General features: G+C 43.4%; 5 protein-coding genes across 9 annotated transcripts in view; 1 reads left to right on the top strand and 4 right to left on the bottom strand.

The window, feature by feature from the left end:
• LOC131879459 (uncharacterized) overlaps positions 1-5,050 on the bottom strand; it is a gene marked incomplete in the record, with an annotated part of 15,919 nt that extends 10,869 nt beyond the window's left edge. The window contains 2 exon segments of the mRNA XM_059225793.1: positions 1-2,266; positions 2,345-5,050. The exon segment at positions 1-2,266 is cut by the window's left edge and continues 7,555 nt beyond it. Of these exon segments, the coding sequence (XP_059081776.1) occupies positions 1-2,266; positions 2,345-4,891 (4,813 nt within the window).
• A 10,984-nt stretch (positions 5,051-16,034) lies between these two features.
• Positions 16,035-75,674, top strand: LOC131879434 (semaphorin-1A-like). 2 transcript variants are annotated; one of them, XM_059225762.1, is made up of 13 exons: positions 16,035-16,185; positions 29,299-30,818; positions 53,321-53,411; positions 53,478-53,529; positions 53,899-53,961; positions 57,416-57,523; positions 65,530-65,617; positions 69,814-69,918; positions 71,584-71,672; positions 72,499-72,640; positions 72,832-73,183; positions 73,561-74,481; positions 75,286-75,674. In XM_059225762.1, the coding sequence occupies exons 2-13, from the start codon at positions 30,641-30,643 to the stop codon at positions 75,533-75,535; spliced, it is 2,439 nt and encodes an 812-aa protein (XP_059081745.1). In that variant the 5' UTR covers positions 16,035-16,185; positions 29,299-30,640; the 3' UTR covers positions 75,536-75,674. The 2 variants fall into 2 exon arrangements, with proteins under 2 accessions (XP_059081745.1, XP_059081746.1); XM_059225763.1 differs by lacking the exons at positions 16,035-16,185; positions 29,299-30,818; positions 53,321-53,411; positions 53,478-53,529; positions 53,899-53,961 and adding an exon at positions 56,124-56,260.
• On the bottom strand, positions 53,674-63,465 carry LOC131879432 (aminopeptidase N-like). Of its 4 annotated transcripts, none has more exons than XM_059225759.1 (3): positions 63,011-63,465; positions 62,177-62,940; positions 53,674-53,943 (listed from the first exon to the last, which is right to left on the bottom strand). In XM_059225759.1, the coding sequence occupies exons 1-3, from the start codon at positions 63,339-63,341 to the stop codon at positions 53,797-53,799; spliced, it is 1,242 nt and encodes a 413-aa protein (XP_059081742.1). In that variant the 5' UTR covers positions 63,342-63,465; the 3' UTR covers positions 53,674-53,796. The 4 variants fall into 4 exon arrangements, with proteins under 4 accessions (XP_059081742.1, XP_059081744.1, XP_059081743.1 ...); XM_059225761.1 differs by lacking the exon at positions 53,674-53,943 and adding an exon at positions 56,269-56,825; XM_059225760.1 differs by lacking the exon at positions 53,674-53,943 and adding an exon at positions 58,561-58,901.
• Positions 75,675-86,598: 10,924 nt separating the features above from the next.
• Positions 86,599-88,825, bottom strand: LOC131879435 (transmembrane protease serine 9-like). Its single transcript, XM_059225765.1, has 7 exons — positions 88,667-88,825; positions 88,507-88,591; positions 88,326-88,418; positions 88,124-88,250; positions 87,669-88,045; positions 86,987-87,595; positions 86,599-86,909 (listed from the first exon to the last, which is right to left on the bottom strand). The coding sequence occupies exons 1-7, from the start codon at positions 88,721-88,723 to the stop codon at positions 86,743-86,745; spliced, it is 1,515 nt and encodes a 504-aa protein (XP_059081748.1). The 5' UTR covers positions 88,724-88,825; the 3' UTR covers positions 86,599-86,742.
• A 7,850-nt stretch (positions 88,826-96,675) lies between these two features.
• On the bottom strand, positions 96,676-135,530 carry LOC131879431 (uncharacterized). Its single transcript, XM_059225757.1, has 6 exons — positions 135,305-135,530; positions 130,964-131,596; positions 106,652-107,192; positions 100,770-100,869; positions 96,919-98,942; positions 96,676-96,841 (listed from the first exon to the last, which is right to left on the bottom strand). The coding sequence occupies exons 2-6, from the start codon at positions 131,495-131,497 to the stop codon at positions 96,756-96,758; spliced, it is 3,285 nt and encodes a 1,094-aa protein (XP_059081740.1). The 5' UTR covers positions 131,498-131,596; positions 135,305-135,530; the 3' UTR covers positions 96,676-96,755.
• Between the last annotated feature and the right edge of the window lie 8,649 nt (positions 135,531-144,179).

Below are 144,179 nucleotides of genomic sequence, written 5' to 3' on the forward strand. Positions count from 1 at the left end.
CACTTGTCTGAGTCGGACAACCAGGATGAGGGCATTTGAATGGGGGGCCCACGGGAACCACCTGGGCCAAGAGTTTTTGAATGTAATGGCTAAGGGCTAAATGATGAAGATAGTCCTGTCTATCTTTCGAGTTGTGAGAGCAGATCTTGCAAACAAAGGTCGGCACATTTTGTTGCTGATATTGCTGATGCTGTTGTTGGAGTTGAGGTGGTTGTTGTTGCTGCTGCGCAAAGTTGTTCACACCCTGCTGGTGAGCTGATTGTTGAGGATATGCGGAGATTTGTGACTGGGTGGCGGTCTGATTGTAACCGCCGTAAGCTTGTTGTTGTTGCTGTTGCTCATATTGAGGAACATGTTGCGGAGTGGTCGACTTCGAGGCCTTCAGATGCTGGCTCACTGCGGATTGAGTTGCTTGCATTGAAGGATTGAGATTCGCTGAATGAGATGATGGCTGCTGAGAGTTGTTACTACCGGGATGAGTTGCATAAGAGGGATGAGGAGAAAGATGGGTTGGTCCATTGCCAAAGCCTTCTTCTTGCATTGAATATGGATGGTATCTCGTTTGAGAAGGCACATGGTTGTACGAGGAGGGGCCAGGAGTTGGTTGAGTTTTGCTCGGTGGGCGCTTCGCCGTCACCGATACTGGTGGAGGGGGCTCTGGTTCTTTGAATCCGATGATCTCGTTGTACCAAATCTTGACCATTTTGTGCTTGGACCCATAATGACGAGCCACTGAGTAACGGTATTGATGGTCATAAGGACATATCGGGCAAAAGTATCGCTTGCTGCCGTCATTCTGTCCCAAACTCACAGATTTGAACAATCGGTCACGGAAGTGAGTGTCTATAAGATGTTTCATAAGGTCTCCATTAAAAGATCCTACTACTTTGCAATCATCGCACATAAGACACCGTATCTCTTCACCGCCTTTCTTGATTCCATTTTCAGAGCTATCGTCAGCGCCTAAACTTCCTCCAGAAGCTTCATCTCTCATCAACGATTGATCTTCAGGAAATTCTTGTTTCAAAGCGTCGTGTGAATTAGCCGTTTCTGAGTGAGCGGGATTGATCACCTCGGCTTTAACTTCAACTTTGATCTCCGGCTCTCCATTCCCTTCTTGGCTGAACACCTTATGATAGTTTCCGAAATGCTCCAAGAGCTTGTGGTAGGTCTCGGCGAAGTGCGGACACATGGGACATCCAAAAGGGGCCTCTTGTGACAATTGAGCGGTCTTGTCTTGGAAATGAGTATTTGCCAGATGGAAAATCAACTGATCACAACTGACGACTTCCTTGCATAGGTGGCATATCGGTTTAGAGTCCTGGGAAGAAGTGATGGAGTTTCTTCTGGGACACGAAAGAACTTCGACTTTCTGCCAATCACTAGAAATCCCTAACACCTCATAATATAACTTGACGGCTAGTCTGTGCTGAACACCCAAATGAATGAGCAAAGATACTTTGGCCACGGCGGTAAAGTCACATTGGTCCTTATTGCACTTGATCACTTTATCCTCGCCACTCGGGTCTGGAGCCTCCTTGATTAAGGTCTCGTTGAAGTGAATCTCGGATATATGTTTGTACAACTCATTGGCATTCCTCATCACAGGTAAGGTCTCGCACAATCGGCAATCCGCATCAACAGCCTTTGGGAGTCCTGAGTCGTGATTTTCTATTTCCTGGAATTCAATCTCACCCGATTCGTCTTCTTGCCCATTGGTCTCTAAATACTGTTTGTAGTGTTTTTGAACATATTTGTGGGTCACCCCAAAGTGATGTAACAGAGCAGCCGCATCCAAAGCGACGTACCTACACTTGGGGCACGCAAAAGGTACTTGAGTTGGAAGCTCTTTTTGGAGTAGGTCTTGGAAGTGACTACAAAGATGGTAGTCTTTCATGGAAGTAGACATAGACAGAGGGCAGATAGGGCACTTGAATGGCTTGATTACGGATAAAGCACGGACCGAAGGAGGCGGTGGGCGTTTCATGAGGAAATCGGGATTTTTCACCCCCTCTTCTATGCAAGCAACGACCACCCGATGCGTGAGACCGGTATGCAACGATAACGCACTTCGGTTTCGCCCAACGTATTCACACTTCGCACACTTGGCCGGATACTCAGTTGGACCGGGTAATTCGGCCCAAATACGATCTTTGAAGTGAACAAACACACAATGCTTGAACAACTCAGATTGCCATTTGAATGTGACATCTTCGCAAAACGGACATGGAAAAAGTTTGGAGGCTCTTTTAATACTGTTGCGGTCCTGGAAAAGAACAATTATTGATATTATTATTTGTCTTGCAAAATATTTTGGAGATGTAAAACATTGTAGTGAACTTACCCCAAAATTCCTGAACCCGTCGTCACTGAAGAGTTCAGCAAATTCATCAGAGCTATGGCAGAACTGGGTGATTTTCCACTTCTCCCGGGCATTGTGCAGGAGCTTTGAAAGATCTAGTAGACACGTTTGAGGTATGATCTGAGCCATGACCAACCTCTCCACGCAATGAGGCTCCCTATTATTGCACAAGGGCCAGTCGTAGTCGTCGGTTTCATCACTCTTGCAGTCTAAGTGCTCGTTTACTAAGCCCGTTTTTCGGAATTGGTAACAGTCGAGACAAATAAATATTCCACATCGCCCGCACGTCCAATGGAAGTTGAACAATGTGGTTTTGCAAACATCACACATCTCACGTACACCTTTAACCGCCGGCTTCCATACAATGGCCTTGTTATCGGACATATTCAGGGATAGACATTTGCGTTCTTGTTGGACCATGTCACAAAACTGGTCACCAATGAGGCCTAGGATATACTTGACCTTTTCAATTGGAATGTCAGGCTTTTTATGAGGGGTGACACTCCAGAGGGCCACGTCCGCCGGTTTCGGGTCTTTGTGAGGATCCAGGTAACCAGCCACACAAATCTGTCCTCCTTTACTACACCGGAGCTTTCGGAATGCATAGAAACAGCAACTGATGTCACAAGTCTCATCGGCAAAATTCCCTTGGGTTAGAAGGGCTCTGCGCTCGGAAGAAGGCATCGTTTTACACATATGACACATGGGAAGATCGAAGGCCATTTGGAAGCACGGCCCGTCTTGGAGGAAAATATCCCCCGGAACACGGGTAGCCATCAAATCTCTGATATGTTGATCCAGGTTGAGCTCAGGCACGACAGGTTTAGCTTTTTCGGCAACGGAGTATTGGTCGTCCTCATCATCACTTTCGTCATCCTCATCCTCGTCGCTCGATTGATCTCGAAGTCTTTTCAAGGCTGGTTCTTCGAGGTCGCGTTCTAGCATTCGTTTGCTGCGGCGTTTTTCCTGGTCCGGAGGATCACTTTTTTTGGTCAACTTGGCTGCCAAGGCATTTCCGGGCTCATCTTGATGTGTTAATAGAGACCCTTCTTGGCGCACTGTATTACAAGTGAACCAATGTCCCGAACCCACCGGGCTTTCACCCTTCTCCTTGCCATGCTTTTGAATCAGGTACTGCCAGTGCAAGGGAGTAGGCAAAAGAAGTGTTTGCCCACAAACACATTGAATCGAACACTCGTTCAAGACCTTGGCACAAGAGCCGGCCAAAGTCTGGAGCTTATTTTGGACTTGACTCTTGAATTCATCCAAGGAGAGCGGCAACTTTTCATGATCCGACTCACTCAAATGTAAGGCCAAGGGCTCCGCCTTCATGTCGATCGTCTTTTCACACGGCTTAGACGGAGGCGTCACGGCTTCATCAGGTCTTCTTTCTTCCGACACGGAATCGGGTTGGGAAGACACATTCACGGGCGGAGAAGTGGGCCCTTCGGATGGAGGCCGGTCCTCTTCCAGAGCCGGCACTCGAGTAACAGGATCCGGCATTTCCCCCTCAACTAGGTCGGTCGTCTCGGGGGATGACGGATGACCGTTAGTGCCATTAGATAAGCCTAGACAGACGGGCGATGGGCTGACATGGTCGATTGAGGACTCGACTTGAGGCATGAACTTCTCGATCACGTCGTGCTCGGTCTCATAGTGCCGCTGTAAGAGCAAGGCGGTCAGAGCCTCATATTGGCAGCGCGAGTCGGGACATCGAAAAGGCCGAGCCTGAGGCAATTCGGCACTGATGTCGGGACGAAAGTGTTTGACCAATGCGTGTTTCTTTAAGCGCGCGCGATTGGCGGCTAAAGCTCCGCACAATCGGCATTTGAGGCGTCGTTTAGACGAAATGCCGGGCAGGTCCATCATGTCTTCGGCCTCGTCTACACTGTCGTCCGAGACTTCGACCCAAGAATTGGCGCGACTACTGGTACGGCTGGCGGGCGTGGACTCGTCTTCGAGCGTTCCAGTACCGCCCGGCACGCGCGACGAAGTGCGGCGGCCATTAACCACGGGACGCGACGTGGACGTGACCGAAGACACGGAGGAAGCCGGCGAGCGGCTCGTTCGTCGTTCTTTGAGAACACGATCAATCTGCGGGCTAGGTGGGGCGACTCCGCTGCGCGTGGTGCGAGCCCGTCCTTCGCGCTGTCGGCCTCGGCGAGCGGCCGGATCGGTGGCATCACTGGCCTCATCAAGCTGATCGGCGTTTTCCGCCTCTTCCTCCTCAGCTTCGTCTTCATCCGACGAAGCACTGAGGACTTCTTCTTCTTCTTCGCTGTGATGGACCCGTGGGATGGTCGAAGCCCCACCGCCGGTAGCCCGGGTGGCTCGACCGGCCGGCGGGGAAGCCGCCGCTCGGTGGGGGCCGGTTTCGTGGCCCACGGCTGCACTTAACTTGGCGGCCCCGGCCTTGACCAAATTGAGGTGGGCTTCGGTGGGATGGCTGTGCGGCTGGCGTTGACGCGAGGACCGGCGCGAACTGCGCGGCGAGGACGACGACGAGACGGACGAGGCGCGGGCTGACATGCTCACGGCTCTCGGGTCAAGACCCAGCCACCCGGGCTGAGTCAACAACGACCCGGAATGTCTTCCTCGGCACTACAATGGGCACGGCCACGGCATAGAGGCATAGAGGGGACAAGGCTGGGTCGGTCCTGACGAACCTCACTCACGTGGGCCAGTCAGGGCCCGGAGAGCGGGATGAGCCGGATGCGACCAGGCCGGGGGCGATCGGATCGCACGCCATAACATGGCCCACACGCACGCACGCACACCCGCACTCCAACTGGTTCACGTTCACTTCCTGGTTGACTCAAGCTAGGATCACGGGGATCACGGGGATCACGGGGATCACGCTATGGAACCGAGTCTCGAGGAGAGGCCAGGACAGATTCACAGCTTTGGCCCTAAGCTGAGGAGGAACCGATCCGGACCAGCAGAATGGGCGGGATGCTTGAGATCCTCTCGATGACTAATCTATGAAATAGTGGGGCACCCCTGGACTGGCTTGGATGGGGGTCGCGGGATGGGGACGATATTATGAACCACTCTCTCTTTCTGCGTTTGTCTGTGAGTCTGTCAGTCTGTCGGTAGGTAGCCCTGGAGGACTCGGGCTCCCCTCTCAGCCTCCGTGTCTGTGTGTCTGTATCTGTGTCTGTATCTGTGTGTGTGTGTGAGACTCAGGCTCTCTGGGCCTGTCTGTCTGTTGGTCTGTCTGTCGGCCTCTGCGGCGCGGGGTGTGTGCGTCGGTTTGCCACTCAGCCTGTTCAGCTCGTCCCCCGAACCAGTCTGGCTCTGGCCCCGTTTGCCTGGAGTTCGGCCCAGGGCGATTAATGAGCTGGGGCCAGTCTGAAGAGTTTTGTTAGCTATTTTGGCGTTCGGACCGACCCACCGGCTGAATCGGCTGATAAAGAAGCGGGACGGCCGAGCTGATTGAGCCAGAGCATGGACCTCGCGAAACCTAACCTGGCCAGGCCGCTTCAAAATTTCACCTGCCATGGCTTCAAAACAAGTGGGAGGTGACGGCGTTGGATCTTTGACCAACATGTTAGGAATTGAGATTCATGACTGGCGAATGGGTTGAACTTCACAGGGATCAATTGCATGCACCATTGATTGAGTTCGGCACGTTATTGGGTGTCTCAGCCTCTATGCTCAGCGAGAAAGGGTCGTTTTTTACTTTTCAACATGCCCCTAGCGTGATGTCCGTCACTTTTCGCCCTCTGAACTGAGGCTGATCAGGCTGATCTATCTCGGACAGGCCAGAGTGAGCCCTGGCCCAGGGAGGACGCCATTAAGACCCAAAGTTCAAGCAAGTCGAGCCTCTTACCCATTAGATTTACTAAATATTTCTGGGACTAGATGTTGCGTCCATGGGATTGACCGCGGCCATCGATTCAATATTCCGCTTTAAACCAGATTAGCTATCAACGAATAAGCTGGCATACCGGGCGGTGCGGCGTTAGCGGCCCAATACTTTTCAAAAGGTGAAATTCCCGACCGAATTGGCGCCAATTTTAAAAGCCAGAGCCGACTGGCATTATCCCTTCCCCTCACTTTGCCTTTGAATTGGTTTGGCATGTCATTGCCAGAATTTTATTGATTGAATTGGTCAATCAAATTGTCTAATTCGATGATTGACACTCAAAACTGTGCCTTGTCATAGATTTCTAGACACTGGATGTCGGACGACCGACCACTCGGCTGGTAAAACAGTACAATGGATGGTCTCCTGGGAATTGATCACAAACCGGTTACTGTACTCTAGCCAACCGAGTTGTCGGTCGTCCGACATCCAGTGTCTAGAAATCTATGGCCTTGTCTAATTTGAGCGCAATAAGTCGTAAAATCCTACTCGAACCTCTCAAAGAAGTTGTGCGATGGAGGGTCGCGCATCTAATCTGTCTTCACGTTTTTTTTCTGTCAAAACTTATGCCCTCTAAAAGCACAGTAAAAGCACCAAAATTCCATTTCAAATACAATCAAACGATGGATTTAGGCTTTATGATTATAGCTCACAAATTCAAATTCATGAGGTCGCCAAATAGTTTGTGGTAGACGCTATAAAAAAACCGAATTTAATGTCATTACACATTGAATCATTGAATGGTTTTGGTAACACTATTCTTCCCCCAAAAAAAATAATAAGTCAACAAAGTTGGGTACCCTGAGAATAAGGTTTCGTTTATTTTTGGAAAAAGTCTCATTTATGAACTATTACCCAAAGTGTGCTCCTCAGATCCTAGTGTTCCTTCTGACACTCTAGCAATCCCTTAAACCACATTTCTATTATAATGTTGTGGTGCTAAAATTAATGGCTACCCAGACATGTGCAAAGAACGCAGCCGCTATTGAATACACAGTTTTCTTTTACAAGAACCGGTTTTCGAGGTATAAATTTCCCTCGAAACCACTTGAAGCCAAATTTGACGTTAGAGAATGTCTATTTTCTTCACGAGTGGCTGGAAACTTAGATTCCGGCCACTCGTGAACACAGCGCCAAGAAATAAGATTTCTAATGGTGGCGTTTGGTTTCCTTTGCGTGCCGAAGAGGGTACTTTATACCACTGAAAACCGGTCCTTGTAAAAGAAAATTAGTCATAATTAGAGTCAGACCAAAACTGTATTCTACATAAAACATATTTTTGGCATATTTTGGGATTTTCGGGCCCAAAAAAATTTCTCGTCCGTTTTCATTTTTTTTAACCTTTTTCCTTTTCTTCCTGTGATGATACGTAAAAAAAGAAAGATGACTTCTGAGAACAAGGGCTTCATACAGCTGTGGATCAAATTAGACACAAATCTAATCACTAAGTGAGCAAAAGTACCCTACGCAATTGCACTAGACTCTCGCATAGAATCAATTGTATACCTTACCATAACATCTAAATCACAAAAAAGTGTCCTAATGTCAAGCATTGTAATAGAGAAGATTTAATCTATTGTCAATGAAATAAAGAAGCTCAATCAATCACCCCGTGTATGCAATTGTTCTCATTGCATTTGACAACAGAAAAAGGCAATAAACACGACTAACAATGACCTTTTAGCTATGGCAGCAACGTTTTTCATCGTCTTTTTTCGCTCATTCCCAACTTTCATTGCATTTTTTTCTCGACTTTTTCGCACTTGTTATTTGTTTTGCATTCTTTCAACTTCATTGCATATTTTCCAACTTTTTCTCATCTTTTTCCAACCAACAAAAAAGTTCAGCCAAAAAGGGCAACTGGTTTTTTTTTCAAGGTCTACTGATCATGAGCCAGCATGGACATGGCAAGAATCTGTTTCTTAGGGATAGCAGGTTCAATTACCGGTGCATGAAGATATTGTTATGTAATATTCCTTTTTCATCTATGTTTTACTTGATATAGAAGGCAAAAATAGCCCACCCCCCTCAAAAATGTTGTTGCCTTTGGTTTGGAATGTTTTTTCACAATTTTTGAAATAAATTTGTTTGATTTTTATGCAAATTTGCTGTCAAAAAAAGACGACAGTATCTGCAAGTTTTGGCCAGCCCTAGTTTTTTGTTAGGAAAAGTAAACGGGACAGAAATAACAAACTGAAACGTTTTTGATTGACATAAAATGAACATATTTGGGTTGTTTTAAGCAACATAAAAATGAAATATTCGGGCCAAATTCCAACATATTTGTCGGAGCCTAGTTACAATCCGGTTTTGAGATTGAGGTGAAATTGAAATATGTAGTTGCACCGACCTGTGTGGGACCAGTCTCAGAAGAAGTCGATTCCGAAATACAAATTCCCGACCCAAGCATTCCCGTTCAAATTCCAATGGTACATGACTAGACTCTGACAAAATATGTTTTTTGATGGAGCAGAAATAGGGGATGTCAAGTAAAGGAAATTCAAGGAAAAATGTCGTCTGGCACCCTGATTTTGGGCATTTTGGGGAGAGAGAACTAAGACAAACATCACAGCTAACTCGCACCATTCGTCCATTAAAGTTTCAATAACCGAGTGATTTTGAGCGAGTTGTGTTACAAAATCCTACTAAATGAGCATGTTTGGTGTTAATCAGTGAACGCACTATCAAATTGGCGCAATACTGCAATGCTAATTGCCTAGACAAGCATGTAAAATGAAAAAATGTCAAAATCCAATGCATGCACAGTGCGGTTTGGCTGGGCATGATGTCTTTGATTTTATTCCATTTGTTCATGAACACGTTTACTTGACTAGCCATATTGCAGATGTTAGACGGTTGAGATGTGCGAAAGAGCCGAACTGAGGCATTGCGAAGAAAAGCGTTTAATGCAACTCTCTCGAATTTGACATTCAAAAAAACAATTTTTTGTCGAGTCTTTTCATGACTGATCCTTGCTAACAAATTGAAGAAAATCCAGCAAGAAAAAAAATCCTTTTGAAGCAGGAACAGCAGAAAATGGCCAAGTTTGACAATAGCATCATCATGTAATGTGGGTTTGTCACTATCACAATGCCTGATAATATTCTATGCAACTCAAACTAAAAGATGACGGATCAGCAAATGGAAAACCTAAAGCAAGCCTTTTTTTTTTTTTTACAAATTCAGATGATTTTTATACAAATTTGCTGAAAATAAAGACCATATTTTTATGCAAGTTATTGTCAACCATGGACAACGGTACACTGGACATATTTGACCCACCAAATGTACCCCAATAATTTAACGGAAAATGTTGAGACTATTGAACTGAACCACCCGACCAGAAATTAAAAAAACATTAGTTTCGTTATCCAAGCCATGCAGATTTACTCGCCATTGACATTCAAAATTATAGGGATAGTCTTGCGTTGTAGCTCAAGGATGTTGTAAATAGAAGAATTCTGGTCACCCCTTTTTTCTATGGTTCAAATTTTCACTTGTGCGCGTTGAGGTTAAGCTAAACGGATGATACAACATGGACGAACAATGAATTTGACTTGCGGGAATAAAAATTTTGAGCAAGAATAATTCGTGCAAGGTTCCAAAATTTATTTGATGTCAGTGGTTGCCAGAAACATCCAAGCACTCCTTGACAGTGAATGAAAGATGTTTTAACCACAACTGAGCGAAAAAAGCAAACTATTGCACGATCCTTGAATTATAATGTCAATAATCTTGAATTTAAACACTTCAAAAAGTGAAAACTGGAGCGCAATGGCTGGAAATGATCAGTATTAGCCTCTTTGAAAGGATAAAGGGTGAAAACCGATCCAAGGTAAGTCCTAAATCACCGTTTTAACCCTGTTTCTTAATGAGATCAAAGCCTACCAAGATATCCGACGACAATTGGAAAGAACTCCAGTTAAATTGCGACCTCTATGGGCTAGCCCTATTTATCAATTCACATTTGTAAGAAATACAATGAGGTATGTGCATTATTTGTTATTGTAGTTCCTCTAAAAAATTCAACTGGGGTAAACGTTATTCTCCACCGATTAGCTGGCGGTACTACCTTTTTTAAACTTAACCTGACCTAATCAAACCTAACCGAACCTTGCCTTACCTTATCCTACCTAACCTAACCTTCATCTGAAAAATGCTACACTGCAACAACAACTGTGTCCGACGTCGTCCCCCTTTTTGCAGTTTCAAGTTACGTAAGATTTATCAATATTTTTCTCTAAGTTTGAAGCCGGAAAGGGCTTGTTCAGACTCAGCATTTACAATTGCTTTTTAACCTACAAAAGGTCTTTTTATCTTTCTACTTATTTGATGTTTTATAAGCAATTACATTGTAGTAGCAATGAGGCGGTGTCCACCCCAATTGAATGCCTTAACGTCTTCATACTTTTCACGCTTCAGTGTCCAAATTTCCATTGGATTTGGGTTTATTGTGATCTCAATAAATAATGTTGGGGCTTTTTGAAGCCTAAAATTACTCAGAAATAGGGAACTACCTAGCATTTGGCAACACTCGTGGTACAATAAGGTGGGAAGACCCTTTCATTTAATAGTGTTATTCGCTTTTCCCATTGAAATCAGGTTTATTTTTCAATTTTGTTGACAAAATGAAAAATCAACACATGATCTATGTTTCAATAAGAATCTTTCATGGTGGTCATGGAAGAAAATATTGCCAAAAAATGGTTTACTTTTATTTAAAAAACTGTTTTCTTTTAAAAGTGTTTCTTCATAACCACATCTTCACACAATTTTGATGACGATTCAGATTTCGCTTCTCCTTCCTTATCAAAAGCATACAAAGCACTAATCGAAAGCTTTCAATTTACATTTTTCTTGTTATGAGCATGTCAATCTCAGACATGCGTCAATTACTTTATGGATGTAATTCGTGGTTTAGATATCTGTAGTAGATGATGTCAACAAAAAAGCAGCTGCTCCTCAAGACTTCCATGAGCCATATGGCTTGTTTTCATGGAAGTCTACATCCTAGAAGGATGGAGGGGGTACCTAATGGTAGAACGCCCTCACACGCCACAGTGCTTAGAATGTTGTCAAGTAACTTCCAACTTTGCTCTCAAGACTTTTAAAGACGGTTTTTAATATCAGTAAATCAAGTAGGCCAATTTCTGTTTTGTAAAAAATGTCAGTTGTCGATCAAAAAGCTATAACATGACACTAAAAATACACTTAATGGTACATAAGACACAAAGTGCAGAAAATCAAAATCATTAGATATGTTAGTTGCACCTTCAGTAGAAATTTCATGGATATAAATAAGGCAGCTACTTAGCTATTGCAAGTTGAATGTTCATCTGATTTTGGTCAGCTAGGTCCTTGATTTTTAAAACATTTAGGCATTTGAAAAGACCATCAATATGGGCATTTCTTTTGGCTCCAACGATCTAACGGACGGCTCTCTTGAAACGTGACCAAGCCGTTTGCAGCAAAGACGGAACCGAAAATTGCAAGCCCATGTTCAAGCCTACTGTTTATGTGGGCATTGCATAGTATTGTTCTAAGGATTTTCGGGCAAGATTTCTTGGCCATGAACATTGTGAAGAGGGAGCACCTTATGGAGCTTCCAACACGATGGGTGCAATATTTCCCGTTCAGTTTTTCATCGAGATAGTTCCTCCAAAAATTCCATTGTTTTCCAGGCAGTTTGTGCCGACCCGTTGAATCAGAATATCAATTCCAAATAATTTAAAAGGCTGCTTGAGGTATTCGAGATCCAACTAACATCATTTTTGTTTTCTTGTAATTCAGTGAGAATTTACTTGCCTTGACTTGACTCTGGTTCGACGGTTTTCAGATTATCACCAAAGTGTTGCAGGGTCGTATCATCAGCGAACATGGTCAGTTTAAATTTGGTCGCATTCGAAAGGTCGTTGTCGTATATTAGATACAATAAAGGTCCCAATATGCTACCTTGAGGCAATCCACAAGATATTTGCACAGGATATGTAATTGCCGGAGCCAAAGCCATAATTATCCATTTTGGGCATTAGAATGTCATGGTCAATGGTGTCAAAGGCTTTCTAAGATCAATGCCTTTCGAATATTTCCTTTTGGCATTGTCAAAGATAACTAACTCTAAAACAACTCAAAAATCAGTAAATAGGCCGCTTTTGAAATAAAAAAAAGATGCCATGGAAAAAGTCAGTTACCACAAAGCGGTACATAGAGTGAAACATTTCCGGTAAACATTAAAGATGCCATCGATGTTAAGTTCTTGTGGTTTTGGGTAACATCAAATGTATCATCGGATAACTAAGGTTGCAAAGCATTTTTATGCAATTCTAATATCACAATGATTCTTAAAATATACGCGAAGATTTAGAGAGCTTGTGAACTAATATGTACTGGTTGTGTTGAGTCGGAATTATGTGAGAAAAGTATGATTGGTTTTACACTCTTTACTCCCGAACTACTGAAAAAGGAGTGATAGATCTTCTTTTCTTTTTTATATCTCGTTTTGCTTGAAAAGGATATTACGCATTCGTTATGGCGGTTAAAAGATGCAGAGGTTGAGTTCAGCTTCCTGCCATTATTACAATTTAAAACCAAAAGCAATGAAAAAATACTGCCTTTACTGCAGATGATATCAAGCTTGACAACAACCTATGGCTATTTGTGAGACAAAAAGTTGAAAACCCATGTTTGATCAAATTTGCATTGCTGAGTTTTGATTCAATAATATAGCACATAGAATGCATACGGAAAATAATGGCAACGATTCATTCTCTTTAAAGGAGCAGTCATGTCCTTTTCATCATTTAATTTGATTGCCAAAGAATTACAGTTCTGTTAAGATTGTGTAAGCTGGCACATTATAGTCATTCTGAGCTGATTTGTATGTGCAAAACTTCGAAAATCGTTAGTAGTTCTTTTTTTAGCTAATTAGTTCTCCACAAAGCCAACACGTTCGGTCGCAAACCACAGTCATCGGTGAGTGTTCTTGCTTTCAATTAACTTTGCATAAGTCTGAATCGCTTGAAATGGACAAACCTTGGTGTTCCGAAGCCTTTTCCGAAGATTGCCATGCAAAGGTGCATGGTTGCTGATGATTATTATAGGGGCCGGAATCTAACTTCAGCGAGATTATAAAACTTGCCATTTTGATGCGTTTAAAGACTCGGTTCCACCTCATTGGGACTACACATCATAATAATCAAATGGTTTTGAACAAATAGTGCTAAGTACATAAACTGAAGTGCTTATTTGGAGCTGAAAGAAGCCCCAAAACACTAAAAAGTATTTTTTTTTATTTAACCTTGAAAAATACATCGTTTATGTACTCAATAAGGTGATAAAATTGTGAGTAATCCAACAGCACGAGACTTGTCGTGAGGGCTGTCAGTTTGTTGATCTTTTCATTGCAATCAATATTCCCATCTTAGTGAAGACGAAGATAAATTAATTTATTTTTAAGTTAATTTTAACAGATAAGTTTTTTGAAAGCATAACAATTTTAGAATTCATCAAAATATTCCAAAAAGAGACAAAAGGAGCCCTTAAAATCCAGTTAGAAGAAAGAAGTAAAAGAGCAAGTCAATTTCATTAGAGCTTGATTTCCAGAATGTGAGAAAATAATGCCTTTAAATTTTGCTTAAGTCATTATTATTAGGCCATAAATCATAAGAACTGGAAGATTCGGTGAATAAAATGACTTTTTATACAAATCTAAGCGCTTATTTTGATGCAGGTCTACACACATGGCAGACCTTTTGCCTTTAATTTACTATGGTATACTGTAGGTTTTGCAATTATGTAATTGACCATTGGATGGACTCTTAAGAGAGGAAGCGGCTTTCTTTTGCCCGTCATGTTAGGCCATTGAATAAAACTAAGGCTGTACGAAAATCAATAACATTGTCTTTGACACTGGTACTCATAGGTGAAGAGATTGATAAATGATGATCTTTTTAAAAGTACCCTGTAGAATATTATTGTTTCATTATAAACAAGTAAATGAGAACTGCAAACATCAAATCAATCAGCATAATAGTCAAATTGTTATGAAATTATGAAATGTAACATAAAAGGACAATTTTGCACATTAATACTTCTCTAACAAATAAAAATGAATCCATTTATCATTCAGTAACAGGACATATAAGGGCAAATGAAGAATGATATGATGAAAAAGTTGAATAGCCGAGTAAGCTTATTGGAAGATGAGAGATTGACTGTTGGCATTTTCGTTTTAACCGCCCCATTTGAAAAACAGCTATCAGCCACAGATAGATAATAGATAGATTTTCTAACCCCATTCTAAGAGTCCCATTCTACGAAAACATCTTCACATGTTTTCAAAAATTCATGGGTTTTCGAACGGTTTCTTGGCATTGGCTGCCTAAATTGCAAGAAAAAATAATGTATACTCTGCGCTACGCTAGTTTTTCCAACCAACCAAAAGATACCTTGTTTTTTTCATCTAATTTCATATTTGGTCTTTTAAATCTATTTTAGGAAATTCTTTCATTTTACCTTAGCTATAAATGGCTAAGTGAGAAAACATTTTTAACAATAGAAAAAAGTATGTTGATTTTGACTGCTGTCCCTTTTTAGAGCTCATTTCTAGACAATGCCATTTCACCTCAAATATACGCGTTAAATGTCAGACTAGGTGTTGCAGAAACTATGATAATAAGTGATAAATTTTTAATGGAATCAAAGACTCGACATCTACGCAAAATTATCATTTTCCAAGGGTGACTAATCTTGCTTTTTTAACCCGTTCTTCAGAGAAGCTAAAATTGGATGAAATTCTGATATATATTTTTCTTGAAATTCAAGCAACTTATTTTTGTTTGATAAATAATGTCTCAACCAAAGAAATTAAGATCTCCCATGAAAACCATCGACATTGGCTTCAGATATGTATACTGCAAAATTGGAGTTTATGCTCTGACACAGAGTATGATAAGAAAAGGTTTCGTAAAGTGATTGATTCACATTTTGCTATCGAAATGACACATCATAATAACTGTTTTTGGACAAATTAATTGACTCGAATATCCCAAACTTTGGCCTTGAAAATGGTAATGTCCGCACCAATTAAATTTCTTGCTTTGCCTTTTTTTCCACTGGTCAACCAACCACAAGTGACGTATCGTTTCCTAGTCCCAATAGGTATTCGAATGCACGGAAGTCTCCATCTTTAATAACAAATTATAAGCCCTATTCATATCATCCAAAATATACAAGCATATTTCATTATGGTATACGAGTTGATCATTTATTTCTCACTATAAACAAAAGATGGGCAAAGAGTTGTTGCTTTAGCCGTGCCCCGTCTTGGTCCATTCCAATCTCCTTGGTAGACGAGAACAAAGTGTGTCATCTACCAATTTAGGTTCGTCACTTGTGTAAAAACCTGAAGTCCATCGTGATGTCTGCCCTTGAAATGAGGGCGAGTCCTTTGGTCTTTTGGTCTTGAGGGGCACGAGGGGCACCCACCACCACCACTCGCCGTCCCTTCGATCTTGGCTCCTTTCGTTGTTCCCTCCATGCCTCCATGCCCCCCCCCCCTTCGTTGGTTGGATCCTTCCTTCCCTTCTTCTTCTGTCTCGCCTTCCCTGTGTAGTCACTCTCGCTTTTTCGCTCTAACCCGAGTTGTTCCTTCTCCAATGCGCATTCGTCTTCTCCTCTCTTCTGTTCCTCGTTGGATGTGGCCTCTTCCTTCGCCACGGGTCGTTCCATTCGGAGTTTGCTCGAGATGTTGTTGGACACAGTTCCAGTTTATTCACGTGCTCAGACGTGAAAGCAAGACGACGACATTGGATTCCGTCAAAAACGAGACTTGAGATTTGGAGTGCTAATCCTGACCAACAACTCTGCCTTATTCAAGCAGACATATTTTGTTTGAGTGTTTTTCGTACCATTTCCGTAACTACAAACACTTTGGTGTGGATTTCTCTTCATCAAGGTAAGCCATTTGATTATACTTGAAACTTTGAACTGAAAGCAATACCATAGATAAAACAGACACAGTAATTTTGACTAAAGTTATTTCCACTTTCTTCGTTACCAATTGGCCGTTCTTGTCGAAAACATCAGCTCTTTTTGCCAAGTCAAAAGAAGAAGTTGGAACAGAATGACATCTTGGACAAAAATTGGGTCACATCAGAAAAGATGTCTTGATTTGAAGAAACATTTCCTTGAAAAGTTTGATGCTGTGAGCACACTTCAAACAAACATAACGTCAGATGTTGCAATTCCACTTGGCTGGAACAAACCATCTTCTTTTAAGCATTACTCGAATTTACTCGAATGTCGTGGAGCATTTTTCCTGGCCAATCTGTACTTTGAAATTGGTCAAAACATGCACCATCAAATTTGTAGGAAGTGTTTTTCTTATCAAGAATCACACTTCAATAGTTTATGATTATTGTATTGCTGTAAAATCGGGCAAAATGTTTTTGGAACTGATCTGTGCAACTAAAACTTCGTTTAATCGGAAAATATTGTTCGGATGATCAACCACTGAGTTAGTTTGAATTTTTCACTATTCATTGAACGATTTTCCCGTCAAGCATATTTTGGATTGCATTTAAGTTATCAACGTTAAAAGGTACCTGAAGTAGCTTCATATGCTACATTAATTAAGTACCGACCAAATCTTAGTGCATACATTACTTCTTGTAATGAATTCATTTAATTGGATGAAACAACCATTGAGTGCGTCCAAAACGATCGCGCTGATGGCGCTGACCCATGAGAAAACGCGAAATAGTACATTAAACCACATGTTCTCCTGCCAAACCAGGACCCAGACCTGAGGATGGTGCAAAGTTAGTTGCTTCCCATGCCTACTACTACTCCTTCGACTACTTCGTAGTCGTCCGGCCTTCTTTCCCATTGAACATGAAAGCTGACAGACTAATTTTACGGTTGGTCGGACCAGCAAACTATGTGATATAATTGCCAGAGGGCTTCCAAAGGCTCGAATTGCCTTCGTGGCCCACTCTTGTCGACTCTACTCCATGTAGTGTGGTTTTGTCTACATCACTGTCGGGCCTCACTCCAGCGGTCATTCGCATTTTAGCAGCTGTTGTGATTTGTTTCGCCGTTTGTTTCCGCTAAATTGGGGACACAAATTTGCCGCAACATTGCAATTAAAGCTGTGAGAGACAGGGCTTTTACGTAAATTGTCGTCTCACTTACTGTGTTGACGCACATGTGGATCGTGGAGCCAAGGAAGGACCTGCCTGGTCAGTAGCCCACTTCGTCTGGAGGGAGGACATTATTCTCGCTCACAAGTGCTCTGCATCACGTGGCGGGTCCCTTCGAGATCATGAAGAAGTTAGCCTTTAATTTGGAATGGCTCAATAGACCATCCCAAGGGTGGGTTAGTGGTAGTGGTAAAATGAGAAGAAAAGATCTTGGGGCAGTCATGGAACATCAAGGAACACTCGGGTTATTTTTTTCCGCCCCATAAACTTTACCTCTTACTTTGCCCTCCTCCTCTTTCTACTTCTCTTGCTCGTTCTTCTTGCCCTGGCCTTTCTCGTCTCAGAGAGTCAGACCATAGAATACAAAAGCTTGATCCTCTCCACTTTCAGCTTGATATTGCCATGCAGCCCATGTTTGAGCCGAAATTTCGTCTCATGAGCACCACAATTGCCTGCGACTTGGTTTGAGATACACTAACCCCCCCCCCCCTTCTTCCTCTTTCCAGTCGCCTCATATCCGGATTGGCACACAATATATGATCCCTCTTGCTTAGTATCCGACGTATAAGTGAAGGCTCGCGTAATCAACGCTTTATCCCCCGAAGGGAAAAAACTGGGATTGGCTTTTGATGATCTCTCTACCGTCCATTTTACGATGCCTTTGAGTTGAACAGACATAGACTTTTGGATTGTGTCTGCCGTTTTTTTGGCTAAGGGTCCATGGAAATTGTATTGTATGTGAGGAGAGGCTCATTCGTCTTTGTTTCGAAGGGGAATTGGATTGAGATTCATCAGAGAAATTCTCCAGTGAATTGCTTCCCAAACTCGATGTTGAGGGGTGAATGGGTTTCACCAGAGCAGTCATTCCATCCCCTGACCCTCAAGCGAGCAATGACAACAAAACAGAGATCTCTCTCTCCCCAATTTGATTCAGCATGAGAATGGGCCACCGAGTTGATTGCCTACCCTCCCCGACTCGTGTCAGGATCCTTCCGCTCATTCGCTTTGACATGGTCAATAAGTCAAGGGGTAATTTCACAAAGTTTCTTTTTCTGTCGAACATTGAAAAACACTGGTGAAAAGTCTCGTTAGCCGAGCACGGTGAACTATTAATATACTATTGAGGAAGTACGAAAACGACGTACATGTAGTTCCTGGCTGTGAGAACCGAGTGAGTAGCCGTTCGAATGAAATGAATTCATCGGGGCATCAATAACATGACTATTAGCGATGAGTCATCGTCAGTCAGCAATTCTCAGACTTGGACCAAAGGGTTGATTGCTTACCATCATTTCCAACGAGTCGTTTTTTTTCATGATGATGATTATGACGACGATAACAACAACAGCGATGTTGATGATGGAAATTCTGATCATGGTTGCCTACCGAGCCCCTTTTCCTCATATTTTGATCCCCCCCCTTTCTTTTGGTATTGATCCCTCAAATACTGAAGGTCTAACGACACCAATCCTAAACCTGAAATAAAATGATAGTCTTAGACAGCCTCAATTCCAATCACGAGGCTGGCGACTTTTCGATTAAACGCACTCGTGCCAGCTTGGATTGTTACGATGGAACCATATTTCCCTCTAGCCCCTAGGAACTTTGAAATGGAATGAGCAGAGAGCTCATCTCCAAGATATGATAGTAATGATCTGTAGATGATCTCGAAGGATGGGTGTTTTGCTGTCACTATCTCCTTTTGGCTTTTAATGGGGCTAGCTAGCTTTTAGGGGGACGGGGGTTGGTTGCGTCTGGGGTTGGCTTTCGGGAGATATCAGCAAGTAATTTATAACAGTTTGCGTCATCTTTACTGATCTTGGGGACTCTTGCAACTCACTCAGTCACCCTTTGCGGGTGAATCATCAAGAGCCACGTTTCCAAAGAGCAGCAATGACGGAGGGACGTGTTTCGTATAAGATTGGAAATACGTATCTTTCTTTAGTTGGTGAAGCCTCGAAGTGCGTGTGTTGTTTTGGAATGCGATCATTTGTAATGAGAATGTTTTCATAGCTTGATACATTAACGCCTTTGTTCACTTCGCGATCAAAACAGGCTCCACTTGGGGCCAATCAATTCGTGAACAAAACGTTGGCTATCATTAATTTTGGTCCAAAGAAAAATCAGTAAAAAGGGAGCCGACCGCCTGAACGAACGGAGAAGCAAAGCAGACGAAGCATTTCCATGATGGAGTAATGATCATGACAAGGAAATATGATGGTCCCAGTTCTCTCCCTTTTTTCATCACGTACAGCATCTATCTGAAGATCTTAAGGAGAATATGTATCATATCAGCATCGAAATTTACCCACCCAGATCCCTTGGAAAGTACTTTCAGACCTCGGAACTCAGGGAGAAGATCGTTATGGTGCATTTTCGACCAGGTTATCATATTAGTCACGAAAGGGTTCGAGGGGGAAATGGGACCAACTTCGTTCCTTCCTCACCCAAATTCGAAGTTGGCCCGCCTTTCCTGGTTGTTGTTGTTCTTCTTGTTTTAGTTCTTTGGTTGGCCCTGACTCGTAACTTTTCGACTCTCCACTAACGGACTCTCTGAGCTGAGAGTTGGTTGGGGCCTCTGTCTTGTGAAATGAAGACTGATGGTGTCTTATTTTGTGTTTGGTTTGCACCATCCCGATCAATTACCTCGTGTCTTGAAACTTCTTTTGAAAGTGGTCTATCTTAGCTTGTAGCATTTGCCTTGTGTGCATTTTTCGGTTGCCGTTGTTGTAATAGTGGTGGCTGTTGTTGTTGTTGATGATGATGATGTTCTTCTCCCTCCTGTTGTTGACTTAGTGCAATTCCTTATTTGTTGTCTTTTTTTCCCCAAGAAAATTGGTCAAATCCGAGTGGAGCTGAAATTTGAAAGCAGAATAGAGCCTCTAATAAAAGTGTCTGCCTCTGTCGACGGGGTCTGACTAGGGTCCAAGTAGTGAGCTAATGCACCAGGGATGTGAGACATTGTCCCTCATTTCGTCTTTTAGTGCCTGGGATTGCTAGCCAGTCTCGAGGATCCCTTCTTTCGTGTTTTAACCATTATTTATGGTCCTAGCCTCGCTATTGTTGTCTTATACCCAAGTTCGAGAGAGGCCAAGTCCTCGCCTTTGCTTGAGTCTATACACAGAGTATATACGTATGTAGTAGTCGAGTAGCATAGACCCGTACTTGACAAATAGGGCCGACGAGGCTTTGGAGGTGATGTGCCTGCCGACACTTTCATATACTGGTCATACACATTCAAGCCCATGAAATAGTGGATTGTGCAACTGAGTACAATATACAGTATATACGGCAATTCAGAGGGCGAGTAAAGGAGGCCGTATTTTACCAAAGGACAGTATCTTCATGTGCACGGCTTCATTTAGAGATGAGGAGAGTGGGTTATCTTAACACGACAGAGTGAGAGATAAGGATGAATGGTTCCAAATTAATGGCCTCAACGTTGTATAGTCTTTCGCTCATTATCAAAATGCGCAATCTAATGAGCTTCTACCACGGCTTTCCCTTTCCGTCCAGCGTATAAATCTTGAGTAATATTCCGATCCTTCGCTCACTGTTTCCTTAGGTAAGTACAAGTCAGGACTAGTTGGTCTATGTATGTACAGTATACTACAGTACTTACGTAGTGGCACCGCACCACAACATGAGTATATGTGTCTGAGTCTAATGGTTTTTACGGAATAGATGAGTCGGAAGAAGTTGAACCAAAGTGTTGGTGGATCTCTCCTCATCGATAGACATGCTGATCCCAAAGGACCTGAGTCACTCACGGGGAGTTCTTGGCTCGAACTGTCGATTGTAAGACTACTGCTTACCAACCACCATTGGATGTTCATGCAGTCCAAAGGCACACAGAGCAATGCTGCCACTTCTTTCCTTGTGTACGAGTAGTGGAATGGACTTGTGGGAGAGATTGGGATCGCTTTTTCAACCGAGTTGGAAGAAAAGATAGGGATGGCGATGAGGGACGCATGGTTGATTGGAGAAGATCAATTAGGGCGACTCCCAGTCACACATTTGTTTCCAGTCCTGTCGCGCAGGCTTGCCAAACAGCACATGCATGTTATTCTGTAAAAGCCCTCTTTAAAGCTTATATGTAAAGCTGAGACCTCGAAATACTTTTGCAAGCCCTCGGTTTTCATATTGGAGCAAAATTGATGGTGCATATATTGTTTCAATTTGGGAACCCTGATCTCTGCATGGTGGCTCTTTGTCTACGTTCCGTCACTTAAGGGAGCAACTGTGAAGTGATCCATTTCCGAAACGGAAAGCAAGACACGCCTCAATGCCTACCACTCCCCTTTGAGAAGAAGAAGGTCATCAACCATGAGAGACGTAAACAATGAAGATGCAAAACTGTAATGAAAAGCGGATCCAACATAGAACGCTCCTCGGACTATGAGGGGAGCATGTTCTCTGGGTCCACTTTGGATTCATGCCAATGTATGGATATTTTCCAGAGGCCATGTGGAAATGAGCCAGACTGCTTTTCGTGATCGAGTGCAGGTCTCCGTTGTTCCGCCTTTTGCATGTTGAGAATATTGGTTGTGTCACTGGATAGAGCTATCTCTACTCCCCTCCATCTGGGCGAATTTCCTCACCAATGAGATCCTGCTCGAGTCTTGTGTGGGTTTCCCTTCTCATCCTTTGAAAGGAAATCCATCTACTCTACCCAATCCCAAACAGAAACGTCAATCCAGAAAATAAACCAAGGGCTCTAAACTTTGCCAATTTTTAGGTCTGCACTGGATTCGCTCTATAATATGCAGTCTTTGTTCAAGGACAATTATCAATAACGATTAAGTACTCCAATGGTATTATCTTAAATAATTCCTCCCAAGGGCCTTCGATCCCTCTCGATGATATGAAATGACATGGACTTCGAAAGACATGGGGAAAAGGCTCTCTCTGATTCCTCCGACAGGCAAACAGCCAAGTACTGTAAGTACTTCTACGTACGTACATTGATAGACCTCGAGGATGCACTCCCCTTTGATTTATCTAAGGATTATCGCGAGCTCACTAAACAGTTGCCCTACACCTCACAACGGATCAGTGTGCCCTTGTTGTTTGTATTGGCCACTACTCCCACTGGGTCTTGGGGATCCAGATACGTTTTCTCGGGAACTAGCTTGGCGTCAGTGGTGGCCTTTACGTTCAGGAGTAAATCGGATATAATCCAAGAGTGGATTTCTGTGTCAAGGGCCATATAAGCTGGAAGTTCTTCTCCATTTTCGAAGGTAGCAGTAGTAGTATCCTTTTCACCTTTCATCACCATTGAACCTGGAACAAGCTTATTCCGGCAGGTTTGCCAAATCAAATCAGTTTCACCACAAAAGGAAACATGTTATCAGCCTCTTCTTTTGGACCTGCAGGTATAAGTAAGCCGAGTCAAGATCAGGTGACACTAGGACATGTCTTTGGCAAATATTGTGTGGTCTACTTGCCCAAAAACCATCAAATGGGCGAGTTTATGAACTCGTCTGCCATGCATCCATTTTGCCAATGAGAGTCCAAACGACCTCCACTGAACATCTTTCGGTTGCTGAGGGGATCTGGAGGTTTAGGTTTTGGTGAAAATTCTGCTGAAAGGATTGCAAGACACGAGGGGGGTCCTATTAGAGGTACACGTTGCTAGCTTTCTCCCTACTTTGCCGTCATTATCCTTCATCTTCTGGCAGGAGGAAAACTTTTCAAGTGTTGTAGAGCTAATGAAAAATGAAGCCCTTTTTCCATTCCACCATGTATTACGTTCGGAGCTCGAACCGCTGGCTTTGCTTTTGGGATCCTCAACTCAAAACATGTTCCTCGTTCGTTTGCCTGCTAAGTTGGCTGGTTGAGCGGCTGTTCCCTGTTCTTGATATATTGATTTTTGGATTTTTATCATGTCATCGCAAGATTGATAAGGATTTTTTTGACGTGAGTCTTGTCATCTGGCTAGCATTTCCTGATAAAGTGGCGCATTGTAAATAATTTGCTAATGTATGACGATGAGGGACCTCTCGAGTTTGATTTTTGAAACGCGAGTCATCAACTCTGAAGTTTACTCCCAGTAATTGGCTGTCATATATATTTTCAAAAAACTTCTCTCAAGTTTGTTGCAACAGTATTATTCAACGAAAAAGGTCCTAATTGTATATGCTACTAGATGATAATAGCTTTACGAAGAAAGTATTCTCATATCCTACTGTCAGAGAGTAGGTAGAAACATGTCGTGACAGGAGGTCTTGTCATCATTCTAATCCGTCGGCGAAAAAAATCGATCTGATCCCGAGTTGAAGAGTTGGCAATGCTTCTTTTTTGCTGCCATTGGAATCCCTCGGGAAATTTCCAAAGTTTCCTTTTTTCTGCTTCTACTTCATCAGTTTGATTTTTGGGGCCGATCGGATCAAAAAGTGGATTCAGAAGATCAACAATGAAACTTTCATCCCAATGGAGGCTAATCCGAGGTTGGTCCTGTCATGTTCTTTCTTGTTCAATCCAAATCAAGAGTGAAACTTACGCATATTGTGAGTTCAGATATTGTCCATTTGATTTCAAGACAGTTCAACAAATGTCAGGTCTTACTCCAAATAAGGAAACGTCGAGAAAAGATGAAACGGTTTATGCACGAGCACAACATTGGCATTGTTTTCAAAATTCCAATAGTTAAACTTTCAATTTGCTTCGAACTTGCCCAAGTGTAAAGTGGGTTCTTGTTTATTTATATCATGTTAAAACTTGGGATGAAAAATGTGATGAAAAGTCAGTATTTTCACGTTCACTATGAAGGAATAAACCTTGATAAGCAAGGAAGCAAGGAAAACCTGCGTATCGTAAAAGGGCAGAGTCTTGATATTGAGCAGGACAATGAATAGCAAATATGATTACTCCCCTACTCTTTGAATGGATGATGAAGAGTATAGGAGCCCACAGTTGTTGAAGTTCCCAATCCATCATCATCTGGCCGAATTCATATATTCATCCCCGCTCCCGCCTTCTGTCTTTCATCGCTTCCCTCAAATACATGAACGAGTCCTTCACTACCAAAAAAAAACTAGCCCCGATCATAATTCAATTACACCTCCGAAACATTAAGTGATTAGGGATGGAAAATCTATTATATCTCTCCAACGGTATCCAATAAGCAATTCGACCTACTGAGTTGACTACACGGCCATCTCAAGGAGATTCATTTTTTTGGTGCATGGCGCACCTTCAAAGCTGAAAAAAAGAAGCCTGACTGACCTGATTGATCAGAGTGGAAAATCCACTCCTCGGGATGCGAGTGTGCGTGTTGGTGGGGATGTTGACCGATTTCTCGAGTCTGGAGCTCTGAGCCACACATGTGCCTCCCATTCACTGACCTGACTTGGCAATAGATGTACGTGCACGTCCGTACAACTCGTTTGAGTATGAACTCATCTTTTCATTGGGAAACGACTCGAAGCGAGTCGAGGCCCGAGTGGGGCTAAACGTACGTAGTACATAGGACGCAGTACGTAGAAGGTGGCCTCATGTCCGAAGGAAAACCAAAGGAGGGACAAATTCAATGCAGAGCCAGAAGAAGCCTTTTCTTTTTCAGAGTAAGAGCTTGATCGAGCTTGAGAAGGGATCAAGTGGAACCAGGGACGCAAACGCTCTCACTCTCCGTACCAGCATGTACGATGTTCAGTATGGATGGATGGACGGATGGATGTGTGTACTCGTACGTGCGAGAGAAAGAAAGAAGGAAGGAGGGTGGTGTTGGTAGTGTTGGTGGTGGTGGTGGTGGTGGTCTTGGGATCGGTGAGTGCCTCGCTTCGATGGAGACCAAGAGCAGTCACAATGTGAGCTTTAATGGATATCCAATATTGGCATAGAGTACTGCTATTCTTTCTTCTCTGCTCTGATGACTCGAATATGCTGGACACATGTCAAAGAAAATATTGAAAGAAACATCTACGAAGAAGAGGAATGTCAATAGACCTCCAACAACATCTTCAAGGATCCATTTTCATTCCTCTCATGGAGATAAGAAAGAATGACAGAATAAAAGAGCGTCGCGGTCATACATAATCGTCCACTTTTGGACGAATCTACGCCACAAGATAGGTACACTTGCCTCGTACAAATCAGCCAGTGTTGGAATGACTCCATCTCAACATAAATTATACAAAAAAGTCTGTTGGAAAGGTGCATAAGCTGGCTCAAGGTAGCATGGACTTGAGGGGAAAGCCAACCTTTGGTATTATCCCATAAATCTGCATTACAAATTTAAGTGGATCCTTCAAACTGATTGGATCGTGTTCCAACTGTGTTCCATGGATCCATGGACTTCCCCATTTTTGGCTCTGACTCTAGCGTTCTTTCGATCTGGTTTTCCAAAGAGTTTGAAGAAAAAGAAAGAAGGCGAGAATGGAGGAGCAAGAGAAAGAGAGGAGAAGAAGTGGGACAACTAAGATCCCCGGACAATGCTCCTGCACACAAAAGTCACTGCAGACAGAACTGAAAAGAGATTTATTTCTTTGGTTTTTAATCTATCTGCAAAACGTGTTTGTTGGTTTGTGTCATGTTCTGTGGCTCGTTGGCTGAAGTAAGCAGTAAAGAGGGGGGGGGGGGGAGCGGATGGTGAATGGGTGGAGAGGAATTGGCGAACTGGCTGGGAACATGGAGTGGGTTTTGTGGTAGAGTCAAGATCTCTCAGGATGTCCCACCAGAATGATTTACAAGGGACATGTGTACAAGCTTTACTATAAACGACATACTGTAGTACTCTTTGGATTAATGGTAGATGTGACATATCGCACAATACAATCTATATTTTGTCCTTTCTCTCTCTAGATACTCTCTCTTAGTTCTGGGGCCTGTGCAGGCGAGGAAAAGTGTGCTAGAATGTTGCTATAAATAAAAATATGTACCCCTGTATGAAATGCACGCTGATATGGTGAGTGGATCACCACATGATTCACCATAGATCATCATCTTTGATGGTTTTCAGTGAAAGCAAAGAGCGTGCTTCATCGTCTCGGACATGATCTGTTGACACAGAGATTATGCTATTCACTCAGGGTATTCAATAAATTGGGCTGGGTGGTTAGGTAGAGAGAACGAGAGATCATGATTGTACGTACGGCTGGATTAAAGATGACTCACGCTCTGTTAGATAGTTAACTTCGTAATCCTCTCAGTCTGGTCCGAGTTTCTTTCTTTTCGGACAATATATAGAAATTGAGTCACATGTTTCGTATTGTCTGCACTCGCGATCATCTTTGATTCTCCCAGATGGTATTCATTGCATATTGCACAATAAAGGCGTTCCAGTTATCTTTGGGATCTTTAGCACTTTGATCGGTTCTCACCACACTACCACCAACCTGATTTCCCATGGGTTTGCGATTCATATTGAGCACGAGCGAACCAGCCTTAAGTACAGAAGTTCCCCTCCAACTTCACTTATTCCCTGTTTAACATGCGTTATAAGAGCAGCAAAGTAAAGATGTCTCTCAAGACCCTTAACCAGTCCATTTATCATGTGAAGCAAAAACGTGTGCCGCTATATTTGTAGGGTTTCATAGAGCCTTTTATTCCCAACTCTCACAACAGCGGCGAGGTGGTGGGTTGTGGACTTGTGGTGGACCAATGTCCAAGAAGGCCTCGCCTAAGACTTAGGGACAGAGCTTGTGTGATCCATGGCGGTCCATTATGGACCCATCAGACGGATCGAAGAAAAGGGTCCATCTTGGCCGTGAACGAATCCATAAAGACAAAGACACTTTGAGATTCGTCGATCTTCCTCGTATCTAGTACCACATACATACTGCCTATGCATTCAGAGGGAACCCAACAAGGCTTGGGGGTATCTGGCAACCAAAGTAGTTGTGAGCCTTCGACCGCTGCCACCGTCACCACAATCCACGGTGGATGAAAAATGACCTGACCCCATTCACAAAAATATATCAGCCACATGACAAAGAAGGAAGGTTCCCAAGTAAAAAGGTATTCAATACGATGCCCTTGGAAAGGACCTCAGTATTCTTTGTATTGATGTGTTTGTTCGTGCATGGTAGAGAATACCAATTTAAATCATAGAATATACAAATATGACCGACTTTAATCTTGAATGAAAATTGATCTGATTTTGGACGATGCAGTTCTGCGTGACTTACATTCGAGTTGCCTGAGGGCTTTTTGGGTCTTATCTTTATGCACCGAGCTTCAGGATTTGGCCAGTCTTTTTTGTGGAACAACTCCTTCAGTGCCCGTGGACAAGGAAAGCAAGATGACTTCTACGCGAGATAAGTCAAAAATTGCCCGACTGGGAAATGACAGAATGGGCGCCAATGGAATACTACCTTCATTAAAATGTGTACGGACCCCTCTTACTTTGTCACTTTATGTGTGTACTTACGTACAGTAGTGCGTACATGTAGAGACCAGACACTGACTACTTAACCTGAGCAAACTTTGCATTTAGCGTCTTTAGGAAAGGCACTCTATTAACTAGAAGTCTTCTATGGCCCAACGTACCTCTGGCAATTTTTCATGAGATGGAGTTTGAATTTGAAAGTGGAATAAAAAAGCAGATCTGATGGTTTGCTGAGAGCGAGCACGTAGAAGAAGAGACCAAAGATCTTTGTGGCTCTCTATACCAATAACGATAATCGGATTAAACGACCCTTGCCATCATCCAGGGTCCCAATTCCAAAAACAGTCACACGACCACAAAAAGATAAAAAGGAGACCTTTTCCTCATTTCCCTCGTGGAAAGGGGGGGGCAAGGGACGAGGGAAGGACCATCTACTTAGAATTGAGCCAAAATGGCCGGGACCGAATCGAAATTGCAATGTACCAAAATAGTGGCCACCACTGGAAAAAAGCAAACATTGTATCTCAAGTTGTTCTTGAAAGCACCAACTTAAAAAAACAGTAATGAAACGTGACAAAATCCTTTATTGGTTTAAAGTATTCTTTTAGAATAGCATTTTTTACATTGTAGCGGTGCAGGTCGGAGTGAATTTATTTGTAGTCTGATGTGAAGAATAAAGAACACCAACGCATTCCAAAGCCGAGGATTTTTACCTTCCGTCAGTTTCCTTTGACAAGGGATCGTGATTTGAATTATTATGAGTCTCCACTTGGGTTGGTGGATGGATCTTCAGCTAGCTCTCCATTGGTCCAGAAGGAGTATGAGTCAACGTTCCACTATTATGAAACGAACCAATTTGGTCAGAAACCTTTACTCAGTCTTTACGAGGACGTACGGGAGAGTGAGGGCCAAACCAAATGGGTTTTCGACATCTCAATCTCCAATCAAGATTCAGACGAGCCCGCCAGACGGAATACGAAGGATGAATAGAGCAAAAAAAAAGTACCAACACATTTCTGGTTCTCCGCACCGCTTTACTATACAAATGGTTCGTGACGCTGGCGTCTTCTTGAAGGGAAATGAAGCGGGTGCTCTTGGGGAAATAAAACGCTTCATTGAACAAATCAAATAGCTCCTGTGAGCTACTTTGAATGTGCCCAAAATTGCCCCCGTATTCGTTTTTTTATATTTCCTCCAGGCCACAACCTGACAAACGCAATTTTTTTCAGAGCCTCTTGTGCAATGTGCACCAAGTCATTTATTTAGACCCAAAATCTAAAGATGGAGAAACGTGCCATGATTTCCAAAGTGTGTCTGATGTACTATCGAGCAGGAAATAATAGGTGGAAAATTGTCGACCAGGTCAAGTCAAAAGATCTTCCCCTGTCTTCCAAGAACTTAAGTTTTTGCCCTTCACATTTGGGCGCTTTTTGCTGTTCCCGGAATATTTCCTATTTCCCTGAGAGACATTTCTTTCGTTCCATGTGCTCTTCAAGCTCACTTTATCTGATTTGGTCTTCTCTCTTTTCTTATGCTGCAGATTTTTGTTAAAAAAGTCAAGGAGAATCCCGGAACACCGACGTTTGGAACAAAATCGAAGAAAGACAGAGGATAGCAGATTACCCTCAGCTTCCTTCTCATCTTCCTTCTCCTCCTCCGGCTCCTCCTTCTCTTTCTTCTCCTCCTCCTCCTCCTTCTCCTATGCACAAAATAGTACGTGGACAAGATGGACCGAGTTCATGTTCTTTCACTGCACTCGACGAAATGAAAGAACACAACCAGCTTACACTAAAACTTCAACAGACAACCAGAACCCCGGTCGGTAGACATAACCTCTGAGGCAAGAGGGAAAAAAAGCTGGAACTTGGTAAGAGGCTCCTCGGCTGCTGTCTGAGACTGAAAAAGAGGGGTTCCAAAGGAGCAAGGTCCAAAATTGACGACGTTACAACACGGCTGAAGCAAATCCATCTTACTTCATCCACCCGTCACCTCCAGACAACAACGTCAGGCAACAGTCACTGTCACAAACTCACCCTGATCCACCCACCCCAAAGTGGATCGCGGCACGCTTGGTTTCATTTGCCAAGAGTGAATGAGACGGTCTTATTGCGGAACTTGAGACAAAAAAACCTTATTGGAACACCAAGAGTCCTTCCCCGAAGATCGGGCTTGGCTCTGTGCTCATTTCCTCGGACTAGGAGGTGATACTCGAGGGAGTCAGTCGAGGATACTGGCCTCGTCCAGGAGCCGAAGCACATTCTCTAAATGAATGACTTGATCCCCCTTCCAAGCCATTTTCATCATTTCCAGTGTGCTCCCCGGCCTGGAAATATCTCGTGCTGCGTTCATCTGACGAACTCCGGGGATCCTTGACTATATTTTTTGACCACCCACAGGGTATCCCCACTTGGACTGGACGAGCACTGGATGAGGAGTGCATCCACCACCTCCTCCTACAACAACCCTGAGTAAGATTGAATAGCATTAGGGTTCATCTTTCCCCTCCAGCCAGCTTCGACGATGTCACAAACGGCCTACACTACCACCATTGAAGAAAGAGCCTAAAGACGAGAAGGACGAGATTGTGGCCGTATTCAATTTGAAACTTGGACCCTGACGTCAAGTGCTTGTACGTATTGTTGAGGCTGGGTGCCGAATCAGAACATGAAAAGTGCCTCAAGCTTCTCGTGGTCGAAGAAGACGAAAAACGAACCACACCAAGACTGTCTGCTTGTCATCCTGAACTTCTGGGAACGTTTGGGAAATTGTGGCTTTCAGTGATTTTTGTGCCCACTTCCGGACACCATCGATTTGGAACAACACGAATGGCAACAAAAGCAGAAAAGGCGAAAACGCACGGTTCCTCTCTAGCCCATTGAACCATGGAAGTGAAAATCGTTCTTAGCCACTTTGTGGCATTGCTGGCGGCCTTTTCCGCCCTTGGGCCAGTCGAGGCTGGAAACATAAACACAATGTCAGACTCTGACGGTGAATATGATCCCCTCAGAGCCGGAGAAAGGCCAAAGATGTTTGTGGACTATTTGAACGGCCCTTTGAAAGGTAAGATCTTTTCTTAATCTGCATAAAAAGAGGAAGGGGGGGGGGGCAAACAATAAGGAAAATAAATTCACGGTTTTGAGGCCATTCACCTGGAAAAGTGGCAGCTAGCGAAAAGGTCACAAGGATGACCAAGTTTCCTTTGAAATGCAAACTTAAAACTTGGTCATATTGGCAAACTTTATTCAAGTCAACAAATATTATTTTACGTGAGCAAATGGAGGTCAGCACGTGTCAGAAAACCTATCAAATCCGTCCAATGTGAGCCCTGAACCCCCATGTTTGTCATCCATCATAAATGTCATGTCGCTTGCCCATAAGTTCTAATGAAACGCCATGAAGCAATTGAACTTTTCTCATTCAACTAATCTGAATGCAAAAGTGGGCTAAACAACCCACCCACCTTGAAGACTATTGATTTTTTCCCGGCAAGCACGAATCCAAATTTAGCTATGCTCGCCTGGGTAATGGTTTTAGCCACTGAAATCCAAATTGGCCCTCGTGTGTTCCATTGTGTAGAATGGCAAAAGGGAGAGAAAGAAAGAAAGAGGCCAAAAGAGTTAGAAGCAAGAACTTTCTTTGTGTTGTCGTGACTTTGTTCCCCTGGAGTCTCGCTCAACCAGCAATGAATTATGGCCTGAATTCTTCGAAATAGCGTCTCCGCCCAGATTTTTTTTCTATCAAAAATCGTTTCTAGTAGACGGCAGAGAGCTAATCAAATATGTACTTACCTTGGGTCTAGAGCTCACTCTCCTCATGAATGTTCCCAAAAAGACTCCATGTGCGCAAGAAGATGCGTGAGACGTGTCATGTCGCAACAAGTCTGACCCAAGAAGAGCCTAAATGCCACTATATTCGTTAGTTTTGACTGACATCAAGACTTCCGAAGGAGCCGCAACTCCGCCCAATTCTCCAAACAAACCTGTCCAGCCCCCCAACTTGTGGCCTTAAGGCACTCTTGCATGTAACCAATTTGTTAATGTGCTTCTTCTGGCTGTTGTTTTCCCTTTCAAAAGGGCCCATTGTCCTTCCTAATGGGCAAGTCATCACCATCATTTCGTGTGTGTGTGTATATGTGTATGTATGTGAATGTGTACTATATGTGTTGTCGAATCACACTCCTAGAGTGGCTCACCAACCCCGCTATTCTTTAAGCGGTTCTCCTCGTTTTACCGGGTCCGTCGAAAACCACTGCTATCTTGTGTTTGCTCTCTGGTATGCAAACAAGCAAACTGGAACTTGCTCTGTACTAATCCAAACGATAGAGCAGGCTAGTTCTAGGACCATGTACTCGTATGTATATGTACATTATGTTTCAAGGCCTCATTTGTGTGGACACTGATGCGCGAGTCCAATAAAAGGCAAGCTGGAAATGGCCTATTGTTACACTGACAGTGCGAGACGATAGAAGGGAAAGAGGAACGGAAGCCAAAGGAAATGATGAATACATGGAACATCGTGATGAGGAAGGAACGATAATCTGTCAGTTCTGTGCTCAGAACCAATTTGAATGCCTATGCATAGATGAATGGAGCCTATAAATTAGAGTTTATTGCTAGTCCGGAAAACAAAAATGCACACATCCACGTGAATTTATTACTGTTCCGACAAATTCTCTCTTGGGAAGACCAACCCGGAAAGTTTCTCTCGCGGACGAAATTCCGAGCGCATGAAAAGTCATTCTTTATCGTGACAATGACTTTTTTCATCGCACCCAATTCTCAAAGGAATTTCAACTATTTGACAAAAGTTCCGAGATCTTCCGTACGGAAAAGTACGCATACGTACACTACACGGTGGGCCAGAAAATCCATCGATCCATGACTCTTCCTACCTTCCTGCCTTCCTTTCTAAGTCCAACCATCTTAAGCGTCTCGCCAGGTTCCTCATTCCTTTACCACCATTAATCAATTCTCACCCCATCAACTTTTTTAATAATCGCACGAACCAGGGATCACCCCTCGTGGCATCGTGGTATGCAGTCAAAGGGGGTGGATGAATGATTTCAAGCTGCCGTTCGTCAGGCACAAAGTGTCACTTCCATCCACAAACAAAGAGGCGTAATCAATTCTCCCTCAAATACCTAGCTCCAACGCGTACCGGGATCGAATTTTCCAATTTAGGTTTCCATTTTTTGCCTGAGTTGCGTTGGGTAAATGTGTCTCTGGTCGATTTGTGGCACTTTTCCTGTACTACGTACAGCGGGTTGTTTCCTTGACTCGGATTGGGTGGTGCATTGCTGTCAGGAAAGAGGGAATGAATGTAGTAGCTAGTGTACGTCGTATTCTTTCCCTTCCCCTTTCCTCCATGGAATTCGTGCTTCCCTCTGAAATTGACTTGTGCACGTGTGAATATAGTTCATGTACTACATGTATGTGTGTATACGAGTGTGGCTATAGCATTGCTTATGTTTGTTGTGCTGCCGTTGAAACTGTTATTCCCGGTTCTTTTAGTGCTTTTACTCACCCGTATCATACTGGGTTTGCACCCATATAAAACCATATTGTCACGGCACTTTGTCTTGAGAGTATGTGATTTCACTCTCACTTCTTCTGAAACCAATCGACTCTCCGGGTTTTAATGCTTCATTGAGTAAATTTAAACCAGTTTTGACTTGTCGTTGATGACAAGCACGATGTGGATGTTGATCCAATTGTAGTTCATTTTGCCAACCGCAAACATGTCACGTGTGGCATGTCATTTGCCATTTGTAAATCCTGGAATGCTTCTGCCGTGAACAAGTTATTATGCCATTGAACGGGAATGGTAGTATAATAGTGGCAAGTGATATTGTTGTTGTTGTTGTCGTCGTCGTCGTCAACGTTGACGTTGTTGTTCAAGTAATCTGGTGGCACCTTGGATGTCTCTGCTCCTCAGAGGCCTGACATAATCTCTGCTGAAAAGAGAACTGTTGTAGCTCTTCGACTTCTCTTGCCTTGTTAGACAACAAAGCCACTCAGAAACAGTGTACTCGGTTTAGTTCCAGCTGACGAACCAACACAAGGCTAGTAAAACAGTAGCGGCAGCCATCCATCCTTCTCGTCTTTTGGCTCAGCCAACCCCACCGCAACCACAACTGCTACGAATAGTATTGTCACTTTTCCTTTTTATATTCCTTTTCATGTGTCCCTGCTCTCTCTTTTTGACGACTTGTTCCACGGTTCCAATTTTGTGTGTTCCACACAACCCCTTGGCGTATGTACCTGCCATTGTTGTCCCTCCCCTTCTTGATCTGACTTGGTGGTCCCTTCCCATCAAATTAGATGGTACCCTCACAACTTCTGCCAAACCGGAGAGGGGGGAGGGAATTAGCCTGGGATCGATGAATCAGTCTTCCACCATGGGACAGACGATGTGTTTGCATCTTCGATTTCACTTTGACAAGTTTGATTGCATGTCTAAGAGCAGGAGCGCCCTTATTATTCAGTCTTGCTCAACATTGGTCGCCGAGCTTGGCAGACATGTAAGCCTGCGTATCGTTCAGTTGTTGTCCTCTGAGCTAAAGTTTGATCAATTTTGCCAATGGCGAGAAAAATAGCTTGCCAAGATAGTGGAACGTGAAAGAAGAGCTCGGTAGACTACTGTACTCCACCAGATTGTGGCAGGGGAAGCCTTTTGTGCACTTCTCACTTGATGGCCAGTCAAAACTTGACAACACCGAGTAAAAGTGAACACAGAACTTACATCCAACTAATTTTACCAGGAAATGGATTTGCAAATCTGGTCCAAGTTTGTAGTTGATATTGGATTGACGTTGGTTTCCCTCCTGGTTTGCTATGGCAATGAATACTGTACGGTACAATGCTGAAATTGCTTGGAAACCGTCAAAATGATGTGAAAAGGACATTCATAGCCTTGTTACGTAGAACATTTGTCTGCTATGAAGGCTATGACGATGGACCAAAGAGAAATCAGTCAGGCTGACAGGAAGACATGAAAGAAAGGGGGGAGAGCTTTGAATCTGAGAGGAAAATCCAATTTGCAATTTTCGAAACGTCTTGAGCATGGTTTGAAATGAAAAAGAGGGCAAAAAGTCAAAGAACAGAAGAGAGAAACGTGAATTGGGAAAGCAAAAGAGAAAGAAGTGTCGAAGATGGTGATTGGATTTACATGTGAATGGGAGAAAGAGAGAGTGGATAAGAGCACGGATACACACACCCTTGACATGAAAAGTGACAAATAGAATTTTCGATTCGCCAACTGCAAACACTCCGAAACTCGCACCTTGGCATTACCAATAGTACGAACGGGCATGGCATCTGGTTTGAAACTGAGCTACTTTATTGTGAATGCCATTACTATTCTCCCATTTTAACATAATTTTCTCTTCAGAATACCAGTGTTCCTCCAATCTAGCGGCAATACCCTTTTGACCAGGCACTTAAAGAAGAGTTTTTCATCCGAAAAGACAAACTTGAAGGCTGTTCACCATGTTTCAGTTTCTTTCTTTTTTTTGAGGCCCTTTTCCCTCTCTTGTACCTTCAAACTCAGTACCCACTCTCTTTCGAGGCCCCATTCACCATTTCTTCTAGGGTAGTATTCCAGGTTGAACTTTTTCGAGTTTCCTTCTTCTTCTTCTTCTTCTTCTTCTTCGAAATAGGTATTCTTGTCACACTCCTACGAGCAGCTGGGAAAGTCTTTCTTTCGTCTTCTTCTTGGTCCTCGGCTTCCCCTTTCCATGGCGAACCTTAGTTGCTGGGCTGGTTTGGCCTGAATGTTCCAGCAACCCCGGCCTTCTCCTCTTTCCCGTCCATGCTTGGAACATTCCTCCTGTTCTTCCTTCCGTAAGCAAACCACTGGCAGAAACCAATCTTGAGCATGGCATGATCAACCTCTAAACACGAACTGCGACTCATTGCATCTACGTACGAGTATGAGATCACTAGATCAAGATCCGGTTTATAAACAGATTGGTCTCTTGGAAAATTGGTCAACTTCATAAGCTGAAATAATTGGCAGTGATCCAGCAGCCCATTGCTTCAATCGAGGCCTGTGTGGGCCAATCTTAGATCGTAGAAGCTGGCGAAAGAGAAAGAGAGAAATCGAGACTAGCAGTCAGAGTAATAGAAGTGGAAATTTTCTTTAGTACATTGGAAAATAGTTTTCCCTTTTCAATTCCTTTGGCTACAGATGGTCCGGCCTGATGCAATTGTTACGACCATGGATCTGTGCCCTCGCCAAGCACTTCGAGAAGCACTTCACTTTTGCTAGCAAGGGCAAAAGGGTTTGTTGCCGGGCATGGGCCTTTTGTTTAGTTCAATACAGATGCAATCTTTGGTTTGTAGTCGATTTTATTGACTCCCTCACATGCCTCTTTCCACCTCTTAAAGAGAGCCTACCCACTCTTTTGGATTTGTTTCACTTGAAACAAGTTGGTGCAAGAGATTGGAACATTGACATGGCTCACCAGAGCCTCAAGTCAGCCTCGAGTTTGTCGCATGTTTCCTTCAATCACGCAAGAACTTCTGCCTTCATACTTCTATCAAAAACCAACTGCTCGGAGTAGTAGCAGTATCCTTATGACTTAATAGGTTTCTAGCATTAGTTCTCCATCGAAAGGGGATGAAAAGATATTTCAGTTCCTCCCTTCCAGTGTTTCCCCTTGCCTTTACAATTCACCCCCTGTGTATGTACTGTATGTCTCTGCTTTTATCTTGACTACTATTTATGTACTTTTACGTACTGCTACCCTACTACTCCGTGTCCTACAATAATGTGCATGGGAGTATTAGGTAAGTTTCGATCAACGATGGAGTCCCTCCCCAGGTTACAGGGTACCTTTTGCGAATGAAAGCTTGATCGTGCTGTCATTTGCATGTTCTCTGTTCCAACTTTGGCGGAAGGGGAGGGAGTTCCCATGGGGTGACAGGACAATTTGGAGCACCTGATCAGCTTCACATTATAACTTTACTTATGACTTTCGAGGAGAAAGCTTGTAGGAAAACTTGCAGAATTTCTGCGGGAGAATAGCTTCATAGAGTAGCAAGAGAAGAAGAGGGCCTGTGCCAGATTCATTTTTGGACCATTCCCACAGTCTGAGACACAAATTGGACGAGCAACGAGACGAACGGACGTCGAGCCAAAGCCCTAATTAGAGCCGTTGCTACCCCGGCCAAAACTCGTCTCGGGTTCTGAGCCGAGCCGAGGTTTGGCCACCACTCTAACGTGGTTTTTTAAGCGGCACGAGAGGGACCGACATTCCATTTCATGTCACACAATCAGTTTGAAGGCATCGAGAAAGTTGTTTCACTCTCGCTACAATGAGCCCATCATCCAAGGGCTTGTTTTGGTTCTTGCATACCCTTGAAAATCAAAAATATGCGGGCTTGAAGCCAACAGAGTCGCTCTGGGGAAGTGTGGATCAAGGAATGATTCGGCCCTTCCAACGAGTCGTGCCATGAATTCCGACTCCCCTGCTCACTCTTGCATGAGCCAAATTTGAAAACGGCTCAACGAGTTTCGATTACTTAGTCTTGCTTCGTTCCACTCATAGATCTGAGAAGCTAGCAGATGGATGAATGAATGCGAAGTGGTTGCTCACTCTTTCTCTGGGACCAACTTAAGACGAAAAAAAAACGTTCCATAGTTGTTCCACACGCGATAAGTGATTAAAATCTCTTCAGGAAATGAGAGCCTAGCTTTAATTGATCAGGAGGAGATCAAGACTCGCGGCGATTACAATGTTATTCCACCCTTCAAAGACTCTTAGACATGACGTAACCACCAGTGTCATGTCTATTATGTCAGATTGCTGGATGGAATGAGTAGATAGCATGCATGCTTTTTAGGATCGAGTCGATTCTGCGTTTGAAGACGAGAGAGGAGGAGGCCCACCAAGCACCAACACTGCTAACGTAGCTCCCTCAAGAAGTGAAGCCGGAGGTTCAGTTAAATGCGATTGGCAGTTTCTTTCAACTTGGCATCCAAAGTTGGGATTAAAATATTCTCCACTTCGTTTGAAACTTTCTAATTGATATACGATCCGTCTGGAGTTCGCTTGATCCAAGAAGGCGAACGAGTCAGTCACAGTGGACCATCTGGCAAAGAGAAATTATGCGAGGGTGCCTTCAAAGCAGCAGAAGAAGCAGAAGAACAAGAAGACCCAGAAGCAGAAAAAGCAAGTTCAATTTTCCTCGCACACTTGAACTTAAATCGAGTTTCATATCTCGTTCCGCATCTTGCCTCTTCCAGTGTTCGTCCTCTCTTTATTTGGCTAATTCTGGAGCTGCCAAGAAAGCAGTCTTATAAATATATGAATCCAGTTCATTATGGCTGCTTTGAAATGGACACTTGGCACAATGTACTGTACAGAGAATTCATGAGATCTACCTACATATGAAGGCTACTGCCCGGAGAAGCGCCATCATCAGATCAGTAAATGTGCCTTTGTTGGACTGTTGCAGAAGTTTTCCCAGGACCAAATGTGTGCCAGGGATAGGTGCGGAATGGAGTGCTCCGAACCTCCTGTCTATGAAAGTCATCGCACCAGAGAGAGAGAGAGAGCGGGCAAGAATGAAAGTGAGGGAGAAAGAGAAAGATCGACCGTAAGGGATCCTCATCCTCTGAACGAAGTGGAACAGGACTAATTCCAACTTTTGGCTTTGGTCCAACATCCCTTGTTCGCCTCAGAGCTTTCATCTAAAACCTTCTGGACTCGCTGTGTATGAACACTCAGATTTAGAACGAGGTTTCCGGCTCATTGGAATAAATTTGGCTCCATATTGCTTGTGAATTAACGAGATCCCCCTGCAAGCAAATGCTAAAAAAAGACACGTTAGGAAATATTTAAGAGCAAAAACAGTCCTTGGCAAGAGTGAGATGGAGAACCCCTGAAGTAAATTCCCGGTTGCGCTAGATCTTTATCCTGGATCAGAAAACTTTTTGCTCCTTACTCATTACCCTTATCGTCAAGGCCATACATCGCTAAAATGAGACCATTTTCGTTGGTCCAATGGCTCCAAAATGGGCTCCAGGCATTCATCAAAGGCCGTGTGCAATATTGCCCTTACAGTATATTTAGTAGGTGGTATGTCCCCTCGGTCTTCTTCGCTCATGCATGTATGAGAATGGAAGCAGGCCAGTAAGCAACCAGGCAACCAGGCAACCACTCAACCAGTCAACCAGCCTCCCTTCTTTCCTTCCAGCTACACTACTAGTACAGTATAGCTCCTCCGTAAACGAGCCCCTCGCCGTTCCTGGTGGTTCACATTTTTGTGTGGCTTTACTGATTGAAGAGCGATAGTCGGAGCTTTTATCGCCAAAAAGAGATCCTCCATGTCTCATAAACTTGTGGCACCAATGCCAAAAACGTGCACATTTTTTTTCAGCCATACATTGGAACAACAGAAGGAAAGTAGAGGTCCACCCTTAAGTATTGCCCACACAAACAGGCTCGTTCCTGGCCAACGGACCAAAAGTGAATTAGCTAGAACCAAAAATATGTCGTTGTAATACGAACATCAGGTTGAGGTCATATTTGAGGGCGGAAGGCCGTATCCGACCTTGGAATCAGGTTTTTCCCTCAAAACTTCAAAGAACTTCAAAGCAACTTTGATAAGATTGATCGGTATTGAGCTTTGCCTCCAGCCGTGGACCAAAGAACTGCTTGACTTTTCTACTCTACGTAGCTGGCTGGCCTGGGCTAAACTACTACCCTAAAGTCCCTTCCAATGAAATTGGACCCTTCAATACCATGAACATACTTAAACTAGCGTCCACTCCCAGTTGCTCCCAAAATGAGCTTCCCTAAAAACTTCTCATTCTTCGGAAATCGCTTGCAAACGATTCATTGACATTACAACCAATATTTGGTCTCACTGGCACCTCTTGGTTTTTGAAGAATAAACACCGATTAAAATTGGGAGCCGTAAATAGAATTGACTTTCTTCAATCTATTTTCGCAAGTCTCAAATGTTTTTGCTTTCTTGCTAACCCAACGTGTCAATTATTGTTTTGGTGTCCCATTGGAATACAAAATATTGTTTTGCTTCCCATGGAGCGATTAACATTGAAAAAGTAAAAAAGAAAGAATCCTTAGACATTCGTCGAGAAAAATAAGTTCATACAGAAAGATGGTTCCTCAAAACTCATTCTTAGTATGAACTATATACATCCGAAGAGTCGGGGCTGTTTTTTTTTCTTCTTAATATCTCAAGGGATAGAGCTCTTCCAAAATTTTCAAAGCCATGTTTAATTAATTCTGTTTGAAAAGATCCACCAAAGAAAACCCGTAGAAGACCAAGATGAAAGGGTCTCAAACTAAAAAAAAGTGACAGAAAAATATTGTCAGCTCGTCGTAGAGGGCAAGAGATAAGTCGAAACCAAGTTGTATTTGTATTAGATCTCAGTTCCCTCTATGATACAATAAGGAAAGTATTCGCCTGTACTCATAATAGGACATTCCACCCATTCCACATAAAGAAACAAAGGACGAAAAGAACTGAAACTTTTTCCTACCAACTACTCACAAGGGGGATAGATTCCTTTGGGGAGGAAGCAAGCTAGAGGGTAGATGGGTGGCTAATATGCTTGGCAAAAAAGTGGGGTGGGCGAATTTTTCAGATATTGCTCGACATTTAAGAGCTTCTCATATTAACCTTTTACCCAACTTGGGGACTCCAAATTCGTCTTGGTCTTATGGGGCGCCAAAAGGGAAACGGATATTGGAGTGTGCTTGGATAAACGAGATAACAAAATGGAAACATAATGCATTCATTAGCCATGGCCATCTCCCTTGGCTCCCCTCTTTCTCCCTCCCTTTACACCTTTTAGGCTTAAGACAAAAAAAAAGAAGATCTCCCCGAGAAGCAAACTTTTCTTCCAGGTAAGATTGTAATTTGCAACCTAGCTCAAGTGCATTTCCATTTCCGTGTAAAAGGAGTCAGTTCTGCATTTGGATGCATTTCCGTAGAAAATGGCATCTTCGATTAGAATTTCAAATTCGTGTCGGAGAACAAAAACTGCGTCAAAAGGACGACTTCCCCACTCGAGAGCCGGATAATCTTGGCCAATGATCCACAATAAATGAGCGAGACCTGAAAAGGGATGTTCCACAGATTGGTAAAATGGCCGTCCAACCTGCAGCGTAAATATATTGACTAGTATGGTGAAAAAAATAATATCCATGCGACATCCCCAATCATTTGGCGACCATCTACACCTGCAGTAATAAAGCTGCAGATTTGCTATGTCACCCTGTTAACCTCTAAGAACTCTCTTTTAACGTCCTCTGATGTTGCTTTATTCGGAAAAATCTTTAGATTTCATTCATATTTTTTGGAAGATTTGGAAGTTCTTCCACCGGTTTACTCTTCCAAAGCAAGGTTTTTTTAGTAATGGTTGCTAGCACCGCCTGCCTCCAAACGCAATATTGGAGCTCGTTTGAGGCAAAAGTGATTGTCACTTTTGGTTTGGTGCCTCTTGCCACAACCATGTTGTCACATATGGTTGTTGGTAGTTGGTAATGAGAGTGTACTCGTGGTACAAAGGGCGCCTGGCCACCGGCCTATGTATGGTTGGTGTTGACGCACCGCCATGTAGACCATCGGATTCTGGCTAAGACCTTCCAAAAGATGAGGAGGAGGAGAGCTCTTCACTTTTCTGTATTGAAAAGAGAGAGTGAGGAAATGGACATCTTGAGAGAGGAAAGTTTTCTTTAGAATGTCTTTCCCGTGTTGGAGCAGAGGCAACATAAAATATTATTCATTTCACTTGAGCCTCCTGGAACACAATTTTCCCATCATGTCATCATGACCATCCTTCCACACTCCGCTTTTGCATTGTCACCCGAGGAGAAAAAGGTAGAAACATTTTGGGTGGTCATGTTTGGTCGACCATTTTTCTTTCGTCTTCAAAGGCCTCCAAACGAGTGCCTACCCACAAATAAGGTTTGTTGCACGACACTTTGGGTCATTGGGGATGGTGGGGATGGTGGGGATGGCGGGCCTGCAGTTGGCTGGGTCTGAATACCTGCTGACACAATGGATGCCATCACTCGTCATCTTCAATGTTGGTTACGCCCTAGTTCGCACGGACAAGAGAGTGAGAGACAGAGAGACACAGAGAATGCGAGAGAGATGCAAAATGGTCGTGAGACGTTTTGGTCAACTCCTCTCGAGCTTCGAGTTACCAATTCAGTTTCATATTCGTTCACGTGTGCCTTTCAAACATGGTAGATCTCCCTTGAACCAGCCAAACCAGCCAGGCAGGCCGTTCCCAAGCAAAGACCAAACGTCAGGCAGTGACGCACATGGCTTTCACGTCTGTTAGGTGGATGGAGTTGCTTGGTTAGCGACTAGTTACTAGCGACTAGCTACTAGCTGGTGGCGACCTCGCTCACTACCTCGTTCTACAGACTGGATGGGTGGGACGGGCATTGCAAAATGAAGAGAAATCGTCCCTTAGTCGAGGAAAATTCCGGAGAACCAGAGAGAAATGGACAAGCTACGGTCTGTGATGGCTGGAAGGCTTTTGCTTTGGAAGTTCCCAGGGTTAATTGTTATAGGATAACCACAACATTGCAATCTAATGATGTTCTGCAGTCTTTCCTCAGGTTTCAATTAACCCAATTCCCGCACACAATATCTTTTTCCAGTCGGTTACCACGGATATTGATTAACATTCCTCAGGCTTACTTGGTTGGGTCCGACCTGAAGAGACAGCAGACCTTTCTATGGAATATATCCTACATATCCTATATGTAGAGTAAGGGAATCCGAGAAGTCATTGGAACTCCCAACTAACTTGAGACTCGACTACCACACAATATGCTCTTGGCGGATAAGATCAAGATTACACTTGGAAGTAATTTGTCCGGTGTTATTTTGGGTGCCGCCGGAGGAACACCACCGGCAACAACAATAGCAATCAGGCGGAGGCTTCCATACCTCCCTCCTTCCCTTCCTTCACTCAGTTAGAGCGAGGTAAACCGCAAGTCCATGTCATCCTTATGGCAACGCCCATTTTAATGCGCTTGATTTGCGGCCACTCACCCTGAGGTAAATCAGACACTGGGATGAGCCTTTCATGAACGTATGTACGTACGTACATTTGTAGAACTGGAACGGACGAAGGACATGGGCAATTGAAGGATGGGATCTTTTGCGTGTCATTTGTCAAGCTTCATCTACATAAGGATCATGATCCATATCCAACTTGCGCGTATCAGAGCAAGCAAATGGTTCTTTCGAAGGTCAAGCCTTGGTGTGGTTGGTGCATGATAAACGTAATAAACCCGGTGTTATTGCTTCTTCCGAGGCTCATTTCCCAAGCCCCCTTTCTGGTCTATTTACTGGAGTTTGGCCCCATCCAATCTCAAGAAATGCCTTTCGTCCCTCACTCAGAGCCAAAAAAAGAGAGGAATTCGGGTGGATAACGATCGATAAAAAGGCCAACTTTGTCTTCCTGAAGTCTTCCTGGATTACCGGGAAGCTGTCGTCCTTTCGGGACGGATCAAGTAAGGAGGGACATGTCCGGCATTGTAGAAAACAGCTGCGGTTAACGCAGCTGTTTGTTTCTCCACGAAGAACCTCACTCAATTCTTTTCCATCCACATTTTTCTTTATGCCCTCCTGAAGGCCCCATGAGTCATTGTATTGACTAACCTTGCTCAAGGTGCTCAATCTCGTTCCATCACTCAATCATGATAGTCTTATTGAAAAATGCGGAACTTCTCTGTCTCCTTTAGTTCTGCTGAACTTATGAAATATTAGACTTTTTTCCCTTGGGATGAGACTTACCCGTCGTTTCATTTCAAATGTATATTGGTTCAGGCCCAGAGCTTTATTCTGAAGTTCAATGCACGTACAATCAATCTTAGTGATTAAAATGAAAAGAAACAACTCATTACTATTTTAAGAGTTCATGACGGTCTTCTTCATTGGTGGCTTCTTGACTTTTACATGTCTTCATTCAACGAAAATGTTCGAAGTGCAGAGCAACGCTTTTTTGTATTTTTGCATATGATATGCCCATTAGTTCGAAGAGACATCAGCCATTCACAGTTTGTCATATTGGTTGATGTTCGTGACTGTTTTCGTTTTGAAATGTGACAGAACATCTCTACTTTCTCTCCCTCACTGTCTCTCCTCCTTCTCTTTCTTCCTCTCTCATGATAAACTGTCAGACTCGATTCGGCCTTGCCCCTACGTATGTACTGCTAACCACCGAGATCAAAGCAACATCAGAAACACATCAAAGCAAGTACGAACCCCTCACAGTAAACGTGAAAAAGCTCTTAGCATTAGCTCTTGAGATATTTACTAGATATTTACGTGTGATGATCCTCTTGAACGAGGGCCTCTTATCTGAGAGTGTTACATACTTATCTTGCATTACATTTATGAACGTGTTGGAAATGTTCTCAATTCCACCGTCTGTCTCGTTGAGATGTATATTTGTCCCTCGTAAAGGATGCCAACTTCCATTTGGCATGAGATTGATGATTTTCGGAATCTCAGTCTGTGACTTGAGAAGAGGGGACTCTCTTTTTGGATTTGTGAAGGGGACGGGGGGGGGCATCTGAAACACTCAGAATGGTTTAAGAAAGAGAGCCGAATGAATACTATGTACTATGTACTATGTATGCTGTAAGAGGGATGGTCATGATGCCATGAATTTGAATGCTGCCCATGTTTCTTTTACATTCAGCATTTTTATTGTATTACTTGAAGCCATGGACCAGTATGTAGAAAGGGGAATGCGATGGTCGATGTGAAGACCCCCACTAGAATATCTCAGGCTTCATTTTTGCTCGCATCCAACAAATAATGGAGGCAATGACACGCGGCGACAGAGTTTCGAACTCATTTCTGGTCATTTGTCTTGTCGCTTTGGCTTCAAGCTTGAAGCCTCCTTGTCAGCAAAGGGGTGCTCGGGACAAACACCATCATCACCGCCACCACCACCAACACGACGAGTAATGTCAATGGCACCAACTCTATGCTCTTCTCTCTTCTCCTTCCTTCCCTTCCCTTCGCTTCCCTCTCTCTCTCTCTTTCGCGTTCGGATGGTGGGACGAGCGACCAAACGACGTCTTGGAACCGCCAGAAGAAAAAAGCTTTGGAACACGCTTCTCTTTAAAGGCATAATGAAATGGAACAAGCAAATGAGGGTAGTGAATGGCAAAGAGAACAATGGCGAAACACTGCGCAAGTAATGAGGAAATGTCATTGGACTTGTTTATCAAAGGGGGCACCAGGATCGATGTGGCCATCACGGCGCCAGAGGAATTGGAACCGTAATGAGGCAATTGTTCCAGTTTTATGTAAGTGCTGAGATCAGAAACCAAGCCTTCTCGGTCTTTGTTGATACGTATACCAAAGACCGAGAGGCGAGAGAGGCACGGTAAAACGACGAATCCTCCATGTTCCATAAACCTGTGTGGCACACGTGAACATGCCATAGCTACGGTCCTTCATCCACCTAGCTTTGCGAGTCCTTGGATTCTTCGCTTTTCGAAGCCTCTTGGACTCTCCATTTATTGACATCCTCCTCGGTCATTGATCCAAATTTAGGAGAAGGAGGTGGAAGTGGAGGGCCCATTGAATCTCCCCTCTCGCCCTCATCGCCCTGCTCCCCTTAAGGAGGAAAAAGGGGGTGTATTCGTACTACATTTCACGGGAGAAGCTCCTTCATGAAGGGTTTGCATGATATCTATCAAAATATTGCTTCCGATAACAATAGAAATGGTCCATCGGAAAACTTTCTCTCCACGGGGTCCAAAAAGGGTTCACAAGGAGCTCGTGGGTTGTACAAAAATATAATTCACTCCCATGTGCTCCACTCGAGCCCTAACTCGCTTGGCTTTGTTTTGATACCCAAAACAGAAGTTGGTTCGCTTCGTTGTTATACGCATCTACGTAGAAGGGTGGGTCTCCTTTGTTTTCTTTGGATCACCCTTTGGTCGACATACAAAATATAGAGACGGAGAGAACAATGCCATGAGGGATGAATGACAGTGGGAGGAGATACAAGTCCAAGTACGAGTATTATCGCGATTCTCGGGGCATCCATCCAATCATCAATTCACCCCCAAACCCACGGTAATGAGCCCAGAATGATGCCTCTATGAAAAGTATACTTCCAGACAAAATGGTGCCTTNGACGGAGAGAACAATGCCATGAGGGATGAATGACAGTGGGAGGAGATACAAGTCCAAGTACGAGTATTATCGCGATTCTCGGGGCATCCATCCAATTATCAATTCACCCCCAAACCCACGGTAATGAGCCCAGAAGGATGCCTCTATGAAAAGTATACTTCCAGACAAAATGGTGCCTTAGCGTTTTGGATGGAGTGGGCCCTGGTGCGTCACACACACAGAGCCCATCATTAGTTGGAAGCACTGGCTTAAGGAACGGCCTTGTTGGTTGGCAGGCCTTCCGTGATTTGCATAACAATGTCTTTTTGGCAAGAGAGTAGTGCTAGTAATAATATTCAGTGAGGTTTTTTTTCTCGACCATTGCATTGGTTTGTTGTTAATAATCAAGTTTCTTAAGGAGTATGATATGAAACCAGTAAGTCATCGCCATGTACTTTCCATCCTCAATGAACTTGCCTCATATTAATTTGGCTTGATGGCCTTGCTCTTTCCGAGGGAGTCTCCTTCGCCTGCATTTGTACAACTATATGTGTACACTTGGCAACCCCGATGTCATCTTCTACAGTGCGATAACAATGTTGCATTTCGTAGTGTATCCTTTCCTGGACGGTGGTGACCAGGTTGTTTTAGTGATCAGAGCCGAGCCACTCCGTACCCTAAACTTTTTGAGGTGCAAGGGAAAGTTTTTGAGCCTCTGATGGAACCTGCAGACCTGCCCACTGTGGACTCGTTGGTGGTTGGGTGGTTCGTTCACTATGGTCTGAGTAGCCCTAGAAACGAATCCCTGCCAACTCTTTGGGGAGAGGACAGGAAACTTTTTGAAACATCACTAGCTAGCTTTCCTACTAGCTGGGGGGGTGCGGGTGGTTATGGAACCCGCATCTCTTTGAGATGAAACTATCCATTACTTGCGTGTCCTTTCTGGCATCAGACGCTCACCCTCATTTCAAGATAGCTTGGCCAAGGCACAAGTTGTACCATGATCATGACTGAGCCAGTGTGCGGTATGCTAACGTACGTTCTACCTTTGCTTTCCCAAAGACTCAACCTGACTGGCGGTTTTGGATGCAATTAACAAAAGAGTCTTCCTAATACCACTAACCCACTGAAAAGCAGTTGGGGCATCGGTTCGCCCTACAACCGCAAATTTAATCTCAGGTGACCCAGAAAGGAGTAGCTTCTTTACTTTCAGTATGTCAATATTGTGCACCAAGTACGAACAAGACTACTGTTCTAAAGTGAGGCAAGAAACTTTTTTCAAGCGCCAACTTGGAGAAACATTACGTGGATTACTTTTCGGTTGCGTTCCCAAACATGGAAAATGGATGCCCATCATTGCAATAGCACTGGGGTGAAACAGGTTTATGTCTTTTTTTAAGTGCAGAAGGCGCCACTTTGCGGTTGCGTTCCCAAACATGGAAAATGGATGCCCATCATTGCAATAGCACTGGGGTGAAGCAGGTTTATGTCTTTTTTTAAGTGCAGAAGGCGCCACTTTGCGGGGTGTTGTGTTGAGCTGATCTATTCTGAGTGTCGTTTTGTTTGATTAGGTCTGATCCATTGTGTTGACTCCAATTTTCTTCTGCCACTATATTTGATTGGATCAATCGGCGGGGGCCTCACTCCCGCCGCTAAAAGTTCGAGACTGGGGCACAAAAGAGAGGATTTTATTTTAGTACAATATTGAAAGCAAACACAAAAGAACGGCTTGATTGATTCTTCGACCACTGAGCCATTCTTTAATTCAATCTCAATCTCAATCCGTCTCCCAAGAGCTTTGAATGATAACTGGTGGGTTTATATTCAATATGTGTCAAGTCTCATTTACTCGTAAAATGCAATAGAGTCACCCGATCAGAGCATACACTGTATTGTACGTAAGTAGAGTTGCTGTCTCATGGATAAGACAAGCATGCTTGCCCTCGTTATCTCAGTCATGCAATGTGGGTTGCATTCTCGCTAAAGGAACTAATAAATGTGGTTCGAGTTCGCAAAAGTGATTGATTACGTAATGCATGTTCTCTCCTCGAAAATGCATAGATCATGGTCGACAAAACATTCCTTCATGGTCTCAATAGAAAGAGCGAAGGCAAAGAAGAAGAGGAAAAACACCAGCGGACCAATCAACCACCGATAGTAACTGCACCATGCGGCTTTGGTAGTTCATTGGCAATCCCAGTTCCAAAATTTTGCGGCAGTTTTTGCAACAATTGCTCCCCTAAGTCGTGACCAAAATCATGATTGCCTTTCTTAGCCCCCTTCTTTTCGAGTAATACGCACGCCCTCCCTCATTCCTCTGAATCGCCTTCAGAACCATCGGAAAGCTGGGCAAGCTCAGACTTCATGCAACAGCAACATCCGATGCAAGAAACATACATATAACAACAACAAAAACAACAACAACAACAACAGCAACGATAAAGCCTACCCCCAGCGAAGGTTCGTTCATTGTATGTAGTTCCTACGAAGTCTGAATTTCCCGTCTTGGCTAAACCGATGGAGCACTCTTTCAGCGGTTCACGATTTCAAAGACGCATGAAAAGATGAGGGTCCAACAATGAATGGGCTTCCACAGTGCGACGTTCGTATGTAGTGACACCAACGTGGAATAGGGTTGTGGAGCATGGGAAGGGGCACTTTTGTGTGCATTTTCTGCACTCTCTAAAAATGAAATGCAGAGCAATTTTGTCCCAGACATATTTATCATTCATTTGGCACTTGGAATTTGGCTCGAGTTCGATCAGCCATTTACGGTATGCTCGGGAGAGGTCTTAGAACAAGTTTGAGAGAACAGAACGAAATAAATTTGTCCACCGGGTTTTTATTACCGCAGAAGCCGGAACGATCACTCAGTATTAACGTATTGATTTCTCATATCAACTGGAAGTCCTATCAATATGTGTGTTTGTGGCCTTTCACCAACCGTCGAGTAACCTTCGACGAAATGATATAACACACCTCAAAACACACTTCCACTTTAAAGTACGTACATATTGCATCTAAAAAGATTGGCCTTCGTTTTGTTTTCTTCCTGAAAGGCATGGATAAAAAAATGGTTGGTTTGAAGCTTGGAGGCTTTCATTTACTAAAAGCCAAGGAATAACCATTGTACAGTATGTACAGTAGTATGACGTTGTGAGCCATACCAGTAGTGGTGATACAAAGCCCTGGAATCCAGGACACATGGCGTGGACGATCCATCAAAAAACTATTACATTTCTAGACTGCTATGGCTGGCGTTGTCGCTGAGTTTCATCCATGATCGAGAGACGCTTTTGAAAAAAAAAACCGCACCATATCCAAGGGGAGATATTCGTTTGGAGGACGTATGGAACTCTCGCATGTTCATAACCATAGATAGCTAATACTGTACGTAGGGGATGGTTTTGAGAAGATAAAGAGGACGACGTCGATTGCTACCATTGCCACTACCAGGATGAAGATGAGGGCGATGGTAGTGGTGGAGGTGGTTGTGCTCTTTGAGTTTTCCCTCTCCCCCTTCTCTTCATTATGCAACGAGATACTGTCAAACCGTAAAACTCGTCCATCTTCATCCGGACAATCCTCCGTCGAGTTTCACAGCCTCGTCATTTCAGCCGCCTCATCATGAAAGTTGGGAGTCACTGAGTCCCAAAAGCGTTGGGTAAATTCACAATTTGCCAAGCATCATTATAATGGACAAAGATTGAGGTTAAGGGATGGGTTGTGGTTTGGAGATAGATCCGCCTACTACTGCTATGTTGGTAGATGTGGTAGATGATGTACCTACTACCAACCAAGGCGGCTGGGTGGCTTTGGGGCTTCTCTTGTTCATCCTGTCGAGAGCTGCGCAACCACAACAAAGCCTCATGAAATATGTATGATTCGGAAGAAGGAACATTTCCACACAAGCATTCATCAATTCCAAGCCTCCTCGACCTAGGCTAGCATGTGTGCCTTCTTTGGGTATCTTTCGAGAGATTTAAATCATTCAAACAGCTTTTATCGGTCGGATTATTCAATGCCTGAATGAATTTTACATAATCTTGATCATGACCGAAGACAATCAATAGTGTGTCTCTGCCACACACCTTCCTATCGTGCGTACAAATATTCAGTAGCTCGGCTTTCAGTAGTGGAACCACATGCAGTAACCGCTGCCTGATAATACCTTTGGACTACATTGGAAATAAAGGTTTGGATCTCCGGGGTTGAATCCCAGGTTTGCGTTTTGTAATGGGATCTTGAGAATTCATCTCATCCATCTACTATTTACGTACCCTAACAAGGTGATACAATTTCGTTGCCTGACAACTGACATTAATAACTGATCTTATCCAATCAGGTCATAGTTGTCTAACTCTCTTGCCCTCTATCTACCTTATCTATATGCATGTTTTAAGAAGCTGATAAAGTACTAGTCAGTGGTATTCATTTTCTGCCACTTTCTACCTTTTTCTGCCTACATATCTAGTAGCTTCATGTGTTCAGTAGTAACCGCAAAGGAAAAATGACAACATCCACCTGATTGGACTTTGGGCAACAATCAGGTCTAATCAAGTCCACTTCACAAGTGAACATATATTTCTCCAAGACCCTGTTTCTGAAGATTGAGTTACTTGTCCAACCTGGTTGCCAGTCTTGGAGCCTGATCGTATCATGCACTTATGGCCGAACTTGTTTAACATCTTTCTACACATTCTCTACAATCAGTAGACTTCGGGGACAGAGCAACATCGAGTGGACGTAATTTACGGTTTTATCTATAGATGTATTAATATCATTCAATTGCAAGCATCAGTAGGGTTCTAATCATATCCACATGTCTAAAAGAGGCATTTTAACGTCTATAGTTATTATGAATGGTCTCTCAGAGCATGTCAAGCCTCTAGAATTGAGATTGATCCACAAAAAGAGACAAATCAGTTTGTTGTCAGGCTTGAAATAGATTTTGAGATTGAAATGCATGAAAGTTTCTACCTTGAGCACAACAGGAGTCTGACTTCAATCCCACAATCGAACTCAATCTCAATTCTTTTCCCGCATATGCTAAATGGAAACAAAAATGACGAGAATCCTTAAAAGAGGTTCAGAAATGCTTGCGGGATCTTTGCGAATTCCGGTCCTTCAACCCGGGATGAAGCGCACAAAAAGGTGATTGTCAAACCCGAGGATTTTTCTTCTTGAAATGAATCTTTAGATGAATAAAAAAAGAGGTCTATCTTCTGAATTGAGCCCGGTTTTCGGGAACGAAGTGTAAAGAAATACAGTCTGAAGGACTGAAGTAGTTCAATTCTCATCACAAAACCGAATTCAATCCAGGTTTTCCATCGTGGTGTAAAGATAGCCGTAGCCTTATCCTCTCCAAGTCATTCCTAGGGCCAAGTACACATTGCTCATGTATTATAGTATTGTATATGAATGACTAATTTTAAAGTGTGTGTGCATATCCATTCACTATGGGGGTAGTATTAGTAATAGTATTAGTTGGTTGTTCTTGCAACTAGGAGGTAGACTTTTTCTCAAAATTGAATTAGGCCGAAGGGAAAGAAATTGCTTTGCTGAAGAAGGATGGCAGCATTTGGACCAACTTTTATTTCTTTCGCTCCCTACAACTGGTTCTTCACAAAGTTCCACTACCAGTTCAGATTGGAACACGATCACAGGCAAAATTCAGGTATGCCTTTGGTTCCAATCTGGGTAATTGAAGTGCCATTCCCAATAAAGGTCAGAACAACTTGGATCTAAATCAAGACCATCATGTCAAGCCAGACCCCTTCGTGTGAAACACTGCAAGTAGTGGAAGTAATAAGAAACATTCTGCCTGCGACAGACATGTGAAGAGACAGCATTCCACTGAAGGTTCTTTTTGTGTGTTTTCTTTAAAAGAAGTTGTTAAGAAGGTGCTTTTAGTGCTTGGTCTTGACCATTTCGTCTCTATGGCATGTCCTTGGTTTACTGGAATAGAGGGAAAGCAATTTAAGCCAACAGTTCTTGCCAGCCAGTAAGACATTTGGCGTGTGTGTTCCATTTCTTCTTTTTCTACTATTTCTACGACGACAATAACAACAATAACAACACTACCAGCACCACCGCCACCCAGGCACAGTGATGGTCTCCTGTTCCCTCGTGGTCTCTTCTCGTGTCCAGAAATGGATTGGATCAAGTTGTGCCATGTGCATGTGAGTGGGTGGGTGAGGCTCAGCGAGATGGCCTTCAGGTCACCGAATAAGAATTGCGAGAAACTTTCTCCCCCGCTCGTGGCTTCAAGCATCGACAAACTTTTTTGCTCAAAATCTAATCAAAGTTGAATCGTTGTCGCTCCTCCTCAAACTCAAGGTCTAAGTGATCTGATTTCATTGGATGAATTTGTTTCAAAGACGTTTCAAAGTAGTCAGTGAGCTGAAAATCATCGTGTTGCCATTTCATATGAGATGTTTTTGAATGGGGACCAAAATTTGTCGTTCCATGAGGTCACATGGACGCTTGATTAAACCCCAACAACCCCAACGTCATAGAAAGGATGGCGACACAGAGAGAAAGAGAGAGAGAGAGAGATCGTGAAACGAAATGTCTGGGATTTTTGCTCTTCCAACCTCAGCCTGGAAGGCGTCCGTTCCCCTCCCGTTTTCCAAGGGAGATTTGCTCGATCTCAAGGATTAGCTTTGGAAGATTGCATTTAGATGACTTGAGTAAGCTGGCCCCACTTTCACTCCATTGCTGTTACTTTATTGGCACACGGCATGCCCGTTGTTCGTCGTTGACTGTGGTCCAACCAAGATGGAGGGGCTCTTTTTCCATGGGAGCAAACTCGTCCCTCCCCCTTATCTCTCAGAGTGTCGTCTTGAATCATCAGCCACACATAATGCAATCAAAAATCGCTAAAAAAAACTTTCATCTTACACTTGGTCCAAGGTGCATTTATTCCCCATCTAAATTTGAACATTTCACAGTCCACCAGATTTTTTGAATTCTTCTGACAAAGCGCTCCATTTGAAATGCATTGGTTGGTGTGGCCAGTTCTTGAAGTCTCATCGCAGCAACAAGGACTATTAATGTTAATGGCCTGGAACCATTGCGACGGTTTCATCTTCGCCTTGTAGAGTTCTAAGCTGAACCCTGGACCCACAACTAGCAAAACCTCTTGAATGGAGAGGTTAGGGAGCCTCAGCTAAGCACTAAACATACTATACACGTCGTACATTCATGGTGAAGAATCCTTAGTAGTTGGGTCGTTCGACTATTCGAATGTACCTCAAGGGTCTGAGACAGAATATCTAACGGTATGAGACTCATAAAATCTCTAGTATGAAGGTATTTTCAGAGCATATTTATTGAAGGTGTGGGGATCCAATGTCAAACTTTTGTGAAGCTACATAGATGGCAGTTAAAACCTTAATTGTATTGTTTTCCTTCTGTTTTCAGGAGATGTGGCTGAATTTGGAGGCAATGCCAGTGCTTTGGACCAGTTCAAGATTTTGGAACTGGATGAGAACATTCTTTTGGTTGGTGCTGTGTAAGTAAACCATGCTTATCTCTTTGAAAAAGTATATGCACTCAAGCTGTTGGCTTTTATTTGCAGAAATATCATCTACTTTTTGGATACACGTACGCTAAAGGAGGTGAAACCATTGGTAAGTCTTTCAATTCTTCATTTTTATGTGTTTTGACCCATTGCAAAGTTCTCCTTTTCCACTGTTTCTCCTGTTTTAGTACCATATTCGGAATTAAGAAAACCAATTGGAGAGCGAATAATTATTTTCAATATTCGGTAGCTTAATTGTTGTTTTTTTATCTGACCTTAACTTGTCATATACGTACATATTCGCGTCCATCACCTCTCTATGATGGTCATGATGATATTTGAAATCTTTTGAGCTCGTTCCCACGTCAAGCAGCTCTCAAAAAAAACAATATGATTGATCATGTGAGAGATTTCTGCTCGGCTCTCTTTCTTCGTGTGCTCCATTCATTCCGAGTTCCTTTCTTGTTCTTCTTTGCAGCGAATCGTGTGGTCGCCCGCTCTCCAAGACATCGAACTCTGCTCGCTGAAAGGAAAATCAAAGGTGAGTTCCCGGACTAGTCCCAATGTGCTACTCGTATAGTATCCCACAACGTATGAGCCTTCTATTGATGGAAGGTTGGTTGGTGGGGGGCCGTCTGACTGACGGCTGGCTGCATTTACCGTCGACGTCGTTGATGGTGGGAATGGTGAAGGAATTGGAACAAAATGGAACAAAAATATTTGCTCTCTTTCCCTCCGATCTTAATCAGACCGAGTAATAACGATGTGTCTTTGGGAGTAAAAACAAATTTTCTTCCCCTTTCAAAAAGGAACAGGTTCGACCGGCCACTGTCGTCAAATGTTTTTCCTGCACTTGCAAGGCTGGGCTGGGAGCCTTCTTCCCAAGGACGGGCAGTCCTCATCGAGACAACATGAAGGCTTGGCCTAAAGAAAAGGATGATGGTCATTAAAAGCTATTATTTGGCCTGTCAAAAGCTTGTCGGAAAAGGGCAGGAAATAAGCGAAGATTTAATTGCAGTAGTTTCCCAAGTTAATCCAACCGTATATCAGTTTGGGACAAACTCATTCACCCTTTTTCACTCGTTTTTCAATTGTTTAGCGTACATGCAGAGTATGCCCCATGCGTGGTCTAAGTGCATTGGCGCATTAAAATCTGAAGCTATACCGCCTTAAGCTAAGTTTGGAGAGCCATACATGTAGTCCATACCAATGTTTAAGCTCCACGAGAATAAATAAAAGGCTATTTTCCGGCCAAAATGCCCGTTTTCTGCATGGCTGATCAAAATAAATGACAGCAATTCCAGTTAATCGCCAACGGATTTCTTAGCGCTTGTGGCTAGACGGCGATCCGGCCGTCGGACCCGTTCAAATGGGAAATGATTTCAATGTTCAGTTCCCTTGGAGTTACCATTTCTTATCATAAATGATGTGTGGCTGCCCTAGTTCTTGCTTGGCGTTACGAGGCGTTATGAACCAGCCAGTGATTCCCAACGAGGCAAAGGAGGTCAACGGACTTTTTTGGTTGGAATCTAGAGACACGGGTGGTTCACAGTGGGGAAACAAAAACGTTCCGGAAATTGCAGATCTTAGCAACTCAGCTCATAATTCGTCAAAAATTGTGCTTTCTCTTGACCTGTTAGCCTGAGGGGGGGAGCTTTTCTTCGCGTCGAACTACTCAGGAACCAGTGTTAATCCAGGAAAAAAATGGTAGCAAAAACTTCGAAGCAATGGGCGCTGATAGCAATGCGCTTAATAATTCAAAGCTCTCGCCTTTCGAAGAGACTTATCCCGAAACCAGTTTGAAATCTTACGTTGACTTCCTCGTCTAACCTCAATATTCTTCAGTCTAAACAATAGTACCGCGAAAGGTTGCGTTTCGCCGCACGTTGGTTCCGTGAATAATTTTCTTTGAATGGCCAATCCTTGTTCAAACCCATAAGTCGGATGTGGCAGGGTAGCCGAATTGTGAAGTTAATCCTACGCTGAGATATTCTCATGATAGGCAAAGTTTCTTGATGAGATAGGGGATCGGAAAATGACTGGGGTGATTTGTAGTCGTGATCTCGCGGAGACGTCAAGTTGTTTCCAAATTCAGGAGTGGAAATGAGGCAAACGCTCGTGTGCTAAGGCTTCAAAAGAAGCTTTTACTGCAACTTGGAGATAAGTTTGACGCATTCCAGAAAGCTTTTGAGATTTCCATCTCCAAATGAAATCCTTCTTCTCGTCTCATGAGTCTCGTCTCCCAGTCGAAAAACACCATTTTGTTGCGCAGCTGTTACTTAAACTAAAACTGGGCGAAAAAGAAAATTGATGCCTTGGACCAACTTACTTTAACGATTAGCTAAATAAGCACATATAGCACATTAACACGGATATTGAAAGAAGCTCCCAACTAATTGGGCTAGCTGTGTGAAGGCACTGATTGTAAGGGCCCAAAAAATGCCTGGCACCCTGGCTTATACATTAGGCTGAAATAATGAGTAGTTCATTCGTCTTCAAATTGAAAATGCCAAAATATGTGGTCAGAAACACGACCGGAAGTAAAAGGACAATAGATTAAATCTGCTCAGTGAAGTTTGCGCAATAATGGTTATGGGACCCCTATCCAAGAGAAAATAGTGGCGACATTAAGCTAGACCATTTTCAATGGGGCGTACGGATGACATCTTCTCATTTATTTTGACAAAAGTGTGTCCAGGGAATCGTGCGTCATTTGAAATTGGAAGTGATCTAGTTGAGTGTCTTCCAAAACGATATTTCCGAAGCCATTATCAATTTATATAGATTCGGAGTATTCAGGGCCAATGGCTAAGGTCATTTTTGGCCCAATCATAAGTCAGGTGAGATTCAGCACAGATGGATTACAAATTTACATATTTCATCTCAAAACTTGACATATAGGGTATGTTTTTGAATAAAGTAAAAATTAACCTCCTTCAGTTGATGTACAATATCGAATACCAAATGAACGGTGTTCAACGCATAAAAAAGCTGACTTCAAGTTTGACGTGCTGTTATGCATGGAAAGCGTATAAAACGTATTTCTTTCAATTGCGGTACATGTTTTGACCTTATTGTGAGCTCTTTTAGCCTCAATAGCCTTTCTGGACATACCCTAATTAAGTAGAACAATAACCTCGAGGCTGTTCATAGAAATGAGCACGCCGACGGAGAGACGACAATTGAAGCTCCTTCGACGTGGGCTTTAATACTGCCTGGGGATAGGTCAAGGCCCTCTTGATGTCCATGAAGTGCCAGTACAAGGGCAAATAGAAACCCTCTGAGGCATTGGTCCATCTCCGAGGCTTCCTTTCGATCTAGACAGTCCCAAGTTTCACTTCTATGGTTTTCCCGCATCTCCCATGGATATTTCAACCACTTTCAAGTCGTCGGTATCTTCAGTTTCTGCAATACATTTAAAGCCCTTGAAACGATGATAGAAAATCCTCTCACGAGAGACTACATATCCCTTCTCGCTGTTGTGCTAGCTGTACTATGTTGGTAGTCGAATAGTCGTAGTAAAAATACTGTAGTCCCTGTACATGAACGAGGGAATCCCCCGAAGTGGAGCCTCCCTAAAGAGGCTTAGAGTCGCTACAAAATGGAACGAAAGAAAAGGGCGAAGAGCCAAAATATTTAGTTAAGACCATCTCGCTCTAAGCTTCTTAAGTCGAGTTTTAAGAGGGAAATTTAGGGCTAATTGAACTTTGCCAACTTTTTTGCCTTCGTCTCTCTTCTCTTTTCCCGTTCCGTGCGTGCATTTGTCGTTCCGTATCTTGTTCCCTCACTTCGAATGAATCGGTCCCAAGGCAATTGGTTCAGTAGGATTTGACGAAGTCCCAATCGAAGAATCGGGCGTCTCGCTCCACACATTTTCTAATAAAGTTTCACTCGATCGAAAACGACGTCGACCCACCTCGTGGACCCAGTGATAGCCTTCGAAATTGGGGTCGTGGAGTGTTCCCAGAATTTAATCTGTTTTATCTCTTTTTCAGGCCGAGTGCCAGAACCATATCCGAATAATTGCCAAATTGGACCAGAAGAAGCTCCTTATCTGTGGAACACACGCCTACAGACCGAAATGCAGACACTATAAATTTCAGGTAAGAAATTGAAAGCCCCTTTCCCTCGATTTCAATCCTCACGAACTTGTCGACCATTGGCACTTACGTACAGTAGATCTCTCCCGACGACTGACTGACTGACTGACTGACTGTGTGACTAACAGACTGACTTACTCATGCACACACACTAACCTGAACTTACTATTCCTTCGTCGAGGACTTGAACGGACTTGAAAACGCGGAAGAAGCTGGAGAATGTCGCAGTATTTAAATCCATGCCGGGATTGATTTGTAGGTGGGACGGATCGGTCTTAGAGCATCAACAAAAGAATCCTATGCCCTAAAAATCAAACCACCATCTACCGCAAAGGTTAATTTGCAATTTTCTCTGTTGAAGGGTGCATGCAGGTATTTTGGGGGCGTTGTCATTCTGACAGCCACTTGGACCATTTCCAAGGGTTCCATAAATGAATGCATGGATCAAAGTACTTGGCAATGTGTGTCGTACGTCTTCTTATTCTCTCCAATTGAGATCATATCCCGAAGGCCTCCGAAATCCTGATAGAGCCAAGTCTGGTAAGCTTATGACCCTCTTTGCATATCTACAGTGTCGCCAGCAAGTCGAAAGCGTAAGCCATGGTCCACACTGTGTCCATCCATCCCATCTAGCTATCAGGAATGAGTGAGCCAACCCAAGCAGAGCACTCAAAGAATCAAGCAAGACAAATTATGTGACTGAAACAGCTCGTCCGGCACCACGAAGAACGACACCCCTATGCAGTCCATAAGGCACGGACGACGTACCGCCCCATTATGGCACACACCATGTCGCTAGTTGGCATGGGCTACGACGGCCTTGTCAAACGACCCCTTTCTTCGACGGGATTCTACCTCTTCTGTGCAGAATTTCGACACACACGTCGACCAAGAAGGGAACGAGAGAGAGAGAGTGAGAGAAAGTGGGAAACTCAAGAGACGTACGACCGCGGGGAGTGAAACTTATATTCGAAATAATGGCGTCATTTCAGGGCCCATGAATACCATTATCACTCCTCGGAGCATCATCTTCTTGCACTGGCGTTGCCCTTAAGCTAGACTGTTAGTAACATGAACCACTGGGAAAAACGCGCAATCCCGCCCTTCATCTCATTTGTCGAGCCAGAGAGGTAGTAGATAGAGCCTTTAGCTCTACATAGTTCTTGCTCTACCTCTTCTGTAGGTAGATTCACTTTAACTGGAACTGATGTGAGGCAAGCGGCGGATATGGTGCATTTTCCGCGGACGGTTAGGAACCACACGAATGTTGAATATTTGGCGTTGCTTGAGGTAACATAGCAAGCAAGTGTATTAATTCCGAGCATTCGGAACTAGGAGCAGGGAGTGCCCCTTGGCGAAGGTACCAGGGGATACACAGGCCCTATCAGGAGTAAAACTGAATGTACTACAGTAGTACTAAAGAAAGTTCGCTAATGCACAACTTGAATTACATGGTGCCAAAGAATACTTGTCGGCACAAACAACAAAAGGGCATGAATATTTTGCACCCAACTTGTTATAGGTTAACTCAGATATGCCCCACATCCTTCCACAACATAAAACAAAGTGGGTTGGGCGAAAACATCGCCCGTTCAACCCATGTTAAACTGGGCCCATTGAGCAGGCCGTAAATTCTCAAAGTGGAACAAATTGGCGGATGTCTTCTTCTCCTTATTAGTTGGCCTGGGTTTGGGTTCGCTAAATTGCGTTGCACAATTCTTCTCAATCTCTTTCTCCTTATCCACGAAGAAGAAAGCGAAGCAATGAGAAAAGGCATATCTTGGGAACAAAGACATATTTCCAAGCTTGGCTTGGGTCGTCTGCTGTTCGAAAATTGCTTTGCTTGACAGCAAATTCCAACCCCGAAACTGACTTTGCAATGTGAAGAGCGAGAAGTGAGCAGGACTAGAAAGAGAGATCTCTCCTTGAAATTGGGACCTTATTTGCTCATCCAAACATGCAGAAAGGAGCGGAAAGCTTGCCAAGGAGGACGCCACCATTGTACTAGTGGTGATGTTGCATTGCTCCATTGCTCAATTCCTGCAATTGAGTCCCCCCCCCTTCTCTCTCTATCCCAATCTTCCGTTATCTCTCTGGTTTGTCGTATGCCCCACTCATCACCCTCAAGTGATTCGATTGCGTCTTGGTACGTATAACCAAGTTTCCTCGCCCCAAAAGTATGTCATCACAAAAGACACATCTTGCAATGGGGTGGGCTGCAATTCTTTATGCAATATGAAAACACTCATCGAAATTGCGCACAAGAGCGACCATTTTTAGTTCCAACTTTGGTTGCTGTTTCGTTCCGATCAAATAAATGAAGAAATGTGCTCGTTCGTAGATCCTGCAGATTGGAACTGATCCAACCGCAATAACGTCAAATGTTTTGGACAGTGTTTCGATAGTGCTTCGATTCAGTCACACCTCCTCGTCCTCAATATGGCGAAAGCCTCAAAGAGCCGAGAAATATAGGACAATAAACCTTGGCAACAATGATCCAGAACTCCCAATGGCACTACTGCCCTAACTGTTCTTCTGAGGGGGCATGGAACAAGACTTTTCTGATTAATCTAGTCACAATGAAACGGACATATATCATTGTAGAATTGGGAACTAGTTGTGTATTGGAGGGGGGAGGGGATATACCATTGTGAGGTAGGTACGTTATTTTTCTGTCATAGAAGCCTCGGGATGACTCCCAGGTGACATTCTGTGCTGGATATTCGAAGCAACCATGTTCAATCTTTCCACAGAAGGCACTGTCTGCCACTTCATAATCTCTTGAAGATGGTTCAATTCTTCTTGAGAATCAGCGAATTCGGAATAAATATTCAAGGTTTGACTGAATATTTCATCGCTCAGTGATTCAATCATGTTTTGGTGCCGAAGAATCCATTTCATCAATATCTTGCGAGTGTTCTTGTCCTTGAAGATAAATTCCGTTTGGCTTGATTCCAAGGTCGACCCGAACGATACTTGGTTGGCTGGATCTTGGAGAAATTGCTCCAAAGCATCATCCGAACGAGTGGCAGCACAACCCAAGGCCCGATTCAAATCCCTCGTGGCTTGGGGCGACACCGTGTTTGCCTTTCGATCCTCGATGAATCTCACTTCATCGAGCCCACCTTGTCGAAGAGCTGAGCAGTAAATTGGCGATCGGATATGTCGATTTATTGGGTTTCCAGCCACCTCATCTGGTGTGGAGCTGTCCATCCAGGCCTGGAAGGCGTTTTGAACATCTTCAAGTACATCCGAGTCCCCGTAGTTGATGAGAGCTTGTACTAAGGCCCGATGCTGGAGATGACCCAATAGATCCACATTGGGTTGTTCGCCGAGACCAAGTCTATCGTAAATGCGTTTTATGCTGGTGTACATACTTTCTATGAGCTCTGCTTCATCTGCTTTTGGAGCGGATTTAAGCATGATGGTTTCCAAAAGAGCAACAGCCGTTTGGAATGGTGCGTATTCAGTTTCTTGGGACAAATAATCAGTGATTTGAATCGGGATACTATAATCGACTAGCCCTTGTTGTGCCAGGAAAATGGAGTCATGGATAAGTTGTGCACGGTTTAGAGGAGGAATGGCCTCAAGATTGTTTAGTAAAGTTTCGGAGATTCGCAACCAATTTTCATCATCGTAGTTAGCTCGAAACACTCCCGTATATTGGTTGTTGATGATGAAACAAGAGTCATCGTCAGTGCCCATGTCAATTTGTAATGCTGGCTCGTCTGGGCTGAGCCAAAGGCCGTTTTTGGTCTGATTGAAATTTCCAGAGCCAGGCCTGGTTCTGCCAAATGTGATTGGTACCCACCACTTGTAATTCTTCCCAACATCCATGGGCAGTTCAGTTTGCTCAAGAGTTGCCATTCCAGATGTAAAATCTGTCGCAACGTTAACAATGGGATGACCTCGCTGAAGGGTCCACGTGTGCATGACCTCTTTTACAGTGATGCCCCCGGTTAAAGATCCGTCCTCAGAGGCGGCTCCATCCAACATGTCCCAAAGGTCATCACTTTTTGTGTTGCCAAACTGATGGGCCTTCATGTAGTTTTGAAGACCCTTCTTGAAGGTGTTTTTGCCTAATACAGACTCAATCATTCGGAAGAGAGAAGATCCCTTCCGGTAGGTGGTTCCATCGAAAGCGTACAACGAAGGCTCTAGGTCCGGATCTTGTATAATGGGGTGACTGGATGTGGGTAGTTCGCCCTCTCGAAGGCCCAAAAACGTCTCCGTTCGAACGAATCGATCCCAATTTCTAAGCTGAGGTACCACAGCATCCGTTCCATAATATTGGAAAAACTCAGTCAGGCCTTCGTTCAGGTAAAGCTCGTTCCAGTAATCGCACGTGACCAAGTTTCCAGTCCATTGATGAGATAACTCGTGGGCTAATACCGGAATACTGTCTTCCCAATCTTTGGCTCCCATGTAGTCTTGATCTAAGATGAATTCAAAGTCGGCCATCAGGAGCATGCCCCAGTTTTCCATGGCACCTCCTTTGGAGGGCGGGGCTGCGACAGACAACTTGGGCAATGGGAATTCCACCGAGAAATATGACCCATAGAATTCCACAATGCCCGGTACAAATTCCTCAGCTCCTTGGGTATACCCCAAATTATAACGACTTTGTCTGGCGTAGATTTCTATGGGATAACTCACCTTGCTTGGAGGCACCGTTGCCACCACAAAATCGGAAATAAAAAACGCCAACGTGTAGCTGGACATGATGGGGGATTCTGGGAATTCGTACCATGTGTAGTCCGGATACCCTTGAACTGGTTCATCTGTCCTCAGAACAGGCATATTCGAAGCCGCATTTTTGCCGGAGGCAGTAGCGAGCCTCACTTGGAATTTCGCCTTTCGACCCGGATCGTCGATGTTTGGGAAAGCTTTTCGTGCGTGGACAGCTTGAAACTGAGTGGCAGCCACAAAAATCCTCTCCCCTGATTCCGAGTCTTTATACGAGTCCGTGTAGAACCCTGAACCGCTGGGATAGGGCAGTTGGGACACGAAGTTTCCTGCCACTCGAATTGGATAGGACGCGTCAGCGGGGTATGGGGCGTATTTAATGATGATCAAATCTCTTTGCAAATCGTAATGGATCTCCAAGATTTCCATCGTGATGGATGTTTGTGCGCCCAAAGTGATGATCAAACTCTCCTCAAGCATTTCCGTGTTAAAAACATTGAGAAAGATGTGCCCATCTAGCTGGTCGATAATAACCCGACCATCCATTTCAAAATAGCCTCGGGTCAAAAATTCGGGTTCCATGATTGGAATCAGATCCAATTTGTACAACTCTGGAGTCAAATGTGTGGGTAGGCGGTATCCTGTTAGCTTTGTGCCCTCTTCCTTGAGTTCCACAACGGCCTTCAGGGTTTTGATTTTTGATCCACTTCTTTGGATGCTGCATTTCCATTGGCCTACAGTTTTGAAAAAATTGTACCCGATGAGCAAGGTTATATTTGACTGAGTTTATGGAGATTTCCTTACCCAGATCTGCGGATTGAACAACGTCAATTGATATACCACAAGTTCGCAAAGGATCTCCATTATCTTGTCCATTTACCCCTTGAACGACGTTGGATTGATCATCCAGTACTTGGCCGTCAATTACCATCCACACTTCGTTTCGAGGGGTTTCGATAAAGCACTCCGTTACCTCTTGCTCTAATCGAGACAAGGTGCATGTAAATGTTGTAGATGACCCAATTTCCACGGAACCGGGCTTCTCCACAACCACATTTCCATTGTCGAATTGCTTCGAAAAAGACAAGGTAAAAAGACCAACGAAGCAGAAGATCCAGGTTTGGAAGAACCTCATCTTGACCTAATGGGGTTCGACTGATCTCGATTTCAGCAATCTGAGCATATTTATCGATAAGAAATCAATGTTGATTTTAAGTTGTCAATTTGCATTGCGCTGACCCACTCTTAAAGTGTTTATTTATGCATCCCCAATGATTATTCAAATTTACAAAGCCCCACTTCACTTTGCAAACAAGCTTCAGGCAAAAAATGTTTCCAGGAGAGACATGATTATTTGTTTTCTATGAATATCATCTGGATTGAACCCTCGAATGCACCTTCAAAATCCTTGAGTGGGGCTTTCAAATTGTTTTTGAATCCCTTCGACCAGAGAGAAAGAGAGAGAGACGAATGGGTTTCGAAACATTGTTCCATTATGATGATCCAAGCCAAGAGCCACATCTATCCAAGTCCACTGGTTACGCGTCTCAAAGTCATTTATCATGTTCCACATAGGGCAGCCAACAAATTTCAATTTCGATCCCTTTTCCAGCCTTTTCCCCTCACTTTCCTCTTTTCACCCTTCACTATGGGGAAAATTTGTTTAGACTCCACTTATAACCTGATCCAAGTCTTATACTGTGGGTCTGTGTCCTGATCTTTCGAATTTTTTAAGTCAAAAACAACCCAGCTCAGTGATGGTCGGAAGCGAATCCTAGTACTTTAGTTTAGGGTGGTATTTTTAGTATAAGGTTCGTAAAAGGGGTTCTTAGAAATGAAAGACAGGGATGGTTGACAAAGGGTTCAGTAGGTTTAACATCTGAGCTTCAAAGAGAATATAGAGTGACACTTAGAGCAAATCCTTGGACCTTCCAAAACCACCCCTTTCTCTTCAAGTGTTTCCAAAAACCTTAGTTGGGCCAGCGGACTCCCAACAAACTATTGTCCCTCATGACCCTGGACTTCAATTGTTTCATGTCCCCTTTATTATCCAATTTATTTTAAAGTAACACTGGAGCGATTGATCAGCATCGACTCGTATCAGTTGTTTACGTCATTAGATCATGCGACACAAATTCGATTTTAAACAACCAGTAACATTTATCCACCTTATGCCTACCTGAACATTGGAAGCGATGGTCGGACACACATTCGTTTTCATCAAGTCAAAAATATCTACTAACATTATCAACACCATATGTCACACACACACATTCATTCATAACATTTTAGTGCAATTGTTTTACCATTATGCCCTCAAAATAATTCTAAGCGCCTCCTGAAGACCCATGGAAACATTTGCTTTGAGGTAGTTCAATGGAAGGCCATAATATGTTTTCGTCTTCGCATTAGCTTGAGTGATCAGTAGCTCAGGGGGAGGGAGGAGTTCATGACCGGGCAAGTGCTGATAATTTTCATTACCCAAGTGGAAATAAAAATATCTACACGCAGAGTTCAAATGTTTAGGAACGTCTATTGACGTAGACGATTGTTCTTTGGTTGGTTATTTTCCTCTCAACCCCCCACCTGTCAAAACCTTATGCCTGAGCTGTCAACGTTTGCTATGGCTACCTACAGTACCTCTGTGGCCTTGTGACCTCTCTTGTTTACAGGTCACGAAATATGACCAAGTTGCTGGTTAAAGCCACAAAACTGGAGAGAAAAATATTTTTGCAACTTTGCCTTATTGAAGTGGTGCGGTTGTAGTGGGTCTGTGTGTGTGTGTGGCTCGGCGGTTGGGAAATCTGACTTTTTGACGTTTTCTTGGAAGTTGACAACATGCAATAAAAAGGCTCACAGACCTCGTTCTTGTCTCTAGTGGCTGTGGTAGTGTATCGAGTACGGCGGAGCGGGCTGTTCTGACTGGTTTGATGTGGTTGTGCTGTTGAAGGACTATTACAATACATACTTAGAGTGGAAGTGGCGCTGGTCTTTAGGAGGAACTTTTTTGCTTTAGTTTCTCGAACCACCCTCGTCGCACTATAAGTCAGTCGTCAGGAAACTTTTTTGTAACAAGAAGATTTAAGAGTTCCTTGTCAGCATGAGAGCAATTTTCTGCAGTAAGGAATTGGACCATTTACCCATAGTGTCAGTCAGTCCACTAGTCGGCGAGACTAATGCCAATACCCGGATTGAGCAATATCTTGTCTTGGCGCAAAGCAAACGTCTTGAAGAGAATGGAATAACCAAGGAAAACATCAAACTCGATATCTCACTCCTGATTGAAATAAAAATACATATCTCTCTCTCTTATTCCATTGCAGGAGGGTCGTTACATTCAAGAAAAGGAATTGGAAGGGATTGGTTTGTCACCGTTCGATCCCTACCACAATTCAAGTTATGTCATGTCAGGTGAGTTATTGAACATCATCCTCTCGAACCTACACCATCACCAAAAGAGTGAAGCGGCGCCCCTCCAATTGCAAACGAGTTTCCGAGCTTCCAAACTCCAATATGTTAATCGATTTATTACAAGGGTTACAAGCCCAGAGATGTGTCTCCGACATGATCCTAAAAATCATGGAAAAGACGAGGATCAATGTGTTCCAATAATACCTAACCAAGCAGGACGAGTCGAGTGAGCAGGGTAGAATTTGCCTCGTCATCTCTCACTTGGCTTAGCAGTGAACGAGACGAAAGAAAAAGATCTTTCAAAGTCCTGACTTAAGAGGATTTCACACAAGACCTCCTCAGTCAGACCTTCTCAGTCGCTCTTTCTTCTTTCGTTCGTTCTTTCGAATGTGTAACGAAAATACCGTGGGTTCCCTGACTTTTCTGTCTCTACCTTCATGTGTGCGTGTGTGTCTCACTCAATCTGGGATCCCCCAAGCCAAAGCCATAATGCATTTCAAAATAGGGAAGAAGCAAGATTTATCGCATGATTGCCTTCTTCGTCGTGACTATTCTGGTAAAAGAATTCACCAGACAAAAAAGGTCGTTGGTGAGACACGAAAAAGTCCTCTTCCATCCCTTTCTTTTAAACCACTACGTGCATGATATCCGTACAAAGGTATGAAGGAACTCGTCCAGGATGTTTCTTCCTTGACGATCCCACCGTGGTCGATGCGATGATTGCCTCTAAAATAAGTTGGTACGTCTTAATCCTATTTGCTTAAGAGCTTAAATGAGGCAGCCACCACGAGTTAGGGAACCAGCAACTTCATAATCAGTTTAACCTGATGATGCGCTTTTCCGGTGAAGGCAACTTTCCCTGAAATCCCACTTTGACTACCAAACCAATCAAGCATAGATTCATTCATTCGTTACACAAAAGTCTGTGATCCATGAGTACCACTTGCCAGTTCACGAAAGCTAAACGAAAGAGGTGTCCAATGCTGAGCAGCAGCCTTTGAAGTAAAACAAAAACAAATTTGATTCCAGACTTCTTTAATTGAGTCAATTTTGAAAGAATGCATTGGATTCACTTTTTCTCGACCCACTCTTTCTTTTCGGGCTAATGGATACATGAATTGTTACCGACGATAAGAGAATCGAGTTGAGCACCCAAGAAGGATAATTTAAGCCTGTTTTCGAAGATCCACGAGTAGAGCTATGTACGAATGTACTCTGAGTACAAAAGAAAGACACACTCTGGCTTGGCCAAATCCAGCTAATACACGTATTTGACCAATTGGCTTCAACTGAAGTGTACACTACTCCTTTGCCCCTAAGAAATGAAGACCAGGCGATATGACCAAGTTTGGTGGCCTTAGGACTAAGCAGTAACGTTTCCGTTAGTAATGCAGTTGCTGCACTCATATACTACGTATAATAATTTCGGTCCATGGGTTCATGATGAAACGGCATTCAAAAACTATAATGAGGTGCATTCTTTTCCCAGTAGAAAAAAAGGTAAAGACGCTCAAACGCACAAGGTTTGGTGAACCAGAAAGACTACTTACTTGGATTAAAGATTCATGATTGCTGAGCATGTTGATCTTTGAAATATTGGTAGAGCTTTCATAGAGGGAAGCGGTTCAAACAAATTGAATTAGTGAATTGAAAAACATGCCCCCGAGAGTGCTGCAATGTTTGAAGATTGGGGAATATGGAAAAGCGCTTATTCTAACGTCAAGATGATTCTTAAAAGTATTGCGAAACGAAACGGAAGAAAAGGGGGAAAGTTGAACTCCATTTATGTTGAAAGGTTCGATGTTCCTTTCGTGCGTGTGTGTGTGTGTGTGTGTGTGTGTGTGCGCGCGCGCGATTTAGTGTAGCTTACGGTGAAGAAGAAGACTGTTTGCCAAGTGCTTGACTCAAAGTTTTCCATGTATATTTGCTCAAGGGGCTTTAACACTTGCTCTGCTGACTAGAAGGCCAAGTTAGCGGGGATCTTCATCTTGATCCTTTCGCACTTTGCTTACTTTTTATGACAGAAGATATTTCAAGTTCACATAGCATCCAAGTTTCAGGCAGGAGATGCTTAGAGCAATAATAAGCGGATATATCCTGGGAATTGGAATTGAGACACAAGCATCCAAGTTGGTCCAAAACATTCTTAAGAGAGAGCAGTTCTCAGTAACGAAAGAGCGTGATTAACAACCAGGAATGAGAAGTACTCGTCAGGTTGACTAGTTTAGGGAATGATTCATTGAATAAATCTCCACTTCTAAGGAGAAAGCGATTTCCTATCCCACGTGGGGGACATCAAAAGGGTTCATTAGCTGAGCTCCTGCTCTGTTTTGCCTCCTCATTCCTGGGATCCTCTTTGGGGCGAGCCGTTTGATTAGCCCTCAATTCGTTTTCATTTGCTCATCTAAACATGATACCATCAGTGAAAAGCGCTCTTGGAACACACACTCACTCACACTGAGAACAGGAACATGAAAGGGCCATTTTCTCGTTTCCCAGTTTAATTTCAACCCCCCCCCATTTCCCCCTCTCAATTCCCTCCTCTTCTTGTGTCTCTTGGGTAGTCCAACTTGAGTTACAGTACAGAAGGCGTAATGTTTAGAATCCCACAGGCACGTACTGGGTTCCATAATGCCCATGGCTCTTGGTCTGGGTCTGGGTGGTCTCAATCCTCAACTGCCCGAAAAGCATTTACCCCCAACTCATTAGGGAAATGATTGTGAGTCATTGCAGATTTTGCTCACAAACTTCCTTCCCCCAATCATGTTCCTTCCTACAGTACAGAACTCTCCTCTCTTCCCTAAAACGGAAAACGGTGGTCTTACTTTGAAATCAGACCAATAATGTACCTCCAGTTGATTTTCCTCTACGTAGAGAAACACAGAAAATGTATGAAATGATAAAAACACTGGCCTTATCCCTAAGCATACATGCTTAAGTTTTAAATCAAGCGTTACTCGAACACTTAAAACACGACAAAGACCGTAAACATTGCACTTGCAGATTCTCTCTCTATAGAACTCTGGACTGCATTTAGATTCCCATTCAAAGTTTGCCCCCTTCCAATGTTGTGGTTTGGCCCAATATACCCATGCCTTGATGCCAATGTACCCAACGAAAAATCAATGGACGACTTCCCAGTTTTGTATATAAAGGCAATGTTTAAGACAAGACACGTCTACAAAATTCAAACGAACGTTATTGTCGTTGTCTTAATTTCGTTCAAGTAGAAGGATTTTGCCATTGCAAGACACATTGGTTTCTAATTAGATCAAATAAAAGCAAGGTAATAAGGACGCAATGAAAGGGATGCGATAAACAATTGCTAAGAAACCGTCGAATCGCTTGAAGGCACACTTTGGTAACAAAGTGAAAACAAGTCACCCAAATACTTTGCAGGATCCTTGAGGTCTATCCTACAAATGAATTGTGAAGAAATTTCAGGAGTTAAATGAAGTTTCTCGAATTTGTCTGTTGTGCGTAAATATTTGGAAAAATTCCTTATCTTAACTTTCAGAATGAGAAGGAATTTAGTCTCTACAATAAATTCTTATTAGTGAGCCATTTCATCGACAACTGCCATAACGATCAATCATAAAGTACTATTCTTCATTAGAACGATAAATCAAGGTCGAGTCATCTTTTTCTCACAAGCCAAACTACTAATTTGGCATTGGTAGACTCAACTGATGCAAGTAGAACAATCAAACATGATAAGGCACCTGTTCCCATCAAAGCAAAGAGTAAGCAAGCTTGAATATGCTGAACCTAAAGTTAATGAGTGGAAGTTTGATATGTGTGTATGTGTGTGTGTGTGTGCTGAGTGAATGAGTGGGTAGATGGATATTTATGTCGTTTTTGCTCCAAAGTTTCACAAGGGAATGTAAATGCTAATGGGTTCGGGATTTGAGAGGAAGGAGTTTGGAAGAGGCTCACTTCGAGTTCGTTCTCTTGTCTGGTTGTTAAAAAAGGAGATAGCTCTTTATCGCTCATTTAAATGAGCATTTCGGATGGACGGAAACCGTGCGGAACACATTCTGTCACTTTTACACTACATGCAAATGGTTCTCCGGATGGGGACATGTAACCCATGGAAAAGCAGGAAGGGTGTTTCCATCAAGGGCCCTGGTTGGAAACTATGATGGGACATTTAAAGTGCTGATGTGTCCTCGAATCACGAATGTTCTCTTTTTCAGGAGGAGAACTCTATACGGCCACGGTGTCCGATTTCTCCGGATCCGACCCGTTAATCTACAAGGAGCCCTTGCGAACCGCTCAATCGGACTTCAAGCAACTAAATTGTAAGTGGACATATAGTATATCTTTTGAAACGGGTTGACTCGCCACACATCGACCGACTCAAAGGCATCATTACCCGGGTGTTAGAGTTTTAGAGGGGAGCCGGCGAGTGCCAATATCAGATTGAGTTCAAATATATAATCCGTGGAGTCTGGCAAGATCTACAATTGGGTTTGAGTGGCCTGGCAGCCAATAAAAATCCACTCAACGCCTTGCCATCACCACCACCACCACCATCCAATCTCCCCACCAATGCCTCTTAAAGAAACCCCCAAAATCCAATATCATTTGTACCCGAGTCGATCTCAATCCTGGGTAGCCATACTCACCCTCGTCCCCCCTCCCCTTTCATGATGTCCCCATTTTAAGGATGCCGATTCCCAAATCGTTCTGCGTGACTCCCTGAGTCTCTCTGGTAGAGTCCCACTAAGCAGTCAAGCAGGCATGGACCCGCGATGCTGACAACCACCGAGCAGCTATGGGCACATTCTTGGGTGGTGTACTAGATGCCATCGTACGTATTTGTAATAAGAGCCCGAGTGGGATCCTCCTCGTCCTCGACCACGTCACCGTCTGTCTTGACACCCTCACTCATTCACTCACTCACGGACTCTATTTCTCCTGCTGGAGCCTCTACCATTTGGGCTCCCCACCCGAAAGAACTAAATCGATGCCTTTAGCTTTCAGCATGGAGAAGGAAACGAGATGGCGAAAACCAATCTTTTAATGGCTTTATTCATGAGGAATTTTCTCTCCTCTTTCTCGCCTTCCCCAACCACCAACCATCTATTGCACACACTTTGTTTCCTCATTTTTGCAGCTTATGGCCGAAAGCCGAATAGAGTGGGCAAGATAGGGAAGGAGAAAGAGGAGGAGGAAAAAGGGGAGGAAGACGAGGAACAAGAGGAGGAGGCAGGCCCCCTTTAATCCTGTTTATTCCCCAATTTTCCCCAACACAGGGAAGAAGGAGCATTGAAATCCGATAGTCTTAATTCAGATGCGTCTCAAATACACCCTAACTCCGTACTTTCTAAATTCGTGGATCAACAAGGTGTAAAAGTAACTAAGCAAGTAGCACTGTACAGTACAGTGGCAGGCATATTTTCTTCAGACCTGTCGATCAATTTTTGCCATCAGTCTCACAGATGTGTTTGTGCGCTAGGATCTAATAATTTTCCACTGAAACGCAACAAAACGCACAAGGAAACAAGTTGAGTAAAATTAGAATGGGAGTGTTGAGCCCTAGATATCGAAGAAGCGGTAAAGCAACAACTTGCTGGCAAACATAAGAGCATTTTTATGGAAATTTTCTCCCAACTCTCGAGCATTGGGTCTCATCCGTTTCTTGCAACGTAGTTGTTCAAACGTAATGGAAATAAACATTTGTTTCATTTTCGTAATCTTCTCTTTTGAAATGTCAAGGGAAACGAGGAGAAAAGCCCTTTTCAACCGCCTGATAGAGGAAAGACATTTTATGTAAATGACTTGATAAAACTGCAGTATCCTTATCAGTCAAATGGGTCTGGTCTCCCTCACAAGGAATAGTGGCACTCGTTTTCCTATTCCAAAATCTTCGTCTCCACCGCTTTCCCGAAGTTACCCCGCTCTCCAAATCAACATGCCGCCCTTAACGCCTTAACTGAGCTTGTCCATGCTTTCATTTGCAGCGCCAGATTTTGTGAATACAGTGGCTGACGGTGATTACATCTACTTTTTCTTCCGAGAACAAGCCGTGGAATACATCAATTGTGGCAAGGTAAGGACATCATTTAGATAGTTGTCGTATCCAGTCAAGACTCGGTGTTGACACGATGGAAACACAGATATGGCCAGAAAGAAAAGTGAAGGGATTAGATCGAGATGATTATTTCATCGGGAAGGCTGTCAAGGCCAATGAATGACATTTCTTTTCCCGCGAAGACATTCTGGCGCAGAATTTTTGACGTAGTGACCATGTTCATGGAACATTCATTTTATATTCGTGCTGAGCAGTGTTGGCGGGTACTGCATAACTTTGTGTCAAATCCTGAGCTTGACCAGTCAGACTCCACATGCATGTTCGATGGAAGGGTTGCTTCGGATGGTTTCTCTTCTATGGGACCAAAATGGAGCCATAGCATATTCAATGCGCTTCCCGCCAACCCACTCGTACATTAGGCTGCAAGAACCTTGCAAGCACAGAAAGAACCATTTATTTAGATAACTACGTACACACTGTAGCCAGCAATTAACAAGAATTTCGTCAATATAATACCATCTTAAGATTGTGGACTGCTGGATTTGAGAACGTTCCAATCCCTTCGAGACTGGCTATCAGTCCATAGTTGCTCACATCGTTAACGATTGTTCGATGCCAAGTGGCGTTGTCTCAGACAATGCTGGGGCGTCAAGATCATGTTTTGAGATTTAAAGATCCGTTTTACAACCTCCTGAAGTGAGACGCCGTGTCCTTTCGGTAGGGTGGAACACGACTCATTAGAATTCCGTTGGCTCATATATTCCCCCGTCCCGCTGACGGACACATGAAACGACGTGAATCTTTATGTGATGCATAATCTGCTCGTTCCGGCGGTGCTTTTCAGAGTGTGTATTCGCGCGTGGCCCGGGTGTGCCGCTCAGATGCGGGTGGTCCCAATAAGTACAAGAACAGCTGGACCACTTTCCTCAAGTCCCGCCTAAATTGCTCCTTACCGGGCGAATATCCATTCTACTTTGATCACCTGCGTAAGTGTCCGACTCATTTCCTATGTACTTACAGTGTGGAGTGGATGGTTGGAACGCCCAATAGTTGGGCGTTCGTTCTATTTCATCGTCCTAGGCGCTCGAAATATGTATTCCCATTGGCAAATGGATTGACAGTCATGAATTGGCCAATCTTGGTCTGCCTATTCTCAATTTTACGATTTATCTTTCAGAGGCCACAAGTGACATCGTATCTGGTTCCTATGGAGGTCAGGCCTCAAGGTTAGTGTACGCCGTGTTCACGACCCCGAAGAACTCCATTTCCGGGAACGCTATCTGTGCCTTCCGCTTGAGAGACCTTCTCGACACTTTCGAAGGAGCCTTTAAGGAACAGGAAACAGCCAACTCGAACTGGTTACCCGTGCCCAAAATCAAAGAGCCTAGTCCGAGGCCTGGTCGATGCGCCGAAGACTCAAAGTCCTTGCCAGAATCCACTTTGAGCTTTGCACGCGGCCACACGATTATGGATGAAGCTGTTCCATCCTTCTTCGGGGGACAGCCCCTGTTTGTGAAAGCAAACTTGGTGTAAGTTGACATTTCCACTTCATTAAAATTCAGTACTCAGCCCACCAGTCAACAAGCCCCCCGGTCTCTTTTCACTCCTCCCTTGTCTCCTTTCATCAAACGTCGGGGTTTGCTTAACCAAGACGACAAAGAGGACCGGCCTAAGACACACCTTCAACTTGGCATGAATGGTTTCCACCGGTCAATAGGAAATGGTTCTTGAATTATGGAAATGAGCTTGTTCATTCAAACTACTTTCATAAGTTGGGAGGAGAAGGAGGAAGCTCTATGCAAATTGAGAAAAGGGATAATTTAAAGGGGCAAGATAGTGATTGTCGTTTTGGTGAAGCTACCAAGGCACGACGAGATTCACATATCCGTTTCCGCTTTCATTGCAGCCGTCCCAGTCAATTCCGCGTGTTATCGGTGGATCCCCAGGTCAGAACCTCCGATGGCCAAGCCTATGATGTCGTTTTTGTTGGGACCACCAAAGGACGTGTCCTGAAGATCATCAATACTGCTGATCCGACCAATCTGCGAAGCTCGCCGCCAACCCTTATCGAAGAAATCATTGTTTTATCGCCCGATGTTCCCATTGAGCGGTTGAAGGTGGTAAAGAACTCGATGGAACATGCCTCAAAATTGGTGGTGATGTCCAGAGGTGCCGTCAGATCCATCCCCGTGGCTCGCTGTTCAGCGGCTAAATCGTGTCACAGCTGTGTGGCCCTGCAAGACCCCTATTGTGCATGGGACCTCTCCCGAGGGCTGTGCATTCATTTGCAGTCCCACCTGGAGCTTGACTCGGAGATCAAGTCTGTCGACTCGGCTTCATTCCTTCAAAATGTCATTGAGGGCAAGCACAAACAATGTGGAACGAACTTCAATGAGAATGAGCATCACCGTGATGATCTCATAACTTCGAAGGGCCATAACGATGCTATGGTTGGCTCCCCCGAAGAGCCCTCATCATCACAAGTCTTGCTTGATCAGCAGAAAGCTTCTGACCATCTTGAGACGAGGGGCCCAGAAGGCAATCCATATAATGATCATGTAGACCTATCATCATCGTCATCATCTTCTTCCTCCTCTTCCTCTTCTGATTCCTCCTCTTCACCGTCCTCCAAGAGAGACGGTGTGACCATTTTCCAGCATGGCGAAACCCTCGGGTCTCACTACTCTACGGAAGAGCTCTCCATGGCCGTTGCGACTTCATGCGTATGTGCCCTCATTGTGGGGTTTGTTTCGGGATTTCTACTGGCCAGACGGTGCTCATGTTCGAGAGGAGAGGAAAATCCCTATCACGTGCCTTATCTTAATCAGTAAGTACCACAACTACATAGACAGACTGGAAAGTAGTAGTTAACGTACGTACAGTCTCACACGCCACAGACTCAGTTCCACCACCAACCCACCCCATGCAGTCAGTCAGTCAGTCAGTCAGTTAGTAAATGGTCGGCCCAGGGAATCCCATTGGGAGCTGGCTAGTAAAGGTTTACTTTACCCCAGTTCACCCGGCCTAATCCTTGTAGATGGTGTACATTGGTTTGGGAACAAGTCGGATTGAACTGAGAAGGAAAAGAACAAAAAAAGATGAGGAGAAAGAGATGGCAGAAGTTGGTGGTAATTCGGCAATGTAGAATCGTCCTCCCCAGGGACTAGAGTTTGGTTTGAAGAGAGGAAGGGGGCGAAAGAAAGAGATGTTTAGCATACAAATCATCCACTCATTTCGAAAATAGCCTGATGCTTATCTCCTTGTTAATTATGATAATGACCAAATGACCAGCACCCTAAGACAGTATGGCACTTCCTGTCCTCTCGATTCTTGAAGGGACTGTTGTCTACGGTCCCTGAGCTCGTATTTCACGGGCTAGATTTGGAACAAAGATAACGTGGCTAACTTAAAATGAATTAAAAAAAAGGTCCAGGAAAATGACGATATTGTTCGACACTTGAGATGTCTTTTTTGATAAATGAAATGCGTATTCTAAAATCGGCAGTTCCCGACAGGCAACTTATTTTGGCAATGTGCAAAACATCAAATGAGCTTTTCATTTTCCATTTAACTGGTTTTGATCCAAATGCGGTGGAATCCATGTTGATTTCGGTCTTGTATTTTATTTCAGATCTGGGTATCAAGATGATCAAATCTATGCCAAGGTTGATGACATGACTTACTACCCTGTGAATAATATGCTAGTGTCGCTTCCCAACACCAATTCCACGACTCATTCAACAGCTCATCATGGTCCAGCCCTTCCGAGTATACCTCCGCCAAATTCGCTTGGCTCGAAGACTCTCAGTTTTAATCATCCGAGGCCAAGTGACTTCCAAGGTTTTGGGACTGTTCATCGATCGCAGAAAATTTTCCTGTAAAATGAAACCAGCCATTGAGAATGAGTGTCTGTCTCTCCCCACTCACGACGGGGTATACATACACTAAACTAGCGGCTGTTTGCCTTTATTTGTTTATGCTAAAGCGAGGATGGAAGCAAGAAGAAATGCTAAAAGAAGACTTAAACTTGCATAAATGGAGAAACTTCTCGAAAAGCACAGGCCCAAAGCCATGACCGCTGCCGAGTGGTTGGAGGACGGAGGCCAGGGCTCCATCTGGTCTCCATTTCCTGGAAAGAGCTTTGAGAAACTTTTACCAGAAAGCAGCCTCCTTTTAGATTTTCAATAGTCGCTGCCGTGACCGTGGTTATGGTGGTAGCGATAGCGATGGCGGTGAGGGCAGTGGCGGCCAGGCCACCCACTGCCCAGGGTTCGCAGGGCGTGGGAGTGGGCAAATAAGTTCCAAGAAACGGCAACGAACACGACGACTACCACTTAGACTCTGGCTACTACTGCCATAGCAAAACCCACAAAACAGCAGACTTTTGGCTGAGGCCTCATTTTCTTCTAGACATTGTGATCCAACCCCGGACAAGAGCGGAAGTTTAGTATCATCATAATGAAAAAGTTTTTTTTCCTTCTTCTCCTCTCTTCCTTTGGCTCGTTTCGTTCTGGAACAGAAGTGAAAGAGAGGGCAAAAGACCCCCTCCCCTTTGCCTAAACTTACTTACTCCTTGCCCAAAGCATCAATGTGGCGTTCATCACCATAAACGTGAATGCTTTGGAACCACTGGAAAAAGATACACCCAACCACCCTTAATGCTAGAGATGCTCTGTGATAAGTCATTATTTTCCAGGTCAGTTGAGACGTTTCTGGAGTATCTAATGTTCTCACCAATTGACAAAGGCCTTCAAAGCCTCTTGGGCAGGTTTCTACTCTAGTCTAGAGTCTCAGAATGAAGGTGTATCAATTAATAACCTGGAACACTCTGCCTCACCCTTGTTGTTACTTCCAAAGTTTAGGGCCACCTTTTGGTACAGATTATCTTCATGGTCAAGCGAAACAACAGATCTTCCTCCATGTCATCGAATTTGGGCAAAAGAATTGAAACATCTAAGCAATTCAAATCCACCCCCTCATCCCCCTCTTCCTGCCCTTCTCCACCTTGACATTGACCGGCCCAAAAGTAAACCCAGATTGTGTATGGCTGTGATACCGACGATCCAATTTGAACCCCTCATACATGCATAGCCTTGAATTTGAAATGAACCCCTTTGTAAGTCAGAGATAAGGAGACCTTCTTCCTTCATATAAAAAAAAAACAATGATAAGAACACCCCCCTACCATTGAACTTTGTACAAGACAGCACCTGGCCCCAGCCCTCTGTAGGAAAACATGCCCCTCCGAACCAAAACCCAACCTGGGTTCCTTGTCAAGCATATAGATCAGACCTAGATGTGGGGCCGATTTGTTGAAAGGGTCTTGGCTTGTTGTTAAAATAACCTCCAATCAAGCAGCATTTTTGGAGTCCCTAACCTAAAAGTTTCAACACGTGCAATATAGTCAGCCCGTTTTTGAACACACACCCTACGTAAGCTTGAGTTAAGAAGATGAACAATTTACCGGAAAGAAACATGCTTGGAAAGAACTGTCAATGGTTGGAGTTCATTTCCAGAACAAATGATGAAATAAAGTGACATATCCTCACCCATTGTGTCTTTATTCCTCTCGCCCCTCTCAAGCTGCTTTGACGTCAAATTGGACCCGTTCCAAATGCCAGGCAGACACAGCTTGTAACCACTCAGTATCATTTCCTTCGTGCTGCTCCAGCAATTCCACTACCGTACCACCACCATACCATAACCACTCGTGCCACAGGAGCAAAGCATGTTGGAACAATCAAAACGAAGAGGGAATTTTTCTTGGCTCTTTCAGCCGGCGCAAGAAAATTGGGGGCCAAATCCCATTACTTGAGCTTCATTTCTGGTTCTTTAGATTACCCATATCTTGGGACTATCTCTATCCCAAGATTTGACAACAGTCTGGTCTTTCGCAGGGTTGCCAAGGAAAAAAAGATATCAAAATAACGTATACAAAACATGGACTAGATTGTGCTTGAAAATATTTGCAGCCTTTAACGAACGATACTCTAAATCTTTCTAGCAAAAAATCGAAATGTGTTTCGCAATTCCGTTTCCGTTTCAAGTTGTTACTGTGTCAATTGCAGAGTGGCTTTTTTGTTAGTAGGCGTTAGAGGTTATAATGCAGATTTCGACATGTTTAATACAAAATCATTGGCAAAAAGTCAATCTAGCATCTGGATTCGGCTTCTATTCAGACTAAGCTCTGTAGCCATTGATACTGTTTTATGGCTGAATAATCCTTCTCATGGTCGATCAAAGAGAGTGTGAAGCCAAAAGTCATTTCCACCACATGGACATGAGAAAAGACCATCTTATTTGAGGGTCTTCTTTGTTCGGTGGATGACAAAAATGAGACTTTGGAACTATTCGGCACCAAGCTCTTAGACCTAGGAACAGAAAGACAGTCATTCCATTCCTTGACGAAAAGAGCCGAGGAACGGGGAAGCAGTTGTTTCTTATGGCGACCAAATTTGGGACAGATTGAGACCGGCTCAAATTGGAAGCTCCGTGTCTTGCGGTAGACTATCCTAATACGTACGCTTCCATTGTGTTCCAAGCAGTCGAGGTTCCTCTCAATTAGTTGGCAAATGGCCAAAAATGTCTTTCAGTCGTTGGTTGGACACCCTTTCCTATGCTGATCATAATGACTTTTAGGCTTAGTCCATCCCTAGGCGAGACTCTTAACACTAAGAGTCTTCCGATTGGCTGGAGGTTGGTCCCATCGCCCATTCGCATTGGTTGGTCCATTTTGGCATTTTGGTGTTGAAGCTGGGCCAAGTGACTCTTCGGAATCTAAAGAGGCGTCCATAGACGAGAATCTTAATGAAGTTTTTTGTTCAATGGCAGATCATTAAGTTGAATAGATTGAAGCTCAGTGGAGGAGACAAGATTCTAAATGATAATGGGATGACTTGGGAGTTTTGAGGAAACAAGGGAACCATGATGATAGATCATTTCTACAGAGAGTTCCGAGTAAGCCATAATGAATTATTTCGGTTCATAATTTAGAAATTTGAAAGTTTAAGCTTCGAAGTGGTCGGTGGTCTTGATTTCGAAAACCGATATTAGTATCTAGCATTAGTACCAAATTGCGAGAGATGAAGTTCAAGCCATGATTGTGCAATGCTGGTTCGAATAGATACCACATGTTTTAGTGTATTCAAGTTCACATAACGCGTAAAGCATTCGCGAGTTAACACTATTTCTACTTGATTTAAAACTGTGATAGTAGTAATTCGAAATTAGACATTGCCATTCTGATAAAAACATCGGTTTTGGTACATTCATTCAACGACAATGACGAAGTCTGAACTTGAGTTTTATAATCATTTTCGTGGGACAACCTGTAATTTTCTCCCAGATCAGACCATCTTTTCATTTTCACTCCAGTCTGCCCTACAATTCAACTCACAAGAGGCATCTCCATATCTTCAGTCAGGATTCAAAATTGGAAGTCACGCTTCATTTGCATATCCTGGAACAAAAGGGACTGACGGGCGTGAAAAGGACTGACACCGGGCCTCAATCATTACCTCAATCTTAAATCTATCTACCTTAGACGTACTGATTTGAATAACGTCCAGCTTTACCAATAGCTCAATGTAAATGATACATGTACGTAAAAGTGTATGTAGTCCTGTAATATCCAGTACTAATCAGATTGAAAACGGGGAACTATTGACTTTTTTCTCCGTTCGCATTTTGAAGCCTGTTTTGAAGTCTTCCTCAAGAAAGGCTAGACACCGACCTGGTTTGATGTTTGGAGGGACTCAGCGGCTCGCTTGGAAGTTTCAGGGCCATTAATAAATTATCAAACCATCTTTGGGATCATTCATGCGAGCCTTTCACCGGCACTTTTTGTCAAACTTTGAATAGAGAACAAAGGGTTGGAAATTGTGGAAAATTCTCTGGGTTTAACTTTCGAATTAGGAACTTCCCGCCCCTAATTTATTTCCAAGTAACTGAAGTAGGAGCCCTCCAGCTGAAAAGTATTGGAGGTTCGCTCATGTAGTAAATCAAAATCTTATGACCAACTCAAACTCACACTTTATCTGTAAGCATTGTCATCATTATAGTATGAGGAGCGACCTCTTTTTAAGTACCTCCACGATAACCTCTTAGATATATGGGCAGTTATAAAATCCCTCTCATTCAGCCTTTGAGACGAAGGAAAGGTCCATTCCACAAATTAGTGCTCCACCTGTCCCAAAACGTGGACCTTTGAGGCAAGGTCAAAGAGTTACGAGTTCACTAAGTGAATGGGACATTCGTTCCACTTGCTCTCGGTGGAGAGTAGGGTCCTCCAGGTCCATCTGAGTTCGAAAAAAGCTCAAACTTTTCCAATTCGGCAGGTTTCCTTTCCAAGTTCTACATTGGTCCAACGAGAATCTATGTTTCCCAACAGTCCCCTAACACGGGCATTTACCATTCGTTCTCTCTCGCTCGCTTGCCCCTCTCTCTGTCTCTCAGGACCCCCGAGCAAACACGGGTTCCTCCCTCGCCCTGAATCTCGTTCCACCGTACTCGAGCATAAGTGTGTTTATACCTGCCACTCCAACCCTTTTTCGGCGATCTCATTCGCTTGTCCAAATAATCTGGAAGAGAGCCAGAAAAAAGGTTTCAAGAGCTCCGTTTGAAAACAAGCAATGCTTTTCTTAGGCCGAAATCTCGAGTCCGACACCCTATTCACCCACCAATGCCTTCTTCCTTCTCCTTGTTGAACCCCCCTCTAAGATATGAATGAAGTGTGCCATTTCTGTAGGGGGTACTTTTCCCATCGGAGCCAGAACTCGGAGTGGGATTCGGATTGGGAGAACGAGGGTTGTTATGAAAAGCCGTTTTTGGTCCAATGCCCTCGTAGTGGATGAAATGACCCCGTTTGATATTTCCGACTCCCACATTCTAGAAACGAATATCAAGAGAACCTTCTCATCCCCAGGCGAAGATTTGGCCCTACTCGTCAAGTCAGGAACGTAAAGGTATTTCTAGTACGAAATGCGCTCTATTGCAATTACTTGTCACTGGATTAATGAGGAAGTAGGAAGCCTCATTATGAATGCTGATTTGACCATATTGTTTCAAACAAAATGTTCGTAGTCATTAGTTGTACTTCATGAAGTAGCCTTCAAACAGTTGTATTTGAAAGATTTACAAACGCCAAACCGAAAAGAATCAGTCAAGAATAAGGAAGCCATTCTAAGAATGGGAAGGGGAGTCTCATTTTTTAAGGGAGAAATCAAGTCATTCGATCCCATTGGCATGCAAATGAGCCCTGACCCCTTATTTTTCTTCACTTCCTTCCTTCCTTTTTTCTGTAACCGGTCTGACCCTCCTCAAGCTTTTTGATAACGAATAAAAAGACACGAGTTCTACCCCCAAGGGAGAAATCCTTTCTTACGTGATAATGAATTGAATGCGGGCTTTTTCTAGTTTTAATTGGGCTCATAGAAAGTCATGTATGCAATATGCACAAGCAACATTCATCAAAATTTGTCTGAATTAGTTCGCTATGTACTTATGACGTCAATAGTACATACTGGATTTGATAAAGCTTCTACCTTTCTGACTTTTGAGAGGCTGAATTGCTTTGTTTCTGCCCTAGAAATAGATAAATACATAGGAAAAACTAGAGGCACTTTTTGCAATCTGGGTTTGCCGAGTGCACAAAAAGTTGTTTCTAAAGTCGCTCTTCCTTCTCGTGCACAAGAATATACAATATTCGTGGCATTCTTTTGGCTGACATGCGGGATTTTGATAGGGCCTTTTTGAGGACAACATGTCATGGTGAACCATAATGAAATTTCTTGGGCGTTATTTATTTCCCCAAATCCTTCACAGAACACCTCATTCAACCTCGTTCACGACTTTTTATGTACCAACAATCTAGTCGAGGTGCGCTTGATTTTCCATCCAGGTTTTAACTTGAGGGTGAATGCAAATGATAAACGTAGTAGAAGTCCCAAGGAATTACTTGAGCCAAATTTACCGGTTCAAAGTGAACAGGATCCCTTTTTCCAACTAGTGATTCTAGTGATTCCAGTCAATCGGCTGAAAAAAGTCGATGAAAAATCGTCTCCATGTTGTTCCATGGGTGCTCACTCTTCGGATCTCATGCAATGGCATAACTCGGGTCGGTGGAAATCGCCCAGAGATGAGCACACGACCAATTATTTCTTATTTCACTTGTCTGGTTGGTTCACTGTACAACATGGACAAGGGTTTGGATCTCTTTTCCGTGGTTGAAGAGCCATTCCAGTTCTTCTCTGAGCGAGCCCAGGACTGTTTGAATAACTACTGATTTTGAATAGGGACAGCAGAGGGTGTGAAAAATAGTGGCCAAGACTAAATCGATGATGCTCGATGAGAAATTGCCCCAAAGGCAAAGCGTTGAAATGGCATCACGAGCGAACCTGGGAAAATGATGTGCACGGAGTGGCGGGAGTTGTGGACTAGCGGTTCATCCTGGGTTCCAGATCCCTGGGTTGGCCTCAAGCCAGAAATGGCTTCGAGAAATGCCATTAACCACCATTAAGCAAACAATCTATCCACGCCCAGAAAAAAGAGTCGACGAACTTTGCATTTTGCTACGGTTTTTATTCATCCAGGTTGGGTTGCGGCTCAAGCTCACGTTTGTATGACCATACAGCTATACCTATAAGAGTAGTAAACCTGCGTTTTGTGAAACGAATTGAACAAGGAAATGCAATCATCGGATTAGATCTGTGACATTCCGCAAATCCAGACTAGCGACAAAAATCACATCTTCTGGGTCCGTATTCGATCCGAGGTTGCCCACATGAGTGTCGCTGAATTGAGTTGGGAAGAAGAAAAATATGTTGGTTTTTTTTTCCTTGAGAAATAAGAAGTTCCGCGGATGCAATGGAGTTGGAAGCGAAAAGTGCTCCCCCATTAACGCAGAAACCAAGACTAATCTGACTATATGTGCAAATATTTTCCTCCCGAGAAATTTATTCCCTAGAATACCAGGGAGCTATTGGTTACGAGGTCACTTCTCGCCATATAAATGTTTTTGAAATAGAAAACAATTGTCGATTTATCACATTCATGAGCCATCAATCAATGTTTAATTAATATTCTTTACAAATCACTTTGCAGTGCAGTGTTGTTTTAAAAGGTTTTGCAATATGATGTTTAATTACAAAAATTACCACTTGGCGTTTGGTTTTTTTAAAACGACAAGTCATAACTAAAAATGAGTATGCACCTATAGGGATTATGAAGTAAAGGTAAGCATTGCTAATCAGGTTTTGACCTTTGTTGTCGCACACTGTGAACTACCTAAATTGTTAATGGGCAGAATGGTTGTATTCGAAAATCAGAAAAAATGACATTTTTGGTGTTATTTTGATGCTGTATTACTATCGTGGTACAGTATCGAAATACTAAAACATACTAAAACATGCCAATGATTTGAAATAATTGGTTCAATTTATTCAAGCATGACTTTGGCTTCGTAGAGCCACGCGAAGAGAACTCCTTTCTTTCCCTGTAATTTGAATGATTTCAAATACCCTATGAAGTGGAAGAATTCTTTCCCAAAGATATGATTACATTTTATTTCAGGTAACATGGAAGCTGGAGTGCATCGACATTCAGGGCGATGGCAACACACATTCCTGGATTTTGATTGTCATAAATAACTTTGACAAAACACGAGAACACCTTTTCTGGTCCTCCTTGGCAGGCCAGACATTCAAGAAACTGACGTACTAACCCTGTTTGAAGAACTAACTTGTCACAATTGACTTAGACATTGTTAAGGAAGGGCACATAAAGTAACCTGAAAGGCACTTTGAACAAATACGTGACGGGGACACGGATGATATGGATCCGAGTTAGTCAGGAGTGAGTTTCTATTGTACTGTGCTGTTTACACTACCAATAGTAGTGTCAATAGAAGTGATATATGTCAGATTGTCTAGTCGATTTTGGAAAGACTCGTGAAGCTTGGAGTCTTTCAGATTCTCTCAAAAAATTGAGATAGAAATTGAGGCTTTCACGAGCTATATATTTGTTTAGCCCAGCCAATTTCCACTTTTTAGCAAGCAATTCCAAACCAATACCAGTTCAGGGATGCCGTCAACTCGTAAATTTTAATTCATTTCTAATACCAATATATGAAATCAAACACGAACTGACTTGACGGAAAATCATTTCCAAGAAAAAAGAAGGATAACAAGGTCAGCTTATTCGCAAGTGATTCATATTTTAACGACCTCTTGAGCTTGGCACTCAATTCTCCAAAGTCTCGTTCTTTTCACTTTTAAATCTTAGGTGCAAATCAACATGGTCAAGACGTCCAAAATCCACTTCATCCATCCCATGAGCAATCTCTTCATTGGTATTGGTATTGATGGATGTTCACTCGACAACAAAAGTTTCCCTAACAATCTCACGTAGTGGGCGATGGAGCATCTCCTTGGCTGATGGGAGGGTTATATTCTAAGCCTCAAAGCCCCCTCTACTTTTCGGGAGCGCACTTTCAAAGCAATCTTGGCCCTCAGCACAGTACGTATACAAAGTACCAGTTTTCCAGTACCACTCAGGTTGCTTTCAAATATCAAAAATCTAGTCCTCACTTCGAAGTTACTCGATGTTCCAAGTTTTTACGAACAATAATCAGGATCAGCTTTGTCTCAGTTTCTAGGGCCTTCACCTCACTCTTGTGGATCGCATCATTGTAATTTAAAAAAAATGTGTCAATGCAAAATAAAATCAGTTTTGCTTTCTTATGTTTCATTCTCCTATTGTTACAAATGAACTTAGAAAAATCTAACATGAAATCATTACTTTCATCATCCATTTAATACATTTACTTTTTTTCATTTTCACCTCCTTGTTTAGGATCAGAATCCCAATATGATTTGATAACAATGACTAGAGCTGTAGAGTAAGGACTTCTAAACAATCGCACCTTGGCACCACACGAAATTTTTCGAAACTGACTAGTTGAAAACAGAAAGTAGCGTGGTCCAAGAGGTCAAGACCAATCTGAAGGCTTTCTTCTGGCAGTATGATACGCACTATGTGTATCATACTGCTCTTCTCTTAAATGCAAACTCTAAGAGAAAGATGAAACACCCTTTGAGGGGGATGGTAAAACCGTTGGCAATGCCGAGGTTATTGCTAACATGCTTGGAGATCAGTTCTCTAGAATGCTTTCAATTCCACAAATTTTAGGAGCAACAGCACATCGCTCTAATGACGAGGCTAGTCAAATTGAGCAATTAGATGGTCTTGTATTCACAGATCAAAATTCTTTAGCGGACATCAGGGACTTGAGGCCTTCAAGTTCTCCTGGTCCTGATGGTGTGACATCTCAGTTTCTTATGAGATGCTCACTGGTTCTTGCTCCTGTTTTCTCGTCCCTGATGCGTTGCATCTTGGATCCGGGCAAGTTTCCCTCTTCACTAAAGTTCGCTCACGTTGTTCCAATTTTTCAAGGGGGAGATAAGTCGCTCCCCAGTAACAACAGGCCAATGTCTCTCACTTCGAATATTGCGAAGATGTTTGAGAAGATCATGAAGTCCAAACTTGTTGAATTTCTTGAGGTCAATGAAGTCCTTCCTCTTAGCCAGCACGGGTTCCGAGCACATTTTAGCACGGTTACCCAACTGATTGAGCATTTAGAGCAGGTCATTGAGGGACTGGAAAGACACGAGTCACTTGATATTGTCTATCTTGATTTTGCCAAGGCCTTTGATAAAGTAGATTTATTTTTTGTTGAATAGAATTCATGACATTGGGATCCAACGCAAGGTTCTCAATTGGATAAGAAGCTTCATTCATGATAGGGTGCAAATTGTTACGGTTGAGGGATCCCTTAGTGACATACATGATGTCAAGTCAGGTGTTCCCCAGGGCTCCATCTTAGGGCCCCTCTTTTTTAAAATTTTCGTTGCCCCACTTCAAAAGCTTAATATCACTGCCAGTCTCTCTTCTTATGCTGACGACACACAGTTAGTTTCTGGTAGGAATGGCCAAAATTGCACTAGCCTTGCAAAGGACTTAGATAGAATCTACTCTTGAGTTACTGAGAGCAATTGGACCCTGAACGGAATGAAATTCCGCTCAATGACCTTGGGGTCAACTCCTTTGAATACTCCACTCGTAGATAATGGAGGTAATGATATTGAGCAGGTCTCATCTATAAAAGCTTTAGGTGTAGTCCTCCAAAATAATGGAAAGTTCGAGGAGCATATCCAGTTGAAGGTGGGTAAAGCTCTTCAAATGTGTGGTTGGATATATCGCACGTTTAAGTTCAGAGATAGCGTCAAGATGCTAATTCTGTACAAGTCGATTGTTCAGCCACATCTTGAAAAGCTTCATCCATTTGGGCTCCAATGAGTGCAGCAGGTTTGCAAAAGGCACAAGGAACATCACAGGAATGAGAGAGCTCTCGTATCGGGAGAGACTACACAAGTTGGGACTGTACAGTGTTCAGAGAAGGTTCGGAAGGTATCTGATACTGTACGTCTTCAAAAGCATCCTTTACCATTGCCCCAACTCAGGATTTAGGGTCAATTCTAGTGACCGTAGAGGCTTAATGTGCGTTTTGAGAGCACTTTCATGCCCTCGAGAGTCTAAGTTAATGCCAACAATGAAGTCCAACTCTCTTCTTTCTTGGGCTCCTTCAATGTTTAATTTGCTTCGCTCTAATATTCGCAAGGAAAATGTAGGCCTTATTGATCCGGTTGCATCTTTCAAGTCAGACTTGAACAAGTTCTTAGCTAGCGTTCCAGATCAACCCTACATTCAAGGACTAGCTCGGTATGCCAACTCAAATTCGTCGATAGACCAACTATGATATAAAGCGTAAAAGGTCAAAATTAGACGAATTACAACCTTTCATTTTAATAGTATTGGGGATTACATTTCCTGTAGCGGCTAGAAAAGTCCGTGAAAAAGGGAACCATTTTTTTTAAATTAAAGTGTCGGGTTTTGTAATGCTTGTTTGTGAAACTTTATTTGTCAATGGAATTGTGGAAAAAATAAATAGGAAGTAAATTTGAATAAAGTCCGATGGGCGGGATTTCATTTGGATCCATGTAGGCTCACATTCCTATTGGATCCGGCCTGAATTCTAGCGAATCTGGGGTTGGCATGTTCCCGAAGTGTTTTCCTTGATCCATGGCAAGACACTTGAAACTTTGGCGTACACGCCAGGGAACTCAGGATCAGCACATTTGACACCAAATGAGGCGACACCAACCAAAGTATAGCGGCCGTTGACGGGCACAGTGAGAGGACCTGTGGAACAGAAACATGGGTTCAAAAATAGATGCCGGACAATCTGTCGCCTTTTCTATTTAGATGAAACTACTGACCGCCTGAATCTCCTTGGCAAGTGTCCACTCCTGCACTCCGGGCGCACATCATCTGATTTGTGATAGGGTTGATCCCATTGTAGATGGAAACGCAGTCGGCTTGGTTTTCAATGTCCACAGTGGCTTTCTGAAGTTTTCGTGGACGACTTGAAACTCCATACTCGAGGGTTCCCCATCCGGAAATCGTGGCAGTGGTACCAACTTCAACTTGACTATTGGCTTGGGGTAAGCACGCCTTTTGAACAAGCTTGTTGCTCTGATTTAAGTCAACTGGACGTGCCAGCTTCAGAATGGCGAAGTCGTTGTTGACGGTCTTGGTGTTATAATTAGGATGAGGAATGATTTCAGACACAGACTTAGTAATTGCCTCGTCACTTGAAGTAGAAATGTCATGTTCAGCCAAAATTACTCCAATATCGGCAGGGGCCGTGTTTTGAATACAATGAGCTGCGGTCAGAACATGCTGGTTGCTGATGAGCGTGCCTCCGCAAAAGGGCACATCCTGACCTTTTGACACCACTGCCACTTGCCAAGGGATCTCATTGGGATTAGCATCCACCCCGTTGATGATACGATTGGATTCGCGAAAGATTCCTCCACAACTACAATCTGCAGATTTCATGAAAACATGAACACACCATCGTGTAGCGAATTCAACCTCCCAGGTCGAATCGGTACTTACCTCCAGGGAAAGTGGATGCTTGGGTGGTGGATGAAGAAGAACCAGGACCTGGAGTTGGAGCTGGAGTGGTAGGAATGGGAGGTTGCTCAACGGTACTAATTCCTTGGAGGGTGCAATCGAAGCCCTTGTTGGACCGGCCCCAATAGGTGTTGAAGTCCAGGCTCAGTTCATAGCCGTTGTGGGTCTTTGGGAATCCCGTGATATCCTTCTGGTTCAGACTGTTGCCGCAAGTTTCCAAAATCAAACTACCACCAAAGTAAAAACTTAGTGTATCACCCCAACAGGTTCCATCCCTTAAGATTCGGCCAGAAAGTGAAAATTCCCGACACGAGATGAGGACTTCAATGTTGGGTTGGACGTTGAAGGTTCTTGCGCATCTAAAAGAGACAAATATACAGAAGTTGGGTATGGACTGTTTAACTTTCACAGCTAATCATGAAGCTCGAATCACACACCTTCGTCGGAAAAAAGGATAGGAATTTGGGTAATTGGGCGAGGTCACTTGGTAAACATCGGCCTTTCCCAGTGAAGTCTCCTGATTGCATCCAATGGATTGGCCAAATGAGTTCTTGGTTAGAACACCTGTCAAAGCAATTCAATAGTTTAGATGGTCATTGATCAACTTTGATTAATGTCATATTGAGTGGGAAGTCTTACCAGACAAGTCACGTGGTTGAATTTGGTCGACATGGGAAGAAATCGACAAACTTGGGACTGAGGCAGTAGAGTTGGCTTGTGCGTCAATAGACTCTACCATAAAAAAAGGCAGAGAACATAATATTACTGTGATGTTACTCCTTAAAGAAATAAGGCAAAACACAAGTATATTAACACTTACCTCCGAACATTCTTGGTTCAACTTTGTTTTCGGTAGGTTTGACGTCCAGATGAGGCGAGCCATAAGTATGGGACCCATTCAAGATCTAGTTGTGATTGATTACAGGAATACTGAATGATTTGCTTCAAGTGAATACTGTGCGTTGCTGACTCCCACTTACCAATAAGGTCAGAAAAGACACCACGCAAGGTTTAACGAGAAAGCCTGTCATTGTCATCCAGATGATGGAGTTCCAATGGCATTGACTAGAATATGCAGGTTCTATTTTATACTTGCTGATTCTGTGTGCTTTTACTGCGACACTGAACTAGGCAGCATATGGTAAAAAGACTTTTTGTGACCTCTATTTGTCAGTAAGTCACTTGAAAAGTGCCACAACATGTTTGCTCTTGATCAAACTTAGTTCTTACTTGCATGCTTGTAAGAAGCATGAATCTTTACTGGGCTTAGGATGATCGAATATATGAGAGCAGCGTTTAAAAAATGATTTTGTGAAGTGTTAAAATGTTATCAAGGCTTCATTTCCCGTTTATTCATCTGAATGAAATTAACATCATACTTCTTTGGCATTACGATCCAAAGGGCTAAACTGCATCATTATATTTAATTGATGACATTGCATCATACCATACAATCAAGTATTCTACTAGAACTAGTATTTTGAACGAGTTTTTTCAACTTTCGCAATAATTGAAAATATTTAGTCTTATAATTGATCAGGTATCATGGATTTGCATTGAATGCTCCTCGCGCTTACATTATGTATATGTTTATAAGAGGAGCGAGAGCCTTCATGAAAGCAAACAGCTTGAATAGAATAGAGATGTTTATTCAGGTGAATTAGTCGATAGCTTGAAAAGGTGTTCGATTTAACTTAGGCCTACTTGATAGACGGAAGAAGTCACACATTGAATGAATTGTGAAACTCATCTTCTTGCGTACAACATCATAAAAGTCGTATGAGTATCCTTCAATTTCAAGTTTTATTTTACATTTCTCTCCTGTTTGTGTTCAACTCCCAATCGTTAAAGCGCAAACTAACCAATTCGACAAAGCAAGTTCATTTTGGACCTCCTTCCGAGACAGTAAATTAAGAGTTTGTACTTGGCTATTGATATTCCTTCAATTCAATCGGAAGGCACACCACAGGATCAGAAGGTGATAGGATATTTTTTCTCGATCAACTGTAAGCAGCATGTTGAATCATGTTCGAGCAGAAAATCTAAGTAAAGCATTGATTTCGTGTAGAAAATAGGGATCATTAATTTCAAAATGTAATCGCAAGTCAAAACTCGAGACCTTCTTTACCAGTAAAAAATGGTCGTTCTAGTGCAACTATTTGAACAAAAGGGGTGTTCGGAAATCGGAAACAACAACCCATCTTCAAGTGATGCATTGGATGAAAAGAATATCCAAACCTCAACATGCATGGCATGGCTTGGCTTGGCTTTGTTCCATTTGGCAAAAGGCAAATTTTGTCCGAGAAAACAAAGCTTGCTTCCATTTTCTACTGCACATTCGACAATCCCTCAAGGTGTGTTACTTACGTGCACCGTGACAGGAATGTTTTGTTTTATCCGAGTTTTCAACTCTTTTTAGTTCATGTCTACATGTGTGAAAATATCACCTCAAACAAAGGCTTATCAATCATTTAAGCCTTCATGTCCAAGGCGAATTTGGCACCTAAGAATTCTAAAGGACATTTATTATTTCATTCAAGGATTAAATGAAGGATGAGATTTGACCATTTTTGTGATTTCCATAACCAGGACATGGTTTTGGACTAAATTTTGTACCTGGATGACTGAGGTGGTAAAAAAATGACGACACAAGAGTTCTTGAACAGACAAACAATGTTATTTAAAACATACTTTTTTAAAACAGCCTAAATAACGTTGACTGATTGCAAATTATTTAAAGCACAATGTTGTCACTTCATTTGAGACAAGGTGGAGTGGTCAAGGTATTTGTTTTAAAGGTTAAAGCTATCTAGCAAGGCTCTTCTGATCTTTTTATATTATCCATTTTTCGAATCGATCAACTAGGGCTTTCAAAAAGCTATTTTGTCACCAACTTGAAATTTTCAATACCTTAATACCCGGGTCTTAGTTTGGACATGAACCAATGAAATATGGACGGGGATGCTGTAGCATACAGCTAATATTTTGGTAGTGACTAAGCTCATTGCGTTTTTCTTCAAGTGAGATGGACTACAGGTCAGTACAAATTCGTATGATGCTTTACATTTAGTTATGCTCACTCAAAGCCCAAAAAATAACAAGGCACAGAATAGATACAAATGAAAAGTAAATTCAGTGTCCCAGTCCAGATTTCAATGCTCCGTGTTTTGGAGCATATCCTTCCGAAATGAAATCTCCTGGTCGCAAGGTTATCATCCCCATAACAGTATCCTGGCCAACGTAATTATTAAATTCCAAATAATTTTCCCAAAATATATTGAACATGGCCTGGCCTTACGCCAGGTAAAAGCTTGAGATAAAAAAAAATTGATGGGCTGGCATGTCTGGCAAAATTTGGCTTCTAAAATGACGTCAGTAAAGAAATGAAAAAGTGGGGTCCCAATTACTTAAGAAGATAACCAATATGTATGTCAATTTTGATTAGGGTAGTAGTCCAAAAGAATGGTAATTCCATTGTTACTTGAAAAGCTAGCAATTCATAAGCATGTAGAAGTTCCATTGAAGGTTTTTTTCAATACGATAAAACTTTCTTGTTACCATGTATAAACTTGTAGTGCTAATACCAGGGCAAACTGTGCTATGCAAATACCATACGAAAGTTTTCTAGGCGTGATCAAGCTGTCGGTTAACTTGTTTGCATTCCATGTTAGCCAAGGATTTGAAGGAATTTCACTCCCAATTGATTAGCCCTTCAATTCTCAAGTTATCGCGCTTTCCTGTGGTAAAAGTGAACTACTGTTCTCTTTTAATCGTACTGGATTGGGCACTTTGAATCTGGATCAATCGCGGAGACCTAGATTTTAAGGGTGGAATTCCACGCTCACTTTACTTTATTGTCCAATGGAGAGGGCATTATTTGAGTACGTGCAGTTTGTGGCGTTGTTCCCTTTATGGTCTCATCAGTCAAGCTTGGGAGACACTCAATTTCTTCCCCACAATGGAACACAATTTGTACGGTGGTCGTGGTAGAGTCGGTAGTTGTTCGTCTGAAAAATGGAAACTGCTTATTGTGTATGGAATTGGGCCACGTCCCAGAGCGATTCTGTTGGGTTGGAGCTGATTTCCTGGGAATCTTGGGTTCAAGATGATATCTCCATATGTTGGAAACGACTTTCATGAGCGAGCTGTTCCACTTGAGATGGACCCATGAAACCAACTGTGTCTGGCTTGGAAATAGTGTTCCAGTCCGCAAACGAGAGATTTCCCTCGTAAGCCGTGTCCGTTTATTTAGCCTTTTCTTCACGTCTTGGCCTTGTTCTTGTTTCCTCCACCCACGTACATAACTACGCACATACGTACGTACTCACGGTGGTTGCATGTTTCTTTTTTATTTTATGTGATTCTGGCTCAGAATAAAAACTTATCTGGGCAATAACAAATAAAAACAAAGAGAATGAAAAATACCGATTTCATGGAAACTAGAAGCTCGCTTAGTTAGTATTTGAGTAGAAATTGGAAAAAAAATTGCATAGCTACTGATTTCTATGGGTTTAAATCGCTTTAGTTTATTAGTTTTTGCTTCAAAATGCCCCCGTTATATCGGAATCCTAGATCAACAGCAATGTTTTACGATCTCTCAAAATCCCAAGACAATTTTTGACCTTCTTGTATTTTCTCAAAAGAGCTAGAAATGTTATATACCATCACCTAGAAGCTTCAAAATATGTTGTCTTAAAAAAGAAGTAATTTGAAACTAGCAAAAGTAAGCCTAGTTGTGCTGTACTTGTGGGTTGTGCTTTTCCCCAGTGTGAGGGATCGAGTATGATATGGCAGAGGGCCATACAGTTATCAAGTCCATACAACTCCTTGTGGGTGATGTCAACCCAGAAGTAAAGTACACTAATTAAGCAATCAATGAAAATGCCATTTGAACCAACATGAACCTCAAACATGCGGTTTTAACGTATATTCATTTTCTTCAAAATCTTTGAGATGAAAATTTTAACTCACTATTTCGTGAGCTAGAAAAATGTTAAGATTACCCGTTCTCGTCAAAACTTGATTAAGACGTTTGAACGACTGTGTACTCTCTGTACTGTACTTCTTTGCTCTACTCTAGAGGCTCTGGGCCCCTTTCACAATTTGGAGCCCCTCCAGCACAATTGGGATGGATCTGGTGGAGTGAGTTCTATTCATCTTGAGATAAACCATAAACAAGATTGGAACCTCTCTGGGATGAAGACCTTGGAACAAAAAGGAAGATCATTTGTAAAGGAGTATAGAGCCACGACAATCGACGTTGTTAGTCAAGCTTGTCGTTCTAGAAACGTCCATTCACATTCTCGTTTTCCTTCAGAACATACCAATGCTCATTGCGTGCCTATTTGGGTATGTGCATGAACCACATGTTTCATTCCAATGAAATAGTGAAGTAAGAGGAGCTCTTCGAGGCCATCCACGAATTGACGCATCTGGTTGGGGTCGGAGCTATTCGGAAAACTTTAAAGTTAGGTGGGGCTTTCAACAAAAGATTTGTGTGCCAAATTGCATGTTGGTTGATTTTACCAGTTTCACAAAGCTTGAGATAAAGCCTGAAAATAAGTGCGATTTCGGAAACATCGGAACATCGGAAACATACATCGGAAAGTAACAGTGAATACTCGAATAGGGTTTCGACGAACACACTTTTATCCTCTGAAACTTCATGTAGGGAAATCGCAAAAGTGTGTTCGTCGAAACCCTATTCGAGTATTCACTGTTACTTTCCGATGAGGTATGACATTACTTTGGTCATCTTTATTCTAGGTATCGCGTAATTTTTGCACTTTATTGCAAGATTTATGCTCAGCAGATGAAAGTTGCTGAATTTGGATGCAATTTTTTATATCATGCTAAATGGCACAGGTCTAAGACTTGGCCAATTTGACACTCGCATCGGACAAAAACTATGAATTTCTTGCTTCCCAATAGTATTTTTTCCAAATCTATGATGCTGTGTTTCTTTGTATGTGAGCACATTGGTTGCTATTATTTTTATCGCATATTTCTCTTTTGGTCCCAAGGTGGCGTCATTATCGACTTCGAGATAGACGCACAGAAACCAAGATTTGTTACGCCCTCTAACGATCAAGCGAAACATTTCACGCTGGAAATAAGTGAAAGAACCGTCATGCCAGCATGTTCCATCGTTTCCACGGGCCGACAGGATTTTTCCCTCCCTCTCGAATTGGACAGATTGAAGCATAAATGTGACTCTAGTGATTGTTTAATGTTTCTCCAGGCTGTTTAAGGGAAATGGTGTTCAAGTCTACCTCAGATCGTACCAGCATGAACATAATTTATGATTTCCCTCGATCAAAACATTGTTAAGACTAGCTCAATTTGGCATAACATTAGTTGCACCCTCAATTGCCTTCGGATGCATTTTCCAATTCGTCCGGTAACATTTGCATCTCGTTTCCCATCACTCTGACGCGACTCGTTTCTATCTTTGCAACAAATCACAATTATCGGCATGTGAAGTTATGCCCGTTGGAGCTGAGCGCCTTTCAATGATCGAGCATTTTAGTGGCTAATATGTACGCGGTTTGTGGATGTGTATGCGAGGATGTGCCAGTATAGATAGGGGCCAAACACATTCTCCACAAGGAGAACCAACAGCCCTACCAAAAGTCTAACCATGAAATAGCACGCCCTCACGGTCAACAGAACCACGAAGGGGAGTTCCTCCCATTACTAACTCGCTCGCTAGCCAGCTGCCCGAGAGCGTGTAGCCCTGGCCTAGACCAAACTAACCCAGCTGGCTCTAGGCCTGCAAACGGGATTGCCATATAGATCGCATCAACGAGTTTCGAACCGCTCGCACGAGACTAGACCCGCTACGCCCTCTTAGTGTTCTACACCCTTCAGCCAATCCCGATAGCCACAAGGTGAATAGTGAGCTCTCATTGGCCAGGAAAGTTCGGGTCTCGAGTGAACTAGTCTCGCTGGCAGCTCTCAAAACTCAAAATAACGAACAAAGTCCCTGTCGGTTAGAGGCGTGCGAGAGCCGGCCCAAGGCAGACGTAGGCAGGAGTCCCTCACTCACTCACTGACTCCCTGAGCCATCCACTCACTCATCCACCCAACCACCCACCAACCACAAGTCATAGAGTGAGGAAAACAGAACTGGGAGAAGAAGGGCAGCAGGGACCGAGGCGAGGAAACCCTGGAATCAGTAGTCCAAAATGGAACGAACCACCAAGGAACCGAGAGAAGGGAGGGGGGGGGGGGGAAGAGCGAGAAACAGAGAAGAAGGTTAAGGGCTGTCTGCCGTTCATGCTGCGAGCTGTCCCCCTGCGGCATCCTCAGTAGGCGACGACACTCACTCACCGCTGTAGAACTGGGAGAGGGGACGACGACGACGAGAATTGCAGTAAGGGGAGAGCAGCTCTAGTGCATGATGCTGCTGGGAAGTTAGTTAGCTAGCTGCTACCTATATACCTAGCTAGCCACAGGGATCTGGAGGGAGGGAGGGAGGCTGGCTAGCCGTTGGTTGGATGATCCGAGCGATCCGAGGTTTGCCTCGTTTTACTTCGTTCTACCACCAGGAAAGCGAGACAACAACCACGGGATCTTGGGCGTCTCTGGACGGAGTTAGTTGAAAATGATCAAGGACTGACAAGAACGAGAAGGAGACGGAGAAGAGCAGCGAGAAAATAAATGAGACGGCTCAAAACTCGCCAGACAAGTGAGCTGGAAAAGATGATGGAAGGGGGGGGGGGGGGAGGACTGGGGCAGCCGCCGGCCAGAGGTCTTCTTGAGATCGAGACTCATCGACTAGCGAAACGAAACAAGTGAGAACAACTCAACCCGACTTGGTACTTAGTCCCTGCTCGACCCAGAGCAACACTCGCGTGATTTCATTGATACGCGTATACGACGAATGACATCTGGAGATCTGGACACAGGGTTGAACAATGGCTATGGTCCGGTTAAGTGAAAAATTTCCGCTCTGTGGCGTGTGAATTCATGAGTGAGATTCCCTCTCGCAGTAGTCGTTCTTTCGTTCCCTTATGGATACCCTTTTTGCACCTTAGCTCTTCCACGCCATTTCTGTCGAGTGTCGACCGACTATGAGCCATTCATTGATCGTGATCCTTTCGAGTTTGGTGGTTCGTTTCGAATTTGTGCTCTTTCAAGCGTTGCAATGGCGACGGATCAGCTTGAATAAGTGGCAATTAGAGGGGTGCCGCAGGGGCTCGTGGAATGTAGTAAACAAGCAAAAGAAAGACCAAATTGTTTCTTAGTCACTCAAGCTTTATTGCAGAAGGAATCACAAGACAATGTGGTGGTGGTGGTTGTTGCGGCTGTTGTTGTTGCTGTTGTTGTTGTAGAGATGGATTGAATGAGGAGGAGGAGGAGAAGTTGTTCTAAGTTTGATCACTTAGCAAAGTACAACAGATTGAAAGGAATGCACAAGTATGAGGATCAAAGAAAGATGATGGAACAACAGAAGCAGCAGCCGAGGCCGAGGTCGGCTGTGACATCCAATGGTAAAATGGTAACAACAACCACAATACACGATAAGGGAATCCTTTTTGTTTCCTTATTTCTTCTCATTCTTCTGACAAGGCTGGCAGTGGGAACTACATAATAAATAGAAGGGCCCTTTTCTCATCTACCTTCACGAGATGAGAATCATATCAGAAAAATATCATTTGCATCTAGGAAAAATAATTGCTACGACCAACTAAAAGATCAGGCTGAACATCTTGCTCGCTGTCAACAACATTTTAAACAGGAGACAAAGAAGAGAAGGAGGAGTAGAAAGAGGTTCATCTGATCTATTGAAATTGAGTGAGTGAGTGAGTGAGATGGGGGAAACGCCACTAAGACGAGACAACGAGGAACGACGGGAGGGGAAAAGCCCTCATGACCACATTGGCCACATTGAAGGAGGGAAAAAGGGGGGCACATAGCAGCGAGAGGCATAGACAAATCTTCAGAGGGCCGAGAAGAATACGAATGGAGAATACGTACAAAAAGAGCCGTTCAAAGATTTCATATTGGTCAAGTCTAACAAATCTTGATCTTCAAACGGAGAATTTCAAAAAGGTCATAATCTCGTTATCTGGGATGGTGAGCAGATGAGTTTGGAGGAAAGGGCGGAAGCCCTCGAACCGACGGTCCTCCCAAATGATGGTGAAGGGTATCTGCAAGAAGAAAAGATAAACGGTTCAATGCAGGAGGCGCTTGACGAAATCACCATTCTTGTCCATCGACAACTTACTGTGAAATATCGATGACGGAATGCTGGAGTTCACTGTAGAGGTCATGGCGGACGACATGGGGAACCCCGTGGCGGCAGCCGCAGCCAGAGAGAAATTGGGAAGTCCGGGAATCATAGATCCAGCTGTGACTCCGGGCATGAACGGGTTACTGTGCTTCGGCGGGGATGATATGGTGGAACTCAAGGGCAAAGACCGGGGACTGGACGCTGAGAGCATGGTCATGGGTCGATTGGGCATTGAACTGTTGGCCAGGGACACTGCCGCCATGCGATGGGAATTCACCATCGAAGCCAATGAATTGGCTACAGATGTTTTGGAATGGGGAAAGTTCAGAGCCCGCTCATGGAGCTCCTGAAGTTTGCCAGATGCCGGGAGAAAAGAGTTCGCAACAGCTGCATGTTGCAGGAGATCAAGTGCTTGAGATGCCGAAGTCGCTCGTGACAATATTTCTTGAGCGGCTCTCGAGTTAGACGACATGGCGGCCAAAGCGGCAACCGCAGCCGCGGCTCCACCCCCTCCCCCATGAGCCGGAGGTGGGGGCCCCGTAGATGAGAATGCGTTGTAAGGATGGGTAAACCCTGGAGGACCTACAAGGTGAGAAGGCAATCGAGGCATGCCGAGCGGGAACCCTGGCGGACCTCGACTTAAGTCGGCAAGTGGAGGTCCAATAGTTTGAGAGGTGGGTTTGACTCCAGCATTGTGGTACTCAGGCCTAATGCTCATGGAACTAGGTCCCGGTCCCAACTTGCCGGGTACATTATTCAATTTGGCTGACAGGGCTGAGGTAGATGACGATGGGATGTTTGGTTTGGCGAGTCCGACCTGAATGGGTGGCTTTGAAAGCGACGGTGGTAAGAGAACAGGAGGGTTTTGAGAGCCACCGGCAGTGGGGCAGCCGTTATCGTTCTCCTCATCTGAAATGTCTGAATAGGCTGGACTGGGCACCTTAGTATGTGAAGGAGAAGCGGAATTGTTGTGATTCACTGCCAGGGGTGATGAGCCCCCATTCATGACATTGGAATTCATTGAAGAGTTGGTTGGCACTCGGTTGGGTGCTGTGACTACCTGATGAGAGCTGCTCGTGAGAAGGGGCTTGACAAGAGCAATCGGAGCAGGGGAGTTCTGGTTCGGGGAGGAAATACCTTTGCTGCAATCACTTCCCTCAAAGTTGCCATTACTGTTGTTGGTGCTCTTCTTCTTGCACACCAGATCCAAGACTCCATCTTGGTGGTTGTCACTGGAACTGACAAAACCATTGGTAGGAGGTAATTCAGATTTAACCGCACCATCCTCGCTCGTCTGGTTCTTTGATGAGGTGACATTTAGAGTAGCGGATGATGCCATTATCGTGGTTTTCTTCCCCTCGTTCTCTTTATCTTGATTTCTAAGGGCATCTGCTTTCTTGGTTCTGGCGGCGGCAGCCTCAACGGCTTGAGCTGCTGCCTTTCGCTCGGCCTGATCATCCTCCAGCCTCTTCTTCTCCAAAAGAGCTGCATCGTGAGCCGCTTTCAATTCGTTATGAGAAAACGACAAGTGGAATTTCAGGGCTTCCAAGTCACGGAATTTCTTGGAGCATTCCGGTTTTGGGCATTCAATCAGACAAGCATCCCTTTCTGGAGACGAGCAAGAGCGTCCATCCAAATTGTTCGAGTCCTCGCCATCCTGATCGCTATCATTTCCATCATCTCTATCTTTGGAGTCCGAATTCTCAATAGCATAACAGGCCTCTTGGAACGAACGTCTTTTGTTTGGAGCAAACGCGCTGCCGACGTTATTGGTCAAGCTCACGACAACGGGAGCAGCAGCGGCAGTGGAAGCAACGACAGCACAAGAAGATGAAGATGGAATGGCCCCAACACCTTTGCTTTCTTGGGCCAAGGGACTGGCGGGAATGGCGAAGATGCTGTTACTAAGATGCCGATGGTTGCCTTTGTGTTTCCCACCTTTGCCTTTGACGGGTGGGGTTCGGGATCGACAGTTTCTGGCTTTTCGCCCTCGTCCTCGAGATAGGGCTGGAGCCTCCCTACAAACAGAAAAGGAAGGATATGATCTCTTAACAATGTAAACCAAATTGAGTTTCCATTCAAGATGAACATCACAGAGAATTCTGTTCCCTTTTCTACCCACCACATCACTCTACACATTGGGAGGGAAATTTGCTTCGAATGGTTCGAAAGAGCAGCATTGAGTAACTCGTCAAGAAACATTGTGAGTCATCTTCACCTTCAGTCTTCAACCGGAGGCTATGGCTCTATGGTGATAGTGAATTTAGGCTCTCCAACACTTACTCGATATCCCTCTTGCCTTGTCTCTCTCTCATTCCTATTCCGTCTCTCTCTTGTTCAACTCCCCCCCCCCCTTTACCACCCCATTTCGTTTGCCTGGTCCCAAAGATTTCCTTTGAAAGCGTATTGACTCTCTACTTTGGGTGTTGGGCAATCACTTTTGGTTGCTGAGCTCTGCACATTGATCTGTACAAGATAAAAAGGAAAATGAACACCACGCTTTCAGCAACTCAGGCTCTGTTCAGTCTGGCTAGACGTTCCAACATAGAACTCGGGAAAAAGAAAAAGATGCTTTCTCTTCTACTAAAAGAGAAGAAGAAGTAAGGAGAGAAGGGCGAGAAAAGCACTGCAAAGCAGACCGAGGAGTTGGTTGGTCCATTTCCAAAAAGAGAACCGAGTGTCGAGCAGATGAAGCTGCCGTCAACCAACCTCCGACTACTCCCAAGCCACAAGCCCCATATCAACCTAGTGCATAGTATCAGCGCCCGTCGCTTGTCAGTCAGTACCGTGTATTTGGTCCTTTTGCCAAACCAAGCTCTTATCAAGAGAATACAAGTCCTGACGTTCTTGGGAAAACCGGGAGCGACGATCTGTCTGTCTTGGGGGTTCAACTTAACCCACTGCTCTCTTGGTACTTTTCCATCTTCTCTCCTTATGGTCTTACATCTCTATTACCCTTGGCCTTTTCCTCTCTTTCTCTACTCAACTTGTCAAGCATTGAGACGCACTCATCTGATTATGAAGGGGCATTTTTCGCTTGATTTGTCTCAGATTTCTGTAGGGAAAATAACTTCATCATGAGTAAAAAAGCTTGTCTCGTTTATCTTTGAATCAATTCACACAAGACAAAAAATTGGCACTAGTCTAATCTTACTCCAATTTTCCGTTAGTTTCAATCTGGCAATAGAAACCCGTTGTTGCATTTTTTTCCCGTTGAAGGCTTTGGAATGTACCGCCCAGCATTTTCAGAGCCTGGCTTGCCTCTTGCTTCAAATCTTAGAGATTTGAGCAAGGTTCATTTCATTGAAGTTGGATAATCATTATGGTCTAATGCTCTGTCGTAAAGAGACGGTTGCACTTCAGGGAGTGTGTTACAATGAGATAATTAAATTACATCACAAAGGGACCACACGCACTCACACACATGATGCTCGGCCATCTCGTGGGTTTTGAAGAAAAATTATAACATGGCCCTTGATCTTTCTTCGGAGCTGAAATGGCACATTGCGTTCTCAATTACTTCACCTATTTTTACAGGATTGGGAAAAGGAATGAAAGAAAGACCTCTGTTCTTGACATGAGGAACATTTTTTCTCTTTTTGCCTTCTCTCAAAGCCCACGATGGAACAAGAGGCCTGGCTCTAGAATATCAAACGAGAAACTCTACCACTTTCGTACAAATGGAACACAAAGAAATGCTATTATTATACAGCGGAACATACTCCATTGCTCATAAAAACAGCATATGGGACATTACAAAGGAAACACAAATAGAGTAATGAAGTGAGAAGTCAGGTGGATACTCCAAATAATGTCAAATGTAAAAGGGCGCAAACAATCCTTACCTTGGTGGACCATATTTATGTTCTTCCAATTGACGGTTGCAGTCTAGTAATGTACCCATATAAGTCTTTCCTTTCCACGTGACGTTTATCACAAGGAGGCCTGGAACACAAGATTAATGAGCGTATTACTAAGTTTGCCCCAATTAACCAGGTTAATGAGTATGCCAATAAACATGAGCCTGGGGTAACAAGAATCGCAAAGACCACCATGGTGTGGCACCTAGTCTCAGCAAATTACATCAAACTTGAAGTGAAACACTTCTGTCGAATCACATTTCGGAAATATTCTTTCCATACTTCGCACGCTACACGGTATTCAAATTCATCGTGCCGAAGCAAGCACTACCAAGCTATTCCGAGCAGGTTGGTTCCTATTTATCATATATCCCTTTCGCAGATCGATCTGGAAATTAATATTCCAATCAGCTAGCCTCATGTCCGGAATTTGAAAACTGGTTCCTTTTGGCTGCGTACTTTGGCCCGATTTGCAGTGGTAGTTTCCTCGTTAGTTCGTTCGATCGATCGCTCCCTCCCGGCTAAAATGTAGCAACGACGAGTCAGCACGGAGTCCCTTCGGCGACAGCTGAGACACCGGAGATAGAAAAGTCAGCAAATCCCTCTTCAATCACCCTCTCTCTCCCCCACCCATCCTCCCTTTTTCCATCACATCCTCCCACCGAAACCTGCCCTCGCTCCATTTTGGTTCGATCTCCTGATACGACTATGTATGGAACCAATCCCTCGCGCCACACACGAGCACACAAATCCATTCAAGGCATGGAAGGAGAGAAAGAATGAGACTTAGCGAGAACAGACGGGCAGCCAAAGGTTTTGGTTCATTGATGAAGAGCCCTTATGACCACATGGGGTGCAGGAAAATGATTGTCCAATAAAAAACGAACACGGTCCATTAGCAGGGGAGTTCTACTTGTTTATGGGCTTGCTCTATGTTCTTAGGCGGTCATCATTGCGACAATGACCTCGATTCACTTTGTATTGACCCAAGGAAACGAGTAAGCCCTGAGTTCAATGGTGAGTTTTGGGAGCCTAAACAAGAGTTAAGTTTCAAGAGTTCTTCAATTGATCACGATCATGTCCAGATTGATCCCTCACGAAAAAAATCCAGGCAGTTTTGCAAAGTTCAGCGTCTCAGCGCCAAAACACTGGCCAAACGCATGAGATGCCAAACCGTGAAATAAATTCTCTGATCACGTGCCACTTAGGTGAGAACTTGTATTCGTAAAAATCGACTAATGAATCAATTTCAAACTTGGCATGATGGAGACGGAGAGAGGAATTCCAATACCAAATCCACGGTAGGTCCTTTCGCATTTCCATATCAAGTTGCGACGAACAGAACCTGCCTCGAAGTTCAAGCATGTTGAGAGGTATAATGTGGTATTTCTCAATCAGATAAGAGAAGGGCGGCAAAGGCGAGTTTTAGCTCCTAATGCCAAAGGTCTGTCTACGTTGTAGCAGCTACAGCATATCCTCGTCAGCGACGACACGGCTCAAAGCAGAACTCGATGCCGTCTGTCTTCTATGGCCTGTCTTCTATGGCGACTCTAACATGGACAAAAAAACATGATAGACTTCGGCATTGGCATGCATTGAGCATAAAAATTGACCTCGCACCGGAGGGAAAACATTGCAACGCATTTCGTGGTTCAAGATTGCCATAAAAATCTGGTCACTAAGTTGTTTGGGCAAGTCGGCCACAAATCAAATCGAAAGGAACGATTGAAATCAATTTTCAAGATAATGCATAAAGTTCGGGTTTCATGTATCCTCTGAAATTCAATCACATTCTTTGAACCCATGTCCAAGGGACAATACGATCGAGTGGTGTCTAGTTGACATTTGAACGCACAGCCTCGACGAGGGACATCTGCTAAACAGATTGGGGATGGCAAATTAGCCAATGCTATTGCGAGACCTCAAGGGAAAAATCGATCGGAAGCCAAACAACAGGATAAGACCGGGCTAGTGGAAGCCAAGGGAGCCTCGAGTTGATTGGAAAACGAATTGTGCACAACTCTCACACGTGCCATATGTCACATAAACACTAGCGCTTTCATAAGTACTGAACCTATTCGTTCGTGGATGCTGTGATTTTCAATGCTCAAGTCCCATTCATTTCTTGAGAAAGAAACTGAGAGCGGCGGCTGAATATTCCTATCATCCACCGACTATCTACAATCCGTAACGTGATACCAAAAACCGCAATATCACAATATCGTTTACAGTTCATGATTCTGCCCACAGGTCACTGCTGAACCAATCAGCTTTGCTCGTCGTTATTGTTTTGTTGTGGCAAGATTGTTTTCCGCAATTTGCATAGTTTTCCCATCAAGACCTCATTGACGTGAACAAGAAAGTGCATCGAAAGAGCCGAGAAGAATCATTTTTCTTCAAGCGAGTCTAATTCTAGCCATTCCACCCGTCGGCAATGATGATGGTGGGGTCCACACTTAATGCCCATTATCTCCCATCTATATGGTCATCATGACCGGATAAAGGTGCTGACGTTCAAACGGTGTATCTAGCCATCTCATTCTCCTCCGTCGAGTGCCGAGTTAACGTACAACACTCCACTGTCTACACCACTCTATCGGGCTTCCTCTAAATCAGATGTTAGCACTCTCATCAAGAAAAGGAATGCCTTGTTTGAGAAAGGAACCCAATTTCGCGACAAAAAGTGCATTTCTCAAGTTATATCCGGGACATCATAAAAACAGAAGCTAACGCCAGATGAGAGCACGACAAGAACTCGGGCAGGAAATCCATGCCATCTTATATATAGCACACTTCAGGACAATTTGCTCGAACTTAGTGATATTGCATGGCCTCTTCTTTTTGATCTCGAGGGAGAAAGGTCTTTAACGGGTTATTTTACATCCCACGCGATCTCTTGGGGATGTTGGGGTTAAGGAAAGATAAACATGAAATATCTTTTCAACTCGAATTGGGTGAGTGAAAGCCACATCCAATTGTTGATAAAGAGTGAACAGTTTGTCTCTCGGAAGTTTGAATGTTTTCCCTTGTACAAAGAGAATGCAGAGTGTCACTTTAGTTGAGGCGCTGGGGAAGTAACTCATAAAGTGAGAGAAACAATAAATAACCTCCCTTTTTCAAAATGTCTGTGAAGGCAAGAGTTGGCAAAACACAGGGCATCTGTCTTAACTCAGGGTTAGAATTGCAACACCGAACAGCCTTGCGAGCTTCTTGAATTGCATTGCACACACACACACGCCATTCTCTTTGTGGCGAGAATCAGTAGGAAGAAGCTCCAATCAAATGTTTATGATGACTTCTTCCCCGTCTCAGTCAGAAGTATGGTTCCACGTCCTCTTCTTGTTTATCATGACCGATGTTGCCCTCTGAGAAACTTCAGGAAGGATTATGTGCATATTGATGATGTCATGTTACCCTCGCTTAGTTTGTCGTGGTGAGGAGGTACGTGTACGTATGCTCTGAAAGCTACCACTGAATGTTTGACAGCATCCGCCTAATGCTATGCCCTATACATATACCATATCCCCCCCCCCCTCCTCCTTGTTCCCCTCCCTCTAAACTTACCAAGAGAAGAACTATTTTGGCAAATATCGGAGGTATGTGATGTCGTTTCATTCCTATTGTACGGAAAGAGTCCTTCTCTTCTCCACTTGCACTTGCTCATAGTTATTCTTTCTATTTCTCTTTGCCAAGTCAATTCGTCTCTTTTCTCCAACATTACACTGACGTGACAAAAGCAATAAAGAGTCATAAAAACACACCAAAAACTCTGCGGCAATCCTACTTCGAAGCTCAACGCCTGCTTCCCATACACTCAGCGAGAGCGTTTACTCTCTGCTACATACGCACTAAAGGCGAGTTCACTCTTCTTTGTTGTGTTGAGGAGGAACAAGAGCTTAGAAAAGACTAAATTCAGGGGTACGGCGAGGCAAAGGGCACATCCTACATACGAATAACTTGGTTCTAAAAACAGGACTCTGCCGCCAAAAGTTGAAGCAAAACACGGCCTCCCAAAAAGATCGTGCCCTCGAGCTTTTCAATGAACTTTACCTACAGATGTCTTAGGCTGATGAAGATGACTGGTGTAAAGTGAGAGAGATGGAGGTGGAGGGGGGGGGGGGCAATAAATCCTTCGGAATTGATTTATTCTTTCCCCAAATCACATTTGACATCTCTCTTTTGTCCCTGCATCTCCCCATCATTTCACAAGGAATTACATTCTCCTTCCCTTCTTCTCTCCATCTCACTTTAAATCTGGCTACATACCTTCTAACCTCATCTTTCTGGAATGACGTTCCAGCTCCTGGCTTCGTCGCAAAATTCTTCTCACACAAAGAGAAAACAATCTCTCTCGATAAATTCCTCTGGAACATGTTCAAGCTTAGACTGGGGGGGCTCGGAAAAAAAAGATTTCGGAAACTAATTAATCACTTTAATCCATTTTCAGCTTGTGTTTCATTTCGTATCAAAGGGGTCAATCGTTTCCGGTTTTGATAAGTCCGTATTGTGTGTAGGCTAAGCCAAGTTAGGCGTAGCACACAGAACGTATTTGGTGGTCCACATATTAGCATTGTAGCCTGATTTTGAGCCAGCCCTGTTTTCCTACCATTCGCCCATCCCCACTTTCACCGCAAACAGCAAGAGCAACAACAATGACAACAAAAGAGTAATAAAAACGAGAATGTCAATGAAGACCATGGAAACGAGTGTCACTTGATCGGCATCCCTGAACAATGATGAATCGAGGTGTAGACAACAAAGCATTCGAGAACTATCTCAGATTTGACTTAACGCTCACGACTTCAATTGCCTTCCCCTCGTGTGCCTTCTGTTCTGGCTGCTCGGTCTCAAGTCTCAATCCTCTTTCTCTGTCTCATCCTACCTGCATTTGATCGCTTGACTGTGCGAGAGTGTTTGTAGAAGTTTCACCACATTCTCGGGCCAAGCACAATTGAACAGAGAAGAGTGCAGCCTAGAAACCACGAAGGCCAAGAAATCATGGGGCTGTTCAGGTCATTCAGATCCTAATCTGTCGTGAGAGAATGCCCTTGTCAGAGCGAATTGACAAGTCTTTAAAGACCAAGGCATTTTAGAAGGATAGTTCACACGCGTCAAACACAAATGCTTCTGTGGGAAATATATCAACTTTTGAGGTTTATTTAGGGGATAATCGAGTGGTTTTTCCAAGACTGTAACAGCGTGTCTCTCAAGTTTGAACGATTCATCTCTGGTATGGTGGTGGACAAGACGTCACGATTTCTTAATAACTCTCAGGGTAAATTTTAGACGGCTTTTCAGGTACGACAAATATCATTTTGGTGTCCATTGAAACAACTTGTACGTGTCTCGTTGTTCACACGTCGAAGAATGCACACTTCACTTCGCAAAGATGGATCATTAAGTCGCCAGTTCAATTCATTTACTTGATTGTTTATGGAGTAATTAGTGGCTTCAAACTTGCGTATGAGATGGCTTTGGCCATTGAAGTCATGAAAAGATGAAGAAATTGGCTTTAATGAATGATGACTAGGCGGTTTGGCATTCACGATTCTCGTTTCAGTTATCTTCCCTCTCTCTTTCTCTCTCTCTCCCTCCCTTTCGATGTCGAAATAACAGACGTCCGACTGGTAGATACGCAGCTCGGCTACATATGTACATATATGACTACGTAGGCTCACTCATGCCTTCCCTCTGGATGAGTAGAATGTTAATGAAGATTCACGAGAGAGGAAAAACTGAACTGAAACGATTTAACTGGTCAGTCATCTAACCTTGGCCTTCAACACCACAATTTTTGACGTCGTTAATGACGATGCTTTTGCTTAAACGCCCTGGGGGAAATAAACCGGCTACTTCATGATCCTTACCTCTGTCTGTTTCTTGCCAAACAATGCCTTGAAGCTTCACAGCCGTACCGGGCTCACAAGGACCCAGATTATCAGGTTCAGTCATGGTAGCTCTCTCGTTGGGGCTGCAGAGGCTGCTAATCGGGGGAGGGGGTGGAGAGTGAGGAGGCTCAGTCTTACTCTCCGGACTAGATGGAGGCTCAAAATCGTCGTCCTCATCCTCTTCGTCACCATGATCCTCCTCATGATTCCCGCCTTCGGGGTCAACCTCTCTCGAACGCTTTGATGTGGACTCAACTCGTGGTTGAACTTCTTGGTGCGCCTTGTCAGTCTTTTTCCCATTGATACCATTGCTCACAGCCCCTGATAATGATAATAATGATGATGATGATGATGGTGGTGTTCCTACTCCAAGTACTCCTCCTCCCGCAGTTGTTAATGATGATGACAATGAGGATGAATTTGTTGGTGTTATAGCAATATTGGTAGTCGCTCCTATCGTCGGGGCAGTACTTGCCATGGTTGACGACGATGAAGATGAGGATAAGGAGTCGCCATTTATCTGGAATATGAAAACACAGGCGTGAATTCTTTTTGGCATTGATAATGATTTAAACTGATCGCCCATTTTTGTACTGGACATGAGTAGTAGAGCTATGAAAGACGGACGAATCCTAATAAATTTGTAGGCCCAGCTGTGGTCTTTCATTCTTCTTGGCCTCGAGTTGTTTGTGCTATTTGCTTGGGAAAAAGGAAGGAAGTTCCTCTTCCTTTCCGCCTATCTTGTCTTGTGTGTTCTAGAGGCTTAGTTTCTTACTCTCTATCTAGTTATGTGTGTGTGAGTGCGTAAGTGTGTACGAGCGAGAGATAGAGAGAACGACTATGACATAGAGAGACAGAGAGACAGAGAGAGGGTGGCGGCGGTTGTGCTACTTGGTGCTCCACTTCGAGTGCGACATCGAAGTGCCTTGGAGCTCACTTTTCTTTCACGCTTCAACGAAGTTTTTGATTTGAAGGAAAAGACGAAAAGTCAAAGACAACTTCGATTTGCCAAGATCACCTTTGTTGTCTTGACAAGATAATGGCCCTTGATTGATAGATAACTTGATCAGAGAACTTCCTCCCCATTTTTATAGGCAGATGGATTAGAGGTGGGATTTTCATTTCAGGCCACACCATTTTGACACCTACAGTATGTTTCGGCAGCCTCCCGAATGAAACGTAAGAATTAACCCGCCTAAGTTTCATCGATTCATTGACAATTTGTCTCAAACTTACTGATGAGTAGAAAAATAATCAGGTTTTGTTTTCGTCATTTGATCCATGTCAGAAACTGGCCATTACTTTGACACCTGGCCACAAACCCTGTGATTGGGTCCTTTCGTTCTAAACAACGGACAAGAGTAACAATAACAACGAAATCAATGTTTAATACATTTTCATCCATTATTGCAAACCATTCAGCTAGAGATATTGCGTTATCCAAGTTATTCTTTCTCGACGTGTACTTGTTGGTCCTCCCTTCGTCTTCATCATCAGTGGCTCACTCATTCACTCACTCACTCACTCACTCACTCACTCAGTCGCTCACTCACTAATGCCAAACGAACTTCAGTCACGCGAGGAATTGTTCGAACCTAAACACGACAAGTTTGGAGCCAGAATTCGCAAAGCCATTCTTATTTGACGATTATAGAGTCGCACTTGTCTAACGAACATGTCAGAGTCCTTGCATTATTATTAGATATCATTAGTTTATGTTATTTTTAGTAAAATGACATTACTAAACTAATCAGGGTGAAACACCTGAAGGACAGTTAAGCACTATATTCGTACCTTAAGAGAATTGTCATTCCAAGAGCCGGGGGCCATAAAAGCTGGACCATTGAAACATCAAACTGCATCATCCGTTGGTCATTTTCACCATTTTGATGGTCATTGCGAACAAATGGGAGTCGTTGGCTCGAAATGGAACGATGCCGTTAAAACTTGCTCCCCCTCCTCTCTAAAAAAGAACCACTCCAGAATCTACTTCAGGAGGGGGTAATAAATCTTGAGAGCTTGAAATTCACTTCCAAGCCCTTTAATTGACCTCCAAGTAGACCTGATAGTCAACTCGACGGATACTTTTGTACGTTGCGCCACTCGTAATTAAATCGTCACATCATCATTTCGGCTTTCGTTCCTCTCAAGCAAAACATCGGATAACACCAAATTGCAGTAATTAGGCTTCAATCCACATGTCTTCTGTCCCAATTTGGCAAGTAAAAAACGGTCTCTATGGAACGTCAAGGCTTTTATGGATCTCAGAGTCAATCACTTGTGCATATCATTGAACAGAAAGCCAATACCGTCCATATTTGTATGTATTTATGAAAGCGGGAATATGCCTTCAAGGTTTGCAAAACGAGGATCATCCACTCAAAATGCGATAGAGTCTGACATTGTGGTAACTACTACTGAATATTTGTGTCATATCATTACGCTTGAGAAATGCATATGTTTATGTCTATATCAGTGGAAAAAAAAACATTTGTTCCCACGATGTACGTTTACAAGAGTCTAGAGAGTACAGTTTCGAACGATCATCTCGATCGATGAACATCGTATGGAACATATTTGAGACATCGAGATATCAAATTGTTACTTGTTTACATGCAAATACTATATACATTTCTACACAGGTGTGGTTGTTATCATTTATAACTAAAATCGCCACAATAAGCTGCATATCGTTCTTAATTGAAAAAGGAAAAGTGAAATCGTCGCCATTATAGGCATGCAGCTTTGGCAGTCAGTGCATGACAAGATGTTGCGACGAATGTTGAAATTTTATTAGAGAATTAAAAACAAAAAGTTGGTTTATAGTATTCGCTGGGTGAGCATTTTTGTCTAACGTGAGTAGAAATACATGTTCGTTCTCCGGCTCAGCCTAAATCCATCGACTTTTGGAGTTCTCCTCCCCCCGATGCTCTAAATCGGTGAGCTTCAAGCCAGTTACTACATACAATGTGCATGCGGATCATGTGACGTGGGTGACTGAGTCAGGCGGACGAGAGGGCATCACAGTTTGAAAAAAGTTTTGAACAGAAAACCCGCCTGCGTTCTTGATTCTCGTGTAAATCCCGTGAAGGACAAGAAGCGCCAACATAAAGGGAATTGATTCGAAATGACATTGAACATGCTTGAACAAGAAGGCCTAGAAATCAAACAGATTGAAAGATTCAATTCGGTAAAAACGCATAGAATGATATAATTTCATTTGAATATATTGCTAAACGCGGTTGAGAAGCTCGATTGTGAAACAATATAATCAATGACTCGAAAAATGGAACTACTCTGAGACGATTTCTCCATCTCAACGACGAGCCCTCGCTGCGTAGCGGTTTCCAGTCAAAAAGCTCTTATGGCCATGACATCTTCTTTCCACTTCAGACTTCGTTGAAACCTCGAATCTTGGATGCCCCTTTCTTGAAACTAGCCACTAGCTAGTGCTGAAGCTAGTGCTGAAGCTGGCGCTGGCGCTAACGCTCGAGCTGGAGCAGATGTAGCTGCTCCCCGAGAGTTGCGCTTAGCGATTCAAATCTCTTCGAAATCTGATTTTGCCAAATTGAAAGACTGGAAGGAAGACAAACGATGACGCTATCAAGCACCAATCGAGTTCGAGAAGGGCACATCACGGAAAAGGATCTATCTTATAACTTCATTGCAGGAGGCAATCCATACACACTTCTGCATTGAACAGATCATAATCAATTATGACCATGATACTTCAGATGAACACGGGGCCGTTCTAATCCGTTTCCAAATCCAATATGCCTGAGCAAAACGCAAGCACCCACTCACATTCACACATTCCTAGGTGAAGTATATGGTGCAAGGGGGACATCCACACACACTGGGCTAGCTAGCCTAATGATGATGGGAGCATGGCATAGCAGCCAGATGGACCAGACAATTTGGTTGCTGGTCACACGTACAGTACAAGGCAGAGGGTAGATTCGTTTGTTCAGCAACCATCTTTGACGGGTTCCAATGTCGGCTCCACAAGTCATGAATACGACGTACTTGGATGAAAAAGGGGGACCGAGATAATACTCGAGGTATTGTGGAAAAGAGGAGGAGGAGGAAAAGAAGAGGAGATACATTGCACTAATGATAAGGTACTTAACAGTCTGTCAGTCAACTTCCCCTTCGAGACTTTTGGTCACGGAGTTGTGGAGGTAGCCCTCACTTGGCAGTGAATGTAATAATATGACAACGGGGGGTGAGGGCGCGATCCTTGCTTGCGACTGGAGGTGAATTCCAAGGAGTAATTTGGTCCTTCACAACTTGGATTGGCTCTATTCGGTTCGAAGTCGAGAGCTCTTTAAGGGTCGAACAATTTTGCCGCTAGTTCATCCATCTGAGTGCCCACAAGCGACCAATGCCCAGATTGACTACCTCGTGATAGGTACTGTGGTTAATGGCTCATTTTAATGCGACATGAGGCTACAAATTAAATGAAATGCTTGGGGAAAATTCAAATTGATTTGAATCCACATTGCCTCAAGTCGTCTCGACATGGACTTCGGATATGGTTGGAGGGCAAGCATCCGCAATATTTCTTGCGACCACTTCCAGTTTCGCCTCGAGACAACCACGAAGAATCAAATTGCAGATTAGAGCTGACGAAACACCCAAGGTGTTAGGGTTCGGTAAGAGATGGAGGCCATGTTTGGGTGAAGAAGAATGAGATAAAAAGTTTGCTTCATCTAAAGGAGGTCCGCTGGGAATTCTTCTTCTCTTCAAGGAGGATCGAGGGGAATTTGGAACCAAGTCAGGTTGCTGTCGAGGGTTTGAAGAGAGGAAAAGAAAAATACGACAAAAAGCTTCCATAAAATGAAAGTTCCAAAACGCCCTTTCCGTAGCACACTCTCCAGCTTTCTCTCTCTCTTTCACTCTCTCACTATCTTTTGCTCGCTCTCACTACGCATACCGTAAGTGGGACTAGCTTTGGTTCTTCTAAAGGTTAAAGTCAAGAGGAGTAAAGGGGAGTGACGAAGTCGTGGATAAAAAAGTTGCTAGACGAACAATCAAGTTCGGTCGAGGTAGGTAGCAGTTCCCGCAGCAATTTCGTGGATTAGGTGGCTCAAGCCGACCTTCATCGAATGTCTTTTCAAGACAACATGAAACAACAGAAAAAGACTAATAAGCACAATCCATTCCCAGTCCTAAATGAGATCCCCATTTACTGGGAGGCTACAAAAAAGACCACAACTCTTCAAGAGCCACGAGGGAGAGTCTAATTGGCATTGTCCACGCCACGCCGCAGCACCACTGTTCTGGTTTCATTTTCCTTCTCCGACTGTTTGTGCGCCTCACACTACTGATACGAGTATGTTCAATATCGGGTGCGTGTTCAGCTGCCTAATGCTATTAGTGGAAAGGGACTCCCGGTCCCATTGCAGAGTGCCAATTTTGTTCCTCCAATCCCGATTCTACTATCAAGTGAATACGACTCTCCAGCTTTACCATAAAGCTCTGCTCTCAGGGGTCGTCTTGTCGACTATACATATTCGTAAACATCACATGGTGGAATGGGCACACATGTACAATTGGGTTGACGTAGTTCGGAGCACACACAATCATTGTCTGGATCCAATGAACAACCAGAGGCTTGGTCAACATTGAAGCACAATTACGAACCGGTGTTGTCACGAATATGGGATCCCTCGCTCTAATCATCAAATCGCATTTGATAAAGATAATACCAAGTGGCAACACTTAAAATAAACAATGTAGCTATTTAAATATACTTAGTATCAAGGGGAACAATCCGAACCGAACGAGTTCCAAGGCATATCTAATGTCTAACCTTTAATAGAAAGAAACGAGTAAGCATTTGTTAACGAGTTTGTGCAACTGATTAGCTGGGTTCCCTTAAGCCTTGAGACATTGTTCTAGGAATAAAAGATATGTTCCAAATTTTCTAGACTGTATCTTGTGCGTGTCGTTAGATGTGTCGCCGTATGCAGTTCCAATTCTCTCTGAAAATACGAGATATTTACATTGTTTGCCTTTGTCGCTTCTATGTCATGAGAGCTTTAAAAAGCTGTGGAACAGGATTTGGCTTCAATTGATTCCTCGATGGGAAATCAATGTCAAATAGTCGTGTCTACTGATTTGGCAATAAGCAAAATCACGATGCTCCACGTCATGATTGAGTGAATGGCCACAATTTAGTTCGACATCCCATCAACGAGGGCAATAAGAGCGCTCTTCTCGAATATACATGTACGGTAACTGAATCCTCGCCGAAAGCTGAACAGGGTATCCTAAACATTGAACAAAAACTATCGAAACCTGATCCATTTCCCATAGTGTGCTCCGACAACAACTTAAGTCCAACAAAGCCTCTCTTTCTTTCTGTTCATTTTCCCTCTGGTGGCGATGCAGCAACACTATTCACATTTACACACTGCACTACTCTGTGCAAGTTCCGAACGTGCGTAGGATTGTTCAGCCAGAGAGAAAGACCCCAAATGAAAGAACGAGAGAGAGAGAAAGAAGAGAGAGAGAGAGAAAGAGAGAGAGAGAGAGGACCCACTCTCAATAGTAACCGGCTCTTCGAACGCCGTGTTCATTCTTTTGCGTGGCTCTGGATGGAATGGTGGATGGCGTGAATAAATTAGGAGAAAATTGTGGAGTTGAAGCTCGAACATGAAACAGAGCTATCATACCATGACCAAACTTTGCCCATTACATGCCTTCTTCTCTCTTCAACGACATTTAACCTGGACGGTCGTTTTCTCTTCTTTTATCACTCTAGTGTTGAATAGGACATAAAACTTGTTTATTTATTGATCAATAGTATCCAGCAAGCTCAGAAGAACCGCAAATGTTCACCCAAACGACAAGCAAGCAGAATCTGAACTCAACACATAAGTTCGTTCCCTTTTGTTTGCCTTTGAGAATGATAACCCTGGACAAGTGAATGATTTCTTTTAAACCGCAACATTTCCCCTCTATTTTATCAGCATAATTTCCGGCAAAATTGACTGTGAGCCAACGGAGAGTCAGCCAAGTGTGGGATGGCACTGTCATGCAGCTGCTGCCAACACTACTCACACTGTCCTATCAGCTCATGTGGCCCAGAGAGGATCACACACACACACACATACACATACCCGTATATACACAGAGCAAGCTCAAACGAGCAACATTTGAGAAAGAAAGAAAGAGAGAAAGAAGAAAAGAGGAAGAGCGAGGGAAGGAGGGAGAGAGAGCGAGTCACCATTTATATCCTCCATAGAGAGAATGGACCACGAGAGGCTTTTCCTTCTACGGCTTCGACCAGAGAGGGCTAATCAGGGTATATAACTCATCCTAGCAAAGAAAGGGAAAGGGAAGGGACGGAACACAAGAAACTTGGAACAAGGAACATGGAACTTGGCTTTGGAGAAGAGAAGAGGAACAAATGATAGGCCAAGCAAGATGTATAGGACCATTAAGCATGAAGCCATTCTCATTCTCAAAGTGTAGGACAATATGTATTCACAAGCACGGTGCAAAATGAAGTAAATGCAAAAGAATAACATCCGGGCCTTGCCACAACAACAACAAACGTCAAGTTGCAACAATCTTTGGTTAGATGGGTTCGTGGCTTTATTACCTTGTCAAGCTTAAACTCAAGAGCTCATGAATAAACCATTTGCAAATTGACGCCAGCACGATTTGGGCACCGAACTGTACAACACATTGTTTGAGTTCGTATGGTACCATTTGAGCACGGTCAATGAGAAGTACTTAAACATTGCTCAAAAACCTCCCCACATTCCTTTTCCCTTCGTTTGGATCACCCTCTCTAAGGCATGTGCAGCGTGGCCAGGTTAATGCTCATCTTTGAGAGCCGAGTAATTAACCTCGGCCCCCTTCTGAGTCCAGAGGTGTGGTAACTATTTATCATTACGAGGGAAATCTCAGTGACCCGACACAAAGAAGCTAAGTCTTTGAGAACTCCACTAATGCCAAAACCCATCAAACAACTCAGTTGTTGTGTCACGGTTATGAGCCCTAGATAACTGGTCTAAAAATCTCGGCTCTTTAGCCCTCCTCCAAATCAAGCACCCATTTCACAAGGGACCGCAGCACGATGTAACAACAAAACTGGTCAAAGCAGACCACTTTACGAAGTTACCGTTCACGAAAAAGGCCAATTTAACGAGCTCACTCATTATGTTTGGCACTAAATACACTTACTCTCTTCCTATAAAAAACCTCTACAATTACTATTCACGTTTCTCGAATCGTCAGTTTCCAAACTTGGCAAGTCTTCAATTCAAAACTTGCAAGTGGCTGATTTCATGGGCAATAAAATGCAATAATTGAAAGAAAAATGATTGATCTTGAAGTAGTCATCGCCATTATCACTTTCATCATCATCATCATCTCCCTATTGGCTAGTGCATAAAAGTGAAACCATTCCCTTTTCGGACGGTAGCATGTGCAGTCACTTTCTTTCTCCTCGAGTCCTCGATATCGTAATGTACATGTTAAAAGTATAGTAAGGACGAGTATGCTCTGCTACAATTAAGCACACAGCTCGAATGTGTGTTCGTACACTTTTTTTAGAGGCGACAGACACTCTCCAAACCCCGCAAAATCCCAGGAGGGGGCTCACTACCATTCATTTGGTACATAAAGGCTGTGTTAAAAAAACTAGTTACCTAAAACAATCTGTTTCAGTCTCTACAAAATCATTGTTATTGGCTATTTTGCAGGTGGATGTTGGTTTGCCACACTGGCAATATGACAAAATTCCGTGACCATGATACGAACACCAGTTTGGTTAAAAAAAAAACATGGTGACTTCATCTACCACGAGACAATGTGGACATCAAAGTCACACAACCATCTCCGCATCGAGATACGTCGTGAAAAAGACTTAATGAATTCAAGCATCATGTGGCAGAGACAGCGATCTGAGTTCACCCCACCCTTCCAAAGTATAGAGTCGTTCGTGCACCCATTTTGCATTCGTCTCCCTTCAACACTATCTGTCTTGCCCTCATCCTTCCTTCCCCCTTCATTCTTTGGTCCGCGACCATTTGCACTTCTCGATCCAACCAGTGCAAAGCAGATAGAGGAAAATGTACAGCCGCTCCTTCTATTGGCGCAATGGAGCCTTATAAGACCAAGTGGTGCTCAGCTAACTTCGACGAAGCTCCAAGGGAAGCAAGCACACACCAGTATCAAGCTGAGAATGGGAGTTCGGAAGCAAAGTCATTAATGAAAAAACTTCCAAGGGTAGCCGCTGAATGACATTACAGGGCCATTTGAATCGCGCGTCTGGCTGGAATGAGGAAAGAATTTGAGCAAGTGGGCTGGAAAAGGTTTGGATTGCAGTTGACACCAAGGAGGAAAAAAATAAAGTGCGTTATTTCAATACACCGATAATGAACAAGGTAATAACTCAAGCGTCGAATTATTATTCAAAACATGAGCAATGATGTATTTTAGCTAATTGTAGCTCTTGCCTTGGCACACACGTAATCGGTAATTCATTGTTGAAAATAGGCTATAAATAGGGAATTGCCATCGTTTGGTGACATCCAAATCAGGTCAAAAAGTATGAAAAAAAACACTGATTCTCAGAGAATAGACGGGTTGTACGGGGAAGGTTGTTCCATTGCTTGGGTCTCAACTTTTACAGTTATCAAATCAAGATGGTTTCCGCCACGGCCTTAGTTCCCGTCTTCCTTTTCTCAAACTCATTCTCAAACTCCTCCTTGGCTCTTCAAAGCAAACTACCTCTCCAGCTTTAGCCAACAAAGTCCTTTCAAAACTTTTTTCGACAAGTCTTCTTGCTAGGATTTTGGGAGCCTCTGGTTGAAAACTGTACCGCACTAGTCACTACTATGGGAATGGAAAAGTGCAGAGTTTTGAAAGGAGAACGAAGGAAGGCCCCCAAACAGCCTAGGGCATTTCTAACGGCCTCCTCCTCCTTCTTCTCAAGCTATTGTGCATGAAGGCGGCAAGCTCGACTAGGTTCAGAGTCTACCTTAGACTGATAAGTTAGGTTGTTCAATTTGAGGGAAGAATCAATGAGGCGGCGGCAAGAGATCACACAGCATAAAACGAGTTTCAATGCTTTTAAAGGCTATCTGACAACACCTCAAACATCGTTGGCTCACTGAAAGTTTTTCGTGTCATCATCTGATAAACATGGCCATCACCTGGTAGCATGCAGGTCGTGCTAATAAGAAATCATTTAGAAGGATGAAGGATGTTTATTTCCCCTTTTGACGTAACTATTCCACTTGACATCAAGGATACTGTGGAGCTAGACTTGAACATATATCTCTCTATCTCAGATTTCTTACACGATCGTTTGGACCGCGCAAGACCCTTGACCAAAATGACCCCTGGCAACTTCCTTTCTGCTCCAACAGACATGCAAAGCCTTTCCCATAGATAATGCTTAGAAAAAAGTTTTCAACTTCTCTTTTGTCTCTTCTGTTTTGTGCTCGCTGGGACGACTTTCATATCCCTCGATAGGCTCTTCAATGTGGAAGCACATAGAGAAGAATTTACGAGACCCGGAGACTAAACTGATTTGATGGTCAGCCCAGCGCAACAAACCGTTGCGACAATCGCAAACAGCTCATACAAAAGTGATATGGAACCGAGAAACTTGGCGTGGATGTATTTTCAAAACAGTCCGTGTCTTGTCACGGTCAGAATCATTCACAGCTCAGACGACAACAATCATTAGGAAGCCACAAGGCAGATGTGGGAACATTTTTCAAATTTGTCTAATCCCCTCCCTTTGAAGTACCTTTATCCATTGAGCTCACAAAATACCTCCTATTAAAGTTCCACCGCAGATTAATTGTTCATGTTAGGGCTCCATTTCAAGTCAGATTTGCTAGCTCCAGGCTATCAATCCTGTTAAGAGCTGAACTGCTACATGCAAACCCAAGTAGATACAAAGCTGAGCGAGAGTCAGAAAGACGAGGAAGGAGAGGACATGATGAAGATCATCATCATCATCTCCCCAGCAACTTCGAGTGTGATTTGAGTTGGATGCATCTCCTGCAAGATTTGAGCATGATGTCGACTCACAAGATCATCCGAGTCTCACTTGCCCTCTCTGCCTTCGTCATCTTCTTCTTCAACAACAACCTTCTTCGCTTCCTACACCGCTCTCGCTCTCTCTCTCTCTCTTTCTCAGTCTCCTTCTCTCTCTCTCTCTCTCTCTCCCCCACACACATATCTTCTCATCCTTTCATGTACTTTAAGTCGTACGAGTACAAACAGTATTCGCTTACGCTTCATCTTCTCTTTGCTTTTGGCTTCTTTGCTCGAAGGAAGATACTTGAGCTCTTTAGTGGGCACTGAATAGTTTTGGCAAAGAACATGAGGGATGGAATTAAGTGCATCTGATTTATGAGCAAAAATATTGAATGTAATTGGTAGTGGAGTTCCAAGTCGACAAAGTGGGATTTGCCTTGACACACAAATGACAGCTGAAACGGATACTCAGTGTATTGAGCCGATTCCTATAATTGTTGTTGACCAGTAAGCTGGGGAAAAGAAACCTTTCAATTTACAATCAAAGGATTCGCCATGGCAGAAGTGAGTAAGTAGTCTTCAGCTTCTGGTCCAAGAGTAAATATTGAACAAATTTCAAGATTTCTGTTGAGATTGCTCGTTCTATGTTCCCCTTCCTAGATAATCTCTTCGGGTACTAATCTTGTCTCAAACAAACACACACACACACACGCACTTATCCCACCCATTTCATTTTCAAACAAGTTTATTTAACATGTCGTCTCTTGCTCTCCTTTTCAACCTCGAGTGAGATGCTCCTTTCGCCCTATTCCATTGCTCACTCCTGGCTGGGTGGCTTGCTAGCAGGGCTGTACGGCCGCATGGCTCCATACTTCTTGAGCACTAACTCGGGATCTCGTCCAATCTAGTCGGATGAGAGTCCCTCGAGATGCTAGTGATCGTAGAGTTTCCTTTCTTATTGATCCTCTCGTTTCATTTCAGCAAGAACTCCACAAGGCTGGTCTTAAAAATGCTGCCAAGTTTTCAAACATTGCTCACACACAGGCTGCTCTACTCATGAGGGCGAACACCGAGGTAATGGGATGACGGAGCTTCTGTCTTTTGGCGTTGACTGCCACTAAAACTCTTAACGGATTAAAGCGGGCAGATTTGCTGGCAACTTTAAATTAGCCTTTACTCTTTCTTCCTTCTCTGTTTTTTTCTACCCTTTTTGTACAAAAGCATGGCTCATCACGATCAACGAAAACCCAGGCCAAATTGGCGAGGGGGGGGTTGATTCGGTGCATTTTGCTGTTGGTATCCATATACAAAATATCAAACTAGTGAATGTAAAAAATGGGCTAAGGGAATGGAGTTGTAGGAATAGGAATGTGAGCCTAGAGGGTACCATGTGGAGCATAAATGCCTCCTCACTTTATGAATCAATGAGCCTAACTATTCCCTTATGAGAAGAGGAAATGATCTGACCGAGAAGCCGAGCGTAAAGGCCAACATGAAGCGCCAATTAGGTCTGGAACGAAACATCTACACGCCATTATGGCGTTTGCCTCGATTTGAGGAGGAAGATAATCATCATAAAGTTCTTGATCACGGAGATGGTGAAGCAGTCATTCAAAATTTTCCCAATCCCAGAATCATCGTTTGTTTAAAAAAAGGAGCCTCAAGCTAACACACATTTTGAGTGTTGACGTTGCCAGTCAATCCTTGAATAACATATTTAGAAACAAATTATTGACTTTAGCTCAAATTCATTACTGACTGAACTAATTTGACCGGTTACATCTTTTGCGCATAAATGTGTCGCTAGAAGCCTCACTCAAACATATCGGCAAAAGCTCGTTTTCACACAATTAAAATATTTTAACTTTATATTTTTGAAACATCACATTTGACTTGTTCTAATTCGAGATTGAAGATTTTGGCTACGGCAGTAGCTCTCATAAACTTGTTCTAATTGGGTTTGTAAAGCTTCCCTGACACGCACCTCTAGAAGTATTCCGTGCGATGCACTACGTACTGACGTGTGAAGCCTGAAACAACGACTTGTTCATGAACATGTGTGGACGACAATACTGTCCATTGACAGAAAAGGTAGGCATTAAAAGTGTTCTCGTCGTTGCGTGTTTTAGCAGAACTTTATTGCACTTGCGAATTGTGGGAATTGAAACACAAGATTCATTCAAAAGGTGCGAAGACAATGATAAATGTTGCTCATCTACGGAATCTTCACAGACCGAAATTGCACATCATACGAATCTTGCTATGTCAAGATAGAGTAGCAAGTAATTTGTTGAAATGGACGTTTCAGAAAGTCTTTGGGTAGTAAATCTGAAATGTTATTAAAAACTTTCGAGTCAAGTTTCTAGAAGAGCTCGGTGGCATGAGATAGGGTTCCAACTGAACCTTGGCCTGCACTCAAACGAGAGGGGATCGAGTGTTTCGATGAGAATAGTGGCACGAGCGTGTGGTCCCGTGTGATCCAAGTGAGGTTTTCACCAAGTTCTCTTCTGGTACCAAATGGGACTTCTTGGAAGGACTCCAATCCTTCAACTTCTTCCAATTTTAAAATTCCACTGGAGCACTCGCAAAGAAAACTGATTGTAAGCTCCTTATCCTTGCGTTCTTTCATGTCCGGAGTGAAATGGAACGAGAAAAGGGCAAGATGAGAGGAACTAGATCGAGTTCTTTGCCTTGCGTGACACAACATTACCCGGTCTTATCTATTTTCTCGTTTCTTTTTCCTTTCCCTCCTCCTTGCTAAACTGTTCCAATGTGCCAAGGGGCAGTTCACGGGCTTGCTTTACACACTCGAATCGCCAAGTCCTTCTTTCTTTTCCTTTTTCTTCTTCACTTATTCCCATTTGCTCTTATAGTAATATTCTCCAACTGGCAAGCTTGTCGGCAACATTGCATGGCAAGATCTCTTTTTGAGGAGTAATAACACGAGTACTCATGATATCAAAGGAAAAAAGGGTCACAAAGGTTCTCGGAACAACCAACTTAAAACATAGTCAACAAACGGAATGAAAGGAAAGGAGCAAAGAGCAAAAAGGGACATGTCAACGGGAAAGGGAGAAAGAAATCAAACAGCTACTTGTTCTTAATTGTTCATGCATCTGTCGCATATTTTGACAGACATTCGACGTCAGTAGCCTTTAATACCTCCATGACTTCCAACTAGATTGGTGTTGTTGGCCTAAGCTATTGAGGAAAGGGAAGGATCCCCATCAAGTTTTGATTACTTTACACAAATAACCAAGTTGAGCAGAATAATATGGTTCAATTAAACTTCTGCAGGTTGATTCCTCCGGTTCCCGCATTCTCGTAACTCAATCTCTCGAGAATCTCTCTCTCTCTCGCTCTCTCTCCCCTTATTCTACCTTCGCCTCGTCTTCTCGTTCCAAGTGAGTCTGTTCTTCACCTCCCGCTAAGCCCTTTAACGATAGATGGTGTGGAAAGGGCGCAGATGAGAGAAAGACGAAAAGAGAATAAGCTAAGCAGAAGAAAGAAGAGCAAAAAGAAGTTGGAAATGTTGTGCTGTGGGTAAACTTGCTTTCAAAGAGGAAGCACCAGAGTTCGAGTAAGCAGGGTGAAAAAAAAGTTGCTCGAGGGGAGGGAATACACGTCATCTACTTCTCGTCTTCCTTGGTGGTAACTGGCAATCGCACATTGCTCCTTCAGTCTGAACCCTATCCCTCATGAAAGTGAACCGCTCAGAAATGCAGCAGTACTGTACTAGGAGTGTAGCATAAAATGATGGGTTCGTCTTAAGCTTAGAAGTGGCTTCCATGAGGGGGGAGGGAGAAGGAGGTTCCATCGCCTGTTTTGACAAGAGTTTGCAGACTTAACACGTATAGCAAACGGGGAAGGATTTGTTTCGTATCCAATTTTTGTCTCCTCCGTTTGGTGGCATGTGGAGCATTTTTCGAGTATTTGAAATATGATCTGTGCGTGTGTGTGTGTGTGTGAGATAGTTTAAGAACGGTCATTAATATGGTGTTCACATTGTGAAGTAACAATAACGACATGATTATTAACCACGCCGACATGCATCACTTACTGAACACATACGATTTGCTGCCGACATCTTTCAGTTCAGTCAATGAGTTGAATCATACCTAAAATAAATCCGTAGCAAGTTAGAGGTCTCAAAACTTGCGATATTTGTGGCAAGATATCACTACGTATATACAGCATAGAAAACGATCTCATCAATTCTGTATGTGGTGTGTGACAGAGCCGTCAATCGTCATCAACGCTGAGTTGACAATTGTGTGTAGAGACGCTTTAACGCAACCACGCGGCAGTTTTGAACAAATCCTAAAGTCTCACGTCACTTCATGAAGATCTAAACTGCTTCGAGAACAAGCGACAAATCAGCTGAGATATGGATGGGCGACGAGTGCTTGCAGTCTCGAGGCAAATAAAAACTTGCTAGGAATGTGTCTTTCTAAACAAGAGCATCGAAGCTGAACGTATTACGAATTTCCACTTCACGTCTCCTTCTCTTCAACAGCAGCACGAGTAACAGTAGTAACATCTCGCCCCCCAGTAGGAGCAAAAACAACATGAGAGGAACAACCCAGACCAAGGGCAAGAAAGAATTCCGAGGTACAATGCATAGAGGTATCATCCAACAACAACAGCAGAAACAACAACAGCGCGAGCACCATTTCCCCACCAAGGCATATTCTTCGCCTCTATTCCCGCAGTTTGGTATCACTTCGACGACGAGGCGAGCGGAACATGTTTTTGGCCTCTAAACTTCCCTCCCTCATAGCTCATAGAGGCAATATTCACAAATAAGAGCGTAAAATGCATGAAATAGAATGACGAGCTAATTAAATCTGACTCTCGATTGCGGCGAATGGTTTGCAATTTCGGGTCGTATTAGATCAAGAAATGTTGAAGGCAAATCGAACGACTAGAGTATTGAACTGATGTTTCTGAACAACAGAGCGGACGAGTTCCACTCCGATCGTTGTGGGCAGAGCGCTCAATTTGTGTGCACGAAAGTGGAGGATGAGGCAAGCTGCTCCTACTGCTGCTGCTGCTGCTGCTGCTACTGTCGTTGATGATGATAATGGTGAGGAGGAGGAAAAAGCTAAAGGGAGTGATAACTTTCAAGTCCACACTAATCATTTGACGAGCCATGATTATTTGTTTGCTTGTTGGGCTAAGATGAACAGCCACATAGCAGACACATGACGAGGTAATTTAAATTTAGATGGAAATCCAAGTACTCATTCACTTGCTCAATGGCCTCTCAAGGTGGCCGTTCAAAAAGTGGCGAGTTTGAAAACCACGTCTCCCATTTATTTGTGCTCGCAATTATCTCAACAATCTATTTGAATCTGGGTGGTTTTCACGAGTTCATGTAAATGTAAATGAAAGCGTTGCTTACGACAACGAAATCACGCCCAATATGCAAAGTAAGTCTCTTCATAATTGCTTTGCAATAACCAGTTTGAAAGCGAAAATTATTCCCGAAATTCGCCGATTCTACGAAAACTGGAACCCGGAATTTGAAGAGTCATGCCAATGTCTGAATTTTGGTTCAAGGAATCAAACTGGTTCAATCCGAACCGATAAGTTGGTGAACCAATTGGGCGACCGCCGAAATGATCGTGAATCCAAACCGCATCAAGCTTTCAATCCGTTAGGATATACTCAATAATCCTTTATGTGTGAGAAATGCAAATCTTCTAGTGCATTATCGTAAAGAGGGTCGGTCTAATCTCTAAATCCATAGTCAATGATCAACAAAAAGAGATAGAGGGAGGAAGGGAAGGGAAGGAAGATGACTGCGGCGGTACGTGCAGTAGCACCCCAACTACATTCAGTAGAACTAGCAATAACTGAAGTACAGTATGTAGCGTAGCACAGAACATCCGTGGCATCTCTGTTGATGAGCTTATCCCTCCACACAATTTAGTAGACAGATGTCATATCAATAGAGCTCGCCCACTCGTACAATGTGCAATGCACACTGTAACAGTGTGCCGATATACTGAGAACAGTCATCCACGTGGGGAGCATTCTGCAACGAGCTAGATCAGTCATAAAATCCAATTGACAGAAAGGGTGTGCGGGAAAAGATTGAGGACCGAACTGGGGGAAGTCTGACGCCTTTACTGACACTTCAATCCAGTGAAAGTTCAATGAGGAGGGGCGTTCCTCAGAAGGCGATAAACTGCTTTCAGCCAAAGGAATAGCTAGATTGCAGGTTACTTGGTCCAAAGCGGCTCTTTATCAACAATCAGGGCCTCGCCTTTGAAATAATGGCAAAGAGGAATCAAAGAAAACAACCCTCCATCACAGCATAATCAGATGCAAATGGAGAAAAGCACACGATGCAAGCAAGAAGTTTGGGGCCAAAAAGTTTTTGCAACGTTGTCAAACTTCATTTCTTGTACTCGAGAATTCGGGAACGCTTTAAAAAAAAGCTTCATGCTGATCTGAACACCTTTCAATTCCATAGCTACGTAGTAGATAGATTACACGGCTCGATACGTCAATAATCTTACAGTTCAAAACGCAAGGTTTAGATAATAATGATAGGTTCAACTCTTTGAGTACGTCCGGATTTGTTGGTAAGCGCCCATATCATTGCTTTAAAACTAATCGGTTATCAAGCACTGAATGTGCATGATGAAATATCTCTCTGATCGTGCATTGTTAATGAGGTCTGATTCCTTCTAACTGCTTCTTGGTTCGGTTCGATTTCTCTCTTTTTCTTTACTTCCTCCTAGACTTCGCACAGTCTCTCGATCCAACTTCTTGAGTATTCAATGGATGCCCATTTTTATGTTGTTATCTCTCATGAAACGTGCCTTTTGACTTATTGGAGGCCAACCTGTCACTCTGGATGAATGAACATGAGTTGAGGTGAGAAGAAGACGATGAGGAATCCTCGGCCAGCTTTGCTAGCTTTGCCAGCTTTGAGGAGGGCGAAAGAAAGAAAAACAAGATGAGGCGAAGGCGAAGGCCAGAGAAGATCTCGGGAATGAACTGAACCGAGCTGAGGGCGACGCTGGATGTGATCTGCGGTGAGGGCTGGACGAGGTGACACTGATTTGAGCAGTTGTGTTTGTCGTTTTTGAGCGAGACCAAGAACACAGAACATTTAGTGTGAGATGAATGAGAGGGTAGAACGAGAAAATATTTGTTTTCAATACGGGAATGGCCAAAGGAATTCGATTTGCACGGTCAAAGTTACAAATCGTGTAACTAGCGTATGTTCTATTGGCATGCAATCGGCCAATGGCTTGAGACATCATGGACAGGACCTAGTCAGATTGCATTTACTCGCATGTTGACATTTGCCTACATTAATCTCATATCCAATCTTCAAACATAACGGATGTGCAATATGATGAAGAGCGACCCAAAGCGTCACACTATCCATGTGTCTTGTTCCACGTAAGACAATTAGCACAATGTGCAGAACAATAATAGAATAGAATATGTAGAATACCTCATTCGTGGTATCCCCATTCTTGGAAATTCCAAACCTTCAAAATTGAGAGCAAGACTTTGAGCAAGGAAACGATGATCCTCTTGATGGCAAGGCCTACAATTGAGGCTAGCTGGAAATTATTGGCCTTTGATTTTTAATTTGGAGTCTTGCCTTGCATTTGAGTGTTGTTCAACATCGTCAACTCACTGGAGTACGCATTCTCGAGGGCTTGCTGGTGCTTGCCATTGCGTCCAATTTCATTCCTCTCCAACTCATGGATATTTCGAATTATGAACATTTTCTCTCACGAACCATGCCAGTCCACGCCTCTCATTTGCCTTGCACGAACTATGGGACTCGAGAGATTGGTCGTAGTGGTGCATCAACTAATGGTTTTATGTGCTCGGATTTTCGCCTAGTCCTTCTTTTTGCCTTTTGTTCTTGCATTTCGCAAACAAATGTTCATTTTCTTTGTCTCTTAGATTGCAGCTCACCCCTTCCAGTCCTAATACTACTGCTACTGCGTTTTACCCTACGTACTACCAACACTACTACGGCAACGACTTCTACTACGACTCCTGTCATTGCTGCTACGTGTAGTTCACCTCTTCAAAGCACGAGTGCAATGGTTTTGTGGTCGATAGTGGCGTTGTCAGAGCTATTGTGCTAGAGGTTGGTAAAATTTGGGACTACTTCAAAACTCTAATAGACGAGGGTAACATGCAGCAGCAACTTAGAGACGAAACTTTTCCCCTTCAAACTAGAACTTTGCTCAGATACAACAATATCAAGAGGACAGTGGCCGTAGACAGCTCATCGAGCTTGAAAGAAGGGGAAAGACGAAGAAGAAGAAGTAGCAGTAGTGGAGGCAGAAGACACAAGCATACACGAGCAAACGAAGAAGAAGCAACAAAAAAGTCGCCGTGGCAAGAACTGAGAATGGATGTCTTTGTTTCAAAGTGATGGAACTCTGCCATGTTGAGTGTAACTTTCCCCAATGGAAACCTCAGTGTTCTATTGTGTTTATTAGGATGAGGAGAGAAGATTTCAATTGGTTTCCGTGGGCGATTATCTCAACTTAAGAAAGTTTTACGTCATATCTGATCAAGTGGTTTCTCTATTCCTCATTACCACGGCGTTTCTTTTGACTCATTAGATAATTCAAAGGAAACATGTACAGCTTTAGTTGGAGGAATCAAAATTGTTGATCTTTTAACTGAGAGTTTAAAACAGACTGAAGGATCCATCATTTCCGACATTAGACGAAGTAATTGTGCTATCATTGAAATTCAATCCCAACACCGAGGGAGATTCTCTCTCCAATCTTGCTCCTTATGCCTCTCTCCTAAGAGAGACTACTTTACTTTACCTATCAGAACCAACTTCGTTGTGACTTCCTTTTGAGGCGTGAAATGCGACGCATCATTGGGTTTTCATTTCGTGAAAGCTTTCATTCCACTACCGTGGACCAACCAGCTTGCTACCAGCCTTGCTACCAGCCTGACTCCCTCTCTTTCTCCTCTCTTTCTTTCTTTCTTTTCCATCCTGGAGAGTTCTGTCCCCACATTTCGTCGCGTACGACCACGGCCAAAGGGTGACTCGTCCCAGTTCAGTGCTGTCATTTCGGAAGGTCTCAAGAGGCAACTTCATGCAAATTTGATCACCCACTCTGCTCCCACCAGCAACTTTAAACCCATGTGGCTCTCACGCTTTGAGAACCTTATCATCTTGGCAGATTTTATAAAAGCATCGTTAGCTGACCTTGCGAGCTCCAGGAGCAGCCAAAAAGAGACCAATTTTCAAACTTCAAAACGGAAACAAAGGTCACTTACGGTTGCTTCTTTTATTTGGCCACCAATGGCGTAATAATTAAGCCCGTACACATCGATTATTGCCTGAGCGCGAATTGATCAATGAGTTCAAGAGCCCTTCTCACTTTAATCTTTCAAACTCGGAAAATAAAACGACCAGTTTGTGTGTGTGTGTGCGCTTGTGTTGGTGCCAAAGAATAATGGCTACGCATTCGACGGGATCAATTAGCCACAAGTGTGGAAAAAGGACTTGAACAGAGACCAATTGAGCAGCCAACCAAGCCAGGATTATTGGAATAGAACAGCTGCTGACAACAGACACTATTCTGCAGAGTAGCATTTAGGTTGAGGAAGGGAGGAGGAGGAGGGATAGATAGAAAGAAAGAAAGGGAAAGAAAGAGGGAAGAGAAGAAGTGTGGGGGGGATATAGATTGGACGGAAAATGCCACGAAGCAAGGTGCACAAGGGCAAACCGAGCAACCAACCCGCCCACCAGTGCACCACTCAACAACCCACAGTTCCCGATGTCGGTTCACAAAAAGCCAAGGAAAAGGGTAATTTGAAAATCAAATTGCACGTGAATGAGCGCGAGAAAATCGAGCACTACTTTTGGCCATTGACACGCCAATAGCCACCAGTTTAGTTTGTGCTTCAAGACCTAGAGATACATATTTGAAGCAATTCAAACCGTTTCATTGATTAAAAGAGGAGTTCAGAGGAATAAGATGATGTGTACAATGTTTTAAGCACCTAAAGATACTAATTATCAACTACCAGAAAAGACTGTTGTTGACTAGTGGCGGGGGAAGTTGTTACAAGGACGAAAGCCATCAACCAAAATAGATAGCATCTATGACAAAAGCCATGACGAGTCCTTCCAGTCTCGTCTCATTTTGTCACTCCTCCAGTACTTATAAATCTCTCCCTTAACTAAACCATTTCTGATATATAGAAGACGCACTTGAAACCGCAATTCCAATTGGAGAATGATGAATTTGCCAACATATATTTGAGGTCATTCTTGCCACCAAATCTCAAGTCAATTGTAGAACCATGTCCGTGTGTGGAGACGAGATTTATCAAGGACTACTCTGCTCTTGGCATGGAGTAGCCACTGATCATAACGATAATGGCACTAATGGTAGGATGGCAGTGTAGTGTTCAGCATGAAAAAACGCCAGCTAGCCAGCTTGAGAACCAGGGTGCTCGTTCACCAGCCACCATTCAACAGCAATACCAGTAGTGTGAAGTGAGGAGGGGGAGAGATAAAGCAAAGAGATAGGTGGACGATATACCCTCTCTGAAGTTTGTTTTGGTGGCCAGGGCTCAGAAGCAATATGCAATAATTTGCTGTCTTTTACTCTCAAGATGGTCTGTATTCAATCTTTAACTAGCCTTAGGCCTTTCCCAATACCAAAGCCCAACGAACATCTTCAGCTCAATCTTTTTATGAACGTTGAGAGGAATGACCACTTCACGGACAAAACCACAGAGTACCTGAATTGGAGGTCTACAAAGTAGACGTACAAAGTGTACCATTTGGACCTGGGAGCCTTCCTTATCATATCACCGTTGAGGTCCAGAGAGGATCCTCCCCTCCCCTCTCTCCTTTACAACTCTGGCGATCGCTGAACATTCCTCTTGAAAGCGAGTCTTTTCTTTTCCATCCTAGCAAATTACTTGATCCCCTCCTTGAAGGCAGGCGGAATCAAGAATCAAGGGTCTTGGGAATGATGATTATGATCATCATCATCATCATCATCATCATCATCATCATCATCACACAAGATTGAGATGGTTCCATCCTACTTCTAACCTTCCGACGAACAAGAGGAGGTGGTGGTTGCTTGTGAATGAAACTAATTACTAGTTCATGAGGGCTAGTCGATCTTATCAAAACTGTTTCATCATGCTTTATTGCTAGTACACGAGAGGAACTCGTTGTTCGTAAGTCGTCTTGTCCGCAATCCATCGAGTCTGTCCTTCAAAAAGGAAGAAGGATTTCTCTTCAACTTCTTGAAACTATTAAGTGGAGGAGGCCTCCGAATCATTTGTCATACTAGGCTACACTACGCTCTAATATGGACCGTCTCGGAAAACTAGATTTCCGTGACATGAAAAGAATGCCACACCATAGCATCAAATCATTAAGGCAAAGACAGGGATAATTGTACTCCACATCCTCTCTAAGAGGTACACAATGATTAGTAATCAAAGTAATATTTGTTCAACACAACTTAAGTTAAGGCATAAAAACCAATATTACGAGAAAAAGGCAAACATGCATTTCAGTTGCGTTTTACAAAACAGCTCTTAATTGCCATCACATGTAATCAGAGGTGATCTTCATTAACAAAAGAGGTGTTACTACTGACACATGTAGGAATTGAATTCTTCACGATGGCTAATTTGAACCACGATGACAGAATATCGTTCACTCAAAAGCAATTTCCAAAAAGTTGTAAATGGGCTCAGCGTGAGGTTTGAATCCATGACAGACGGACAGTTTTTCGTCCATCCTTCCATCCATCTATCCATCCATCCGACCATTCCACCTTAACAGCCCGCCAGCCAACCAACCAAACAACAAGCCTGCCAACCAACCGACCGACCGACCGACCGACCGACCAACCAACCAACCAACCAACCAACCAACCAACCAACCAACCAACCAACCAACCAACCAACCAACCAACCAACCAACCAACCAACCAACCAACCAGCCCACATATCCAACATAGCACAGCAATCCACTCGCTGCTGTGTAGTGGAGACTCCACGAGGTTTTTATTCTCAACAACAGTTTCTCAAAGCAAGAGAATACGACAAAGAGCGAGAAAAAAGATAGATGGATCGAGGATGGTTAGAGATGTATGAACATCGCCAAGAGAGAGGGCGAGAGGAGAGGGGGGGCAACACACAAACACGCTTTGCTTGAATTCTTACACGTCCCCAAAGTCGGCCAAACATCTAAATGAGCTCATAAGGCAAGAGAAGTGGCTAAACAACATGCGATAAAAGGCACAGCCTCTGAAACACTTGTACATGCAATCGATGAATGGGAACAAAAAGTTAATTGTTCAAAGCAACCTGAACCGCCACATAGTCCATGATTTTCCCTCCTCCCTTGCCTCATTTAATGACAACATGATTATATTTGGAATGGCGCCTTCAACCAATTCGGTCACTAACTCACTCGCTAAGTCGTTCTTGTCTCCCTCCTTTAGCCGTACGAATTCGTTCGCTCTCATACACGCGCACACACACACACACACACTCATATAGTTGTACATACGTACTAGCTCCATTACTGCCTTCAGTAGAGATCTCTTGAAGGTTTGAGCCAAGAGAAGTTGATCGCCGCCTTCTTCACGTTTCGTTGAAAGAGCGCTGAGCAATGAGGAAACAAGCAGATAGAGCAAAAGCTTGGGCACAGAAAGCGTCAAAGATTCAGACCCACCAGCATGCATGGACGACAGCAGAGGGCAGCAAATGCAATTTGCGGTGTCTTTGATATATTGGCTAGTTCAAGGTGGTAGTTAGAGAGCATACAGAGTGAAGGTAGAGAGAATGCTTACACCGACGACCAGGAAGGAGAGGAAGATCACACTACGTAGATCTATGTTCATCTCGGTTTGGAAGAAAATTGTTGAGGAGCAAATAGATCATCCTAAAGGCTTTCCTGATCGTTTTAGCGATGGAAAAAAATCACACTCCAGAATGAGCTTTTACAATAATAAAACATCAGACCTGTCAGTATTTGTCACTACAACTCACAACTCTGCGACAAATTCTCCCGTATTCATATTGAAAGCACTTGAAGCAAATGTGAAACTAATCATTCATCCATGACCGCGCATCCTTCATAATCACACTTGCCATTGGATCATTAGCGGGCTAGCTTAGCGTATTCAGGTATAAAGCAACTGAATCACTTGAATATAAACGTTATACGCTCTGTACATCCTGAACTCGGTGAATCCAAATGTTCAGCACCTCAAAGCTTACCTTAATTCGTTTTGAAGGTGGCTCTTGCATTGCCTTCTTCAACAGAGATTCAAGTCTTCCCCCTGCTGGTCCAGAGAAGGAAAAAGAGGGCGGTCCTGGAGGGTGTGGGCTGCTAGCGTTACTAGCGCTGCTACTTCCCCCACTTCCCCCTGCAGCACAACGGTCTTTGCTTAAGGGCGAGGCTGGGAGAGAATGTGACACTTCCTTTCGCTTATTATCACTTTTATGTTTCTTCGATTTGTGCTTCTTCGGGGCACTAATTGAGGTCAGGCTCTTGCCAACCACAATGCCACTTGATGACGTTGAAGAGGTAGTCGTCGTGATAGTGGAAGAAGTGCCCAAAGAATTTGGATGCATGGACCGCTTGATTTTCATTTTCAGAATGGGACCATTAGACATAGACGACGTAGAGGAAGACGATGACGCTGGAGAGGCTGGCAATGAATCCATTTTGGCCTCATGGAAGTCCGTACCTGGCCCAGCGGCGGAAGACCCAGCGGACACTCCAGAAGAAACAGACCCTGCAGAGGCCATGGTTCACACCTCTTTCGGTCAAAAACGCCAGAGATGGGTAATCCAAGCTTTCATAAGATTCGTACAACCGGGGAGGCGATCCTTAACCGAGCCATAGGCCTGTAAAATCAATTTGATTCAAGCTCCAATTAAACACTAGGTCACCAGATTTTCTATTGCAGATAACACAAGAACCAAAAAAAGCTAAATTATTGACGTCATACCAGCAATACCTTTAGTACAGCAGCCAGCTGAGTCAAGTAAGACGCGAAGAAAACCGGTTGGCATGAAATCAATGTCGAACATTCACAAGAAGCTAATCACTTTTAACTTATCAGGCTTCCACTTCCAAAGAGTAATGATTGAAGCCTTCCCACTTACAACCTCCAAAACTATCACATCAGCGCCACTTGTCTATATGCATCGTCATCAAAAGAAAAGAATTTAGACGAACCTCGAAAAAAGAGGCGTGGGGGTTATTCACTAAAAAGGGAACCAAAATTGAAATTCCACAAGAGTTCAAAATCTGGTCAGAATTCAAAAGTTAACCAAAATCATTTTAGAAGTTGAAATATGGACCCCCATTAAATCCATGTTTAACGTGAGCCCAAGACCGTGTTGTAATGCCATATTTGAGTTATTAAAATTCTTGACCGAAGAACATACGTCAGTCAATGGTCAAACTATCATGTTCATGCATTCAGATATGAACTATGGGCAGATGCACGCCTCAAGAAAGCCCATTTTACTCGCCAACAGGGACTGGATATCATTGAATTGAAGACACGACTGATTTGATAATCAAAAAGTCCCAAATATTGGAAAACGTCAACATTGAATTGCATTTATTCGTCGCATTAACATGAGTTCAAAATATAGCAAACCAGAATCATACATATTGCATCTACTTTTCTTACCTCATCAGAAGGTAGTATATAGCTTCATGGTCATAGAGAAGGTGATATCCAATTTCAAAATTATGGGTGTTTTTTGCAGAAAATTATGTGGTTCTACCCACTGCCTTAACGCCCAAGATCACTCCCAAACTACTCATTGAGTGAGGACGATCGCACTACCAAGGTGAGCCAAATTCTCGCATTTACTCTCTCTCCTTCTCCCTCCCTTCCTCCCTCCCATTGCTCGATTGTTCACCTGATCTTTAACCTTGCTGGTCGCCTCTCAAACCATCGTGAGATTGATCTTTGTGTTAGGTCGGATGCCGTTTTAAGCCTCAGCTTCGGCTTCTATTCCTGAAGGAAAAACTGCCCTCGCCCTTGCGTTTTCCAAATCTGTAGAGATGAACGAACTTAAGGCAAAAAAAATAAAGTTAGATTGCATTTGAAATACTATCTATGAACTCATTAGTTCAATTGTTTACGAGGCATTATAAGCTAATAGCAAGTTAGGTAAATATTAGTCATAAATTCATAGTTCTTTGCTCTTGAATGTTCATACAACGTAAGATAATGTTTCAGCCATATGCGTAGACAAATGCAAAACGATAAAACTCGTAAAATAAAGAGTTTATTGTAGAGGATATTATGTGATCGTCGCACTTCATCATTTGAAAAGTAATTATGATACAGCTACAAAGTAGTTTCTTGTGTATTCGCCACACGTTACACTTTTTTGCCAATAGAACACAATTATCAAACTATTTGCGATGCACAAAGACGACAAAGACGTTCGATGTTAGAACAATCTAAAATCTCCGCAGCTATAGCGCAAATTTGACGAATGTTTGCTTAATTTGCTTCTCTTTGAGTCACACTCAGCTCTGAAGTAAACCAAAGCATGTGGCATCGTAAAATACCGCCTTGTTAATGAGTCTCGAGATGAAAGGTCTTTAGCACAAATGGAAAGTTAAACTCGATTTGATGCAATTCCTTTGACGATCTCCCAGAAAATCAATTCAAGGGATTAAAACCCCAACGTGCTGTCATCCTGGAGTACAGTAGATTACCCTATCTTACGTGCTCTCGGCATTCAACGACCCTGGCAAGGTCTGAACGTACTTGGGGGTCTAGTTCTTGCCCAGATCTCGTGGAGGAGAGGGAGCATACGTAAACAAAGCAATCAAAGCCTCATTAAGGTCTGGGAGCCAGGGGAAAAGAAGCGAAGGAATATACACAAAAGAATCACCCGAAGAACTTTTTTTACGGGACAGCCATCTCACAACTTGATATATCAGTATCTTTTTTTCACCGCATATTTGTCTTGAATCATTTTGTTGTCACTACAGTGAAAAAAGCTCGTGCGCCCGGCTACGTACAATATTTCGAACTGAAAACCGAGGTTAAAAAAGGTGTAATTCTATTACACTTGCCAAGGCTCGAGTTCAATTAGATTATCGGTCATCATGCATTAATGTCATCAATTAATATCTAACCTAAAGTGCACCAATAATACTCCATAAAGACGGAATATGCCCTAACTACCTAGCTATGAAGCCTCTTATCACTAAAAGTATATCTCTTCCCGGGATCCAATGCATAGAGGGGCCTATACAATAAAATAATTGACTCAGACTTGACATTTGATAGTAAAGCCCGTTCTGCTCCCCACAGTACTGATTTGATGGCAATTTATCAGACTCAAACAACTCGACTCATTTTTTCCGCGGGCCATTTGCCAGACTATACGGGCAAGGAACACTCGGCAGCTTTTTGAGAGTTCGTGTGTGCATGTGTGCGTGCGTGCGTGCTTGTATGCGCGTCTATGTTTGTTCGTGTATGTGTATGTCTGTGTGAGTGTGTGTGAGTGAATGAACAACGTCAGTAAGAGCACTGAGCATATTAGGGACTGTGTAAGAAAGTAGGCGTCGGGCAATTCAAACTTGATTGCTTCTCATATAGCCTGTAAATGTCGGTCTCTAGATCCCGGGAGCATCAAAGAAAAGTCGTTCATATTTTCGTGGTTTTTTTTGTTTAAGTGATCAAAAACAATTGCTGACGAGATCGGGGTCGTGTTTAATGATCTTCGCGGATGCATAGGATTGAGCTGAGCAACGAGATAAGACGGAATATGTGCCTTCTATGTCTTCAATGTTAATAAGACACATGATTACGGACACTTCATCCTTGACAATGACAGGGATCATAATTGTAATTGCTAAAGGCTCAAACTTGATTCAATACCACTTGAGCATTCCTCGGCGGATTCCAAATGGATGTATTAGATCGCAGGATAAATATTCTTCCTTCCCTCCCCCTCTCGATTCAATAGATTTCCAGGGATAGGGAAACTTCCTTGAATCGGTTCAAGGTTTACTATCAGACATAGTTCAACCTTTGAATCGATTACAGCTAGCTTACGTTGTGGTCCTCTGCATCAGGCCCACTCTCGATGAGATTTCTTGCTACTTTTGGCAGAGCTAATTAGCTTGACTTGTGAGTAACGTGCAAAATTATGCAGTTTGTCAATCCAAATCTGATTGTATTCCTTTAAACATTGGGTGACAGGCCAAAGAGAACGAGAAAGGGGGGGGGATATTCGGGAAAGAAGGAGAATTCTCATACAACTAGAGAATGAGTCGAGCACCAAAGGCAGCCAACACATGCATGCACGCACACACTTCCTACATGGTGTAGATATGAAGCACGCACACACCGATAGGATAGCAAGAGACCCACGGATCACTCGTCGTTCTGCTCTTCCTCCATGAAGATCTAGTAGCGTAGCAGCACAGCAGCCTAGAAGCCAAGGGGGTTAGCCCGGTTCCCAACGGCAGGGGTCAACATCACAAAGACTCTTAAAACTATTGAGATGTTTTACATGTTTGTCCGTGGAAATCGTGATGGAAAAGCCTGGATATTTGAGCTCACTTACCATGGGGTGTTCACAAATGATTTAAAGCACTGGTTCACTCTCGTTTGGGCCTAGATTCACTTGAATTTGATTAAAAATCCTCGCCTCTCCTTCACTGGCAGAGCTCTTTGAGTCAGAGCCCGTTTCAGATCTCTGTTTAGAGCGGGCTGCGCCAACAGCGGACTTTACAGACACAATCAGCTGTGGCTCGCTCTCCTGGGCTTGTCGCAGCCCTGTCGCTCTTCGCGCCTGATCTGGCTGCCATCGCACCTCCTGACTCGTCGCCGTTCTCCTTCTGAAACGCTCTGAGTCCCTCCGAAGAGTCGTCGGCATCGGCCTCAGCGATGATGGGTTTGTTGTGTACTGGTAGGCTGAAGCCAAGTCAGGCTGGCTCGAGCAGGACTGGAAACATTTCAACACCACTCACCAGTCACTAGCCGCCGACCCCCCGCACCAAATCTGCGAAGGACCGAGTATGGATGACGGTAAGAGAAGGCAAAGGCTGAAATGGCCGGGCTCCGGGCCGCTCCGGGCACACAAGAGATTTGAAAGGCTCGGCTAAAGGGATTCAATCAGTGGAACTGTGATGGAAATGTCGGGATGGGGCAACTAAGCAAACCATATCCATGACTTGTCCCCGTCGAATATGTCCTCCGGCTGGAAGCGTTCACTCACGGAGCTTGATATTGGATCAACCATCAAAGAGCATCTCCGGCAAAATTCTGAGCAATTTGTTTGATCAGGGTCAAAGCAAAGAAATTCAATGGTTTCGCATTCAACTTGCCACATCTTTCCACTTTGAGAATATGCGTTTTTGTTACCATTGCACACACAATATTTGTCCCTACTTGGACTCGAGTTTCCTCATCGGTCTTTTGAACTTTGTGGGATAAAATTCTTGTCTAATTTACGATATGCTTCAGTTGATTCGGCTTAGTCAAGATAATTATGATTGATCTGGCTTCCATCTCAATTTATCCACATAAAAACAAATCTTCTCTCAAGATGTTTGAAAAGGTGTGAAATTGGCATAATATTATTTCATATTTTTGTAACTAACTAATTAGTTAATCAAGTTTTGATCACCCACCATATTCCAATCAGTTTTTTTTGCTACTAGAACCTCGGGCCATCGCCTCAGATCTTTAAAAAAAGTTTTCATTGAGCGACGTTTGGATGGGAGCTTGCTAGCTAGGTCCGTAGCTTCATAGTACAGCATGGATCCAACGCGTCTGACGGTGAGGGAATGCTTGAACGAGCCTCTACACGTACGTACGTACATTACTCGCTTAGGCTGAAGGATGTGGATTGGAAGTTGGATGGATGTTCAACGAGAACCGTGGAGGCGCCAGAAGATCAAGCTCCATTGCCAACTGAGAACCATCGTCATCATCATCATCATCATCTTTAGGGTGGAAAGTCACGTACGGTACCTCAATCAGGATCGCCGATTAAGGGTTTACAATAGGACGGTTTTGATTTCAGATCTGGCTTTATTCATCGAAATACCATTGCTCCATGCATTGAAATTCTTTACTAGGGAAACGATCAAGATGGTCGACGATGCCAATGATGTCGTTTATCGGGTAATCAGAAATGGAAAATCTCGGGTCCGCCTCTTTCATGCTTGATAGCGTGATGTCGGTTACACTTGTTAAGCAATTTGTAGAGCAATTATTTGGGAAGCTACGCTCAAGGGTATGTAAATGCTGCAAGCGAAGGGTTTAGTTTATGCAAACGGCAAATTCAAATGATCAAACTCTAAGGGTCCAACACACTATTTGGCTGCCCCTTGGACTTAACTTTGTCGAGGTGTCGTCCAAAGTTGAAAGGGGGTTTGCCTGACTGAGCAGGGCCAGGAATCCTATCTCTCAAAAGTTTCAACTTGCTTGGTTATCATAATAACCCAAATGGTAGTCAGTAGAATAATTGACCGACCGACAACTTCGGTTCAAATCCCCTTGATCCCAAGCACTTGGTGATTGAACGAAGATTGTTGATGATCTCGCAAGACTGTGCTTCTATTTCGTGTCAGGCCCGCGTATCGACATTTGGCTTATTGAAGATGTGGTCATGCGATAACTGCATCTCACACATAAGATTGAGAGGCAAAAGATCCGGACATACGAGACAGTTGATGGTGTTTTAGATTTCCTCCATGTTTACTTTCAGATGCATGCACAGTACATTCGGCCTCACTCGACCCTCAGAGATGAAACGAGGACAAACAAGCAAATTGGAACTTGTGTCTCTGTTCTCATATTGGTGTGTGATGAAGATTGTGCTTTCGGTTTTTTTTTTGTGCCGTAATCTTTATGGAATGGATCTTGGTAAAAGTTTCCAAAGCATGAAAGGACTTGTTTGTCTCAACTTTGAGAAGTTTCACGTTTCCTTCCATTTGAGGAAGGGGCTGAGATTTAAGTTCTAGTCAGAGACGAAAGGGAATGTGGGGACAAAAATTTGCTCCTTAAACATGTCCTTATCTTGAGCAAACATTGTTTTGGTGTGATCATGTGGCTTAGTGGCCGTCCGTCCATTATCTGGGTTAGTTCGTCTTATTTTTTAATGAAATGATAGCTCTACTTGTTTTGTTTGACTTCTTAAATATACCGTCAGATCAGACCGGTCCATTCATTGTCTTCATGTTTGATTGCATTTCAATTTGTCGCTCATCCGTTTGTTCTAATTGAAGGCGATGAAATTCTCTTTTCTAATGCACATCTCGTCGCTGGTGAGGTGGATAGCTTCCTTATTTAGTTATCTGCCCACTTATTTCCCATACTTTCCCCATTCCCCTATACATTCATACTCCGTAGAAGTTCGAGCTCCTTCTCAACATCAGAGTCGAGTTGACTATGCAAGTGAAGGTACAAGGGAAAGAGCAGACTCGCTCGTCCTCTTCGTGTTCCGAGTAGTTCGTACGTAATACTTCCATACACTCGTAGTGGAAGTAGTAGTAGTAGTAGTAGTCGTTGGGATAGGAAGGGCAAGCAATACTATCCGTTTAGCTCTCAGCCAAACCTACACAGTCAACTGAGAGTCGCTCTGCCATAAAATGTTCAATAGCAATAGAAGAACTGGCGAGGAGGATAGCTACGTTCATCGTTCGTTCGTTCTTTCCTCCTACATACTCGTAAACGTAGTCGTCTCCTGCAAACACTGAATATATACACATACAAGGGGCAGAGCAGTGAAGCAACTCGGGCGAAGGGACGAAAATGGAGGGGGGGGGGGGATATACTGAGAAAAGATGTGTGTTTCACACTGACAAAATGACCTAAATCTTCCCGTTTATCATCGAACGAAGATAAGTTCGTTCCATGGCGGGAACACGATTCGACACCTGAGACGAGCAATTGCCGGTATGGCAACAATATACTGGTTGGTTTTTGCAGTGTCAGGAATGAATTGGTTGTGTGGTGTTCATCCAATGATGATACGCAGCCTTGTAATCCATCTTTATTATATGCGGCTTTGGTGCGCTATGCGAATTCATTAAACACCTGACTAAGAGATGCTTGAAGTACGGCTTAAAGTTTCATGTGACACCAAAGATATATTGCTTGAGGTTCAATTGAGAATTGCTACCCTACTTACCCTACCCCTAGGTTATGAGGGGCTTATTTGCCGCCCTGGAACAAAGAATGATAGTTGATGAAGTTTTAGGGCTTCGTTCCTTTTTTGGAGTCAATTGCTCAACAGGAAAAGTGTTTAACTTGTTTCTCTAGACAACTTCTTTTCACGACGCTCATTAAAGTTTGCCCAGTGAAAAACAAGATTCGCTCAATCAATTTTCCTACTCCTGTTGGGGAATGAAGAACGTAAATCCTATAAATTGTGGAATCAAATTCATGGAATATGCAGTACTTTCCATACGCTTGGAATGGCATCTTCAGTACTCATCGACTCAAATGTCTTCTAGTCTTACATGAAGGTGACACTAATCCAACAACGATCCTTTCAGTTCATTCCAAAACCATGGCAAACCTAAGGAAAGGACAGCCCAATTCATAACGAAGTCCCTTGAGTTGATTCCATCACTCAATATGCATGTTTCGCTCCAATACAATGGAGTGCTTTTCGCCCGAATGAACTTGGTGCTCAAACATTGATGCTAGCCCAGTCTGCTGCTGCTGCTGCTGCTGCTGCTGCTTATAATGCAATGACTGCTCGCTTGGCACCACTGCCAGGAACAGTTTCAGTGGCTACCACTGCAATAACCACCACGAACCACACATCATGTACAACGTTGTTGTTGTTGTTGTTGTTATTGCTGTTGTTGTTGTCGTCGTCGTCGTCGTGGTCGTCGTCCTGTTCGGCGTTGTTGTCCCAACCATCGTCTTTCCCTCAGTGTGCTTCAGTATCGCCGCTAGCGCCTCCAATCCAACTTCTGGCGGCACCAGTACCATCACAGACACAACCATCACTGGCAGAGGCAGCATTCTTCGTCAACAACCTTTTCCTGGGACCAGGGACTTACTGCTACCACGATCCACTGTAGTGGAGCACTGATTGCACATCCGTTTATTTCGGACGCCTGCGCGAGGTTTGACATGGCCATGTACACGGTCTACAAGCCAATGAGAGGCGAGAATTCATTTCAGACCTATTCTTATTGGCGCACACAGAGGAGAGATTGTCGAGAGTCGAGGGAAATAGTCTCTTTGCCGGCCTTGGAAATTCATCCGTGGCACAGATCGATTGTAATAAGGGGGCAAAGCTGACTTCGCTTCCACTGCTGACTGGTGCTCGAATTCTAACATTACTGGCAGTCATTGTACTGGAAGTAACCCTGGAAGAGGGGATTTTTTGACGAGCTTCACAAGTCTCATGCCAACTGTAACATCGTCAAGGGAGAGAAAGACGAGCAGAAGAATCTCAAGCTCGGAGCTCGGTGGTCTGGCGGGGCGAGGGCGAGACAGACGACCTAATATCATGGAATGGTTTTACAGCAAGCTGAACGGATTAACTCCTAACTATTATTCAATCCAATCTAATAGTCTGCCCTGAGGGAGCTTATCCATATTCAATAGGCCAATGCCCGAAGACGGCATCAACATTAATGATAATGATGATGATGATGATGATTGGAACTATTGATAACAATATCCATCCAACAAATTAATGCAGAAAAGACACGAGAAAAAACTTGGTAACATTGTGAACAAGGGGTCAAAGTGGGGAATTCGATCTCACCGAATTTCGCATTTTTTCGGCTTGTAAATGCACTACTGCATGTGCTCCACATTAACAATAAAAGAAGGATGATCTTGGAACTGCAGTTAATTATACCACTTTGAACACTCAAAATATGTCACTCAGTTTAACCATTTAGCTGCACCAGGGCAGTAATCTGTAAGACAAGAGTAAAGAACAAGTTATCCGAGAAAGAGTGTGTTATAAGCAATTGTAGGCAGTTCCTTTTTGCATTCTTATTCAGCTTGCAGTGAAGCATCATTCGTCCTTTCATGATACTTTAAGAGTTCCAATGCCTGAAAAAGTGTGAAATTTCTATATGCGATGGGTGGGTAATTGACGGAAGAATTTGGTGGCTGGATCACAATGTGAGATCTCGTCCAGTTTGCGCCTTAGCTCAACAGCTCTTGGTGATCGGGGATGTCATGGTGGTGTGCACCATCAAAACTTGATCAAATTCATAACCAGCTCCTCATTAAACTGATTATACATTCTTGCCTTGGCACTGGCAAGAGGTCTTCGCGCCACCCGCTGGTTTACTCTCATAGCTTAAGCTCCAGGAACACTTGGACTGTGCTTGCTCAGGACTTCTTTTACAACTCCTCCACCTCTCCTCCTCCTTCTCCTCCTCCTCCTTCTCCTTCTTCTTCTTCTTCTTCTTCTTCTTCTTCTTCTTCTTCCCCGTAGTCTTTTCCTTCTCCTTCTACGGTAGTGTAGTTCTGCTTCATCCCCTGCTTCTCAGCTGCCTACTCATTCACTCACTTACTACGCTCAGTTCAGTCTCACTTCGATCCATGTATTACTGTTTACATTCAGTACGTACGTAGATAGTCGCCTCGTCAGACAGTCTTAGTCCCCCCTCCCCCTCGAACTCCACAGCATGCAATGTTGATATCCATCCATCGAGTCAGAGACCAAATCTTCAATGGACCAGCCCTAGGTGTTCGCAGCAAGGAGCCTCCTTTGACGTTCCTCGTACAACACACAGTCCAAACTGATGGGATTCCTCGTCTTTCCACTCGTCCAAAACACTTCCAAATATCACCACCATCCTTGATGGATATTCTTCCTGCTTGCTTGGCTTATTCTTTGCCTCGTCTCGTGGATGGGCCACTCCATACCACTTTTCGAAGGAGCCCCATAAGTCAAGGCATGATGTCCGAAGTAACGAGCAACAAATTCCCTTCAACGATGATCTCAATGTCATTTCCTTCTTCATGATCTTCACACGTGTTTAACTTAATTCAAGCAATTGATCGTCGAGCTTTAGAGTTTGGTCAGTTCTACTTATTGGGACCTGTGTTGAAGCTAGGAATTCTTTGAAAGTATGCACGCAAGGATCATTATCGTTCCAAGCATCAAAGAAAAGACCATTCCTGCCGGTCAACGGAACAATGTAAAACCTTGGCACAGTATCGACAAGAATTTAGTCAAGTCATAATGCATTGCAGAGTGCACGCAGTGCTAGTAGAGAAATTTGGCGTATTTAGTGCATGGAATGATTCCTTTGATTCAGTAGGCGACATGTTTTCGCCTGACACGCTTATGAGATGAGTGACCATCGAAATGAAATGAAATCATTATCCAAATTGATTTATTGCTCCATACAATAATAATTGAAGATTTGATCGTTCATAAATTGTCTAGTGAAAAGCCCAGTAATGTGTCCAGAGTGTGATTCCGTAAAAGACTAATTTAGATTAAGTTTGCACCGCACCGATCCTGAAAATGGTTCATTTTGCTGAATGATGAAGGTTTAATTGTGCAACTGATAACATGACATTAATTATGAAGAGGTAAGAGCACAAAAACGGTCTATGAGTTCTCTTCAAGGAAGACAGATGGGCTGGCTCAAGGGCTCGATCTTCATGTTTTGGAGCTTGCCCATTCTCAATGCTCCCTATAGTGCTTGTATTACATCCCATCTCGGAAGGTTACCCACAACAAGCTTGACTCGGTTCCAGTGACTACCTCCACGTTCAACCTGCGTTCAGTTGCAAAGAAGTACATTGCTGTGGTGGAGTTTGGGGCTCCTTCAAACCTACCTTTCCACTATCTGGGAGTGTAACCTGGTACACTGCATTCAGAACAAGCCTGCTGTCCATTGGACCCGGCCACAGATTGGCCCTGCCGTCCCTACTTCTTCTTATACATCGCCTTGAGTGGAAAAAGATTGGATGGTTTGGAATAGTAATTTCATAGGAACATTTCTTTGGCCCCGCTTGGCTTGAGACGAACCACGATGGTGTCCCAATCTGAATGCTCAAAAGGACTTCTTCCTTTTTTCCTTCGTCGCCGTTACTTGTTACATAGTCAGCAGCTACTCGGAACAGATGAAGACGACACTTCTGCATTGAGTGTGGACACCCAAACCAGCAAAAGATCCTTCCTGGGATCGCTAAGTATAGGTCCTATCCATAGTGTGCGCATTGCTACTGTACTAGCTATAGTGATAGGTCATCCTTGTGAATGGGATTTGTCGCCCCCACCCCACTGGAATATACACCACCACCCATTCACCCATCCTACCAACATTGACACCCTTGAGTCATCATGGTTGGGACACCTTGCCTCCCTCGATACTTACTTGAGAACAGCAAATTATTTGAGTCATCTCATGTATTACAAACAGACATTATCGACCAAAGAGCTCACTCTCGCACACTTACTTTCGGATAGTTTATTGTATTGTCCTTTCATCAGCGGGAAATAGTTCAGTGTGTTCACCATACTCTTGGCTACGCCGGGTAATAAGAGGCATGCTTGCACGCCTTCACAAGTATTCCTTCATAGGGTTTTGAAGCGAGCATTGTTACTTTTGTTGGAGCTAGGAGAGCTATCAAGAGCAGATGGGGTCTTTCCTTCCTATGTGTAGCTCCAGGCTCAATCTTCTTCGGCATGCTCTTAATACTGCTGTGAGGCTGATGTGCTATAGTTCGGTAGTACGAGTATGTCGAGATTGAGTGTGGCCAGCGTCGCCTACACTTCAATGGTGTGGTCAGTCAAGCATAATGAGGGCTGAAATGAGACCTTAATGACTGACTTGCCTTTTTGTTTTCACGTCATTGTGAATTCAAGAAGACGAGCGACTATAAAAGGGTCCAGCGAGCAAAAAATGCCGGAAATATTAAATGCAACGATTAAGTGAAGATACGAACTTAATCATGCTACATACCATGTGTGAGCAAAGTTATGTTGCCTAAAGACTGGGAATAGGGATCTCAAACGATTTGAAATGGGTCACGGATCATCTTCACGTACATTACGTTGCTTACCTCTGTCATTGGCCTTTCTAACCATCCAAGTCCAAATAAATCCAACATTGAAGGATGATCTATCCTCATGAATACCAAAGTAAGGGCCATAAATCTTTTCTGGTGAATGCATGCATGTGCCGCGCTCTGAGAGAGTGTCGTTAATGCCGCCCCTTGCCATTACGCCATTGAGAATTGAATCATATCCACACCACGATCTGAGAGTATTGGATAAGCGGGCGCTGAAAGCTTAAGAATGGAAATAATTCTCAGATGTATTTCTCTGCCTCTGTTTACTCTGCTCGAATGAGATAATTGTAAAGGAATAAGATGAAAATGGATTCATTGATGTTTTGTTTTGCTGGTCACCACTGACATTTTTAGAAAGGAATAACTCACTCGTGTCTTGGAGCTTTGGAACGCCAAAACGACGAGATAAGGAAAGT

This window comes from Tigriopus californicus, chromosome 4 (assembly GCF_007210705.1).
Source record: "Tigriopus californicus strain San Diego chromosome 4, Tcal_SD_v2.1, whole genome shotgun sequence".
In the NCBI taxonomy this organism is placed as follows: Eukaryota; Metazoa; Arthropoda; class Copepoda; order Harpacticoida; family Harpacticidae; genus Tigriopus; species Tigriopus californicus.

What these genes read in the sequence shown, in the direction of transcription:
- LOC131879431 (XM_059225757.1), bottom strand. Translation starts at nt 131,497, where the DNA reads ATGGCCTCTGCAGGGTCTGTTTCTTCTGGAGTGTCCGCTGGGTCTTCC. An exon ending in CACCTTCAAAACGAATTAAG is followed by an intron (nt 107,193 to 130,963) that starts GTAAGCTTTGAG and finishes TTCATATTCCAG; the next exon opens with ATAAATGGCGACTCCTTATC. An exon ending in TCCGTCATCGATATTTCACA is followed by an intron (nt 96,842 to 96,918) that starts GTAAGTTGTCGA and finishes TTCTTCTTGCAG; the next exon opens with ATACCCTTCACCATCATTTG.
- LOC131879434 (XM_059225762.1), top strand. Translation starts at nt 30,641, where the DNA reads ATGGAAGTGAAAATCGTTCTTAGCCACTTTGTGGCATTGCTGGCGGCC. An exon ending in TTTGAACGGCCCTTTGAAAG is followed by an intron (nt 30,819 to 53,320) that starts GTAAGATCTTTT and finishes TTCTGTTTTCAG; the next exon opens with GAGATGTGGCTGAATTTGGA. An exon ending in AATACATCAATTGTGGCAAG is followed by an intron (nt 71,673 to 72,498) that starts GTAAGGACATCA and finishes GGTGCTTTTCAG; the next exon opens with AGTGTGTATTCGCGCGTGGC.
- LOC131879435 (XM_059225765.1), bottom strand. Translation starts at nt 88,723, where the DNA reads ATGACAATGACAGGCTTTCTCGTTAAACCTTGCGTGGTGTCTTTTCTG. An exon ending in TGAACCAAGAATGTTCGGAG is followed by an intron (nt 88,419 to 88,506) that starts GTAAGTGTTAAT and finishes TTTTTATGGTAG; the next exon opens with AGTCTATTGACGCACAAGCC. An exon ending in TATCCTTTTTTCCGACGAAG is followed by an intron (nt 88,046 to 88,123) that starts GTGTGTGATTCG and finishes TGTCTCTTTTAG; the next exon opens with ATGCGCAAGAACCTTCAACG.
- LOC131879432 (XM_059225758.1), bottom strand. Translation starts at nt 63,341, where the DNA reads ATGAGGTTCTTCCAAACCTGGATCTTCTGCTTCGTTGGTCTTTTTACC. An exon ending in TGTTCAATCCGCAGATCTGG is followed by an intron (nt 62,941 to 63,010) that starts GTAAGGAAATCT and finishes TCAAAACTGTAG; the next exon opens with GCCAATGGAAATGCAGCATC.